This window comes from Elephas maximus, chromosome 4, assembly GCF_024166365.1.
Source record: "Elephas maximus indicus isolate mEleMax1 chromosome 4, mEleMax1 primary haplotype, whole genome shotgun sequence".
NCBI lineage: Eukaryota > Metazoa > Chordata > Mammalia > Proboscidea > Elephantidae > Elephas > Elephas maximus.
In genome coordinates, this window is record NC_064822.1 from 11286469 (window position 1) to 11430647 (window position 144179).

A 144179-nucleotide genomic window follows, 5' to 3' on the forward strand; every position below is an offset into this window, starting at 1 on the left:
AGGCATCAAAATGACAGCACTAAAAACTTATTTATCTATAATTACCCTGAATGTAAATGGACTAAATGCACCAATAAAGAGACAGAGAGTCACAGACTGGATAAAGAAACACGATCCATCTATATGCTGCCTACAAGAGACACACCTTAGACTTAGAGACACAAACAAACTAAAACTCAAAGGATGGAAAAAAGTATATCAAGCAAACAATAAGCAAAAAAGAAGAGGAGTAGCAATATTAATTTCTGACAAAATAGACTTTAGACTTAAATCCACCACAAAGGATAAAGAAGGACACTATATAATGATAAAAGGGACAATTGATCAGGAAGACATAACCATATTAAATATTTACGCACCCAATGACAGGGCTGCAAGATATATAAATCAAATTTTAACAGAACTGAAAAGCGAGATAGATACCTCCACAATTATAGTAGGAGACTTCAACACACCCCTTTCGGAGAAGGACAGGACATCCAGTAAGAAGCTCAACAGAGACACGGAAGATCTAATTACAACAATCAACCAACTTGACCTCATTGACTTATACAGAACTCTCCACCCAACTGCTGCAAAATATACTTTTTTTTCTAGCGCACATGGAACATTCTCTAGAATAGACCACATATTAGGTCATAAAACAAACCTTTGCAGAGTCCAAAACATCGAAATATTACAAAGCATCTTCTCAGACCACAAGGCAATAAAACTAGAGATCAATAACAGAAGAACGAGGGAAAAGAAATCAAATACTTGGAAAATGAACAATACCCTCCTGAAAAAAGACTGGGTTATAGAAGACATCAAGGAGGGAATAAGGAAATTCATAGAAAGCAACGAGAATGAAAATACTTCCTATCAAAACCTCTGGGACACAGCAAAAGCAGTGCTCAGAGGTCAATTTATATCAATAAATGCACACATACAAAAAGAAGAAAGAGCCAAAATCAGAGAACTGTCCCTACAACTTGAACAAATAGAAAGTGAGCAACAAAAGAATCCATCAGGCACCAGAAGAAAACAAATAATAAAAATTAGAGCTGAACTAAATGAATTAGAGAACAGAAAAACAATTGAAAGAATTAACAAAGCCAAAAGCTGGTTCTTTGAAAAAATTAACAAAATTGATAAACCATTGGCTAGACTGACTAAAGAAATACAGGAAAGGAAACAAATAACCCGAATAAGAAATGAGAAGGACCACATCACAACAGAACCAAATGAAATTAAAAGAATCATTTTAGATTATTATGAAAAATTGTACTCTAACAAATTTGAAAACCTAGAAGAAATGGATGAATTCCTTGAAAAACACTACCTACCTAAACTAACACATTCAGAAGCAGAACAACTAAATAGACCCATAACAAAAAAAGAGATTGAAACGGTAATCAAAAAACTCCCAACAAAAAAAAGTCCTGGCCCGGACGGCTTCACTGCAGAGTTCTACCAAATTTTCAGAGAAGAGTTAACACCACTACTACTAAAGGTATTCCAAAGCATAGAAAATGACGGAATACTACCCAACTCATTCTATGAAGCCACCATCTCCCTGATACCAAAACCAGGTAAAGACATTACAAAAAAAGAAAATTATAGACCTATATCCCTCATGAACATTGATGCAAAAATCCTCAACAAAATTCTAGCCAATAGAATCCAACAACACATCAAAAAAATAATTCACCCTGATCAAGTGGGATTTATACCAGGTATGCAAGGCTGGTTTAATATCAGAAAAACCATTAATGTAATCCATCACATAAATAAAACAAAAGACAAAAACCACATGATCTTATCAATTGATGCAGAAAAGGCATTTGACAAAGTCCAACACCCATTTATGATAAAAACTCTTACCAAAATAGGAATTGAAGGAAAATTCCTCAACATAATAAAGGGCATCTATGCAAAGCCAACAGCCAATATCACTCTAAATGGAGAGAACCTGAAAGCATTTCCCTTGAGAACGGGAACCAGACAAGGATGCCCTTTATCACCGCTCTTATTCAACATCGTGTTGGAAGTCTTAGCCAGGGCAATCAGGCTAGACAAAGAAATAAAAGGTATCCGGATTGGCAAGGAAGAAGTAAAGTTATCACTATTTGCAGATGACATGATTATATACACAGAAAACCCTAAGGAATCCTCCAGAAAACTACTGAAACTAATAGAAGAGTTTGGCAGAGTCTCAGGTTATAAAATAAACATACAAAAATCACTTGGATTCCTCTACATCAACAAAAAGAACACCGAAGAGGAAATAACCAAATCAATACCATTCACGGTAGCCCCCAAGAAGATAAGATACTTAGGAATAAATCTTACCAAGGATGTAAAAGACCTATACAAAGAAAACTACAAAGCTCTACTACAAGAAATTCAAAAGGACATACTTAAGTGGAAAAACATACCTTGCTCATGGATAGGAAGACTTAACATAGTAAAAATGTCTATTCTACCAAAAGCCATCTATACATTTAACGCACTTCCGATCCAAATTCCAATGTCATATTTTAAGGGGATAGAGAAACAAATCACCAATTTCATATGGAAGGGAAAGAAGCCCCGGATAAGCAAAGCACTACTGAAAAAGAAGAAGAAAGTGGGAGGCCTCACCTTACCTGACTTCAGAACCTATTATACAGCCACAGTAGTCAAAACAGCCTGGTATTGGTACAACAACAGACACATAGACCAATGGAACAGAATTGAGAACCCAGACATAGATCCATCCACGTATGAGCAGCTGATATTTGACAAAGGACCAGTGTCAATTAACTGGGGAAAAGACAGCCTTTTTAACAAATGGTGCTGGCATAACTGGATATCCATTTGCAAAAAAATGAAACAGGACCCATACCTCACACCATGCACAAAAACTAACTCCAAGTGGATCAAAGACCTAAACATAAAGACTAAAACGATAAAGATCATGGAAGAAAAAATTGGGACAACCCTAGGAGCCCTAATACAAGGTATAAACAGAATACAAAACATTACCAAAAATGATGAAGAGAAACCCGATAACTGGGAGCTCCTAAAAATCAAACACCTATGCTCATCTAAAGACTTCACCAAAAGAGTAAAAAGACCACCTACAGATTGGGAAAGAATTTTCAGCTATGACATCTCCGACCAGCGCCTGATCTCTAAAATCTACATGATTCTGTCAAAACTCAACCACAAAAAGACAAACAACCCAATCAAGAAGTGGGCAAAGGATATGAACACACATTTCTCTAAAGAAGATATTCAGGCAGCCAACAGATACATGAGAAAATGCTCTCGATCATTAGCCATTAGAGAAATGCAAATTAAAACTACGATGAGATTCCATCTCACACCAGCAAGGCTGGCATTAATCCAAAAAACACAAAATAATAAATGTTGGAGAGGCTGCGGAGAGATTGGAACTCTCATACACTGCTGGTGGGAATGTAAAATGGTACAACCACTTTGGAAATCTATCTGGCGTTATCTTAAACAGTTAGAAATAGAACTACCATACAACCCAGAAATCCCACTCCTCGGAATATACCCTAGAGATACAAGAGCCTTCATACAAACAGATATATGCACACCCATGTTTATTGCAGCTCTGTTTACAATAGCAAAAAGTTGGAAGCAACCAAGGTGTCCATCAACGGATGAATGGGTAAATAAATTGTGGTATATTCACACAATGGAATACTACGCATCGATAAAGAACAGTGACGAATCTCTGAAACATTTCATAACATGGAGGAACCTGGAAGGCATTATGCTGAGCGAAATGAGTCAGAGGCAAAAGGACAAATACTGTATAAGACCACTATTATAAGATCTTGAGAAATAGTAAACCTGAGAAGAACACATACTTTTGTGGTTACGAGGGGGGGAGGGAGGGAGGGTGGGAGAGGGTTTTTCTATTGATTAATCAGTAGATAAGAACTGCTTTAGGTGAAGGGAAAGACAACACTCAATACATGGAAGGTCAGCTCAATTGGACTGGACCAAAAGCAAAGAAGTTTCCGGGATAAAATGAATGCTTCAAAGCTCAGCGGAGCAAGCGCGGGGGTCTGGGGAACATGGTTTGCGGGGACTTCTAAGTCAATTGGCAAAATAATTCTATTATGAAATCATTCTGCATCCCACTTTGAAATGTGGCGTCTGGGGTCTTAAATGCTAACAAGCAGCCATCTAAGATGCAGCAATTGGTCTCAACCCACCTGGAGCAAAGGAAAATGAAGAACACCAAGCCCACATGACAACTAAGAGCCCAAGAGACAGAAAGGGCCACATGAACAAGAGACCTACATCATCCTGAGACCAGAAGAACTAGTTGGTGCCCGGCCACAATCGATGACTGCCCTGACAGGGAGCTCAGCAGAGGACCCCTGAGGGAGCAGGAGAGCAGTGGGATGCAGACCCCAAATTCTCATAAGAAGACCAAACTTAATGGTCTGACTGAGACTGGAGGAATCCCGGCGGCCATGCTCTCCAGACCTTCTGTTGACACAGGACAGGAACCATCCCTGAAGACAACTCATCAGACATGAAAGGGACAGGTCAGCGGGTGGGAGAGAGACGCTGATGAAGAGTGAGCTAATTATATCAGGTGTACACTTGAGATTGTGTTGGCAACTCTTGTCTGGAGGGGGGATGGGAGGATAGAGAGAGAGGGAAGCCGGCAAAATTGTCAAGAAAGGAGAGACTGAAAGGGCTGACTCAAGACGGGGAGAGTAAGTGGGAGTAGGGAGTGAGATGTATGTAAACTTATATGTGACAGACTGATTGGATTTGTAAACGTTCACTTGAAGCTTAATAAAAGTTATTATAAAAAAAAAAAAAAAAAAAAAAAAAAGAGTATGAGCTAATAATAATCCTCAGAAGAGATAAAATGTTAGTGTACATTATACACAAAGAGTTGTAACATAAAAGAAGAGTAGATATAATAAGGAGCCCTGGTGGCGATGGTTTGAACTCCCCAGCCGCTCCACGGGAGAACGATAGGGCAGTCGGCTTCCCTAAAGATTACTACTACTACTGCTACTACCCATAGTGACCCGTAAAGATTACAGCCTTGGAAGCCCTATGAAGCAGTTCTACTCTCTCCTATAGGGTCGCTATCAGAATCGGCTGGACGGCAATGAGTTTGGATTATTGTGTTTTCTTTTTTTTAAGACATAATAAAAACATGAATTGGGGCATTCATTTATATGGGAATATTTCCTCCATAAATTAAATATATGTTTATAAGTTGATTACCAAAAAAAAAAAAAAAAAAAAAACCATTGCTGTCAAGTACTTCTGAATTTCAGTGGCTTTATAAAGTATTTTTTTTCATGCAATAGTCAAATTCTCAGTTCCACCCACGATCCATTGACTAGAACTCAGTCACGTGACCACAACAAATGGTAAGGAAATGAGAAATGTAATTTAACTCTGTACTCCAGAAGAAAATAGAAATTATCTGTGAATAACTAGCCTTCCTTACTCTAATGAAATAGTATTTTTCTACCTCTGTGAGCAAGGAAAAATAAACCAGGGACCTCTAAGACAATCCAGAAAGAGTAAATATTGTTTCAAAGCAGAGGTTGGCAAAATTTTCATGTGAAGACGTAGGTAGTAGATATTTTAAGCTTTGCAGGCATACGGTCTCTATCACAACTACTCAACTCTGCCATTGTGGTGCAAAAGCACCCATAAACAATACCTAAAGGAGTGTCTGTGCTCTAATAAAACTTTATTTCAAAAACAGGTGGTGAGCCTAGATTAGTTTGGCAACCCGTACCCTAAGCAAAGGACTCAATAATCGTTGAGTTACATATTAGGTAGGTAGGAAGAGGGCCTAAGTGTTAATTAACGTTGGTCTTGCCATACAATAAGTAAGTAGAGAGAGCATTAAACAAAGTTCTAAGATGACAAAGTAACCAAATGTCTTAAAACACAGCCAGAACTTCATCTCCTAGGAGAAAAACGCTCTAGCTAGATTTAATAATCACAGTGAAACAAAAACAATATATAACAGTTTATAGAGTCAATAGACGAGGTCAATATAAATACAAGAAAATCAATAATGATAAAAGTACATCACTCAGGGATGAACTATGGGTTGCACAAACTAAAGTTAATGTCGAAGTACAGATGTTAAATATTGTTGATTTACCACAATTTATGTTTAGTAACAAATTAGAAATTCTGCATGACCATCTGTGAGTTGGATTTAAATAACTTTGAAACGCTCACCAGGACTTGTGCCTTGAAGAGAAAGAATTGATTAATAGCACAGATCTTGACTTTTCTAAGATACCATTTTTTATTTTATCCAGTAAGATTATTAAGACCATAGGAAGATAAATATGGAAAAGAATAAAAGCAACGACGATGATGAAACAAATTTAAATAAACAGTATTCGCATATGTAGGCTATGTTAGAGTAAGCATTCCAATCAGCTTTGTGATGATTATAGTACTTTTTATGGTTGGTCTGCTTTTAAGATTTAAGATGCCAAAGCATTTGAGAGAACATAATATGTTAGAATTGTGATTTCAATTAAAATCTTTAAAGTGGTTATGTTTAATAAATGTGAAAATAAATGTGAAAATACTGGGGAAAATTTTATTCTTTTGAATTCATACAGGTTTATGATTTTTAGTAATATGTAAATATTTAGAAGGATTGACCGATTGTTTAATCTTTAAAACATGCTAACTGATTGACAAATCAATAAAGTTGGACACCAAACAAAGCTCAAATGGTATTTTGTATTGTTTTCACAGAAATCTCTTAGCAATTAAATTAGCTATTAACAAATTGCACAATAAAAGTAAAAATACAAAGTATACAAACCACAAAAACACTATCTTGAAGTAAATGTACAATGTCCATTAGAAGAAAAAGAAAAATTCCATCTTCAGCAATCAGTGTTTGCGTATTTCGAAAACAGCACCCTGTTCACTAATAAACCCTGTCTAGATCTTTTTTTAGAGTTTAATTTGTTCAATACTGAGTATAGTTCAGCTCTGCTTTGACATTTTCTGTTATTCACATTTAAGCATTCAGACTATTGAATAGTGTCTTAGCCTCATGGTTTCAACTAAGTCAACAAGTAATGCCTAGGTCTATGGGGAGGGAGGATGTCTAAGGGAGGATTTTATGTTTTTTATTTATAAAATTTATGATGTTGTTAGCAACTCTATGTATAACAGAATAAAACACTGCCTGGTCCTGCGTCACCCTCACAATCATCATGCTTGAGCTCATTGTTGCATCCACTGTGTCGATCCATCTCGTTGAGGGTCTTCCTCTCTTTTACTGACCCTCTACTTTACCAAGTATCATGTCCTTCTCCAGGGTCTGGTCCCTCCTGATTACATGTCAAAAGTATGTGAGATGAAGTCTCACCATCCTTGCTTCTAAGAAGCATTCTGGCTGTATTTCTTCCAAGTCAGATTTGATCATTCTTCTGTTTAAAGACAGTTTTGAGGAAACAATGAAAAAAAATTATTTCCCATGGGGCAAAATAGCAGCTGCTATGAGTATATCTTCTGTTATTACAATCATTACCTGAAGGATAGGAATGATTTCCTGATTGATTCTATTTAATACACCTCTTTTCATGAGCTAAATCCAAAGTAGGAAGAATGCTATAGGTTTCCTAAAAAATAATCATGCTTTAGCTTATAAAATATATTTATCCATGCGTGCATCAACGTTAACATCCAGAGATATGTACTCATTACTGCTAAATAACCTCCCACCAAAGAAGTGTTAAAATACAGAGTGAAACTGAGAAGGGCGGTTATAGAATTCCTCATCTTTAATCAACCAACTTTATACCAGTGTATAACAGATATTATCTTACCTTCAAACAAAATTATTAGATATTATGTGCTAAAATGATTGGGTTTTGAGCAATTGGACATATTCATGGGCAAGTAAGATAATGTAATAATTTTTCTGTGATAGAAAACTGCCTTGGCAGAGAAGTAAAATCTGTGGTAATTCTCTCTTCTTTCTTGACAATTAATGACACTTCACTTAAACAACTATTATCTCAGGATCCGTAGATAAGGTAATTTTTCCCTTCTCCATGCCCTGTATGATGAGATTTTTCATGAGAGGTATTAAAATAGTTAAGCGCTGATTTCTAAATTGTGACGATAAACAAACACAATGACCCTTTAGGCGGTTAAGAGGCCAAGTCTCACTCATGTCTATTTCAGTGTCCTAAGTCTAGGAATTACTTAACTACAGTGTTGAATTCATGTAATCTTAGGTCCTCTGTAAACATTCCTATTTTTGGAAGCTCATGAAGTCTTTGTTGTTACAACGCTTTCTTCAGTAGCACATAATTCCTGCAAATGGGTGGCGAAGACCTACATAGCAAAGCTTCAGTGCCCGTGATTAATGCATATATAGAGAGCAACCCTAATGAAGGAATATGAGGATTTTTCTATTAATACTTTTAAGAGACTTGAGGCATTTCAAAGAATTATGCAAATATATCATGCTGTGTGCCATTTAGCACATTTTATTATTTCCCAGGTTAGTAAGATTTAGTGCTTGAGCAGTGAAAATCTCTGTCACAGTTGTTAAAAACCTGAGGTGTCTGTGGACAGAATGCTGACATTAGCAGTACGCAGAATGTGGACAACTGTAACCGTAAATGAGAGAAGTTACTAAGGAGGTCCTCACAGAGAAAGGCAAAGATTTGATAAGACACAGGTGTCTCTGATGTTCCCACACACATGCATAATTCCACAGATGCACAATTAAACTATTTTGAGGATTTCATTCCCTTCCATTTGGGTAATAACAATTTTAATCTTTTCCTGGCCCCAGTCAATAGCTAAAAGAGAGTGGTTCCACATATGAATTATTACTAATATGGTATTAAAAATTTATCTTTGCTCATTTTTGTCAACATCTCCGTGCTTGCAAAGGAAAATTGAAAGGCAGGTGTACACAGGCATAGAAGAGAGGGAAACAAGTTATTACATCTTTGCAAATATATGACATATTCTACAACAATGAGTTAAAGTTAAAAAGAGTGAAAGGAAGTAAGGTTGGCCAGTTTAGTCTGCCTCTCAGTGCTTCCTGGGTCCACTGACCAGGTCAGCTTCCTAAGTGTGCAACCTGTGAAGCAGCCCAGGACTACCCACTTAGAAGCTCTCTGCTCTTGATTTAATACTCTGCTGTTGTCATCTTGAAATTCTTAGTAATTTTTTAACAAGGTGCCATACATTTTTATTTTGCAGTGGGCCCCACAAATTACGTAGCTGGTCCTACCAGTACAGTACTACAAACCCTATGGAAGACTATATTTACTACCTGAGGCATGTAGATCAACCAGTGGGCACTGTACCAATAAGGGAGAAAGCAATGTGAGACAATTAAAAATATATATATATATATGTATATATTCGTATGTGGGTCTCCCAGAAGATCATCATAGTGAGCAGGCCCACTATCCCAAACTTCCCACACCTTCAACAAGGAAAGTAACTAGAAATCTATAAACTTAACTCTGTAAGAACTCTGAAAACAACTAGAGGGTTGCAGCAACTAACTGTACACTGAAACAAGAAATAAAGATTGACTTTTAAATGGTAGGAAAATTCTTTTTCTCCTACTACCTCTCCTCCTCCCCTTGCTGGTTTGGCAGTGTCTGATTTTTTTTTTTTTTTTTTTTTATGGCAGAGGCTGTGGTAGAGGTAGACCACAGTCTGTGGTCTCAGAGACGGGCCAGGTCTCTGGCTCTGGAGTGATGTTTCTGGGGCAGACTGTGCAATGCATCTGTTCTGATCTGTCTGGGGCTGCCTGAACAACTGAAAACATCACTTTGCCCTGATTCACAGCTAACTAGGTCTAGCAGACATATATAGAACACTGCACCCAGCATCAGAATAATACGCATTCTTTTCCAGTGTACATGGATTATTCTCCAGGATACACCATGTGCTAGATAACAAAACAAGTGTCAATAGATTTTAAATGATTGAAATTATACAAAATATCTTCTCTAACTACAATGAAATTGAGCTAGAAAATAAATACAAGAGGAAAACCAGAAAATACACAGTTATGTATAAATTAAATGACACAGTATTAAACAACAATGTGTCAAGGAAGCAATCAAGAGAGAAATCAGAAAATACTTAGAGGAAAATGAAAACACAACATTCCAAAATTTATAGGCTGCTGTGAAGGCAGTGCTCAGAGGGAAATTTATATGGGTAAATACCTGTATTAAAAAATAAGAATGATCCAAAATCAATAACCTAGCTTTACAACTTGAGGAACTAGAAAAAGAAGAGCAAACTAAGCCCAAAGCTACCAGAAGGAAGGAAAAAAAAAAAAAAAAAGATCTGAGCGGAAATAAGTGGAATAGAGAATAGAAAAACAACAGAGAAAATCAACAAAACCAGAAGTTGGTTCTTTGAAAAGATCAGTAAAACAACAAACCTTTAGCTAGACTGAAAAAGAAAAAACAGAGAAGATGACACTATTTAAAATCAGAAATGCAAGTGGGGTCTTTACAACAAATCCTACAAAAATAAAAAGATAGAGAAATTACATGAAAAATTGTATGTCAATAAATTAGGTAACCTAGGTGAAATGGACAAATTCTGAGAAACACATAAACTATCTAAATTGGCTCAAGGAGAAATAGAAAATCTCCACAGCTCCATAGTAAGTGAAGGGACTGAATCAGTAATTAAAAATCTCCCAATATAATAACTGCCCTGGACCTGACGATGTCACTGGGTATTCTACCAAACATTAAAATAATACATGAGAAGCCAAGATGGCAGAATAGACAGACTCTTCCTTTGAGACCTCTTTACAACAAAGACCCCCAAAAAACAAGTGAAACGAGTATATTTGTGACAAGCTGGGAGCCCTGAGCATCAAAGGCAAGCTTAGACAACAAACTGAGGGGCAGGGGAAGGAAGAGATCATTCAGAAGCGGAGAAGAGTTGCCGGACCTGAATCGCAGGGAGCCCTCAGGCACCATTCCGGGAGCGGCGGCGGCCATGGGCTGGTCCTAGTGTTCAGCCGCAGTTTCCTCAGGGAGAAGCAGCCAGCCACACAGCCCACTCACACCTCAGAACCTGAGGAGAAGGGCGCCCTCGGCAAAAGCTAAGTACTTGCGTATATTTTACCATGCCCTCCCCACACCCAAGCCAGCTTCAGTGGCTGAATCCCCAGGCCTGAGATAGATCCTGGTGAGCACCTGGAGCCGTCCTCCCAGCCTTGGGGAAGGAAAAACTTTGCAACTGGAGGGAAAAGATAATTTGCTAGCTCCATTAACTGGGGGAGCTCAGGACAGAAGCAGCTCGTGTCCAGGCATAAACCGTTCATGGACCCTGAGCACCTTTCCCTTCTGCATGGACCTGTGCAGGGCTGTTTCAGGAGAATAGGCCCTTGTTGCCAAACTCCAACCCTTTCAGCGGTGCGGTGGAGAGGTGGGTGTTTGATGTTTGACATTGCTTTGCCTATTAAACAAAGTCCTCACCTACCCAAAAAAGGGGCCTAAGGACTGGTAGCTCCACTTGGGCCACCCAACCATCCACGACAGGGTTCCAGGGATAACTGGCACCTTCCAGCCCTTAAAACAAAAACTTTGAGTGTCCATGGTCCCTCTGCAGAGCCCACCCACCAGCATGCTCTAGGGAACACAGACGCGTTTTCCTCAGAGACACTTGGGGGTTGGTTCTCAGCCCCCTGCCTCGTTCTGAGCATGACCCCCCTGCTGCAATCAGGTACACGTACATATGCCAATCACCCCTGCCCCTCTAAGACTGTAGGACAGAGCCTGTACAACACACTCGATGATCAGCTACCTGGAAACCTGAGCTGAATTCATACAAGAAAACTGAATGGACTTCTAGACTGATATTACCTGATAACAGCTCTAGCCAGCTGGGGACTGGACACCAGAGCTCCAAAGGTGAAAATAGTCAAGCTAGCTCACTCAAGCAACCCATAGGGGTATACCAAAACAAAACAAAGCAAGCAGCTACGACACAGTAAGCAAGCATAAACTAATACAATAACTTATAGATGGCTCAGAGACAACAGTCAATGTCAAGTCACATAAAGAAACAGACCATGATCACCTCAACAGGCTCTCAAAACAAAGAATCCAGGGATCTTCTAGATGAAAGTGCATTCCTGGAATTACCAGATGCAGAATACAAAGTATAATATACAGAACCCTTTAAGACACCAGGAAAGAAATGAGGCAATACGCAGAACAAGCCAAGGAAAACACAGATAAAGCAACTGAAGAAATTAGAAAGATTATTCAGGAACATAATGAAAAGGTTAATAAGATGGAAAAATGCATAGACAGACAGCAATCAGAAATTCAGAAGATGAACAATAAAATTACAGAATTAGACAACTCAATAAAAAGAGGAGCAGAATTGAGCAAGTAGGAGCTAGAATTTCTGAACTTGAAGATAAATCACTTGGCACTAATATATTTGAAGAAAAATCAGATAAAAGAATTAAAAAAATTCAGAAACCTTAAGAATCATGTGGGACTGTATCAAAAGAGAAATAACCTTCGAGTGATTGGAGTACCAGGACAGGGAGGGATAACAGAAAATACAGAGAAAATTGTTGAGGATTTGTTGGCAGAAAACTTCCCTGATGTTGTGAAAGATGAGAAGATATCTATCCAAGATACTCATCGAACTCCACATAAGGTAGATTTTAAAAGAAAGTCACCAAGACATATTATAATCAAGCTTGCCAAAACCAAAGATAAAGAGACAATTATAAGAGCAGCAAGGGATAAAAGACAAGTCACCTACAAGGGAGACCCAATAAGAATAAGCTTGGAATACTCGGCAGAAACCATGCAGGCAAGAAGGCAATGGCATGACATATTTAAAAAATTGAAGGAAAAAAAATTGTCTGCCAAGAATCATATATCCATCAAAACTGTCTTTTAAATATAAAGGTAAAATTAAGACATTTCCACGTAAACACAAGTTGAGGGAATTCATAAAAACCAAGCCAAAACTACAAGAAATACTAAAGGGATTTCCTTGGTTAGAAAATCAATATCAGGTATTGACCCAAGACTAGAACACTAAGAAGAGCAACCAGAAGTCAACCCAGGCAGGGAAATCCAAAAAAAAAAAAAAAAAAAAAAAAAACAAAGCAAGATTAAAAAAAAAAGGCCAACACAGAGTAACGGCAATGTTATTCTATAAAAGAAGACAACATTAAAATAATAAAGAGCGACTAAGAAATGTAATCATACACCTTCCATATGGAAAGGAAGATACGGTGATACAAAGTAATAAAAGTTATAAATTTAGAAAAATAGGGATAGATAATAAAGTAACCACAAAGGAGACAAACTATCCTACTCATCAAAGTAAAATACAAGGGAAAAATACAGACTCAGCAGAAACAAAATCAACAACAACAAATATGAGAAAAGGACAATATATAAAGAAAATCTACTCAGCACATAAAATCAAGTGGGAAAGAGAAGCTGTCAACACACAAAAAATGACATCAAAATGAGAGCACTAAATTCATACCTATTCATAATTACCCTGAATGTAAATGGACTAAATGCACCAATAAAGAGACAGAAAGTGGCAGAATGGATTAAAAAACAAGATCCTTCTATATGCTGCCTACAAGAGACACACCTAGACTTAGAGACACAAACAAACTAAAACTCAAAGGATGGAAAAAAATATATCAAGCAAACAACAAGCAAAAAAGAGCAGCAGTGGCAATATTAATTTCTGAGAAAAAGACTTGAAAGTTAAATCCATCAGAAAGGATAAGGAAGGACACTATAAAATGATTAAAGGGACAGTACACAAAGAAGATATAACCATATTACATATTTATGCACCCAGTGACAGGGCTGCAAGATAAATAAACTCTACCGGCATTGAAAAGTGAGATAGACAGCTCCACAATAATAGTAGGACACTTCAACACATCACTTTCGGTGAAGGACAGGACATCCAGAAAGAAGCTCAATAAAGACACAGAAGATCTAAATGCCACAATCAACCAACTTGACCTCGTAGACATATACAGAACACTCCACCCAACAGCAACCAACTACACTGTCTTTTCTAGTGCACACGGAACATTCTCTAAAATAGACCACATATTAGGTCATAAAGCAAGCCTTAGCAGAATCCAAAACACTGAAATATTACAAAACATCTTCTCTGACAATACGGCCATAAAAGTGGAAACCAGTAACAGGAAAAGCAGGGAAAAGAAATCAAACACTTGGAAACTGAAGAATACCCTGGAAAGAAAAAGACTGGATTATAGAAGACATTAAGGATGGAATAAAGAAATTCAGAGAATCCAATGAGAATGAAAACACTTCCTATCAGAACCTTTGGGACACAGCAAAAGCAGTGCTCAGAGGCCAACTTATATCAATAAATGCACACATCCAAAAAGAAGAAAGGGCCAAAATCAAAGAACTACCCCTACAGCTTGAACAAATAGAAAGAGAGCAACAAAAGAAATCCACAGGCACCAGAAGAAAACAAATAATAAAAATTAGAGCTGAACTAAATGAAATAGAAAACAGAAAAACAATCGAAAGAATTAACAAGACCAAAAGCTGGTTTTTTGAAAAACTCAACAAAATTGATAAACCATTGGCCAAACTGAAAAAGAAAAACAGGAGAGGAAGCATATAAACTGAATAAGAAATGAGATGGGCAATATTACAACAGACCCAACTGAAATTAAAAGAATCATATCTGATTACTATGAAAAATTGCACTCTAACAAATTTGAAAACCTACAAGAAATGGATGAATTCCTAGAAACACACTACCTACCTAAACTAACACAAACAGAGGTAGAACAACTAAATAGTCCCATAACAAAAGAAGATATTCAAAGGTAATCTAAAAACTCGCCCCCAAAAAAAGCCCTGGCTTCGCTGCAGAGTTCTACCAAACTTTCAGAGAGGGGTTAACACCACTAATACTAAAGGTATTTCAGAGCATAGAAAAGGACGGAATACTACCAAGCTCATTCTATGAAGCCACCATATCCTTGATTCCAAAACCAGGTAAGGACACCACAAGAAAAGAAAATTATAAACCTATATCCCTCATGAACGTAGATGCAAAAATTTTAGCCAATAGAATTCAACAACATATCAAAAAATAATTCACCATGACCAAGTGGAATTCATACCAGGTATGCAGGGATGGTTCAACATTAGAAAAGCAATTATGTAATTCATCACATAAATAAAACAAAAGACAAGAATCACATGATTTTATCGATTGATGCAGAAAAGGCATTTGACAAAGTTCAACATGTATTCATGATAAAAACTCTCAGCAAAATAGGAATAGAAGGAAAATTCCTCAACATAATAAAGGGCATTTATACAAAGCCAACAGCCAACATCACCCTAAATGGACAGAGCCTGAAAGCATTCCTCTTGAGATCGGGAACCAGAGAAGGATACCCTTTATCACCACTCTTATTCAACATTGTGCTGGAAGTCCTAGCCAGAGAATTAGGCTAGATAAAGAAATAAAGCGCATCCAGATTGGCAAGGAAGAAGTCAAAGTATCTCTATTTGCAGATGACATAATCTTATACACGCAAAACCCTAAGGAATCCTCCAGAAAACTACTGAAACTAATAGAAGCGTTAAGCAGAGTATCGGGATACAAGATAAACATACAAAGATTAGTTGGATTCCTCTACACTGACAAAAAGAACATCGAAGAGGAAATCACCAAATCAATGCCATTTACAGTAGCCCCCAAGAAGATAAAATACTTAGGAATAAAACTCACCAGAGATGTAAAAAGACTTATACAAAGAAAACTACAGTACACTTTTGCAAGAAACCAAAACAGACTTACATAAGTGGAAGAATATACCTTGCTTTTTTTTATGGATAGGAAGACTTAACATTATAAATATGTCTATTCTACCAAAAGCGATCTATTCATTTCATGGAATTCCAATCCAAATCCCAACGACATTCTTTAATGAGATGGAGAAACAAATCACCAATTTCACATGGAAGGGAAAGAGGCCCCCGATAAATAAGGCATTACTGAAAAAGAAGAACAAAGTGGGAGGCCTTACTTTACCTGATTTTAGAACCTATTATACTGCCACAGTAGTCAAAACAGCCTGGTACTGGTACAACAACAGATACATGGACCAATGGAACAGAATTGAGAATCCAGACATAAATGCATCCACATATGAGCAGTTGATATTTGACAAAGGCCCCAAAACAGTTAAATGGGGAAAAGACAGTCTTTTTAAGAAATGGTGATGGCATAACTGGATATCCATCTGCAAAAAAATGAAACAAGACCCATACCTCACTCCATGCACAAAAACTAACTCAAAATGGATCAAAGACCTAAATATAAAATTTAAAATGATAAAGATCATGGAAGAAAAAATAGGGACAATGTTAGGAGCCCTAATACATGGCATAAACATTATAGAAAACATTATAAAGAACATAGAAGAAAAACTAGATAACAGGGAGCTCCTAAAAATCAAACACTTATGCTCATCCAAAGACTTCACCAAAAGAGTAAAAAGACTGCCTACAGACTGGGAAAAAGTTTGTAGCTATGACATTTCTGATCAACGCCTGATCTCTAAAATCTAATGATACTGCAAAAAGACAAATAACCCAATTAAAAAATGGTCAAAAGATATGAATAGACACTTCACTAAAGAGAACATTCAGGTAGCTAACAGATACATCAGGAAATGTTCATGATCAGATCATTAGCCATTAGAGAAATGGAGATCAAAACTACAATGAGATTTCATCTCACTCCAACAAGGCTGGCATTCATCCAAAAAACACAAAATAATAAAAGTTGCAGAGGCTATGGAGAGATTGGAACACTTATACACTGCTGGTGGGAATGTCAAATTGTACAACCACTTTGGAAATCGATTTGGTGCTTCCTTAAAAAGTTAGAAATAAAACTACCATACAATCCAGCAATCCCACTCCTCGGAACATATCCTAGAGAAATAAGAGCCTTTACATGAACAGATATATGCACGCCCATGTTTATTGCAGCACTGTTTACAATAGCAAAAAGACGGAAGCAATCAAGGTGCCCATCAATAGATGAATGGATAAATAAATTATGGTACATTCACACAATGGAATACTACGCATCAATAAAGAACGGTGAGAAATCTGTGAAACATTTCATAACATGGAGGAATCTGGAGGGCATTATGCTGAGTGAAATTAGTCAGCTGCAAAAAGATAAATATTGTATAAGACCACTATTATAAGAACTTGAGATATAGTTTAAACTGAGAAGAAAACATTCTTTTGTGGTTACGAGAGGGGAGAGGGAGGGAAGGTGGGAGAGGGGCATTCACTAATTAGATAGTAGATAAGAACTACTTTAGGTGAAGGGAAAGACAACACACAATACAGGGGAGGTCAGCACAAATGGACTAAACCAAAAGCAAAGAAGTTTCCTGAATAAACTGAATGCTTTGAAGGTCTGCATAGCAGGGGCAGGGGTTTGGTTACCATGGTTTCACGGGACATCTAAGTCAACTGGCATAATAAAATCTATTAACAAAACATTCTCCATCCCACTTTGAGGAGTGGCTTCTGGGGTCTTAAACACTAGCAAGCAGCCATCTAAGATGCATCAATTGGTCTCAACCCACCTGGATCAAAGGAGAATGAAGAACACCAAGGACACAAGGTGATTACGAGCCCAAGAGACAGAAAGGGCCACATGAACCAGAGACTACATCATCCTGACACCAGAAGAACTAGATGGGGCCCTGCTAAAACCGATGAGTGCCCTGAGAGGGAACACAGCAAAGAACCCCTGAGGGAGCAGGAGAGCACTGGGATGCAGACCTCAAATTACTATAAGACCAGACTTAATGGTCTGACTGAGACTGGAAGGACCCTGGTGGTCATGGCCCCCAGACCTTCTGTTGGCCCAGGAGAGGAACCATTCCCGAAGCTAACTCTTCAGACATGGATTAGACTGGACAATGGGTTGGAGAGGGATGCTGGTGAGGAGTGAGCTTCTTGGATCAGGTGGACACTTGAGACTATGTTGGCATCTCCTGCCTGGAAGGGAGAGGAGAGGGTGGAGGGGGTTAGAAGCTGGCGAAAAGGACGCTAAAAGGGAGAGTGGAGGGAGAGAGCAGGCTGTCTCATTAAAAAAAAAAAAAAAAAAATTTTTTTTTTTTTTTTTTTTTTTAGGGGGAGAATAATTGGGAGTGTGTAGCAAAGTGTATATGGGTTTTGGTGTGACAGACTGACTTGATTTGTAAGCTTTCATATAAAGCACAATAAAAATTATTTAAAAAAATGAATATGTGACACTTATTCTTCTTAAACTCTTCCAAAAAAATAGAAAAGGAAGGAAGACATCTTAACTTATTTGATGAGGCAAGCATTACCATGATACTAAAACCAGACAAAGACACCACAAGAAAACTTCAGATTACTATCCCCAGAGAATTTTGTTGTGAAAACATTTCTTAAAAATATTAATAGCAAACTGAGTATCAAAGGTATTATATACCATGACAAAGTGGAAATTATTCTAGGAATGAGAGTGATTCAACATTTAAAAAAAAATATCAATCAATGTAATACACCATATTAATAAAAGGAAGGAAAAGAACCAGATGATCATATCAATTAATGCAGAGAAAGCATGTGACAAAATTCACCACCCTTTCATGATAAAAACATTCCACAAGCTAAGAATAGAAAGGAAGTTTCTCTGTTTAAAGAAACCTACAGCTAACGTCATATTCGATAGGGAAAGACAGATTTCTTGTAAAATCAGGAAGAAGACAAAGATGCTGTTCTCACCACTGCTATTTAATATTGTACTGGAAAATCTAGCCAGCAAAATTAGGCAAGAAACAGAAATAAAAGGCATCCAAATTGGGAAAGAAGAAGTAAAACAATTTTTATTTGCATATATGTGTGTAACCAAACAAACTTATTGCCTTTGAGTCAATTCTGACTCATCTCATGGTGACCCATGTGTCAAAAAGTAGAATTGTTCCAAAGGATTTTCTTGAATGTAAAGTAATCTTTATGGAAGCAGACTCCCAGGTCTTTCCTCCTTGACACCACTATTTGGGTTGGAACTACCAATCTCTCGGTTCGTTGTCAAGTGCAAATCTTTAGTACCACCCAGATATATATCATGTGTATATATATATATATATATATCCAAACCAAAAAAACCAAACCCACTGCCGTCGAGTAGATTCCGACTCATAGAGTCCCTATAGGACAGAGTATAGAGTTTCCAAGGAGCGCCTGGTGGATTCAAACTGCCAACTCTTTGGTTAGCAGCCATAGCACTTAACCACTACGCCACCAGGGCTTCCATATACATATATATTGTGTGTATATATACATACATTTATATATAAAATGTGTATATTAAAAAAAAAAACACCAAACTCATTACCCAATTCTGAGTCATGGTGACCCTATAGGACAGAGTACAACTGCCACATAGGGTTTCCAAGGAGTGGCTGATGGATTCGAACTGCAGACCTTTTTGTTAGTAACTGAAGTTTTAACCACTGTACCACCAACCTATGGCTGTTTAACCAAAAGGTCGGCAATTCAAATCCATCAGCTTCTCCTTGGAAACTTTATGGGGAGTTCTTCTCCATCCTATAGGGTCACTGTGAGTCGGAGTCAACTCAACAGCAATGGGTGTGGTTTTGGGGGGTTATATCTATATACCTAGGGAGATAGATATAGGTACAGATACAGAGATAGATAGAAATCCTGGTGGCTTCGTGTTTAAGCACTATGGCTACTAAACAAAAGGATGGCAGTTTGAATCTATCAGACGCTCCTTGGAAACTCTATAGGGCAGTTCTACTCTGTCTTATAGGATTGGCATGAGTTGGAATCAACTCTATGGCAATGGGTTTTGTTTGATTTTTTATAGCTATAGACATATAGAGATATATCATGTATATACAGATATATCATGTGTATATATATTGTGTGAGTGTGTATATATGTTTATACATATCCTGTTTACATATATCATGTCTATATATATAGAATGTCTGTATGTATATACATACATAAATCTATAATATATGTAATTCTTACAAACCACTGAGTCACTCAAAGAATGTAAACCCTGCTACCAATCATATTTCTAAATATAGTTTTGCTTAAAATCCTTCATTGGGAGTTTTTTGCTGAGGACTATAATGGAGTAGCTTTTGGGATGCCAACTTTATTACCAAGGACAACTAGAGAAGCAGGATATCTTTATATTTAATATGATATTAATATATATTATATACATATGTAAAATATACTTTTAAAAGGCATCAGAAAGCAACTGAGGAAGCCAGGATTTCCAGAACAGAGAAATGAACTAATATTCAATCTTTCTGAGAAATTTATATTGGGACATTTGCAAATTCTTTGTATCAGGCAAGAAGTTGAGAACCGTTATATAAGGCTGCCTCTAAAAAAATTTTTTTTTTCTAGGAGACAGAAAATTTATCAGAGATTTATGTCTCTCACCATTCTCAAGTGTCAACAATTGGATAACAGAACTATTAAGGTAGCCAGGAGCTGTGAATCCTAAAGAGAAGGGAAGTAGAGAAAAGTGAGTCTAATATCTGAGCATTTGCTGAAAGTTTAAGCTGTATAGGGCAAGACAAAGCAGAAAGTCAATGTGAAATAGAGTTTTCAGGTATTACATAGTACTGAGGCAAACAAAATAAAAAGAGTTTAGAATCAACTAAGAAGTTAAGGGTCACATGAAATACTCTAAACTCTAAGTTAGGATTCCTGCAAGGGTGTTATTAGCAGTGGTGGAAGAGAGGCAATTCAAACTTTGCAAACACATAAAGCTAGTCTTGAGTCAGTTCATTCTGTGACTGGATTATGGTGATCTCCTCCTGCTGAGTTGCCCCCTGACTCATAGCGGCTGTCAGTCATCTCGTGCTGCCATAACAGAGATACCACCAGTGGGTAGCTTCAACAAAGAGAAATTTATCCTCTCACAGTCTAGTAGGCTAGAAGTCCAATTTAGGGCACTCGGCTCCAGGGGAAGGCTGTCTCTGGCAGGAACTCCAGGTCCAAGGATGCACTTTGCTTCCAGCGCTGCTTTCTTGGTGGTACGAGGTCTTCAACTCTCTGCTCTCTTCCTTTTCCTTTTATCTCTTGTAAGATAAAAGGTGGAGCAGACCAGACCCCAGGGAAACTTCCTTTTTATTTGAACAGGGATGTGACCTGAGCAAGAGTGATATTCCTATTCTAGTCCTCTTCAACATAAACCAATCTCGACTCATTTACCATAGGCAGAGATTAGGATTTAAAACATACAGGAAAATTATATCAATCACAAAATGGAGGACACCCATGCAATACTGGGCATCATGGCCTAACAAAGTTGACATATTTTTGGTGGACACAATTCAATCCACGACAGCAACCCTATAGGACAGAATAGAACTGCCCTACAGGGTTTCCATGAAGTGGTTAATAAATTTCAACTTAAAAAAAAAAAAAAACCTTTTGCTTAGCAGCCAGGCTCTTAGCCACTGCACCACCGGGGCCACCCAGAGGAGATGGTGAAAATTTTGTGGAAGAAAACACTATTCAAAGGTTCTACAAATTTTCATGCCAACTTCCACAATTTAATAATAATAAATCACCACCAAAGAAAGGGAAACAAGTGAAAAAAAAAAAAGATAATAGAAGCAGACACACAGATGATTCAGCTATTGAAGTTATTAGACACAGGCTTAAAAGAGCCAATAAATATGTTCCATAAAATATATAACGAAGGTACAATTACATCAAGAAACTTTAATCTTTCAAAACTTAGTAAGTGGAACTTAAAAACTGAGAGTATATATTTAATAATAGAAACAATGCATGGATTATAAAGAAAATTAGAAAAACTGGAAGAGAGAATTAATGCTCTAATAGACTAATAGAAAATATATATAAAATATAAGACTTTGTAGATATGAAAATCCTAAAAATACATATGTACACACACAGAAAAGACCATAGATGCACAAGATGATAAAATACTTGTCATTGAAGCCCTATAAAGAGGGAAGAAAGACACACACACATATGGGGAGAGAGAGGGAGAAAGAAAGAGAGTCTATCCTTTAGAAGTACTATTTGAAGCAATATTGGCCAACATTTTTATAAAAACTGAGATAGGTCTTAAGCTAGAGATTCAAAAATTTCAATAAACCAAAACAGGGTAAATATGAAGAAACTTACTAAAAGAATTTTCACCAGAAGACTCACATAAAATAAAGATTGAAAGATTTCTGAGGCAGGAAGAAAATAATCAGAGGGGGAAAAAAAAAAAAAAAAACAGGAAATTTAAGACTGAATAAGGAGCACCAGGGTCCATAAATACATGATCAAAACTAAATGAATATTGCAACAATAATTGGAATGTGTTGTGAGACTTAAAAGTCTGTTCAGAAGAAGAAAACATGAAAAGATTAACTCAAAGTCAAGGCAAGAGTGCACTGCATTACAGTGTTTTAGAATTCCAGCATACTCTGGGAAATGGCAAACATACGAATTTATATTCAATTGTACTGTCACCTGTTTGTATTTTAGTCTCTAGGGTAATCACTCAAAGACCAGAAAAGTCATGTACAACTATTAATCTATTGGAAAGAAATTTTACAACCAGGGGAAGGTTGGAATGGTTTATATTAGGCCAAAATCCCACTAATTACAAAGAAAGACAACATATATTAGAGAACTGCAGAATCAACAAGGACTAGAAAAACCAAAGTCCAGATGGTGAAGAACCGCTTAGAGGTTAGTGGAAGTCTGTAGTTTCTTTTCTCTGGGTCTACTTGCCAATTCTGCGTTGAGACTCAGAGGCTGCTGCTGAAGAACCAGCAAAGCTGGTGGTGGTTGTGGTGGTTGTGTAATAAAATTTGAGAATCGATGTTGGCGATATGTGACTGATCCCTCCCCTCACAACATTTACTAAAATCTGAAGGATAAAGAACCAAGCCAAATCACTATCAATCAGATTGACCCAAAAGCTAAAGATGAAAGAGACAAGATTCATCATGTGTAGGGAAAGTAAGGTAATACCACACAGTAACTGAAAGTCCTTTTTCCCTGGGAGCATATTCTAATTTGACATAACTGAAAGCGAGAATCTGTGATTAGCATTCAGAAGATGGAGAAAAAGAATTCGGCAGAAATTTTGGCAGTCACATGATGACCAAATGTCAAAACTGAGACATAAGAGTTTCTCCTTTATGTTATTTGAATTCTGAGGCTCTATGGGATGGAAACCCTGGTGGCGTAGTGGTTAAGTGCTACGGCTGCAAACCAAAGGGTTGGCAGTTTGAATCCACCAGGCGCTCCTTGGAAACTCTATGAGGCAGTTCTACTCTGTCCTATAGGGTCGCTATGAGCCGGAATCGACTCGATGGCACTGGGTTTGGTTTGGTTTTGGATGGTACGAGGGAAGCCCTGGGTGGTGGAAACAGTCATGGTACTCAGCTGCTAACTGAAAGATTGGAGGCTTGAGTCCACTCAGAGGTGCCTTGGTAGAAAAACGTGGCCACCTACTTGTGATAAATTAGCCACTGAAAAAAATCAGGCATTGAAAACCCTTTGGAGGACAGTTCTACTTTGAGACAATGGAGTCACCATGACTTAGAATCTACTAGATGACAACTGGCTTGGCTTTTGTTTATGATGCAAGAGTATAAAATCAAAAACTCTGAGAAACAAAGTAGAGTTTCCCACAGCTTCTTGTTGTTTAAACAACCAACAGGCCCTCAGGAGCAACTCAGAGGAATACATCCCTAGGAACAGGGAGAGAATCAGAGATAGGCTGAGTCTTAACCAATATTACAACACAGACTCTACTCTGCTTGGTCCTTGATCAGGTAACCAACCCTGCACTGTATCTGCCTAATAGAGGAAAAGGCAACACCTGCCTCTGTTGGAAGATAACCTCATGCAAAATTCAAGATGATAAAATAAAGATAAGCACAGAGGTTGATGAAAGAGTAAACAGACTAGAGAAAATAAACAAAATCAAAAGTTGATTCTTGAAAAACTGATAAAATCAGTAAAACTTTACTGAGAGACTTCTCAAACCTGGGGCGTTAATAGAGATTGCAGAAGGGCCACACTTAGGCTACAGAGCTGATTTATTACCAGGTGTCGTCAAGTGAATTCCACTCATGGTGACCCCATGTGTGCCAGAGTAGAACTGTGCTCCACAGCATTTTCAATGCCAGATTTTTTTTGGAAGTAGAGTACCAGGCTCCTCTGGGTGGACTCAAACTGCCAACCTTTAGGTTCTCAGTCTTGTGCATTAAACATTTGCACCACCCAGGCCAGTGTGGTTCAGTGGTAGAATTCTCTGCTTTCACGTGGGAGATCCAGGTTCACTTCCCAGCCAATGTACCTTAAGTTCAGCCACCACCCATCTGTCAATGGAGGCTTGCATGCTGCAATGATGCTGAATGGGTTTTAGTGGAGCTTCCAGTCTAAGATAGGCTAGGAAAAAGTCTGGCAATCTACTTGTGAAAAATCAGCCAATGAAAACACTATGATCACGATAGTCCAATCCTAATCCCTGGGTTGCCGTGAGTGGGGGCTGACTGGACAGCAGGCAACAATGACAATAAATGAAGGATGACAGAATATGTGTAAGCTTACTCTCTATCTTAAAATTGCACAAATTTATTTAAATAAATTAAAGAAAGCCTGTTAATGTATTTGAAGACTCAATACTATAGATATCAAATAGTTCTAAAGTGCTCTGTGAATTCGATGTAATTTCAAACACAGGCACGGGATATTTAAAAATGGAAATAGAGAAGCTAATTTTAAAATTTAAAAGACACACAACAGGTTACGGATAGCTAAGGTAATCTTGACCAAAAAAAGAACAAAAATGGAGGACTTACACTACTTGAAGAGGACATGGAACCAGGGATATCATTGATAATGTCAGAAGGATCCTGGCTGAAAGCAGAGAATACCAGAAAGATGTTTACCTGTGTTTTATTGACTGCACAAAGACATTTGACTGTGTGGATTATAACAAATTATGAATAACATTTCGAAAAATGAGAATTCTCGAACACTTAATTGTGCTCATGAGGAATCTGTACATAGATCAAGAGGCAGTTGTTCATACAGAACAAGGGGATATAGCCTGGTTTAAAGTCAGGAAAGGTGTGTGCCAGGGTTGTATCCTTTCACCATACTTATTCAATCTGTATGTTGAGCAAATAATTCAAGAAGCTGTACTATATGAAGAAGAACGTGGCATCAGGTTTGATGGAAGACTCATTAACAACTGGCATTATGCAGATGACACAACCCTACTTGCTGAAAGTAAAGAGGACTTGAAGCTTTTGCTGATGAAGATCAAAGACCACGGTCTTCAGTATCGATTACAACTCAACATTAAGAAAACAAAAATTCTCACCATTGGACCAGTAAGCAACATCATGATAAACGGAGAAAAGGCTGAAGTTGTCAAGGATTTTACTGATTGGATCAATAATCAATACCCATGGAAGCAGCAGTCAAGAAACCAAAGACACATTGCATTGGGCAAATCTGCTGCAAAAGACCTCTTTAAAAGTGCTGAAAAGTAAAAGATGCCACCTTGAAGACTAAGATGCCCCTCACCCAAGCCATGGTGTTTTAAATTGCCTCATGTGCATGTGAAACCTGGACAATAAACAAGGAAAACTGAAGAAGAATTAACACCTTTGAACCATGGTGTTGACTAAGAATATTGAATAAACCATGGACTACCAAAAGAAAGAACAAGTCTGTCTTGGAAGATGTACAACCAGAATGCCCCTTAGAAGCAAGGATGACGAGACTATGTTTCCCATACTTTGGACATATTACCAGGAGGTATCAGTCCCTGGAGCAGGACATCATGCTTGGTAAAGTAGAGGGCCAGGGAAGAAGAGGAAGACCCTCAAAGAGATAGACTGACACAGTGGCTGCAACAATGGGATCACGTATAATTACTATGAGGATGGCACAAGACCAGGCAGTGTTTTGTTCACAGAGTCACTAAGAGTGAGAACTGACTGGAGGGCACCTAACAACAACAACACTACCTGATATCGAAATGCATGATAAGCCGAAATAGAGTGTTGCCAGCAAAAGGAAAGACAAATACACCAAAGGAAAATAGTAGCCTCAAAACAGACTCATCTATGATTTACAGCAAAGGTGATCCTATACTGCCATAGGAAAGTATGGTCTTTTCAATAAATAATTCTGAGTCAATTGAATATTCAAATGGTAAAAAAAAAAAATCTTAATCTCTACCTTAAAGCAACCCTCCCCCCCCCAAAATTAATACTGAATGTTTTTCAGATCTCAGTGTGGAAGATAAAGCAATAAAACTTTAAAAGAAAACTTGGGAGAATATCTTTCCAGTTTTAGAGTAGGAAATGAGTCCTTCAACCCAATATAAAAAGTGCTAACCGCAAAGGAAAAAAAAATTATATCCAACTATATTGAAATTAAGAATTTCCATTTATCAAAAGATTCCATTGAAAGAGTGAAAAGACAGGCCACAGTGTCTTGTCTCAAGACTAAAAATTCATAGAATAAAGAATGCCTACAGATTAAAAAGATAATGTAAAACAATCTAACTTAAAAAATAGCTAAAAGATCTGAACAGGCACTTCACAGAATAAATCAAATGTGTAATAAACATATGTAAAAGGTCCAAGTTTGTTATAAAAAACCCACTGCCACCGAGTCTACAAAAATATAAATTTAGTGCCACACACATTCCCCATAATGGATAAAAAGAAAAAGCAAACTATACCAAGTTTTGATGAAGATATAGAGCAACAAGGATTCTCCACATTAGTGGTTAGAGTGTTAATTAATATAGTGACTTTGAAAACTCTTTGAAAATATTTACTGAAACTGAACATAGAAATACCCTATGAGCCAGCAACTGCACTTAGGTGTGTATATAAATATATACACATGTATATTCCAAAAGACATGTACGAGACTGTTTGTAGCAGCAATACTCCTAAACTGAAAACTATTCAGTGTTCATCAACAATAGAATGTTGGAGTATATTCATACAATAGAATTTTATATAAAGACAGTTAAAAAAGAAAAAGCCTGTCGCTACACACAACAGGTATTTATCTTACAGTCAATTTTGATTGGAGTTTTATTAGAAAGGGTGAGATCTTTTTTTTTTTTTTTAGTTATAATATGACACAGGTCCTAAGCATGTGTTCCTGGGGCTGTTTACATGTGTTGGGTATCTGCCCTTACCCTTGGAGTAGAATGCAAGAGGTCCAAGGACAGTATTCGACTTGATGCTAAACTGACAATCTAATACAAGTGACATTGCTATTTGTCCTGGTTCATTTTAAGTGTTAACTTGGCTAGACTATGGTGCCCAGTTTTTTAGCCAAACACTTGTCTAGATATTGCTACAAAGGTAGTTAGATATGATTAACACAATCGATCGGTTTTAAAGTAAATTGAATTACCCTCCACATGTGGGTGGCCCTCATCCAATCAGTTGAAAGCTGTATAACAGCAAAAATTGAGGGAAGGATTCTGCCTCAAAACTGTAACATAAATATTTTGCTGGAGTTTCCAGCCTACCTAGCCTACAGTTGCCTGACTCAAGATTGCCAGAGTTTCCAGCCTGCCTGGCCTACAGTTTTCAGACTCAACATTGCCAGAGTTTCCAGCCTGCACCTTGCCTCTGGATTTGTCAGCCCCCACAATCATGTGAGCTAAGCCAATTCTTTAAAACCAATCTTCCTTCCCTCCCTCCCCTCTTCTCTCTCCCTCGGTCCCTCCCTCTCTCTCCTCCTCTGACTTCTGTTGGTTCTGTTTCTCTGGAGACTCCTAAGTAACACATCATCTAAAGTGTGCAGTTTTCTATATTTCCAGGAGAATCAAGGCCACCTAATTTGACAAAGAGACAAACAATTACATATGTCATCTAAAATAGACTCTTGTAGCCTCCAGTCCCACCACAATTGCTATCCTCAGCTCTTGAAGGGGAATGCTGTCTCCTTTTCATTCCATTTCCCCTTGTTTGCAAACCAGTCCACCAGTTGCAAAACTTAGTCTGGTTCACCATTATTTCCAATAATCCAGTTATAACAAGAATTCTTCAATTTTTTAAAAACATAAGATGATTTGGGGGTTAATGGAAATGGGTCACATATAATTCCACTCACCAGCACTCTCTTTTTTCTCCTTTTTCTTTTGCTTATGCCCACATTCAGCATTCTCTGCACACATCACAACAATGTTCCTTCTTCTGTCATTTAGAGGAACTTCTCACTCTTTCTGTAGCCTACCTTTCTACCCCCAGCTGCTGGAGGCTCAGCTGCTAAACCAAGCTGTCTCATCAAAGCTTGTTCCAAGCAAAATTAGGTCTCATATAAAAGAGAATATTTTGCTAACAGCTCAAATAATAATATTTTCTCCTTTTTGTGAAATATGTGTCAGTCTTGAATTAATTTCCAGGTTAAAATGACATTACTTTGGAAATCTCTTTTACCCAAATGCAATATTCCATTAAAATACATAAGACACTTTGAAAGGAATAAGAACTAAAACAACACTGAAAACTAAGGATAAATATTGAAGTATTATTAGTGCCTATATGACCTTTTTATATGACCTGAGGAAAACCTGAAGGCATAGCGATTAAGTGCTACAGCTGCTAACCAAGAGGTCGGCAGTTCAAATCCATCAGGCTCTCCTTGGAAACTCCATGGGGCAGTTCTACTCTGTCCTGTAGGGTCGCTATGAGTCAGAATCGACTCGACGGCAGTGGATTTGGTTTTTTTTTTTTTGGTATGATCTGAGTTGATGTTCACCATTGTTATAGACCATGCATGATTTGCTGACTGTAAAAGAGCAGCCCTGCTATCCTTAAGGAGCTCCTGGGTGGCAAAAATGGCTAAGCTCTCATTGCTTATCAGGGGTGCCTTGGAAAAAAGGCCTGGTGATTTACTTCTGAAAAATCAGACATTGAAAATCCTATGGTACACAACTCTACTCTGACCCACATGGGGTTGCCATGGCTGGTTTGATTTTTTTGTTCTTTGTATTATCCCTGAAGTGGGAGGAAGATGCCTTGAAGCTCAATTCTAAGGTCCTGCTGTGAGATGCAGTCTAACAATCCAGGAATGTAGTGAAATATAACAATTAAGAGAATTATCTCTGGAGTCAAACAGGTCTGCATTTGTTTCCTTGCTCTGTCACTTAGAAGCAGTGTGTCCTTAAGGTAGTAAACTTATCTGCTCTTGGCTCATTTTCCTTGCTTGCAATGCAGATATGGTAATAATATCCACTTTCCTGGGTAATTGTAAACTTTGAAATATATAATGCTGGTGCCAGGTACGTAATAAGTCAATAAATGTTATTGATAATTATTATCTATATGTCATAAGTACTGTAAAATATTTTTGAAGTAGCAAGCATCTTTTCCATTGAATTTGGACCTACATTAGTGCTTCTCAACCTATTTCCATGCTGGCTTGTATCAAAATCATAGGATGTAGAAAAGAACTTTGCACCCTGGAAGATGTAAGCTCATGTATAAAGGTCTAAATAATGGGCTGTAGAAAGGAAGAGTATAGAGAGCAGTTTCCTATGTATAAATATACTTTTTAATAGACTTTATTTTTTAGAGCAGTTTTACGTTTGCAGAAAAATTGTGCAGAAAGTACAGAGTTCCCATATACTCCCTCTCCAAACTGTTTCTCCTATTACTAACATATTGGCATTCATGTGGTACATTTGTTATAATTGCATTCATGTGGTATATTTGTTACAATTGATGGACAAATGTTGGTACATTATTATTAACTAGTCTATAGTATACATTAGGGTTCACTCATTGAGTTGTACAGTTTTTGATAGGTGCATAATGTCATGTATTTACCATCACAGTATTGGACAGAATAGTTTCATTGCCCTGAAAAAGCCCTGTGATCCATCTATTTATCACTCTTTCCCTACCCTGAGCCCTGGTAAACAAGTGTTCTTTTCATCGTCAGTATAGTTTTGCCTTTTTTGGGAAGTCATATAGTTGGAATCACAAAGTACAGGCAGTTCTGGATTACTAATGGATTCCATTCCTAGGCCTGTCTTTAAGTCAAATTTGTATGTAAGGCATGGTTCATATCTAATATCGTTGGTCAAAAGTTTATCTAGTGTATAGTATATAGCGTACCTTCCTATGCAGTGGTTAAGTGATATGGCTGCTAGGCTGCTAACCAAAACACTGGCAGCTTGAATCCACCAGCCAACTACTCCTTGGAAACCCCATGTGGCAGTTCTACTCTTTCCTATAGGGTCGCTACGGGTTGGAATCTACTAGATGGTAACGGGTTTGCTTTTGTTTTCAATACATTAAAAAACATTAAAGAAAAACTTCCAAATGCACTAAAACACTTTTAACGTAATAATATAGTAATAATATACAGCACCCCCACCACCATATTTTTTTGGTTGTTGTTTTAATTTTTTTTATTCTTTTACTTGTTTGATTATTGGTTTCTTCTCTCTCTTTCCCCTCTTTCCTTTCCTTTCTCCCACCCACATAGCCCCATGCACCATCCAAGCCACTTCTTGACAGGCCTAGCCACACTGCTTGGCTAGAAACTCACCAGAACACAGCCTCCCTGGGTCTGCCCTGCCCCCACCACTGAACCCTACTGTATCACCATTTTATTTACTTTTCTACTTTTTATATATTTTTTCTACTTCATCTTTTACTTTTTTTTTTGCTTTTGTTCCTATCTCTTCTTTCTCTTCTCTCACCAACCCACTTAGCTTTCCACGTCATATCTTCTCCTTTCTCTCCCATCTATCTGCACTTGCACTAAATGCCATGCTCCCAAGCAGTACCAACACAGCCCTCCAGACCCCACCCTGCACTGCCCCCCAGCCCTGACCTGTCACCCACAGCTTGTGCTGCAAACTACCCATCCTAATGCCTCCACCCCTGCTGGACCACACTGCTGCACCATAGCTGAGAGGCCAGGCCTGCTCACTTGGACAAGGTGGTGAGAAGTATTGTGCCCACAGGCAAGCAAGCAACAAACAATGCCCATCCCAGAAATAACCAAATAAAACAAAAAAGCAGGACAAAACAATCAAATCTACAATCTGTAAATGAAGAAAATAATTCCTGAATATGCCAGAGACAGCAGATAATATCAAGACATATTTTTAAAAAAGAGGGGAGGATGGCTTTCTGCTAGAAGAAAAGACACTAGAACCACCTGATAGGGAATTCAGAACTCTAATATTGAAGGTTCCCCCACAAAAAGAACAGATGAAAGAAAATGTAGATAAAAATAAGGAAAAAATAGACAAAATCATGGAAAATGCAAACAAAACAATGGTAGAAAGCAGAAAAATAATACAGGAACAAAATGTCAAAAAAAAAAAAAACTAGAAATCATACAAAAAAAAAAAAAACAATTAGAAATCCAAAAGATAAGCAGCAAGATTTCAGAAATGGACCATGCAATAGAAGATTTTAAGAGAAAACTTAAAACAATGGAAGAAAGGATCAGCAAAATTGAAGAAAAATCCATGGATGCCAGATTGTTTGAGGAAAAATCAGAGAAAAGAACAAAGAAAAATGAAGAAAGTCTGAAAAAATCTGGATTACAATCAAAAACAAAATTTCATGTGTGATCAGAGTTCCAGAATAGGGGGAGAAAATAGAAAACATAGTGAAATCACTGAAGATTTGCTGACAGAAATCTCCTCTAATATCATGAAAGACAAAAATCTGACTAGCCAAGAAGCTCAACAAATCCCATATAGGATAGACCCCAAAAGAAAAGCACCAAGACATATTATAAATACTCTCACTAAAAACAAAGACAAAGAAAGAATAGAACTCGAGAAAAAAGAAAAGTCACATACAAAGCAGAAACAATAAAATAAGCTCTGATTACTCAACAGAAACCCTGCAGGCAAGAAGGCAATGGGATGACATATGCAATATCTTGAAAAAAAAAAAAAACTGCCAACCAAGAATAATATATCCCACAAAACTCCCACTCAAATATGATGGTGAAATTAACATATTTCCAGATAAACAGATATAAAGAGAATACATAAAAACCAAACCAAACTGACAAGAATTATTAAAGGGAATCCTTTGGTTAGAGAACCAACATCAGACAACAACCTGAATCTAGCACATAAGACAGCATCAGCCACATACCAACCCAGATAATGAACTCTCAAGGATAAAACAAAACTAAAAACTTACAACACGGAACCAGTGAAGTCAATCTGTAAATGACAACAATGTCAGAACAATAAAGAGGGAGTAAACAGTTTACATACAGAACTTTCACATGGAGAGAAAGTCAAGGCATTATCAAGTAATAAATGACTAGTTTCATCTTAGGAGTATAGGGGTAAATTTCAACATAACCACAAAGAAAGTTAACAAACCTGCTCATCACAATAAAGAAGAAAAACTTGGTCTCAGTAAACACAAAATGTACAAAAACAAAAGAATTTCAGCACAGAACAGTAAGAGAAACAAAGAAAACATCAGCACTACAAAACAAAACACTACAAAATGACAGCTGTAAACTCACACCTATCAATAATCACACTGAATGTAAATGGCCAAAATATACCCATAAAAAGACAGAGAGTGACAGAACAACAACAACAAAAGGATCCATCAATATGCTGTCTACAAGAGACACACCTCAGAAGCAAAGACATAAATGTATTAAAAATCAAAGGATAGAAAAAGTATATCAAGCAAACAACTACCAAGAAAGAGCAGGAGTGGCAATACTAATCTCAGATAAAACAGGCTATTAAAAAAAAAAAAAAAACTCACCATAAAAGACAAATAAGGAATTATATAATGATTAAAGAGAAAATTCAACGTGAAGACATAGCCATAATAAATATCTATGCACCCAATGACAGGGCCCAAAATACATAAAACAAACTCTAACAGCACTGAAAAGAGAAACTGACAGCTCCATAAAAAATAGTAGTAGACCAACACACCACTCGCAGTAAAGGGTGGCACATTTAGAAAGAAAACAAAGGTACAGAAGATCACAACCAGCCAACTTGACTTCATAGACCTATATAGAACATTCCACCCCACAGCTGCAAAGTACACATTCTTTTCTAATGCATATGGAATGTTGTCCAGAATAGACTACATCTTACGTCACAAAGAGACCCTCAAAATAATCCAAAACACTGGGCTAATACAAAGTATCTTCTCTGAACACAACACCATCAAAGTAAAGATTAACAATAGGAAGAGCAAAGAAAAAAAAAAATCAATTACATGGAAACTGAATGACACCACACTCAAAAACCACTGGGTAAGAGAAAAAATAAAAAATGCAATTAAAAAATTCCTAGAATCAAATGAGAATGAAAACATATCATATCAAAACCTTTGGGACATAGCAAAGGCAGTCCTCAGAAGTCAATTTATAGCAATAGATGAACACATCAAAAAAGAAGAAAGTGACAAAATCAAAGCAGTAAGCTGAACAACTTGAACAAATAGAAAAAGAACAGCAAAAGAAGCCCACACCACAAAATTAAAAATATTAAAAAAAAAAAATTTGTTGTTTTTTTGGAAATAATAGAGATTAGAGATGAAATAGAGAACAGAAAAACAATAGAAAGAATCAACAAAACAAAAAGTTGGTTCTTTGAAAGGATCAAGAAAATCTACAAACCATTGGCCAAACTGACAAGAAAAACAGGAGAGGACACAAACAAACCAAATAAGAAATGAAATGGGGGACATTACAACTTACCCAACTGAAATAAAAAGGATCATAACAGAGTACTATGAAAAACTATATTCCAACAAATTTGAAAACCTAGAGGAAATGGATAAATTTCTAGAAACACACTACTTACCCAAGCCAACAAACACTGATGTTGAAAACCTGAACAGGCCCATAACAAGAGAAGAGGTTAAAAAGGGGGAAAAAAAATAAGTAAATAAATAGCTCTGAAGAACAAAAAATAAAGCCCTGGTCCAGATGGGTTCACTGGAGAATTCTACCTAACATTCAGAGAAGAGCTTACGCTATTACTACTTAAACTATTTCAGAACATAGAAAAGGAAGGAATACTTCTAAATTCATTCTATGAAGCCAGCCAAACCCCGATACCAAAACCAGGCAAAGACACCACAAAAAAAAGAAAATTATAGACCAATATCTGTCATGAATACAGATGCAAAAATTCTCAACAAAATTCTAGCCAGTAGAATTCAGCATCATATCAAAAAAAAAATAATACACCAGGACCAAGTGGGATCCATACCAGGTATGCAAGGATGCTTCAACATTAGAAAATTAATCGACATAATCTACCACATAAATAAAAGAAAATAATCACATGATCATCTCATCTAACACAGAAAAGGCATTCAAGAAAGTCCAACACCCATTCCCACTAAAAACTCTCAATAAAATAGGTATGTAAGGGAAATTCCTCAACATAATAAAGGGCATCTATACAAAACCAAAAGCCAACATCATTCTTAATGGAGAGAGGTTGAAAACATTTCCCTTGAGAACAGGAACAAGGCAAGGATACCCTTTATTTAACATTGTGCTGTAAGTCCTAGTTATAGCAATAAGGCAGGAAAAAGAAATAAAGGGCATCCAAATTGGTAATGAAGAAGTAAAACTGTCCCTTTTTGTTGATTATATTATACTATACATAGAAAACCCAAAAGACTCTATAAGAAAACTACTAGAACCAACAGAAAGATTCACAGAGCAGGAGAATATAAGATAAACATACAAAAATCAGTTGGATTCCTCTATACCAATATAGAAAGCCACAAAAAGGAAATCAGGAAAACAATAACATTTATAATAGCCCCTAAAAAATGAAATAATTAGGAATAAATCTAACCAGGGATGTAAGAGACCTATACAAAGAAAACTACAAAACACTACTGCAAGAAATGAAAAGAGATCTACATAAAGGAATAAAACATACCATGTTCATGGATAGGTAGACTCAACATTGTGAAAACGCCAATTCTAGCCAAAGCAATCTAGAAATACAATACAATCTCTATCTAAATACCAAAAACATTCTTCATAGAGATGGAAAAAATAATCATGAAGTTTATATGGAAAGGGAAGAGGCCCTACATAACTAAAGCTCTATTGAAGAAGAATAAAGTAGGAGAACATGAACTACATGACCTCAGAACCTATTATACAACTATGGTAGTCAAAACAGCATGGTACTGGTACAATGACAGATCCTTTGACCAATGGAAGAGAATTGAGAACCCAGAGGTAAATCCATCCACCTATGGTTACCTGATATTTGAAGAAGTCCCAAAATCCATCAAATGGGGAAAAGACAGTTTTTTTTTAGCAAACGGTGCTGGCAAAACTGGAGGTCCAACTGCAAAAAAATGAAACAGGACCCACACCTGACACCATACACAAAAACTAATTCAAAATGGAGCAAAGACCTAAATACAAAGCTAAAAACCATAAAGATTTGAGAGGAAAAAAAAGGATCAAAGCTAGAGGCCCTAAATCCAGCATTAATAGCAGATAAACCATAACTAACAGCACACAAACTACAGAAGATAAGCTAGATAGCTGAGATCTTTTAAGAATTAAACACTGATTCTCATCAAAAGACTTCACCAATAGAGTAAAAAGAGAACCTACAGACTGGAAAAAAACATTTGGCTGTGACAAACCTGACAAAGGTCTAATCTCCAAAATCTACAAGAAAATCCAATACTTCTATGACAAAAAGACAAATAATCCAATTAAAAAATGAGCAAAGGAAATAAACAGACACTTCACCAAAGAAGACATTCAAGTGATGAACAGACACATGATGAAATGCTTGCGATCACTAGCCATTGAAGAAATGTTAATCAAACCGAAATGAGATGCTATCTCACCCAGGCATTACTGGCAGGAATCAATAAAACAGAAAATAACAAATCTCAGAGAGGCTACAGGGAGATTGGAACACTTAGGTACTGCTAGTGGGAATGCAAAATGGTACAACCATTTTGGAAAATGATACGCCAATTCCTTAAAAAGCTAGGAATAGAAGATGACTGACTAGGTAGAAGCTACCTTGGATCCCTCTTGCAATAAAGACTCGGAAAAACAAGTGAATTCATCACATACATGACAACCTATGAACCCTGACCTTCAAACACAGATCTAAAGAGTTGACCTGAGTGACAGAGACTCAGCCAGCGCAAGCAGGCTGCACACTGAGGCAGCTAACGAGAGAATGAGCAACTACAAGGAAGCAGAGACTATTTTTGGAGCCTGGACCCAGTGTCCCAGTCAGAAAACCTTGGCACCGGGCTTTGGACTGAGCGCAGGGCAGCTGAGCACAAGCCACCTAGCCTCCTGCCTTAGGGGTCTGAGGATGGTGACTCCAACCAATCTGTAGAGATACATGCATTGGGTGCTTAAGGTACAGCTGCAGAGCCCACTCACCAATATGCTTTAGGAATAGAGACACACCTACCTCACTAGCACTTGGGGGAAGCCTGTCAGCATCCTGCCCCCACCCCCGTAGTTTGACCCCCTGCTGCTACTAGAATCTGCTGCACACAACTATCACCACTACTTCTCTAGGTGGATAGGTGACAGTCTGCACCACACACTTGGTGACCCCAAATCAGATTCTACTCAAGAATAGTGAATGGAATCTTATGCTTATATATCTGGTAACAGCCCAAACCAGCTGGTAATAGGACAGAAGTGAGTCAAGGGCTACAACAATCAAGACAGCACAATCCAGTAGCCCATCTACATATATTGAAAGAAAACAAAACAAGATAAGACTCAGTGAGCAGATATAAAATAAATCAGTACAATATCTTAGAGATGGCTCGAAGACAGCAGTCGATATCAAACCACATAAAGAAGCAGACCATGATTGCTTCTACAACTCCCCAAATTAAAGAATAAAAATCTTTCCCAAATGAAGATACAATCCTGGAATTGCCAGATGTAGAATATAAAAAACTAATTTACAGAATACTTCAAGACATCAGGGATGACCTCAGAAATAAAATAAGGCAATCTACAGAAAAAGCCAAGGAACACACTGATAAAGTAGTTGAAGAACTCAAAAAGATTATTCAAGAACATAGTCAAAAAATTAATAAGCTGCAAGAATCCATAGAGAGACAGCATTCAGAAATCCAAAAGATGAACAAAAAATTACAGAATTAGAAAACTCAATAGGAAGTCAGAGGAGCAGAATCGAGCAATTGGAATGCAGAGTGGGGGAGCTGGAGGATAAGGCAATTGACACCAATATAGTTGAAGAGAAATCAGATAAAAGAATTTAAAAAAATGAAGAAACCCTAAGAATCATGTGGGACTCTATCAAGAAAATAACTTGCGTGCAATGGGAGTTCCAGAATAGGGAGGGATAACACAAAATACAGAGAGAATAGTTGAAGATCTGTTGGCAGAAAACTTCCCTAACATCATGAAAGACGAAAAGATATCTGTCCAAGGTGCTCATTGAACCCCATATAAGATTGATCCAAAAAGAAAATCACCAAGACATATTATCATCAAACTTGCCAAAACCAAGGATAAAGAGAAAATTTTAAAAGCAGCCAGGGATAAAAGAAAGGTCTCCTACAAAGGAGAATCAATAAGAATAAGTTCAGACTACTCAGAAGAAACCGTGCAGTCAAGAAGGCAATGGGATGACATATATAGAGCACTGAAGGAGAAAAACTGCCAGCCAAGGATCATATATCCAGCAAAACTCTCTCTCAAATGTGAAGGTGAAATTAAAATATTTATAGATAAACACAAGCTTAGAGTATTTGCAAAAACCAAACCAAAGTTACAAGAAATACTAAAGGAAATTGTTTGGTCAGAAAACTAATAATATCAGATACCAACACAACAGAAGGTCACAGAACAGAACATCCTGATATCAACTCAAATAGGGAAATCACAAAAACAAATACAGATTAATTTGAAAAAGAAAAAAATGCTCAAAACAGGGAATCATTGAAGTCAACATGTAAAAGATCACAATAATCAAAAAGAGCAACTAAATACAAGAGGCATAGAACTGCCATATGGAGAGGAAAACAAAGCAATATAGGAGGATACAAGTTAGGTTTTTACTTAGAAAAATAGGGGTAAATATTAAGGTAACCACAAAGAGGTCTAACAATTCCATAACTCAAAATAAAAAAGAAGAAAAACATAATGACTCAGCAAACATGAATTCGACTACTATGAAAATGAGGAACACACAATTTACAAAGAAAAACATCTCAGCACAAAAAAGTAAGTGGAAAAATGAAATAGTCAACAACACACACAAAAAGGCATCAAAACGACAGCACTAAACATACTTATCTATAATTACACTGAATGTAAATGGACTAAATGAACCAATAAAGAGACAGAGAGTCTCGGACTGGATAAAGAAACATGATCGGTCTATATGCTGCCTACAAGAGACACACCTTAGACTTAGAGACACAAACTAAAACTCAAAGGATGGAAAAAAATATATCAAGCAAACAACAAGCAAAAAAGAGCAGGAGTAGCAATATTAATTTCTGACAAAATAGACTTTAAAGTTAAATCCACCACAAAGGACATTACATAATGATTAAAGGGACAATTGACCAGGAAGATATAACCATATTAAATATTTATACACCCAATGACAGGGCTGCAAGATACATAAAACAAACTTTAACAGAACTGAAAAGTGAGATAGACACCTCCACAATTATAGCAGGAGACTTCAACACACCACTTTCGGAGAAGGATAGGACTTCCAGTAAGAAGCTCATAGAGATATGGAAGACCTAATTGTTACAATCAACCAACTTGACCTCATAGACTTATACAGAACACTCCACCCAACAGCTACAAAGTATACTTTTTTTTTCTAGTGCACATGGAACATTCTCTAGAATAGACCACATATTAGGTCATAAAACAAACCTTTGCAGAATCCAAAACATTGAAATATTACAAAGCATCTTCTGAGATCACAAGGCCATAAAAGTGGAAATTAATAACAGAAAAATCAGGGAAAAGAAATCAAATACTTGGAAACTGAACAATAAAAAAAAATACCCTCCTGAAAAAAGACTGGGTTATAGAAGACATTAAGGATGGAATAAAGAAATTCATAGAATGCAATGAGAATGAAAACATTTCCTATCAAAACCTCTGGGACACAGCAAAAGCAGAGCTCAGAGGTTAATTTATATCGATAAATGCACACATACATAAAGAAGAAAGAGCCAAAATCAGAGAACTATCCCGACAACTTGAACAAATAGAAAGTGAGCAACAAAAGAATCCATCAGGCACCAGAAGAAAACAAATAATAAAAATTAGAGCTGAACTAAATGAATTAGAGAACAAAAAACAATTGAAAGAATTAACAAAACCAAAAGTTGGTTCTTTGAAAAAATTAACAAAATTGATAAACCATTGGCCAGACTGACTAAAGAAATACAGGAAAGGAAACAAATAACCCGACTAAGAAATGAGATGGGTCATATCACAACAGACCCAACTGAAATTAAAAGAATCATATCAGATTATTACAAAAAATTGTACTCTAACAAATTTGCAAACCTAGAAGAAACGGACTAATTCCTAGAAAAACAGTACCTACCTAAACTAACACAATTAGAAGTAGAACAACTAAATAGACCCATAATAAAAAAAGAGATTGAAAAGGTAATCAAAAAACACCCCCCCCCCAAAAAAAAAGCCCTGGCCCGGACGGCTTCACTGCAGAGTTCTACCAAACTCTCAGAGAATAGTTAACACCACTACTACTAAAGGTATTCCAAAGCATAGAAAATGATGGAATGCTACCTAACTCATTCTATGAAGCCACCATATCCCTGATACCAAAATCAGGTAAAGACATCACAAAAAAAGAAAATTACAGACCTATATCCCTCATGAACATAGATGCAAAAATCCTCAACAAAATTCTGGCCAATAGAATTCAATAACATATCAAAAAAATAATCCACCACGAGCAAGTGGGATTTATACCAGGTATGCAAGGCTGGTTCATTATTAGAAAAACCATTAATGTAATCCACCATATAAATAAAACAAAAGACTAAAACCACATGATCTTATCAGTTGATGCAGAAAAGGCATTTGACAAAGTCCAACACCCATTTATGATAAAAAAAAAAAAACTCTCAGCAAAATAGGAATTGAAGGAAATTCCTCAACATAATAAAGGGCATCTATACAAAGCCAACAGCCAACATCACTCTAAATGGAGAGAGCCTGAAAGCATTTCCCTTGAGAACAGGAACCAGGCAAGGATGCCCTTTATCACCACTCTTATTCAACATTGTGCTAGAGGTCCTAGCCAGAGCAATTAGTCTAGACAAAGAAATAAAGGGCATCCAGATTGGCAAGGAAGAAGTAAAATTATCTCTATTTGCAGATGACATGATCTTATACACAGAAACCCTAAGGAATCCTCCAGAAAACTACTGAAACTAATAGAAGAATTCGGCAGAGTCTCAGGTTATAAGATAAACATACAAAAATCCATTGGATTCCTCTACATCAACAAAAAGAACATTGAAGAAGAAATCACCAAGTCAATACCATTCACAGTAGCCCCCAAGAACACAAAATACTTAGGAATAAATCTTACCAATGATGTAAAAGACCTATATAAAGAAAACTACAAAGTACTAGTGCAAGAAACTAAAAAGGACTTACATAAGTGGAAAAACATACCTTGCTCACGAATAGGAAGACTTAACATAGTAAAAATGTCTATTCTACCAAAAGCCATCTATACATACAATGCACTTCCGATCCAAATTCCAATGACGTTTTTTAATGTAATGGAGAAACAAATCACCAACTTCATATGGAAGGGAAAGAAGCCCCGGATAAGTAAAGCATTACTAACAAAGAAGAAGAAAGTGGGAGGCCTCACTCTACCTGATTTTAGAACCTATTATACACCCACAGTAGCCATACAGCCTTTGATGGTTACAAGGGAGGGGCTGGATGGAAATGGAAAAACACTAAATAGACAATAGATAAGTTGTAACTTTGGTGAAGGGTAAGGCAGTACACAATACTGGGGAAGTCAGCACAACTTGTACAAGGCAAGGTCATGGAAGCTTCATAGACACATTTAAGCTCCCTGAGGGGTCAAGTTACTGGGCTGAGGGCTGGGAACGATGGTCTCAGGGGACATCTAGTCAATTGGCATAACACAGTTTATAATGAAAATGTTCTACTCTCCACTTTGGTGAGTAGCCTCTGGGGTCTTAAAAGCTTTTGAGTGGTCATCTAAGACATTTCACTGGTCTCACCTCATGTGGAGCAAGAGAGAATGAAGAAAACCAAAGACACAAGGGAAAGATTAGTCCAAAGGATTAATGGACCACAACTACCATGGCCTCCACCAAACTAAGTCCAGCACAGCTAGATGGTGCCAGGCTACCACCCCTGACAGCTTAGACAAGGATCACAGTGGAAGGTCCCGGAAAGAGCTAGAGAAAAATGCAGAACAAAATTCTAACTCACAAAAAAAAGACCAGACTTACTGGCCTGACATAGATTGGAGAAACCCCAACAGTATGTCCCCAGACATCCTTTTAGCTCAGTAATGAATTCACTCCTGAGGGTCACCCTTCAGCCAAAGATTAGACAGGCCCATAAAACAAAACGATACTAAAGGAGCACACTAGCCCAGGGACAAGGACGAGAAGGCAGGAGGGAACAGGAAAGGTGGTAATAGGGAACCCAAGTTCAAGAAGGGGAGAGTGCTGACATGTCATGGGGTTGGTAACCAATGTCACAAAACAGTACATATACTAATTGTTCAATGAGAAGGTAGTTTGTTCTGTAAACCTTCATCTAAATTAAAATAAAAGGAAAATAATATTTCTAATTGAAAGATTCTTCTTTCTCTGCTCCTCAGAAATGATGTTGCTACATTTAATAAAGGATCCCTGGTGGGGCAATGTTAAGCACTCAGCTGCTAACCAGAAGTTTCAGGGGAGAAAAGACTTGGTGATCTGCTCCCACAAAGATTCTAAACCAAAAACCTGTTGCCTTCAAGTGGATTCCAACTCATAGTAACCCATTAGGGCAGAGTAGAACTGCCCCATAGGGTTTCCAAGTAGCAGCTGATGGATTTGAACTGCCAACCTTTTGGTTAGCAACCAAACTCTTAACAACCATACCACCAGGACTAGGACACCCTGTGGAGGCAATTCTACTCTGTCATGTAGGATTACGATGAGTCGGAATCCTCTTGATGGCGCACAACAACAACAACATTTAAATAACAACACTTAATTAACAAATGTCTTAAACTCAAATGCTTTCTCTGGCATCACATGAAAATCAGCTGTACTTTATGCCAGTTTCAATGCACCTTTAAACATTACCGGCTAGGAAGATAACTATGAGCTAACACATCGTGTTACCAGAAGGATGTTTACCTGTGTTTTATTGACTATGCAAAGGCATTTGACTGTGTGAATCATAACAAACCATGGATAACCCTGCCAAGAATGGGAATTCCAGAACACTTAATTGTGCTCATGAGGAACCTTTACACAGGTCAAGAGGCAGTTGTTCAGACAGAACAAGGGGACACTCATTGGTTTAAAGTCAGGAGAGGTGTGCGTCAGGGTTGTATTCTTTCACCATACCTATTTAATCTGTATGCTGAGCAAATAATACGAGAAGCTGGACTATATGAAGAAGAACGGGGGATCAGGATTAGAGGAAGACTCACTAACAACCTGCATTATGCAGAAGACACAACCTTGCTTGCTGAAAGTGAAGAGGACTTGAAGCACTTACTAATGAAGATCAAAGACCACAGCCTTCAGTATGGATTGCACCTCAACATAAAGAAAACAAAAATCCTCACAACTGGACCAATGAACATCATGATAAATGGAGAAAAGATTGAAGTTGTCAAGGATTTCATTTTATTTGGATCCACAACCAACAGCCATGGAAGCAGCAGTCAAGAAATCAAAAGACGCATTGCATTGGGCAAATCTGCTGCAAAGGACCTCTTCAAAGTGTTGAAGAGCAAAGATGTTACCCTGAAGACTAAGGTGTGCCTGACCCAAGCCATGGTATTTTCAATCACATCATATGCATGTGAAAGCTGGACAATGAATAAGGAAGACTGAAGAAGAGTTGACGCTTTTGAATTGTGGTGTTGGCAAAGAATATTGAATATACCATGGACTACCAAAAGAATGAACAAATCTGTCTTAGAAGACGTGTGACCGGAATGCTCCTTAGAGGCAAGAATGGCAAAACTGTGTCTTACTTACTTTGGACATGTTATCAGAAGGCACCAGTCCCTGGAGAAGGACATCATGCTTGGCAGAATACAGGGTCAGCGGAAAAGAGAAAGACCCTCAACGAGGTGGGTTGACACAGTGGCTGCAGCAATGAGCTCAAGCATAACAACGACTGTAAGGATGGCACAGGATCGGGCAGTGTTTTGTTCTCTTGTGCATAGTGTTGCTATGAGTTGGAACCGACTCAACGGCACCTAACAACAACAACAACAACACATTGTGTGTGAGAGGAAATAACCTATTGACAAACATTTGGGGTTCATAATATCCATCCAAATCAATATATTATTGGAAATCCAGGGGTGAAGGACAGTGATAAATTTGGGAAAATATGCAGTAAAAAGCCCAATCTTGTCTCTGAGTTCAGCAATAGGTGCTTTCTCCATTCTCTCTCCCTGCCCCCAGTGGCACAGCTGCAGTGGCCCATAGGACTGCCTTGTAGTGACACCAGCTAGGACAGACCTGGCTTTCAGATTTCCTCCTGCTCCACTGCCTGCCCCTGTCAGATCCCTGGGTCAGCAGCCCAGGTTCTGTCACACTGATACCTGGACAGCTCAGGTTGCAGATGTTCCCTGTCCCTTGGGGCAACTGCCTCCCTGCCTCCTCCTCCTAGTAACCTACATGCCAGCACAACAAAGATCCAGAAATTTATAGATGCTTCACTGTAAACCTAAATTCTTAACGGGGACTCCAACTGCCAATGTCAAATGGAGGAGGGATTGTGGAGCAAAATGGGAAGTCATTAAAATAATGAGTTACCCATATGGAGTCTGACATTCCCTCCCACTAATTTAATAGAAAGATTTACAATCTCCACAATTTACGCTTTTGACAAATCATTTGTGTCTTCACAGGCATGACTATCTTTTTTTTTTAAATCACTTAGCAAATTATAGGTCACAAACCATTTTGCAAACTTGTATATCATAACTAAGAAAATTTAAGGACATATTTTAAAAATTGGCAGCATTAAGCAAGCAAAGACATTTTTCATTTTTCCCCTTTCAGTGACTGCAATCCTTAATGTGTCCATAGTTCTTATTCTCACTACCTTTGTAATTTAACCTTCTGTGGCTTTTTTTTTTTTTTTTTTTTACCCTATAAGCGTTTCAATGTAACTTTAAAATTCACCATTTTCTTTGAAAAGCATGATTTGACTAATTAAGACCTGACCTAAAATTCATAGTTTCCAAATTTGGAATTCTTTGGAGTTTTATTTACCTTTATGGAAAGAGGGTGAGGTTGTTGGTTGTTTCTGTTGCTGCTTACATTGTTTCTGTTTATGATGCTAAATAAGACTTAACAGAGGCCATACTCTACTCACTCAGGCTTTTTCTGATTTTCAGATTTCACTTGATATTTTTGACACAAAATTCTTGTTATAAAAGATTTTAGAAAACTACAAAGTTAAGAGAAGTAGAGAAAAGCTTAGCAATAATTCCATCATCCAAAATCACCATCAATGACATTTTGACAGTTTCTTTTAAAGTGCGTTTTAGCAGGGTTTTAGATTATACTTCTGTACAAGTTAATCTCTGTGTCAATAAGATATTTCCCTACTTTCTTATTTTTTAGAAATATATTTAATGCATGAATATTATTAAATCTTATATACTTAGTGTAGCTGACTCAAACTTTACCTCGGTGAGAGGCATTTAGATTATTTACAACTAATATTTCAAGTATTACTGCAATAAACACCGTATTACTGATTTATCTTGATTTCATTTGTAAATGAGTGATGATGCCAGGAATGTAGAATATAACTGTTTCTGCTTCAACACTTATGTTCCCCTTACAGATGGCTCTCAGTTTACGGCAGAAGGAGGAGGCCTCGTCATGGTTGTCCATGTAAGAATGGACCCTATGTGGTGTAGATAGACCAAGCTGAGAAGAACATAATTTTACATTGTGTGAAATTCACTAATATTATCCAGTTACAAGAGATTCCAGTTCAATGTGCTACTTAAGCATCTATGAGTGGTTTGAATTATTTGAATTTTGGGCTAACTGAAATTTGAAAACATTAGTGGCTTATTCTAAATGAAATCTAGGTGTTCTAATTTTCTTGGTATAATGTAGAGATAGGCATTCAACATCTTGGAAAGATAGAAATGTTGCAATAAATTTATCATGTATGAACTTCTCATCCATATTTTATCCCTGTTGACAAAGTGGCTCCAGAACATAATTATTTTCCTAAGGCCTTAAGATATAGAGTGGTAAGGGAACCTCCAGTACCTTTCAAAAGTGCATTAGTGCAGGTTTCTGAGGGCACTGATAGCTAACCTGCCCACCTGATTGCAGTGATTATAGAGTGAGTAGGTGGCAGAGGCCAATGAATTGCACCAAACCAATGTAAGCATGCTGATCGTGGTTACCACAGCAGGCTTAAGAACCAGCATCACAATAAAAATGGTCTCATCCACAAGAAGATTTCATAAAGTTTAATTGATAATTTGGTCCCATATCACTCATGGTCTAAGCAGGAGCACAGAAACCATTGAAAATATTTATAAGAGAGGAAATTCAGTGCAGCAAATTGGTTATTCAGGTGATAGAATTTCTGAAAATTCAAAACTAGTGTTTCCACTCAGAGATGTCCAACAATAGTTATTAGGAGTTGAACAAAGTGTTAACCAACAGTGGCCTCACAATAAGCCTGAAGGAAGGCCTATCCTAATCAGTGGTAATTTCCCCAGCTCTAACTATGTAGGTGGGGCATTTGTGGTTCAGTGGTAGAATCCTCCCCTTGCAAGCAGGAGACCCAGTTCAGTTCCTGGCCAGTGCACTTCATGTGCAGTCACCACCTGTCCGTCAGTGGAGGCTTGCATTTTGCTTTGTTACTGAACAGGTTTTAGCAAAGTTACTAGACTGAGACATACTAGGAAGAAAGACCGGGTGATTGTACTTCTGAAAAATCAGCCAGTGAAAACTCTATAGCTCCCAATGGTCTGATCTTCAACCAATCATGTGGATGGCACAGGACCAGACAGTGTTTTTTAGGCTGTGTATAGGGTCACCATGAGTCGAAAGCTGACTCAATGGTAGCTAATAACAGAAACGCTCCCACCCCACGTAAGAAATTATATTATCATAGAAGAACTCAGTAATATTCTCATGAGATTCTTCTATCTTTCACTGTAATAAATCAAAAGCAATGCCACTGGAGTTGGCACATATGAAGCGCTTAGATTAGTGGTCGTCACGTGATCAGTGCTTAGTCAATGCTATTTTTTGTTACTTTTACTACCACTACTCCTGCAACTATCATCTCTGAGGAGTTACAAAGAAGAGTGTCATCATCAACTATTTGAAAAACACAGAGCTGGGGATCTGTCCCATATTTCCATTTAAGACTGTAGTTTGGATTCTGTGGAAGAGTTTAAAGTGATAGTGTAGTAAGCGATAGTGTAGTATACCAAAAAAAAAAAAAAAAATCCCACTGCCATTGAGTCAATTCCGACTCATAGCAACCCTACAGGACAAAGTAGAACTGCTCCATAGAGTTTCCAAGTAGTATCTGGTAGATTTGAACTGCCGACATTCTGGTTAGCAGCTGTAGCACTTAACCACTACACCATCAGAGTTTCTGGGGTAGTATAGGGTCAGCAAAAAAAAAGGAAGCCCATTAACGAGTTGAACGGGCACAGTGGCTCCAACAATGGCTTCAAGCATAGCAACGATTGTGAGGATGGCACTTGACCTGGCAGTTTTTCTCTGTTGTAAATAGGGTCACTGTGAGTTGGATGCAACTTGAGGACACCTAACAACAGCAGTAAGCTTAATAAAATGGAGATGTTAAGTCCAGATAGTTACCTTTTTGCAGCAAACATATTTAGCCCCCATTGTTTGGTATACAGCTAGGCAAATTAATTTTCTCTATATACAGAATACCTTAAACTATGTGCTTTAGAAAACCCTGGTGGTGTACTGGTTAAGAGCTACGGCTGTTAACAAAAAGGTCTGCTGTCCAAATCCACCAGGTGCTCTTTGCAAACTCTATGGGGCAGTTCTACTCTGTCCTTATAGGGTTGCTATGAGTCACAATTGACTCTATGGCAGTGGGTTTGGTTTTGGGTTTTACAAACTTTAATCTGGAAGAACCTCTTCACTAGCATGGCATCTTCACTACCGAGCTTTAAAAATATAATTCTTCTGCTCTGTTCATTATTGTGTTCTTAGGAACCCTGACTATCTCATCAACCCACTGGGGATAATCTTGGTATATTATAAGGATGGCTTCATGAGAGCAGTAGCAGTTACTGTAGCTATTTTGGGAAGGTATATGGCAAAAATGAGGGCTTTCTACCCTAGTGAAGTCTGAGACTTCAATAGTATTGGGCATTAGGGTGTACATCCCCCAAAATGAAGGGAAGCACACTAGATGATCACTGTTAGTGGGCTTTATTGAAAGCTAGAAGCAACACAAAACATATGTGAATGTGTGTTCTAATTCACTTACAAGTGCCAAGAAAAATGTTAGCTATAAGTGGGACTCAGAGAAAGAGAAAGGTTTTAAGGTACTGAAGATTTTAATATAGGTAGTTATGCCATTTGGTTTGAAGCCCTGATAGCATAGTGGTTAAGAGTTCTGCTGCTAACCAAAATGTTGGCAGTTCAAATCCACCAGCCACTCCTTGGAGACCTTATAAGGCAGTTCTACTCTGTTCTATAGGGTTGCTATGAGTCGGTACTGACTTGACAGCACCTAACAACAACGACAGCAACATGCCAAGCATTTACAGTAGATAGAATTGTTATAGAGAGACTGAGGTAATCGTGCAGAGGAGAAATACAATGAAAGTCTCTCAGATTTGGGGCAAAAATAAAAAAAAAAACTCTTGGATGGAGGAGAGGCGGAGCCAAGATGGCGGAACACACAGACACTACCGTCAAGCCCTCTTTACAACAAAGACCCAAAAAAATAAGTGAAACCAGTATATTTGTGACAAGCTGGGAGCCCTGAGCTTCAAAGGCAAGCTTAGAAAATGAACTGAGGGGCAGGGGGAGGAAGAGACTGTTCAGAAGCGGAGAGGACTTACCGGACCTGAATTGCGGGGAGCCCTCAGGCACCATTCCCAGAGCAGTGGCAGTGGCGGTGAGCTGGTACTAGCATCTAAGCACAGTTTCCTCAGGGAGAAGCAGCCAGCCACACAGACCACTCACACCTCTGGAACTTGAGAAGAACGGTACTCTTGGCAAAAGCTAAGTACTTGTGTATATTTTAACATGCCCCCCATCCCCAAACCGGGTACAGTGGCTGAATTTCCTCGGCCTGAGATAGGCACTGTTGAGCACCTAGAGCCATCCTCCCGGCCTTGGGGAAGGAAAAAATTTGCATTAGGGGGAAAAAATAATTTATTAGCTCCACTAACTGGGGGAGCTCAGGACAGAAGCAGCTCCTGTCCAGGCATAAACTGTCTGTGGACTTTGAGCACCTTCACCTTCTGCATGGACCTGTGTGGGCCTATTTTGGGAGAATAGGCCCTTGTTGGCAAACTCCAAACATTTCAGCTGTGCGGTGGAAAGGGGGGTGTTTGCTGTTTCACATTGCTTTGCCTATTAAACAAGGTCCTCACCTACCCACATCAGGGGCCTAAGGACTGGTAGCCCCACTCAGGTCACCCAGCCACCCACAACAGGGGTCCAAAGATAACTGGTACCTCCCAGTCCTTACAACCAAAAACTTTGGGTGCCTGTGGTCCCTCTGCAGAACCCACCCACCTGCATGCTCTAGGGAACAGGAACGTGTTTTCCTCAGAGACACTCAGGGGTCAGTTCTCAGCCCCCTGCCTTGTTCAGAGCGTGAACCCCTGCTGCAATCAGATACCGGTATATAAGCCAATCACCCCTGCCCCTCTAAAACTGTAGGACAGAGCCTGTACCACACACTTGATGATCAGCTACCTGGGCACCTGAGCAGAATTCATACAAGAAAACTGAACAGACTCCTAGACTGATATACCTGATAACAGCTCTAGCCATCAGGGGACAGGACATCAGAGCTCCAAAGGTGAAAATAATCAAGCTAGTTCACTCAAGCAACCCATAGGGGTATACCAAAACAAAATAAAGCAAGAAGCTATGACACAGTAAGCAAGCATAAAGTAATACAATAACTTACAGATGGCTCAGAGACAACAGTCAATATCAAGTCACATAAAGAAACAGACCATGATCACCTCAATAGGCTCTCAAAACAAAGAATCTGGGGATCTACTAGATGAAGTTGCATTCCTGAAATTACCAGAGGCAGAATACAAAAGTTAATATACAGAACCCTTCAAGACATCAGGAAGGAAATGAGACAATATGTAGAACAAGCCAAGGAACACACAGATAAAGCAACTGAAGAAATTAGAAAGATTATTCAGGAACATAATGAAAAGTTTAATAAGCTGGAAAAATCCATAGACAGGAAGCAATCAGAAATTCAGAAGATTAACAATAAAATTACAGAAGTAGACAACTCAATAGAAAGTGAGAGGAGCAGAATTGAGCAAGTAGAAGCTAGAATCTTGGAACTCAAAGATAAATCACTTGGCACTAATATATTTGAAGAAAAATCAAATAAAAGAGTTTTTTAAAAATGAAGACGCCTTAAGAATCATGTGGGACTCTATCAAGAGAAATATCCTACGAGTGATTGGACTACCAGGACAGGGAGGGATAACAGAAAACACAGAGAGAATCGTTGAAGATTTGTTAGCAGAAAACTTCCCTGATATTGTGAAAATTGAGAAGATATCTATCCAAGATGCTCATCGAACGCCATATAAGGTAGATGTTAAAAAAGTCACTAAGACATATTATAATCAAGGTTGCCAAAATAAAGAGAGAATTATAAGAGGAGAGAGGGATAAATGAAAAGTCACCTACAAAGGAGAGCCAATAAGAATAAACTCGGACTACTCGGCAGAAACCATGCAGGCAAGAAGACAATGGGATGACATATTTAAAAAATTGAAGGAAAAAAATTGCCTGCCAAGAATCATATATCTAGCAAAACTGTCTCTTAAATATGAAGGTGAAATTAAGATATTTCCAGATACACACAAGGGAATTCATAAAAACCAAATCAAAAAAAAAAAAAAATTTTTTTTTTTTTTAAACTAAAGCTACAAGAAATTCTAAAGGGAGTTTTTTGGTTAGAAAACCAATAATATCAGGTATAAACCCAAGACAAGACTACTGGGCGGAGCAACCAGAAGTCAACAAAGACAGAGAAATACAAAAAAAAAAAAAAAAAAGGCAAGATTATTAAAAAAAAAAAGCTCAAAGCAGGGTAACAGTGATGTTATTATATATAAAAAAGGCAACATTAGAATAATAAAGAGGGACTAAGAAATGTATTCATACACCTTCCATATGGAGAGGAAGATATGGGTGATACAAAGAAATGAAAGTTAGTTTTAAATTTAGAAATATAGGGGTAAATAGTTTTTTTTTTTTTTTTTTAGTAAGGTAACCACAAAGGAGACAAACTATCCTACTCATTAAATAATATACAGGAAAAAAATAGAGTCAGCAGACACAAAATCAACAACAAATATGAGGAAATGACAATATATAAAGGTAATCTACTCAGCACATAAAATTAAGTGGGAAAAAGAAACTGGCAACACAACACAAAAAAAGACATCAAACTGATAGCACTAAATTCATACCTACCCATAATTACCCTGAATATAAATGGACTAATTGCACCAATAAAGAGACAGAGATTGGTAGAATGGATTAAAAAACAAGATCCGTCTATATGCTACCTACAAGAGACACACCTTAGACTTAGAGACAGAAAGTAAAACTCAAAGGATGGAAAAAATATATCAAGTAAACAACAATCAAAAAAGAGCAGGAGTGGCAATATTAATTTCTGGCAAAACAGACTTTAAAGTTAAATCAATCAGAAAGCACAAGGAAGGACACTATATAATGATTAAAGAGACAATACACAAAGAAGATATAACCATATTATATATTTTAGCACCCAATGACAGGGCTGCAAGATACACAAAACAAATTCTATCAGCATAGAAAAGTGAGATAAACAGGCCCACAATAATAGTAGGACACTACAACACACAACTTTCGGTGAAGGACAGGACATCCAGAAAGAAACTCAATAAAGACACGGACGATCTAAATGCCACAATCAACCAACTTGACCTCATAGACATGTACAGAACACTCCACCCAACAGCAACCAAGTATACTTTCTTTTCTAGTGCACCCAGAACATTCTCTAGAATACACCACATATTAGGTCATAAAGCAAGCCTTAGCAGAATCCAAAACACTGAAATATTACAAAGCACCTTCTCTGACCATAAGGTAACAAAAGTGGAAATCAATAACAGGAAAAGCAGGGAAAAGAAATCAAACACTTAGAAACTGAACAATACCCTGCTCAGAAAAGATTGGATTATAGAATACATTAAGGATGGAATAAAGAAATTCAGAGAATCCAATGAGAATGAAAACACTTCCTATCAGAACCTTGGACGCAGCAAAAAGAGCACTCAGAGGCCAATTTATATCAATGAGTGCACACATACAAAAAAAAGGGCCAAAATCAAAGAATTATTCCTCCAACTTAAACAAATAGAAAGAGAGCAACAAAAGGAACCTTCAGGCACCAGAAGAAAACAAATAATAAAAATTAGACCTGAACTAAATGAAATAGAAAACAGAAAACAATTGAAAGAATTAACAAGACCAAAAGCTGGCTTTTTGAAAAAATCAACAAAATTGATAAACCACTGGCCAAACTGACGAAAGAAACACAGGAGACGAAGCAAATAAACCAAATAAGAAATGAGATGGGTGATATTACAACAGACCCAACTGAAATTAAAAGAATCATATCTGATTACTATGAAAAATTGCACTCTAACAAATTTGAAAACCTAGAAGAAATGGATAAATTCCTAGAAACACACTACCTACCTAAACTAGCACAAACAGAGGTAGAACAACTAAATAGACCCATCACAAAAGAAGAGGTTGAAAGGTAATCTAAAAACTCTACCCCCAAAAAAGCCCTGGTCCGGACGGCCTCACTGCAGAGTTCTACCAAACTTTCAGAGAAGAGTTAACACCACCACTACTAAAGGTATTTCAGAGCATAGAAAAGGACAGAATACTACCAAGCTCATTCTATGAAACCACCTTATCCTTGATAACAAAACCAGGTAAGGACACCACAAGAAAAGAAAATTACAGACCTGTATCCCTCGTGAATGTAGATGCAAAAATCCTCAATAAAATTCTAGCCAATAGAATTCAATAACATATCAAAAAATAATTCACCACGGCCAAGTGGGATTCATACCAAGGTATGCAGGCATGGTTCAACATTAGAAAAACAATTAATGCAATCCACCACATAAATAAAACAAAAGACAAGAATCACATGATTTTGTCAATTGATGCAGAAAAGGCATTTGACAAAGTTCAACACTCATTCATGATAAAAACTCTCAGCAAAATAGGAAAAGAAGGAAAATTCCTCAACATAATAAAGGGCATTTATACAAAGCCAACAGCCAACATCACCCTAAATGGACAGAGCCTGAAAGCATTCCTCTTGAGATCAGGAACCAGACAAGGATGCCCTTTATCATCACTCTTATTCAACATTGTGCTGGAAGTCCTAGCCAGAGCAATTAGGCTAGATGAAGAAATAAAGGGCATCCAGATTGGCAAGGAAGAAGTCAAAGTATCTCTGTTTGCAGATGACATGATCTTACACACACAAAACCCTAAGGAATCCTCCAGAAAACTACTGAAACTAATAGAAGAGTTCAGCAGAGTATCGGGATACAAGATAAATATACAAAAATCAGTTGGATTCCTCTACACCAACAAAAAGAACATCAAAGAGGAAATCACCAAATCAATGCCATTTACAGTAGCCCCCAGGAAGATAAAATACTTAGGAATAAATCTTATCAGAGATGTAAAAGACTTATACAAAGAAAACTACAGTACACTTCTGCAAGAAACCAAAAGAGACTTACATAAGTGGAAGAACATACGTTGCTCGTAGATAGGAAGACTAAACCTTATAAATATGTGTATTCTACCAAAAGCGATCTATTCATTTAATGGAATTCCAATCCAAATCCCAACGACATTCTTTAATGAGATGGAGAAACAAATCACCAATTTCATATGGAAGGGAAAGAGGCCCCCGATAAATAAAGCATTACTGAAAAAGAAGAACAAAGTGGGAGGCCTTACTTTACCTCATTTTAGAACTTATTATACCACCACAGTAGTCAAAACAGCCTGGTACTGGTACAACAACAGATACATGGGCCAATGGAACAGAATTGAGAATCCAGACATAAATGCATCCACATATGAGCAGTTGATATTTGACAAAGGCCCCAAAACAGTTAAATGGGGGAAAAGACAGTCTTAAGAAATGGTGATGGCATAACTTAATATCTATCTGCAAAAAAATGAAACAAGACCCATACCTCACTCCATGCACAAAAACTAACTCAAAATGGATCAAAGACCTAAATATAAAAGCTAAAATGATAAAGATCATGGAAGAAAAAATAGGGAAAACGTTAGGAGCCCTAACACATGGCATAAACATTATAGAAAACATTATAAAGAACGTAGAAGAAAAACTAGATAACTGGGAGCTCCTAAAAACCAAACACTTATGCTCATCCAAAGACTTCACCAAAAACAGTAAAAAGACTACCTACAGGCTGGGAGAAAGTTTTTAGCTATGACATTTCTGATCAGCGCCTGATCTCTAAAATCTAAATGATACTGCGAAAACTCATCCACAAAAAGACAAATAACGCAATTAAAAAATGGGCAAAAGTTACGAATAGACACTTCACTAAAAAAAACATTCAGTTAGCAAACAGATATATGAGGAAATGTTCACAATCATTAACCATTAGAGAAATGCCGATCAAAACTACAATGAGATTTCATCTCACTCCAACAAGGCTGGCATTAATCCAAAAAACACAAAATAATAAAAGTTGCAGAGGCTGTGGAGAGATTGGAACACTACTACACTGCTGGTGGGAATGTCAAATGGTACAACCACTTTGGAAATCGATTTGGTGCTTCCTTAAAAAGCTAGAAATAGAACTACCATATGATCCAGCAATCCCACTCCTCGGAATATATCCTAGAGAAATATAGAGAACCTTTACACAAACACATATATGCACACCCATGTTTATTGCAGCACTGTTTACAATAGCAAAAAGACGGAAGCAACCAAGGTGCCCATCAATGGATGAATGGATAAATAAATTATGGTACATTCACACCATGGAATACTAAGCATCGATAAAGAACAATGAGGAATCTGTGAAACATTTCATAACATGGAGGAATCTGGAAGGCATTATGCTGAGTGAAATTAGTTGCAAAAGGACAAATATTGTATAAGACCACTGTTATAAGAACTTGGGAAATAGTTTAAACTGAGAAGAAAACATTCTTTTGGGGTTTCGAGAGGAGGGAGGGTGGGAGGGTGGGAGAGGGGTATTTACTAATTAGCTGGTAGGTAATTTTTTTTTTTAAGAACTACTTTAGGTGAATGGAAAGACAACACACAATACAGGCGAGGTCAGCACAACTGGACTAAACCAAAAGCAAAGAAGTTTCCTGAATAAACTGAATGCTTCGAAAGCCAGTGTAGCAGGCCAGGGTTTTGAGGACCAGGATTTCAGGGGACATCTAAGTCAATAATAATAATAAAAAAAAAAGTCAATAGGCATAATAAAATCTGTTAAGAAAACGTTCTGCATCCCACTATGAAGAGTGGCATCTGGGGTCTGAAACGCTAGCAAGCAGCCATCTAAGATGCATCAATTGGTCTCAACCCACCTGGATCAAAGAAGAATGAAGAACATGAAGGACACAAGGTAATTATGAGCCCAAGAGACAGAAAGGGCCACATGAACCGGAGACTACATCATCCTGAGACCGGAAGACCTAGACGGCGCCCGGCTACAACTGATGAGTGTCCTGAGAGGGAACACAACAGAGAACCCCTGAGGGAGCAGGAGAGCAGTGGGATCCAGACCCCAAATTCTCATAAAAAGACCAGACTTAATGGTCTGACTGAGACTGGAAGGACCCCTGTGTTCATGGCCCCCAGACCGTCTGTGGGCCCAGGAGAGGAACTATTCCCGAAGCCAACTCTTCAGACATGGATTGGACTGGACAATGTTTTGGAGAGTGACGCCGGTAAGTAGTGAGCTTCTTGGATCAGGTGGACACTTGAGACTATGTTGCATCTCCTGCCTGGAGGGGAGATGAGAGGGTAGAGAGGGTTAGAAGCTGGTGAAATGGACATGAAAAGAGAGAGTGGAGGGAGAGAGCAGAGGGAGAGAGCGGGCTGTCTCATTAGGGGGAGAATAATTGGGAGTATGTAGCAAGGTGTATATAATTTTTTATGTGAGAGACTGACTTGATTTGTAAACTTTCACTTAAAGCACGATAAAAATTATTTAAAAAAACTCCTTTGTAAACCTGAGAAGAACACATACTTTTGTGGTTACGAGGGGGGGAGGGAGGGAGGGTGGGAGAGGGTTTTTTATTGATTAATCAGTAGATAAGAACTGCTTTAGGTGAAGGGAAAGACAACACTCAATACATGGAAGGTCAGCTCAATTGGACTGGACCAAAAGCAAAGAAGTTTCCGGGATAAAATGAATGCTTCAAAGGTCAGCGGAGCAAGCGCGGGGGTCTGGGGAACATGGTTTGCGGGGACTTCTAAGTCAATTGGCAAAATAATTCTATTATGAAATCATTCTGCATCCCACTTCGAAATGTGGCATCTGGGGTCTTAAATGCTAACAAGCAGCCATCTAAGATGCAGCAATTGGTCTCAACCCACCTGGAGCAAAGGAAAATGAAGAACACCAAGCCCACATGACAACTAAGAGCCCAAGAGACAGAAAGGGCCACATGAACCAGAGACCTACATCATCCTGAGACCAGAAGAACTAGTTGGTGCCCGGCCACAATCGATGACTGCCCTGACAGGGAGCTCAGCAGAGGACCCCTGAGGGAGCAGGAGATCAGTGGGATGCAGACCCCAAATTCTCATAACAAGACCAAACTTAATGGTCTGACTGAGACTGGAGGAATCCCGGCGGCCATGCTCCCCAGACCTTCAGCTGACACAGGACAGGAACCATCCCCGAAGACAACTCTTCAGAAATGAAAGGGACTGGTCAGCGGGTGGGAGAGAGATGCTGACGAAGAGTGAGCTAATTATATCAGGTGGACACTTGAGATTGTGTTGGCAACTCTTGCCTGGAGGGGGGATGGGAGGATAGAGAGAGAGGGAAGCCGGCAAAATTGTCAAGAAAGGAGAGACTGAAAGGGCTGACTCAAGACGGGGAGAGTAAGTGGGAGTAGGGAGTGAGATGTATGTAAACTTATATGTGACAGACTGATTGGATTTGTAAACGTTCACTTGAAGCTTAATAAAAGTTATTATAAAAAAAAAAAAAACTCACACAGGAGAAACAGATAAATTGAATAGGTCTGTACCTATTAAAGAAATTACATCAATAATTAATAACCGTTCAAAAAAGAAGCACCAGGCCCAAATGGTTTCACTGGTGAATTCCACCAAAAATTTAGAAAGAAATGATACCAATTCTCTAAATGCTGGGAAGGATATCTTTGTAGCTGAGTATTTGTTCACAGATAATGATTTCTGTAGAATCTATTCCCAAAGTGAAATTGCTAGACTAAAAACCATACATTGTTAATATTTTAGCAGGTTTTTCAAGCTTTCTGTACTAATTTTGATACCAATTTATAGAGTGTTTATTTCTCTGCAAACCTGTTAACTTTGGAAATCAATATCTTAGGTCTTTGCCAATCTTATTGGTAAAAACTATTAAGTAATTCATGTTTAAATTTAAATTTCTTTAACAAAAATAAATGCAAAATAATTTTAGAGTAAAAAAAAAAAAACTCCTTTGGAAGAAATTGTTCTCTTTTTGAGAAACAAATATTGATTTTAAATTTGGGCACTAATGAGAAAGCATATGTGGTCATGAGACAAGAGTGGCCCATCATGATCTGAGCATTATGTGATTAAATTAAGCACAAAGTGGTCTTTCATCATCAAATGGAAATTGTACACACAGTGCTGTGCCTGAGCAGTTCCCAAGGCACAATTTCACCAGGAAGTTACTCATGTTTCCAGCATGTCTACTCCTGGCACATGGCCACCCTTCCTTCTATATACATCAGAGACTCATACAGAGTTTCCTATGACTGGATGACTGAAGAGGTAAAAGGTCTGGATTACAGATGGCCCTTCATATTATGTGGCCTATTTCTGGAAGTGGATTTCTATAAAGTCATATTTCCACTCAGGGGTGACCCCTTTGAACAGAGAAGAGAAATCCTTTACTTGGGAAGGATGTCATTTACCATTTTCTTGAAAAATAACCTCTACCAAAACAGAAAAGCCTTACGGTTTGATCTGAAAGTCAGAAATTTGGACAAGTCTGATGAGAGGATTTTCACAGATCAGTGAAGCACTATGGGAATAAGATGGATAAGGCTATAGTGTCTATGTTCTATGTGAATGCTCACCCAAAGGGTACAACCACTGAAAGGAATATGTTTTATCATGGTAGTTCAATTTCAGGTAAATGTCAACCATGAGGTAACAAATGTTAATGACCTACTTAATGTTGATAACAAATGTGGATCTCATTGAATTGTTATAGTAGTATGTTATACAGTTAAGGGAATTATTTATTATCTTATTTTAATACCCTTCTTTCCTAACCCTTATTTTGGACAATATAGTTAATTCCTTAATCATTCCTTAAATCTTTTTCTTTAATGACGTTACAAACTGCTCTCTATCAGGTTTCCTCACACTGTGGTTCCAAGATCATCCACATGAGAATTACCTAGGGTGCTTATTAAGAATTCAGATCTCTGGCCCCCATTTGTCTCATGCCTACTGAATCAGAATCTAAGGGAATAAATTTTTTTTTTTAAGGGAATAGGGCTCTAAAATCTGCATTTAAAAGCTATTACAGACTATGTGTCAAGAACGCCTCTAAAATGTTCTACACATATTCACTTAATCCCCACTATTTCACAGATGGGGAAACTGGGGCACTGAGAGGTTAAGTAACATGCCCAAGATCACACAGACGTAAGGTGGCAGAGCTGAGATTCAGTCCCAGGTCTAGAGACCACACTCATTCATAGCTGTTATGCTACACTACATGTCTTCCATCATGGTCTCCAGGTGATTCTTAAATACTCCAAAGTTGAAATCCAGTGATACGTTACCTTTTCCCTTCTAAATAAATAACGATAACAATAATAAATCTCTTTTTCTTCAACTTTGATCCATGTTGTCTTCCTTTTTTGAAAAAACACTCTACTTTCTTCTCTTCTTTTTAAATTGTAAACTGATTGCAGTCTCATTTCTACAACTACTACTCTTTGGAGTAGTATTATTGAAGTTATGAATGAATTCCATATAATATACAATGGGAATTTTTATAAAATCCTCCTAATTGACCTTTCTAAATGTTTGTGCTTCTTTCTACTACATTATTGAAATTTTCTCCTGCCCTAATTTTCTTCAGGCCACTCAAAAATACTGGTCCAATGCTGTCTCTCTCATAACTTTTGTCTCTCCTTGCTGGCTTCTCTTTTTATGTCTACTGTGCAAATACTGGTCTTGATATGTATTTCTTTTCTTATTATTTTGCACCAGTGTTTTCCAAAATCAGGAGCAATTTCCCTGAAATGTGTTTACGAAATGCAATTCCATGGTAAGTTTAGGAAATGCTGCAAACCCTACACCTGTGGATGTGTATGTAAATGTTCCAAGAAAAGTTGCCGTAAAGACTATAACTTTAGTTTGACCAAATGTTTCCTAAGCTTCTTTGACCATGAAATTTTTGTTCAAAATTTCCACAACACTTTGGGAAATCATGTTGTAAATACTTTCGCTGGGCTTTCTCACCCATTTCCAACATTTCCTCTTAACTGTGACTCTCAAACCTTTATTACGGATTCCTCTTAAAGATTCAAGACTCATACATACTATCCATTGCCAATTTATTCTCTCCATGGTATATGTCCTATCTGCACATCAAATTTAACATATTTGTAATCAAGCTTTGTATCTCTGCTAATAAATCTATTCTTTTTAAGGTATTGTCTCTCTCAGCTAAAGGCGACAATATCAAGCCAGTCACCAAAAAACTGAAAATATTTCTTGACTGCTTCTTCTAATGAATCCCTCCCATTCAGTCATTAAATTCTGCTATTCCTATCTTGAATTATCTTTCTAATCTGTCATTTCTATACTCACTGCTAATATTTTAATTCAGGTACTCATCATATCTTGTCTCAACTATGGGAATAGCCTAGACTAGAGTATCTGACAGGAAACCCTGGTGGTGTAGTGGTTAAGTACCATGGCTGCTAACCAAACGGTCAGTAGTTTGAATCCACCAGGCGCTCCTTGGAAACTCTATAGAGCAATTCTACTCTGTCCTATAGGGTCACTACGAGTCAGAATCGACTCAACAGCAATGGTTTTAGTGTATCTGCCTACTCCTGTCAAATGGTTCTAAAGACATTTATCAAGAATGTAAGTGTATCCATGTACTTTTCATCTGAAGATGAATCCATAGTAAAGACTTGAGAGTCATAGGTAAGAGGAAATGTTGGAAATGAGGAAATGGTTGAAAAAGACCTGTAAAAGTGTTCACAAAAGTGTTATGGAAATGTTGAACAAGCACACACAAACTCACACATTTCATGGTCAAAGAGGTTTAGGAAACAGGCATTGGAATACAAACTTACGGAATACAAACTTACTGAATACAAACTTCCCCTCGATTCTTTACCATTTTTCCTTATAAATCCCACACTGTAGCCACACACAGAACTGGTCTTTCAAATGTATACACACTTTCCTATAGCTATACTTTTGCTCTTTCTATTATATCTAAAAAAAAAAAAAATTTTTTTTATTATATCTGATTAGACCATTCTTTAGTTATTCTTCATCAATTTTCACTCATTCTTCAAGGACCAATTAAATATTTTTATCTGTACAAATCATTATCTTATAAAAAGGTTGAGATGATTTTTTCTTCTCATATTAAACTCCTAGAATACCGTGTAACTGCCTAGATAGCAGCACTAACTGTATGCTATTGTAGCTGCCCCTGGAAAACAGTAAATACATAACCAGTGAGAGAGTAAAAGGATTGATATCGGTAAGCAAAAACAAATATCCAGTGTTTGCAGTACATAATTAAATCTTTCTCAAAGTATGCTGAACATCTTGTATGTAGAACATTCAATATCTATTTGATGACAGTAAAATTTGGCTTTAATCTGCATCATTAGTAATGTAATTCATTTTTTTATTGTGAGAAATGATTGAAATAATTTGAATAAAACTAGATTTTCTTGATTTCCATTACTATATTTAATCTAAATCATGATTTCCAAATCATTATATGTACCTGATAAAGTAGAAAATCCACCGAATTATGGTTTCTTTATCAAAGAAACACTAATATGAAAGCGATCATTTAGCATTCAGAATTAATAAATATTCAGAGAAATTAAATAGTATAGTCAGATTTTTTTGTTAAACCCTCTTCTGCTTGTCTCCTATTGATGTGGCTGTGGCTCTCTGCTTCCGTTAAACACAGTAGCAAGTTACTTCCATCCCTCTCCTGGCTTTCTTTATAAAAGTTGTAAATCTCAGAAATGAATGATAATACTAGATTCATCTTGCCTCCCTGGTCTTTTATTAAAAGCTACAAATCCCTTTATTGATTAGTTGATTGATTTTTCCACTTCCAGAGAAATATAGAAAGAAATATTTTGTGTTTTTGCTTGCTATGTCTTTTATAAAGGAGAAAATAACTATTTGGAAGTTAAAGCCAATTTTCTGAAGGATTAAACCACTTTTGTTGAACCGTATATGTGTGTCTGGTGTGGTAAACAGTTTAGCAGACATGGTACCTACTCCTTGGTCTCAAATAGTTGTTTTTTTTACCACCTGTCTCTTCAGCTTCTGTTTTACCAGGTGTGGGTGTTTTGTGGTTGATTAAAAACAGAATGAGCCGCAAAAGCCTTTCCTATTTGACATTGAATCTGTCACTTGAATCGTGCTTACATTATGAATTTGACTATTGAACAAAGAGTTTAGTAAGAGAAAATCTACATTTTCTTTGTGTTTAAGGGCCTCCCAGTAATTATAAACAAAGAAGCTTGATTTAACAAGATTTTAATTTCTCCATATGCCATAAGAATTTCAGATACAATTCAGGTTCTTCTCAGGGGTATTAATAGTACACAGGTTTCTCACAAGCCTTCATGCAAGTGCCTTCAAATAGTAGAGCCCCACTGCTATCCCATTAGCATTTATATATATAAAATATATATAATACATATACAGTATATGAGTGTGTGTGCATGCATGTACATGCAGGAATATGAATTTGTATTTTTTTAATCTTTGTCTTACCCAACTTAATAATGATTTTACTTTTTTTAACTTCAACTGAAAGTTACTTGATTTTTTCAAAACATTAAGCTTAAAATATTGAAGTGTCATTTGAAAAAAATTAACAGGATAAAAATAAGGCATTTGTATGGATGCAAAAATATGACTTCTAAATAAACACCCTAAGCCAAATTCAATACATTTATAGAACATTAAGTAAAGCATACACTTTTAAAGGAGGTCCATTAAAAATCTGCTAGGTATAAAAAATCTGCACTATAGAAGGAATGGAGGTCTTACCTATTTAAAAGAAATACTTTTTCTTTGGCATTTGATTTTTGATGTTTTGAAATAATCAAATTCATTCAAAGGGTTTAATACAGCACCTGGAAGATAATAAATAAGAAAAAAAGCTTGGCTTTTATTCCCTCATCAGTGCTCAGGCACAACCTTTTCTGATTTAGAAGCAATTCCCTATCCTTAGCTAATTCTAGTTATAAAATATTGGAGTATTTTCCTAAGGAAATTTATTTATTAATGAAAATACACCACTGAACTCTCGCATAAATGAGGAAAATCATTCACACAGAGCAATAATTCTGCTTGGTAACCTGTTAATTCCTTTCAATCTGCAAATTTGGGAAATATCAAAAATAAATTAGGGGAGGGGGGGCCAAGATGGCTGACTAGGTAGATGCTACCTCGGATCCCTCTTGCAACAAAGACTCAGAAAAACAAGTGAATCGATCACATACATGAAATCTAGGAACCCTGACCAACAAACACAGATTTAAAGAGTTGACCTGAGTGACAGAGACGGAGAACGAACAAATACAGGGAAGCAGCGACTGTTTTCGGAGCCTGGAGCCAGCGTCCCAGTCAGGTAACCTTGGTGCCAGGCTTAGGACTGGGAGCAGGGAAGCTGAACACAGTATCTTGTGACAGCGCAAACACAGGGCGCAGACCTACTTCCCTGAACTGACCCCGGGAGGGGGCCCAGCCGGTCCATGGGAGAGGCGTGGCGACGTGGCTGGTGGGAGGAGAAGTCCCCAGGAGGCTGCAACTGGTTTTGGAGCCGGGAGTGCAGCATCCCAGCAGGGGAACCTTGATGCTGGGCTTTGGACTGGGAGCGGAGAATCTGACCACAGCTTCAGCCGGCCAGACCCTCGGGGACAATCTCCACACAGCCAGCACACATAGGCGACACGCCCCTCGGGAACCTCAGATAAAATAGTCATCCCAAGCAAGATAAGCAACTTTGGCTTTATTCCGGGGTGTACTCTCTCCTGTTTTTCTGAACCCTCCCCTCCACTTCCCAGGTGACTTCATTAACATTGGAATTTCCTGAACCACAGGGAGAACTGTTCCGGCTCCGCGGCTTTGCTTTTCCCTTTTTTTTTTTTGGTCTTTTCCTAACCCATTCTTCCGGCCTGAGAGAAGCAACCACAAAAAACCCAGGGACCAAAAATCCTACCCTAATTGAACTCAAAACACAGAACCAGCTCCAGCCAAGCATATATGATCCAAATCTCAGCCTTTCATCCTTACAGGGAACAAGGTGGCTGTAATAATGCAAAGGCATTTCTGATAGGGATCTGACTGCATTTTTTTTTTAGCGGATTTACTGGAAAATCAAGTTTCCCAGGTCTGATATCTCTGCTTATTCAACAGAGCCCTAACTGACCCACAACAGGGAACTGAGGGCTGAAGCTCCCCCCAGACCACCTAGCCTCTTGCTTGAGGGGTCTAAGGAGGGTGACACCTACCAATCAGTAGAGATACTTGCATTGGGGGCCTAAGGTACAGCTGCAGAGCCCTCCCACCAAGGTGCTATACAAATAGAGACACACCTACCTCACTGACACTTGGGGGAAGCCTGTCAGCATCCTGCCCTCCTGGAGTGTGAACCCCAGCTGCTAATAGAATCTGGTGCACACAACTATCACCACTACTTCTCAAGGTGGATAGGTGTTAGGGTGCAGCACACACTTGATGACCCAACATCAGATTCTACTCAAGAATAGTGAATAGACTCAGGCATATATATCTGGCAACAGCCCGAACCAGCTGGTAATAGGTCACAAGTAAGTCAAGGGCTACAACAATCAAGACAGCACAATCTAGTAGCCCATCCACATGTATTGAAAGAAAACAAAACAAGATATGACTCAGTGACCAAATACAGAAAAAATCACTACTATATCTTAGTGATGGCTAGGAGACAGCAGTTGATATCAAACCACATGAAGAAGCAGACCATGACAGCTTCTACAACCCCCCAAACTAAAGAATCAAAATCTTTCCCAAATGAAGATACAATCCTGGAATTATCAGATACAGAATATAAAAAACTAATTTAGAGAATGCTTCAAGACATCAGGGATGACCTCAGAAATGAAATAAGGCAAACTGCAGAAAAAGCCACTGATAAAACAGTTGAAGAACTCAAAAAGATTATTCAAGAACATCGTGGAAAAATTAATAAGTTGCAAGAATCCATAGAAAGACAGCATTCAGAAATCCAAAAGATTAACAATAAAATTACAGAATTAGACAACTCAATAGGAAGTCAGAGGAGCAGACTCGAGCAATTAGAATGCAGAGTGGGAAATCTGGAGGACCAGGGAATTAACACCAACATAGCTGAAAAAAAATCAGATAAAAGAATTTAAAAAAAATGAAGAAACTCTAAGAATCATGTGGGACTCTATCAAGAAGGATAACTTGCGTGTGATTGGAGTCCCAGAACAGGGAGGGAGGACAGAAAACACAAAGAGAATAGTTGAAGATCTGCTGACAGAAAACTTCCCTGACATCATGAAAGACGAAAGCATATCTATCCAAGATGCTCACTGAACCCCATTTAAGATTGATCCAAAAAGAAAAACACCAAGACATATTATCATCAAACTTGCCAAAACCAAAGATAAAGAGAAAATTTTAAAAGCAGTCAGGGATAAAAGAAAGGTCTCCTTCAAGGGAGAATTAATAAGAATAAGTTCAGACTACTCAGCAGAAACCATGCAGGCAAGAAGGCAATGGGATGACATATATAGAGCACTGAAGGAGAAAAACTGCCAACCAAGGATCATACATCCAGGAAAACTCTCTCTGAAATATGAAGGTGAAATTAAGATATTTACAGATAAACACAAGCTTAGAGAATTTACAAAAACCAAACTAAAGCGACAAGAAATACTAAATTGTTTGGTCAGAAAACCAATAATATCAGATACCAGCACAACACAAGGTCACAGAACAGAACATCCTGATATCAACTCAAATAGGGAAATCACAAAAACAAATTAAGAGTAATTAAAAAATAAAAAAAAAAGCTCAAAAGAGGGAATCATTGAAGTCAATATGTAAAAGATCAAAATAATCAAAAAGAGGGACTAAGTACAGGTGGCATAGAACTGCCATATGGATTGGGATACAAGGTGATATAGGCCAATACAAGTTAGGTTTTTACTTAGAAAAATAGGGGCAAATAATAAGGTAACCACAAAGAGATATGACAACTCCATAACTCAAAATAAAAACCAAGAAAAACATAACGACTCAACAAACATAAAGTCAAACACTATGAAAATGAGGATCTCACAATTTCCAAAGAAAACCGTCTCAGCACAAAAAAGTAAGTGGAAAAATGAAATTGTCAACAACACACATAAAAAGGCATCAAAATGACAACACTAAACACTTACTTATCTATAATTACGCTGAAGGTAAATGGACTAAATGCACCAATAAAGAGACAGAGAGTCTCGGACTGGATAAAGAAACACGATCCGTCTATATGCTGCCTGCAAGAGACACACCTTAGACTTAGAGACACAAACAAACTAAAACTCAAAGGGTAGAAAAAAATATATCAAGCAAACAATAAGCAAAAAAGAAGAGGAGTAGCAATATTAATTTTGACAAAATAGACTTTAAACTTAAATCCACCGCAAAGGATAAAGAAGGACACTACATAATGGTAAAAGGGACAATTGATCAGGAAGATATAACCATATTAAATATTTATGCACCCAATGACAGGGCTGCAAGATACATAAATCAAATTTTAACAGAACTGAAAAGTGAGATAGACACCTCCACAATTATAGTAGGAGACTTCAACACACCACTTTCGGAGAAGGATAGGACATCCAGTAAGAAGCTCAATAGAGACACGGAAGACCTACTTACAACAATCAACCAACTTGACCTCATTGACTTATGCAGAACTCTCCACCCAACTGCTGCAAAGTATACTTTCTTTTCTAGCGCACATGGAACATTCTCTAGAATAGACCACATATTAGGTCATAAAACAAACCTTTGCAGAATCCAAAACATCGAAATATTACAAAGCATCTTCTCAGAGCACAAGGCCATAAAAGTGGAAATCAATAACAGAAAAATTAGGGAAAAGAAAGCAAATACTTGGAAACTGAACAATACCCTCCTGAAAAAAGACTGGGTTATAGAAGACATCAAGGAGGGAATAAGGAAATTCATAGAATGCAACAAGAATGAAAATACTTCCTATCAAAACCTCTGGGACACGGCAAAAGCAATGCTCAGAGGCCAATTTATATCGATAAATGCACACATACAAAAAGAAGAAAGAGCCAAAATCAGAGAACTGTCCCTACAACTTGAACAAAGAGAAAGTGAGCAACAAAAGAATCCAGCAGGCACCAGAAGAAAACAAATAATAAAAATTAGAGCTGAACTAAATGAATTAGAGAACAGAAAAACAATTGAAAGAATTAACAAAGCCAAAAGCTGGTTCTTTGAGAAAATTAACAAAATTCATAAACCATTGGCTAGACTGACTAAAGAAATACAGGAAAGGAAACAAATAGCCCGAATAAGAAACGAGAAGGGCCACATCACAACAGACGCATCTGAAATTAAAAGAATCATATCAGATTATTACAAAAAATTGTACTCTAACAAATTTGCAAAGCTAGAAGAAATGGATGAATTCCTGGAAAAACACTACCTACCTAAACTAACACAATCAGAAGTAGAACACCTGAATAGACCCATAACAAAAAAAGAGATTGAAACGGTAATCAAAAAACTCCCAACAAAAAAAAGCCCTGGCCCGGATGGCTGTACTGCAGAGTTCTACCAAACTTTCAGAGAAGAGATAACACCACTACTACTAAAGGTATTTCAAAGCATAGAAAATGACAGAATACTACCCAACTCATTCTATGAAGCCACCATCTCCCTGATACCAAAACCAGGTAAAAAAGACATCACAAAAAAGAAAATTACAGACCTATATCCCTCATGAACATAGATGCAAAAATCCTCAACAAAATTCTAGCCAATAGAATTCAACAACATATCAAAAAAATAATTCACCATGCTCAAGTGGGATTTATACGAGGTATTTTTTTTTTTTAAATGCTTTTTATGCAAGGCTGGTTTAATATTAGAAAAACCATTAATGTAATCCACCATATAAATAAAACAAAAGACAAAGACCACATGATCTTATCAATTGATGCAGAAAAGGCATTTGACAAAGTCCAACACACATTTATGATAAAAACTCTCACCAAAATAGGACTTGAAGGAAAATTCCTCAACATAATAAAGGGCATTTATGCAAAGCCAACAGGCAACATGACTCTAAATGGAGAGAGCCTGAAAGCATTTCCCTTGAGAACGGGAACCAGACAAGGATGCCCTTTATCACCACTCTTATTCAACATTGTGCTAGAAGTCCTAGCCAGAGCAATTAGGCTAGAAAAAGAAATAAAGGGCATCCAGATTGGCAAGGAAGAAGTAAAATTATCTCTATTTGCAGATGACATGATCTTATACACAGAAAACCCTAAGGAATCCTCCAGAAAACTACTGAAACTAATTAAAGAAGAGTTTGGCAGAGTTTCAGGGTATAAGATAAACATACAAAAATCACTAGGATTCCTCTACATCAACAAAAAGAAGATCAAAGAGGAAATAACCAAATCTATACCATTCACAGTAGCCCCCAAGAAGATAAAATACTTTGGAATAAATCTTACCAAGGATGTAAAAGACCCATACAAAGAAAACTACAAAGCTCTACTACAAGAAATTAAAAAGGACATACTTAAGTGGAAAAACATACCTTGCTCATGGATAGTAAGACTTAACATAGTAAAAACGTCTATTGTACCAAAAGCCGTCTATACATACAATGCACTTCCGATTGAAATTCCAATGCCTTTTTTTAAGGTGATAGAGAAACAAATCACCAACTTCATATGGAAGGGAAAGAAACCTCGGATAAGCAAAGCATTACTGAAAAAGAAGAAGAAAGTGGAAGGCCTCACTCTACCTGTTTTCAGAACCTATTATACAGCCACAGTAGTCAAAACAGCCTGGTACTGGTACAACAGGCACATAGACCAGTAGAACAGAATTGAGAACCCAGATATAAATCCATCCACATATGAGCAGCTGATATTTGACAAAGGCCCGGTGTCAGTTAATTAGGGAAAATATAGTCTTTTTAACAAATGGTGCTGGCATAACTGGATATCCATTTGCAAAAAAATGAAACAGGACCCATACCTCACACCATGCACAAAAACTAACTCCAAGTGGATCAAAGACCTAAACATAAAGACTAAAATGATAAAGATCATGGAACAAAAAATAGGGACAACCTTAGGAGCCCTAATACAAGGCATAAACAGAATACAAAACATTACCAAAAATGACAAAGACAAACCAGATCACTGGGAGCTCCTAAAAATCAAACACCTATGCTCATCTAAAGACTTCACCAAAAGACTAAAAAGACCACCTACAGACTGGGAAAGAGTTTTCAGCTATGACATCTCCGACCAGCGCCCGATCTCTAAAATCTATATGATTCTGTCAAAACTCAACCACAAAAAGGCAAACAACCCAATCAAGAAGTGGGCAAAGGATATGAACACACACTTCACTAAAGAAGATATTCAGGCAGCTAACAGATACATGAGAAAATGCTCTCGATCATTAGCCATTAGAGAAATGCAAATTAAAACTACGATGAGATTCCATCTCACTCCAACAAGGCTGGCATTAATCCAAAAAACACAAAATAATAAATGTTGGAGAGGCCGCGGAGAGTTTGGAACTCTTATACACTGCTGGTGGGAATGTAAAATGGTACAACCACTTTGGAAATCTATCTGGCGTTATCTTAAACAGTTAGAAATAGAACTACCATACAACCCAGAAATCCCACTCCTCAGAATATACCCTAGAGAAATAAGAGCCTTCACACAAACAGATATATGCACACCCATGTTTATTGCAGCTCTGTTTACAATAGCGAAAAGCAACCAAGGTGTCCAGCAACGGATGAATGGTTAAATAAATTGTGGTATATTCACACAATGGAATACTACGCATCGATAAAGAACAGTGACGAATCTGTGAAACATTTCATAACATGGAGGAACCTGGAAGGCATTATGCTGAGTGAAATTAGTTAGAGGCAAAAGGACAAATATTGTATAAGACCACTATTATAAGATCTTGAGAAATAGTAGAAACTGAGAAGAACACATACTTTTGTGGTTACGAGGGGGGGAGGGAAGGAGGGTGGGAGAGGGTTTTTTACTGATTCGTTAGTAGATAAGAACTGCTTTAGGTGAAAGGATGGACAATACTCAATACATGGAAGGTCAGCTCAACTGGACTGGACCAAAAGCAAAGAAGTTTCCTGGATAAACTGAATGCTTCAAAGGTCAGCAGAGCAAGGGCGGGGGTTTGGGGACCATGGTTTAAGGGGACTTCTAAGTCAATTGGCAAAATAATTCTATTATGAAAACATTCTGCATCCCACTTTGAAATGTGGCATCTGGAGTCTTAAATGCTAACAAGCGGCCATCTAAGATGCATCAATTGGTCTCAACCCACCTGGAGCAAAGGAGAATGAAGAACACCAAGGTCACACAATAACTAAGAGCCCAAGAGATAGAAAGGGCCACATGAACCAGAGTCCTACATCATCCTGAGACCAGAAGAACTAGTTGGTGCCCGGCCACAATCGATGACTGCCCTGACCGGGAGCACAACAGAGAACCCCTGAGGGAGCAGGAGATCAGTGGGATGCAGACCCCAAATTCTCACAAAAAGACCAGACTTAATGGTCTGACTGAGACTAGAGGAATCCCAGCGGTCATGGTCCCCAAACCTTCTGTTGGCCCAGGACAGGAACCATTCCCGAAGACAACTCATCAGACATGAAAGGGACTGGACAGTGGGTAGGAGAGAGATGCTGATGAAGAGTGAGCTAATTATATCAGGTGGACACTTGAGACTGTGTTGGCTTCTCCTGTCTGGAGGGGGGATGGGAGGATAGAGTGAGTTGGAAGCTGGCAAAATTGTCACGAAAGGAGAGACAGGAAGGGCTGACTCATTAGCAAGTGGGAGTATGGAGTAAGGTGTATATAAACTTATATGTGACAGTCTGACTTGATTTGTAATCGTTCACTTGAAGCTCAATAAAAGTTAATAAAAAAATAAAAATAAATTAGGAGGAGTTCTACGTATAATAAAAATATAAATTAAGAATGATAATTGGCTTTGAATTCCAAGAGTATACAGGGAAGTCAGCTGTAAGAGATGAAAGTTGAGGTACTGAGTTGAATAGACAAAAAAAAAAAAAAGAAAAACCCAGTGCCATCCGGTCAACTCCTACTCATAGTGACCCCATAGGACAGAATAGAACTGCCCCATAGAGTTTCAAAGAAGCGCCTGGCAGGTTCAAACTGCTGACCCTTTGGTTAGCAGCCATAGCACTTAACCACTACGCCACCAGTGTTTCCGAGTTGAATTGAGTCCTCCCAAAATTAATATGTACCTGGAATCTCAGCATGTGACCTTATTTGGAAATAGGGTTGTCTTAGTCATCTAGTGCTGCTATAACAGAAATACCTACAAGTGGATGGCTTTAACAAAGAGAAGTTTATTTTCTCAAAGTAAAGTAGGCTAAAAGCCCAAATTCAGGGTGCCAGCTCCAGCGGAAGGCTTTCTCTCTCTGTTGGCCTTTTCATCAATCTTCCCCAAACTAGGATCTTCTCAGCCCAGGGACCTCTGGTCTAAATGATTCATTCTGCTCCTGGCACTGCTTTCTTGGTGGTATGGGGTCGCCCTGTCTCTCTTCTTGCTTCTCTCTTTTCAAAAGAGATTGCCTCAAGACACAATCCAATCCAGTAGGTTGAGTCCTGCCTCACTAACACAACTGCCGACTGTGCTCCCTCATTAACATCATAGAGGCAGGATTTATAACATATAGGAAAATTACACAGTACTGAGAATCATGACCCAGCCCAATTGATACACACACTTTGAGGGGGACATAATTCAATCCATGACAAGGATCTTTGCAGATGTAATTATTTAAATCAAGGAAAAGCCATAACCGATTACTAAAACCAAAAGCCCAATGCCATCGAGTTGATTCCGATTCATAGCAATTCTATAGGACAGTTTAGAAATCCCCCCTAGGGTTTCCAAGGAGCCGCTGGTGGATTTGAACAACTGACATTTTAGTTAGCAGCCAAGCCCTTAAGCCACGATGCCACTGGGGCTCTAATATGTGATTAGGGTGGGCCCTAATCCAATGACTGGTATCCGTATAAGAAGAGAAAGCAGACAGCAGACACTCGGAGACACAGGAAGAATACCATATGATGACTGAGGCAGAGCTAAGAAACTCTACGGCTTTTGAAAAACCGGCAGAAGCTAGGACGAGACAAGCAAGAAATTTTCCCTAGATCTTTGGAGGGAGAATGACCCTACTGACACCTTGATCTTAGATTTCTAGCCTCCAGAACTGTGTGAGAATAAATTTCTAAACCACCTAGTTTGTGACAATCACAAACAGTTAAACGTGTGGCTATTAATTGAAAGGTTGACAATTCGAATCCACCCAGAAACATCTGCGAAGAAAGACCTGGCAATTTACTCAGGAAAAATTACAGCCATTGAAAACCCTTTGGAGCATAGCTCTACTCTGCAACACATGGGGTCACCATAAGTCAAAATTGCCTTGATAGGAAGTGGTTTGTATTTTTGGTTTTTAGGAAGCTAATAAAGGTTTTGGTACCAGAAAGTGGTATAAATACTAAACTGTAACAGACACTAAAAACATGAAAGTGACTTTGTAATTGGTTAATGCGTAGAGACTGGAAGTATTTTAAGGCACATGAAAGAAAAAGCCTAGACTGCCTTTGTTAGGTGGTAATTTGTGTCTCCCCAAAATATGTTCAAGCCCTAAATCTCAGGTACCTGTGAATGTGAATTTATTTAGAAATAGAGCCTTTGCAGTCATAATTATTTAAGTTAACATGAGGTTATACAGGAGTAGGTGGGCCCTGGTGCAATATGGCTAGTGTCCTCATAGAAAGAGGAGAAAAGACACAGAGAGACAGATACAGAGGAAACACGGTCCATGTGAAGATGGAGGCAGAGATTGGAGTGATGCATATACAAGCCAAGGAATGCCAATGATTCCCAGAAACTACCAAAAACTACCAAGAGGCAAGGAAAGATTTTCCCCTAGAGCCTTCATTCTGTCTGTTTTCTTTCTTTAGGAATTCTAGCAGACATGGTTAGGAGCTTTAACTGGTCTTTCATATTTTTAAAAATCATTATCATCCAATTCACTAATTCTCTCTTTGATTGTGCTCTTTTCCAGCATTCTGTGAGTTCAGCCGCTTCTTGTTGTGGTGTATATTATGACCAGTGAGCTCCATGACCATGGGCCCACTTCTACAGGTCCTTCCTCGTGAATTGGATATCCTGGTTTGATACTATACTATGTGTGATTTCATGCCTGTAGATCAGGCATTATGTAAGCTTCTCAATTGTGGTCCTGGCTCAGGGTAAGTGGGCAGGGTAGCCAAATCCAGCCCTACAATATCCTCCTGTGTTCATTCCGGGACAGGTTTGCCATATAAGGGTCTCAATACACATTTATGTTGCTAAAAACTTGAACATTCAGAGTCAGCAGTTGCCAGATCAGTCTTGATAAGTAGGAGCCCATGTTACTAGGCCCATATGTACCTTCTATTGCTGCCTACATGGCCTTTCTATATATGTAACTATTATGCCTATTCCAGAGAGGCCAAAGACAAAGGCTGGCTAATGATAAATTGCTGAGTTATTTTCATTTTGTCTGTTTGCTTGTTCAGGGTCTCTTCCATAGTGGATGATTTCTAGTGGTATTAATGAGTGATACAAGTACAAAATGTTTACTTTTTATGCACATGACCACATGCCCATCCACTTGCTTCTGCTCTTGACCTCCTTGTCTTAAATCTTCCCATTCCCCATCTAGGCCCTTGGCCAGATGACTGGGCCACTGACCATTGCAAATAAACCTGTATATATTCTCACCTCAGACCACTACTCTTTTTACATAAAGAGAGGATACCCAGGTATACTGCTTACATCTCTGCTGATTGAGAAGATTTTCTTTCAGATCCCCGTGCATGTGGCTGTAATATAGCCATATCCTTAAATCAAGGGCAGACATTTCCTTCCACCTTCAGCTGGTCATACAGTTATAGGTGTGAGCTGGAGGATGACTGTTGACACATATATGGTGGGTGACATAAGGACATCAAATACCTATTAATTCAATTTATTCATATCTTCTCTTGACCTTGATCTCGTATTCATTATTTCCACCTTAGGATAGACTGGCTCATGGTCCTTCTGATTTAATGACTTGGTATTTCCAGTACATCCCAGCCTGTAATGTGTAGTCCCACGTCCATGACCACTTGTCAAGCATTCTATCTCTTCCAGGATATGGATGGCATGTTTTAACTCCTGAATCCCAGGCTCCTGTGTTACGATTATCTCACTGAGGCTTACCATATATACTAGACTGTATCTTTTACTGTCACTAACATTTCCAATGACATAGGTCCTGCCAGATTATATGGCTCAATTGCAGGACTGCTGCCACTACTGCCTGAATCTTCTGTAGGGCACTTTCCTGCTCCTGCATTCATTCAAACCTGGCAGTCTTCCTGTCACCATGACTTGTCTTGTTGTGGTTTTGTGTTCTGTTGCTTGGAATTTCTTGAGTTTCTTAGATCTGTGTGTTTATAGTTTTATCAGATTGGAAACTATTTAGGTATCATATCTTCAAATATCTTCCCCCACTCAATTCTACCTTCATTCTCTTTCTGAAACTCCAATTATACATGTTTTAGACTCACAGAGGGACTTAGTATTATCCCATAGTTACTGGGTCTATTGTTTTTTTTAATTCTTTCATCTCTCAATTTTTCAATTTATATATTTTATATTGTTGTGTCCGAAATTTTACAGACTTTTTTTCTAACGTGTTTAACCTGTTTATTATCCTTCTAGTGATAATAGTTCAGTTTTATGTCTTATTTTTTCCTCTGTAGAAGTTCTCTTCTGCTTTTTTAATATCTTCAGTTTCCATCACTGTGTTTTGATTTATATCCTTGAACATAGTTATAACAAACGTAATATCTTTCTGTGCTAATTTTGCTACCCCTATCATTTTATCATTTCTGGACTGTTTTTATTGACTGATTTTTCTCTTGTTTGTGGGTCACATTTTCTCATTTCTTTGATTGAACGTGGGAACCCTGGTGATGTAGTGGTTAAGAGCTACAGCTGCTAACCAAAAATTCGGCAGAAGCTGCTCCTTGGAAACCATATGGGGCAGTTCTATTCTGTCCTATAGGGTTGCTATGAGTCAGAATTGACACAATGGCAATGAGTTTGGGTTTTGATTGAATACTGGACATTGTAAATTTCATATTGATCAATGAGTTTATTTGTCTTCTTTTAAAGGAGTTGGGATTAATTTTTTTAATTGTATTTTAGATGAAGGTTTACAGAACAAACTAGCTTCTCTTTAAACAGTTAGTACACAATTGTTTTATGACATTGGTTAACAACCCAACGACATGTCAACACTCTTCTCAAACTTGGGTTCCCTATTACCAGCTTTTGTGCTCCCTCCTGCCTTCTAGTCCTTGTCCCTAGGCTGGAGTGTCCCTTTCATTTCATTTTGTTTTATGGTCCTGTCTAGTCTTTAGATTAAGGGTGTGCCTCAGGAGTGACTTCATTACTGAGCTGAAAGGGTGTCCAGGGGCCATACCCTCAGGGTTTCTCCAATCTCTGTCAGGCCAGTAAGTCTGGTCTTTTTTTGTGCATTAGAATTTTGTCCTACACATTTCTCCAACTCTGTCCACGACCCTCTATTGTGATCCCTGTCAGAGCAGTCAGGGCACTCTCTAGTTGTACTGGACTCAGCCTCGTGGAGGCTGTGGTAGCTGTGGTCCATTAGTCCTTTGGACTAATCTTTCCCTTATAGCTTTAGTTTTCTTCATTCTCTCTTGCTTCGGAAGGTATGGGACAACTGGAATATCTTATATGGCTGTTCACAGTCTTTTAAGACCCCAGATGCTACTCACCAAAGTAGAATATAGGTCATGTTCTTTATAAACTAAGTTATGCCAGTTAAGCTAGATGTTCCCCGAGACCATGGTCCCCACAGCCCTCAGCTTAGTAACTTGGTCCCTAAGGGAGTTTAGATGTGTCTGTGGAGCTTCCATAACTTTGCCTTGTACAAGTTGTGTTGGCTTCCCCAGTGCTGTGTACTGTCTTACCCTACACCAAAGTTAGCATGGAATTGATTTTTGCCGTCAGAAATATACTTATGGATCATCTTGATCCTTTGAGGCTTATTTATTAAACTTTGCTTAGGTAGGATTAGAATAGCCTTTTGTTGATGTTGTTAGCTGCCATTGAGTTGCCCCTATTACTCTAGCATAAATGTAGTCTCATGAATAAGACATTTGCGCTCTGGTATCACCATAGTCTCATTATTGTGGTGGGTTAGAATTTGAATATTTCCCCAGGTTGTATGAGCTCTAGGAACTGTTCAGCTTATAGTTTTCTCGTCATTCTGTGACTCTTAGCCTGCACAAATGCTACTTAATATTAAGTAAGACATTGAAGGAATCCCTATGCAGATTTGGAGCTCTTTGCCCACACAAATTTTAGCTGTCTCAGATCTCCTGCACTTTAAAATCTCACTTGCTCTGTCTCTTCCAAATCAGTGAGACAATTGTACTTCATTTCGTATACCCTTTCTTCACCAATCTTTTAAAATATATGCATGCATGTAAGGTCATTTGATTTTGACAAAGATGTCAAAGTAAGGCAATGAGGAAGACTAGTCTTTTCATCAAATAGTGCTGGAATAGTTGAATACCCATGTTAAAAAAAGAAATCTTGACACTTCTTACAATACACAATAACGAACCTAAAATTTATTATAAACTTAAATGTAAAAAGAAAAAACCTTTACGATATTGAGTGAGGCAAAGTTTTCTTTTATAGGACATGAAAAGCAAAATGGTTAAAAAATTAACAAATTAGATAACATCAGAATTTAAAAAAAAATTTGTTTTTAGAAAGATGCCATTAAGAAAAAAATAACCACAAATTGTAATATATTTATTTATTTTCTATACTATATGTATACATTTCATACTTATATTTTCCTATATATGTATATATTGCATACATATATTTCATATGACATATGCGTATATATATGACAAAGGATTTTTATGCAGAATATATAAAGACTAATTTAAAACTTCTAAAACTCAACACTAAGAAGAAAATTACCCCAATAACAAAGTGGGCAAAAGATTTGAACTGACACTAAGAAGAGAAGATATAGGAAAGGCCAATAAACTTTGAAAAGATGGTAATAGTCATCAGGGAATGTAAATTAAAACCGTGATGAGATACTACTACACCTAAAGAGAATGAATACAAAAAAAAAGCATAAATAAAAAGAATGATGGTACCTCGAGTTGGAGAGGATCTGGCACAACATGAACTTTCATACACTACCAGTGGTGGTATACAGTGGTGCAGTTTGGCAGTTTTTTGTTCTTTTATAAGGTTACATATGTATACTTATCATTCAGTCCTGATCTTTTATTCTTAGTTGTTTGCTCAAGAGAAATGAAGACATGTGTACCCAAATAAACATAGTTGCTTTATTTGTAATAGCCAAGGACTGAAAAAATGTCCAAATGTCCATCAACAGGTTAATGGATAAACAAATTGTGGTATTTCCATACAATGGAACACTAGTCATCAATAAAAGGAAAGATCTACTGATTTCTGCAACAATATGGATGAATCTCTAGAACACACTAAAAGAAATAAAAGTGTTCATATTTTTAAAATGTTAGTAAAAAATTCTGGAGAAGTTCAATCAAATTTATAGTGGCAGATTGTTGATCAGTAGTTGTGGGGGCCTAGAAGTTGGGGTAAGGACTGACTGTGAAGGAATATGAAAACTTCTTGGTGGCATAAACATTCAACATTTTGATTGTGGTGGTAGTTACACAACTGTATGCATTTGTTAAAACTCATCAAACTCTCCACTTAAGTTGACTGTATGTTATATTTCAGTTAAACTTCAATTAAGATCATTTAAAAAATTTGCTAGATTTCAAAACACTACTGGTATGTTGTACAAACACAAAAATAGTGTGCTTTAGAAAACTTGTATTAGACTCAAGAACTGTCAAATACAGAAAGAAACTTTCTTTAAGTGAGGTGGTTTCAAGAAGAAGTTCCTGAAAAAAAGGAAATCTGCGCCTGGCTATCCTAGTTCACCACAAAAAAAGATCTAAATGTACAGAGAGCAATCAACTACTAGTGTTGTTTGCCTTTCATATCAGTGTCAATCATTATTTATTTGATTGGCTATCTCTCCATCTTAAACTCATTTTGTTTCTATTGCCATGAAATACAAGTCCAACGTAGGCTTTAATTTATGACCAAATTATACAATTTATATACTTTTCCACTTCAGAAGGGGAATTTATACATGGGACGTAAACTTGAACTAGAAGAAGCATCTTCCAATTTACCTTCGTCATCTGGTTACCATAATTCTATTGTGGCGAATGGTTCAATAGTCCTATTTTCCTCCACTCTTCATACAAACAAGATGTGTTGAAATGAAACTCTTGGCCATGTTTGATGTTTTAAGAGTAGCCTTTTGACTAGAGATTTCTAACTTTCAGAAAATATGTGCTCAAAATATGATTAACCAGTGAGTGTATAGAACAGAGCCAAGGCAAATGAAGACTGACCTTTGTGACAAGGAAACTTGAAGCCAGCTACTTCTTGATGCCGCAGGTAGTATATGTATTGGCTGTGTCGGAGAGATCTGTATGGAAAGCATTCTACCCTCAACAAATTGGTGTTCTTTTAAATCTGATTCTATAATTTTATTCTTTAGTTGCCTGAGTTTCTATGATTTTCAAAGCATTTTGAGGCACATTTTCTCATACGAATCTTGCAACAACTTTGTGAGATAATCATAGGCAGGCTCATTATTCCTGTTTTACATTTGCATAAGTAAAGCCCAAGAATGATTCCTTTTTTTGAGCTACAGTTTGGCCCACTATTTTAAGTCACCTCCCTTCTTTTTTCTGGGCTCTTCCCAATCAATTTACAAAAGAATTTACTGAAAGGTTATATCATGTTAAACAGTTAATTTTTCTCTCTGATTGAAAACAGAGACAGTGAAAATTATGTGTAATACGTTCAGAATACAAACAAACGTTTGGCTAGACAAGCATTTGACTGAATTTATAAACTGGATGAACTGCTAAGTCCAGGTACTTTGCAAACTTCATTCCCCTCACAATAACAAATTATACAATGAAAAGGAGGAGCTTCTGGTTTCTAAGGATTTTAAAATAGAAATCTAAAGGCTCAACACAATTTATTTTAGGCACAGTCATAAAATTCCAAGCTGATACATCACCAAGAATTTCTATCTGCAGCATGTATAGAAATGAAGCTTTCTGAGTAGGCAGACCAACAGGGAATATGTTATACCACTGTATTTACACAGAATAGTCTCTACTTCATTTCAAGAATTGAAGCTAAAGGATGAAATATTTTCAAAAGCCACATTGGAGTGCTTTGGAAGGCAAAAGAGAAAACGTTGAAATACGCTATTTTCATATTTTACCTACTGAAGCTACATTCTAGGGGATGTTGAAAATAGTGAGTGAAGATTCTGTCTCATTGTTCAAAGATAGTGAACCAAAATCGCACTTATCCAAAGAAACCTGAAAGGAATATTACTAAATCTAGCCTCATGGCTTTGGTTTTTCTTGCCTATTATGCTGAATGTGTCTCCTTATGGTTTTCTTGCTTACCCACATTTACCACCTTTTAATTAAATAAGCTGATAAAATTTCATGGAAGTGCAGAGTTTCCTTTGCTTGGCATGAAAGCTTTGTTCTGCTGCATATCACCTGCCCTGCCTTTCTGTTGTAGGGATGTCTACAAAGCGGTGTGTTGTAACTCAAGTACAAGCAGAAGGTTCTTGTATTGTTAAAAATCGAATTAGTTTAACCTGTGATTGGGTTAAAGGCGGCCCCTGTTTTCTGATGATTGTGCCCTTGGCTGAAAATTGCTAGGTTGCTCTTTTTTCTTTTTTTCCTGTCACTTTCACTGGCTTTGGAAGCCCTTACAAATCCAGAGCAATGACTACTTAGGTGACCATATTTTTCTAGTGCGAATTAATGGTCCAGATGTATTTAGCAGAAATGACCTTTTCTTTTATATATAAAGTCATTTTAATTGATGTGAACTTCTTCCTCTAGCTTGCAGGTATTGGATTACTTTTAGCTCTTTATTGCAATCAGCAGGGTGTTAATTTGATTTTTTTTTTTTTAATTATTGGATTCTGTCATTCCCACTACTACCTCCCTAATAAAAATCTATGGAGAAAATAAGTGAAACCTAAAAATCATAATCCTGAAAACCCTACTATTCTGGAATTCTATAGCCATTCGCTTTTGGCATTTATTGAACCATGGCAGGATTATAGCAGGATAAAGAAGGCATTTTTCTGAAACAGGTATAGAATACAAAACAGAAAGCCGACTGTGAACATGCCTATAGCAAGCAAGCATCTAAGGAGCTACTATTCCCCAGAATAAATTAGGCAAATAGAAAATACTTGTGGCACAGGAAATACACTAAAGCATAAAAGTATATTAAATTAGCTGCACAGTAATTAATACAACTGATGAAAATGTGAGTCTATTATGAAAGTAGTCATTTTATCTTTAAATACTTTGGTAATTTAATTTGTCTTGTAATTTCCAGGGACATATATAGGGCCACTATGAGTCGGAATTGACTCGACCGCAACGGGTTTGGTTTTGGTTTGATATAAACATCTTCAACAGCTTCACTGAACAAACTGAAGAACTGGAAGAGAAAAAATGCTACTAATAATTCTGCTTCCTGAGAAGGATGTTTACAATGTGCCCTGTTCTTCTCTCTTTAAAATAAATATCTCGGCTATTTTAATTTTTGTAATCAATTATCTACAAGTCTTCATTGGCAATATTGGCTTTGAGAGAAATTTAAGATATTCCAACACAAAGATATTCTTACAAAAAAGTGTGGGACTATAATTTTCAGCGTTGTAAATTTGAAGGTAATAAAAATCATCCCGGGTACACGAACAGAAAAAAGGGATACGATTTTCACGTATCTTATAAAAGAAAAAAAGAAAATTCTTTTTTTTCTTTTATATAGGACTCCCTGGTTGGCGCAGATGGTTAACGTGCCTGGCTGCTAACTGCAAGACTGGAAACTGGAGCCCACCCAGAGTCACCTCAGAACAAAGGCCTGGCAATCTGCTTCCGGAAACCAGCCAGCCCTTAAAACCCCTGTGGACACAGTTCTACACTGACACATATGGAGTCGCCATGAGTCGGGATTGACTCCATGGCAACTGTTGTTGCTGTTTTCTTTTAAAATATCATAAAATTCTGAGTACTTATTTTATGTATGTACATATTTGTGTAAAAGATAGTTATTGATTCAGACTTTTCTGGAAATTGATAAAATTTGACAAAACAATGCCCTCCAGTGAATTGACTGTAATACCAGGTTTCGCTCATACCTGGTCACGAAAATAAAAAAATGTTAAGTAGCTGCATACTCAGGACGTGTGTATGCATATGAGCTGTGTTTAACTCTATTTCTCTGGAGTCATGTCACATTCACACACAAATATACAACTATTTTGAATTCAGATGGGGAGTTGGACTAATGCCTTTCAAATTTAGAACACGGAGAATAGTAATGTTAAATTGATTACATAAATAAAATTATAATTAGCACTGAAATTAATCAGACTTTCATTATTTACCACACACAGTTCCTTGACCAAAACGGAGAGTTTTAGGTGCATACTTATTACCAGGCCTAGTCATTCATGCCAGAAATTAGATTCATGCCAGAGAATGGTAACTGTAAGTACATTCAAAACTGCACTGTCTCAGTGTCCAAACAGGACTGCTCATCGATGTCATTAGAGTTCTACATTCTGCGATCATACCACTAAGATATACCCTAAATTAAAAAAAAAAAAAATTCATTAACCAGTCTGGTTGCCTGTAACTTATTTTCCTCATTAAATATTACTTAGGCTATTTTAGAACTTAACAGACATGTTTTGAGATCAAAAAATGTGAAAGAGTAAGATTTAGTTGATAATAATGACCTTATTATCATTTTTAAAGGATATTTTATATAGTTGTCCTATCTAGTATGTGTGTTTATTAGTTTATACCATTGAGTGAAAAGCAGTTTCTATGACTGAGATGGTGTCCCCATCAGCTGCTTTCTACACATTAGGGAGGCTGGACAGATCCATGATGACAGCCTCATGACCATGATATAATCTCTTGTCCTTGTCCCAGGATGACAGATTTCCTTAAAATCATGACTGTATTTTATAAGCATCATTTTTATTACAACTCTCAATTATAATAATTTTATACACATGGTTTTAGTTCTGTTTTTCTCACAGCTACAAGACTTTCACATCTTGGCAAATCTTACATTTTTCTCTTGATTCTAATTAGAAAAACAGAGCTGGAGGAAAAACAAAAGACGGGTAAGGGATTTCTGCAATGCACTTTGTAGATAGCGGAAGTAAGCTGGGGTAGAGTGATGCTGGGCCTTGGGGCTGCTTTCCCCTGCCTGGTGGTGAGAATAGTTGAGAGTTGGCTAAGTGGAGTTGATGTGGGCAGAGCGCACTCCAGATTTGTCCTGTGTTCTTGGGATGAGCTTATCATTTTCAGGGCTAAGGCCATATAAACCAAAAAACCAAACCCAGCACCATCGAGTCAATTCCAACTCATAGTGACCCTATAGGACAGAGTAGAACTGCCCCATACAGTTTCCAAGGAGCGCCTGGCAGATTCGAACTGCCGACCCTTTGGTTAGCAGCTGTAGCACTTAACCACTACCCCACCAGGGTTTCCAAACAAAGTGTTCTATAAGACATTCTACTTGCTGGGACTTGAGTCAAATCCCTGAATTTGGTAAAATCACTCTGAGTCAAAATATATGAAAGGATGGCAGATACCTTCGCTAAAATATGGGATGATCTATTTCATCCTTTAAGGTTCTTGGATGTTACAAATGGTTTGTGCTCGACTACTAACTTACAAGTTGGCAGTTCAAATCCACCCAGCAGAACTGCATAAAAAAGACCTGGTGACCTGCTTCCATAAAGATTACAACCAAAAAAAAACCCTTATAGAGCAGTTTTACTGTGCAAACATGGAGTCACTATGAGTTGGAATCTACTCAATGGCAACAATATTTTTTACATTTTTACATATGTGTGTATATATATATATATGTCTTAGGCTGGGTTCTCTAGAGAAGCAAAACCAGTAAAGCAAATAAATATATAGAGAGATTTATATAAGGGAATGGCTCACGTGCTTGTACAGGCTGGAATGTCTCAAGTCCATGGATCAAGATACAGGCCTCTCTTCATTAACGCAGCCACAGAGGCTGGCGAACCCAAGACTGGCAGGTCAGAAAGCAGGGCTCTTGTTCACAGGCTGTGAAGATGGACAAATCCCAAGATGGGCAGGTAAGCTGCTAGCTTAACTCCCAAGAACCGGAGGTCAGGTGAACAGAAGGCAGCTGCAGGGTCCAGAGCAGGCAAAAGACAGAACGTCCACTTATATTCAGATGCAGGCCATGCCCCTAAGGAAACTCCCTTTCAACTGATTGGCTGCTCACAACAGATCCCATCATGGGGGTAGTCACATATAAACACTGAGAATCATGGCCCAACCACGCTGACATACAATTCTAACCATCACTATATATATGCATATATATTGTAGTTGGAGTTGACTCAACAGCCATGGGGCAATGTTTTCTTTTGTTTATATGCATATATATTCTCTATGTAAGTAATAATATATATGTATATTCTATACATATGTAACTAGGACCAATTTCAGATCTCCAGATCTGGGGACAACTCTTAACCACCTTTAAATTAGAGTCAAATTTTTAATTCAATTTGAATTCATAACATCATTTTGCTTGAACTGTTGTTTTCTTGGTGATAGTAAATACTGTTGACTCAGTGAAGGTTATTATTTAAGTATTATAAGAATATGAGAATTTTCAGTCCCATGCTAAAGTCAGGAGCATTTCAGTTCAATTCAACGCAACAAACATTTATTGAGACTCCCCTGGGAGCACCTCACTAATGTATCTCTTGAGCATATAATATTGTCCCTGCTCACAAACCCAAACCTACAGACGAATAAGTTGCCATGTATTAAGGTTAAGAATGCAGTTTTGCTGAAGATAAAATAGCAATGATGAGGAAGTGGTTAACGCTATCAAGAGTCACAGAGATTAGAAAGGGCTGTTGGAAAGTTCAATATTGAGCTCAATTTTGGATAACGAGTAAGAATTCACCTGATTCACAAGATAAGAAGATTTGCTATGGGAAGCAAAGCACACACAAGGAAATAGGCACATAAAATAGTGTGTGGATGGTAAGGTAGCCAAGTTGTGGTAGGTAATTGGCAGGGAATAAGGAACAAAAGGTAGGTTAAGAAGAGTTCGTGAAAACCTAGTATGTTTTCAATATAATCATTTTTTCTAAATAATTATTTTCACAGAAGGAATAAGGATTCGAATGGAGTTATAAAATCTTCAATTAATGCTAGAATTTCTCAACAAAATTGCAAAACCTATTTTAATTAAATAAATTTGCTAGAAGTAATTCTCTGTGTGACAGCAGTAGGTACGTTTTAAAGAGGGCACAATAACCGGACAATGCCTAAGGAAAAGTGGACTTATGATCAGAACGTGTAGTAGTGAGGATCCCAGCCTTCCCAGCCATATTTTGTATTAGCTATGGCACCTGCACAGATCTCTGGGCTTCCCAGAGACCATTTCATACGTGTATAACGGGGTAAAGATATCTGTGCTGGTGGACTCACATGCTTCCTGAGGCTGTTCTGAGGACCAAATCAAATATGCATGTAAAATCATTTTACGGCTTCTAAATAACCAGCTGCCTTCGAGTCAATTCCGACACTTGGGCACCTACTCTGTAGGGTTTCAATGGCTGATCTTTTGGAAGCAGATCTCCAGGCCTTTCTCTGAAGTAGCCTCTGGATGACCTTTGACGTCTAATCCTTTGGTTAGCAGCCTAGCGCATTAGCTCCTTGCACCACCCAGGGACTCCATGAATTCTAAATAGGTGCGAGGTGTTCTTGTACTTAGTAATAATTGCAAGGAGATTTTGTAGCTCTAACAGGATAAGTCTTGTAAAAAAGGTAGTTTGTATTAACGGCACAGCTGACAATTAAAACCATAATCTGCTGACTCCTGCTCCTGTGCTTTCCCATTTTTCCAGCAACACCTTTATCTCCTGCACACCTGACTGTCCGTGAAGCGAGAGACAACAAGTGCACAAAGACACTTTGGGCTGAGTCCCATTTCCTGTTTATAGGGGGCACGCTCCTTACAGAAATCAATAGTGTCATAAACTCTCTATGCCTGATATATTTGCTTTCAGAATATTGATATGTACATAAGGGATGGGGTAAGAGGAAGAATGTTCTTCCTAAAACAATTATGTGTGCAGGTTTAGTAAAAGCCCCAACAAAAAAACAATTAGCTGCAGCCAGGTTGCTCCACTTTCTTCAGGCTTCCAGGATCACTCGTTCTTTTAACATTATAGCATTTTAATCCCCCATTCCATGTACCTTGTGGCACTCAGAGCCTTCACCAATATTCCCTGAGTTTCTCGGTGTTGGTGTTGGGTCAGTCAGTCTTGGTTTCTCACTCTTATGACACTTGGCATCTTCTCTCTGTTCCAGAGAAACTCAGTTTTCCCTATGTCATCCTCTCCAGCAGGGAGCACCACCTCTTTGATTCCCATCACACCATTGATACCATTAATACAACCACGTACCATTAATTCAAGTTTGTTAAGTGAATTGATCACCACCTGTCTGTCAGTTTGTTGTACTGTGGTGGCTTCTGTGTTGCTGTGAAGCTGGAAGCTACACCACCAGTATTTCAAATACCATTAGGGTTACCCATGGTGGTCAGGTTTCACGGGAGCTTCAGAATAAGACAAACTAGGAAGAAAGGCCTGGCAACCTACTTCCGAAAATTAGCCAATAAAAACCTTTTGGTTCACAACAGAACATGACTTGATTGTTTTGGACTGGTCATCAGGAGGGATCAATCTCTAGAGGAGGATGCCATGTTTCGTGAAGTAGAGGGCCATTAAGGGTAAGAGAGGTGAATATGCACAATAGCCACAGCGATGGACTTGAAAGTGCCAGCAATCCTTGAGATCACCCATAACCAAACTATGTTTTGTCTGTTATACATAAGATTACCATGATTTGGAGTCAAATCAATGGCATCTATCCACCTATGCGACTGGACATGGGAGAATTGCATCATACCAGAGCAGCCAAATACATACATACACATATACATATAACACCCATACACATTTGACACTACTATCCTGGAATTTCTCATCTATCCCTATAAGAAGAAATTTCTCCAGCCCCATCCTAACAACACATTCTTGGAACTTCTAGCCTAGGCCCTTGTCACATTTTATTTCTGCACCTGGGGCCTCCATCCCCTCTGTCCTAAGCCACTAATGTCAGCCTGATACTACTACTAGTTTGTTATGCAAAGATACAGCTCGTTCTTTATTTCACCCTTGCAATTCTGGGTATGCCAAGGAAATAACTCCATAAAAAAGACCTTCAAACTTGTTTTTTGAAACAACAGAAACTATGATATTACCTGAGAAGAATATCATGCTGATTTTATACATAACTTTGGGGTTTTTTTTCCCATTACAATAAAAAAGTTCGCATGTATAATTTGATTTTAAAAAGAAGCAAATGATTATTTTATTAGATTGTTTTGTAAATATTTCAACACACGTTTTATTATGCCTTCTATGCCATTCACAGCAGGGGAGAATTCTGTGATTAAATGTAGTTACATCACACATGAGTAGAACTTGTCACAATAATGGGCACTTGCCGCCCCTCTCCCCACCCCCGGGGCAAATGCTGAACAACTACCTGAGCACTAGTGATCATTTTTAACAATTTAAGTTGTTATATTTTAATCCTCAGGTCTTTCAATTTAAGATATTATTAGGCTTAGGCTCAGGTTTTCAAAGATAATAATTCAACATGTGTTTATCCTTATTTTCAGTGTCTTTTTATCTCAAATTATTTCATCCAGGGTCTCTGATTACTCATTACAGAGCTGATATTCCATTTACTCAGTCATGTTTATCTGTGGGTCAGGCAGAACAATTCTATGTAATTGTCCCTTCACAAATTGTCTTGGTAACATACTCTGTTGTTAAATCTGCCTTCCTGAAATTCGAACTAACAATTCACCAGGCCATTTATCTCAATTATATTCTCACAAGAGATGAGGAATAACTAGATAGTCTCAATGTAATTGTCTTGATGACAGTAGCAGATTCCATACTTAACACGCTATGCACTCTCAAACTAGCCCTCATTTTTCAAACCGTGTCTCTTAGAAGTGTATATGCTTCATTTTTCTGACTCCTTTGATTACCCATTTCAAATTTCTCATACAACCCTAGAAATCAGCCGAAAACAATCATAAGGACCCCATCCACTCGTATTTGTTTTCTATTTATCTGAGCAAAAAATAACCATTCACCTTGCGTAGGCACAGAGTATACATAGTGTAGGCACTAATCTTTTTATTTTTTTTTGAAGAGTTATTCATAGATAAGACCTTTGATTATATTTTAAGCTATAATTGGAAGGACCAAAATTAAAAGAAATTTTCATTTGAACTTGCCTTGGGGGGAGTGTGTGTGTATATATGTGTGTGTCTGTCTGTCTTTAGTGTTAGAAGTTCAGGGGAATCCCTGTTATTGTTTCCTTGTTTCCATTTACCTCTCATCTTCTCTGCTGAATAAAGTTTACCACACTTTAAACATATTTTTAAATAAAACTCTTTCACTTCGTTGTATGTGGATTTTATTTTAATTCATTTGATTTTGAAATAAAATCATAGAATCTCAAAGCTAAAAAGAACTTCAGAAATTCCAATATGACACTTAATAATCTCAATCCTTTTGCTTTCTATGGGCAAATTACATCAATTTTCTGTGTTCAGTTTTCTCATTTGTAAAGCAGGGATGATAATGGTGCTTATCTACTTACAGACGTTGAAAACTCACAGAGCACAGTCCTACTCTGACTCACACAGGTCAACAGGAGTTGGAGTTGACTTGATGGCAATTGTTTTTTTTTTTCTTTTTTTATATCAGTAAGTTTATAGTTCCTCATGGACGTACCATGTATCCTAATAGTAACTGATAGCCTTGATATTTTGACTGACGTCAATAGGATTTCAATCTTTTACATAGAAAAATTATAAACATGAAATTTTATATAAAGCACTGAAAGTTTCTGCATTTTGTTACATTGTTTCCACTGTAAAAAGTAAAATGAAAATGGCATGTATTTTATAACATGCAGAAGAGTTTTGGATGCAAAGAAATCTGAAGGAAACAAATGCTGGGGAGAAACAAGCCCTTCTGAGAGAATCTGCAACCTGGGGCAGCTGAGAGAGTAGACAAACCTGGGTGTGTGTGGGAGGAGAAATAGCCTTTTTCTTGAGTTGACAGAGACTACTCATGGGCTTGGAATTTGTAGAAGCCCCCAGAGTTGGTTCTCCTTGTCCATTTCTGGATCTCCACAAAAGGTAGAAATGTAGGTTAAAAAAAAAAAAAAAAAGAGCCTTGACTATTCAATAATGATAATAGCAATGAATGACAGGATTTATAACATATGTAGACATAAAATATATGGCAATATTAATAAGAAGAAAGGAGGAGGTATATGGAGTGATTATAAGGTTCTTACATTGTTTGTGCCTATTCCCAAGAAAGGTGATCCAACCGAATGTGGAAATTATAGAACAATATCATTAATATCACACACAAGCAAAATTTTGCTGAAGATCATTCAAAAACGGCTGCAGCAGTATATCAACAGGGAACTGCCAGAAATTCAGGCTGGTTTCAGAAGAGGATGTGGAACCAGGGATATCATTGCTGATGTCAGATCGATCCTGGCTGAAAGCAGAGAATACCAGAAGGATGTTGACCTGCGTTTTATTGACTATGCAAAGATATTCATCTGTGTGGATCATAACAAATTACGGATAACATTGCAAAGAATGGGAATTCCAGAGCACTTAATTGTGTTCATGAGGAACATTTACATAGATCAAGAGGCAGTTGTTCGGACAGAACAAGGGGATACTGATTGGCTTAAAGTCAGGAAAGGTGTGTGTCAGTGTTGTATTCTTTCACCATACTTATTCAATCTGTATGCTCAACAAATAATACGAGAAGCTGCACTATATGTAGAAGAACGGGGCATCAGGATTGGAGGAAGATTCATTAACAACCTGCGTTATGCAGATGACACAACCTTACTTACTGAAAGTGAAGAGGACTTGAAGCACTTACTAATGAAGATCAAAGACCACAGCCTTCAGTATGGATTGCACCTCAACATAAAGAAAACAAAAATCCTCACAATTGGACCAATGAGCAACATCACGATAAACAGAGAAAAGATTGAAGTTGTAAAGGATTTCATTTTTCTGGGATCCACAATCAACAGCCATGGAAGCAGCAATCAGGAGATCAAAAGACACCTTGCATTGGGCAAATCTGCTGCAAAAGACCTCTTTAAAGTGTTGACGACCAAAGATGTTACCTTGAAGACTAAGGTGTGCCTGACCGAAGCCATGGTATTTTCAATTGCATCATATGTATGTGAAAGCTGGACAATGAATAAGGAAGATGGAAGAAGAATTGACACCTTTGAATTGTGGTATTGGCAAAGAATATTGAACACACCACCGGCTGCCAAAAGAATGAACAAATCTGTCTTAGAAGTACAACCAGAACGCTCCTTAGGAGCAAGGATGGCAAGACTGCATCTTACATACTTTGGACATGCTGTCTGAAGAGATCAGTCCCTGGAGAAAGATATCATGCTTGGCAGAGTACAGGGTCAGTGGAAAAGAGGAAGGCCCTCAATGAACTAGATTGACACAGTAGCTGCAACAATGAGCTCAAGCATAACAACAATTGTAAGGATGGCTTAGGACTGGGCAGCGCTTTCGTTCTATTGTGCACAGGGCCGCTTTGAATTGGAACCGACTTGACAGCACCTAACAACAACCTAACAACACTGTTCATGAAGCTCTAAGTAGCTAATTCAAGGTATTAACTTGAATTCATTAATAATAAATTAACAATGCGTATTGCTATATACACCGTATTATAAGCCCTGGTAGCACAGTGGTTAAGAGCTCTGTTGCTAACCAACAACGTCAGAAGTTCAAATCCACCAGCCTCTCCTTGGAAACCGTATAGGGCAGTTCTACTCTGTCCTATATGGTTGCTATGAGTTGGAATTGATTTAATAGCAATGGGTTGTGTTTGCTTTTGTATTGTGATAACATTGCATTATAATCACTAAACACCTACCACAAAAAGTCATAGCTAAAAAGCCACAGCTAAAAATAGAGATGATGAAATGGAATAATAAAAACTTGACTAATGTGAACGAAAGCGGAAGAACAAAAGACATATGGGTTGATGAAAACAAGTAGCAAGTTCGTAGACTTAATCCCAATCAAATCAGTAATTACATTAAATGTAAATAGATCTAATGTTCCAATTAAAACAGAGATTATTTGATTGAATTAAAAAGGAAATGATTTACATTCATGCTGTGTATAAGGGACTCACTTAATAAAATATGGACATAAATAGATTGAAGTTCAAAAGATGGAGAATACCATGCAAATCATAACAAAATGTGTGTGGCACCAAGGAAATACAAATTAAAACCACAAGGGCTAGAATGACTGAAATTACAAAGATGGCCAAAACCAATTTTTGTCAAGGATTTAGAGCAACTGAAACTTTCATGCATTGTTGGTGGCAGTTCAAAATTGTGTAATCTCATTTTAAAAACTACTTGGCAGATAGTAACATAATTAAACATATTTTTGCTCTATGAATAGCAGTTGCATTCTTAGGTATATACCAAAGGAAAATTAGCACATATGTCCACAAAAATATGTGTGTTAGGTTGTTTGTAGAAGTTTTACTCAGAAGAGCCTAATTCTGGGAAGAAACTGATGTCTACCATGGGGAGATGATCAGTTGGGTTATACTCACAAGATGAAACATAACGTACCAATGGAAAAAGAAGAAAGTATTGTGGATTAATCTGATATAATTTTTTTAATATGATGAGTTCATAATCTGTCTTGGAAGAAGTGTGGCCAGAATGCTCCTTAGAGGCAAGGATGGCGAAATTGCGTCTTACATACTTTGGACACGTTTTCAGGAGGGATCAGTTCCTGGAGAAGGACATCATGCTTGGCAGAATACAGGGTCAGCAGAAAAGAGGAAGACCCTCAACGAGGTGGATTGACACGGTGGCTACAACAATGGGCTCAAGCATAACAACGATTGTAAGGATGGCGCAGGACCGGGCAGTATTTCGTTCTGTTGTGCATAGGGTCGCTGTGAGTCGGAACTGACTTTATGGCACCTAACAACGACGACAACAACAACAATATGATGAGTGACAGAAGCTAGGCATAAAATAGTGCATATTGTATGATTCTAGGTGTATGAATTGCAAAAATTGGAAAACTAGCATCCAATAACAGCAGGCAGAGTAATGGTTACCTGGGGGTATTATGAACAGGGAAGTGACAGGAGGAACTTGTGTGAAGGAGAGTTAGAAATATGGTTACAGGGACACTCACACACACACATTTCATCAAGCCATATACTTAAGATTTGTGCATGTTACCATATTTGAGTTACACCTTCAATTAAAAAAAAGACACTAAATAAATAATAACTAAACTAACTTAACTACTTGTTTAAAGTAGAATATAACTCCTCAAAAAAAACCAAACCTGTTACTGTCGAGTAGATTCTGACTCATAGCGACCCTGTAGGACAGAGTAGAGCTGCCCCATAGGGTTTCCAAGGAGCGGCTGGTGGATTAGAACTGCTGACCTTTTGGTTAGTAGGCGAAGTTATCAAATAATATAATAAATTTTTTCCAAAAATAGAACCAACTAAAAATCTGCAGAACCTTCGTAAAGAGCAGCGGACTCCCTGAGATTATCGCCCTGAGACATTCTTTAAGCCCAGAAACAAGCCTATCCCTTGAGATCTCCTTTTAGCTGGCAGAGTAGCCTAAAAGTTAAAGGATATCATCCATAAGATCAGTGCTGGACTTCAAAACCTCTGTATGAGACCAAAAGATCAACAATTGCTCAAAAGCAAAGTTGAGAAAACAAGGGGCCAGGGAAACTAGAGTACTGGAAGTGGAACAAACAGAACGAAATTAAAGAGAATGTTGACACATTGTAATAAATGTAACTAACTTCGCTGAACAATTTGTGCAGAAATTGTCAAATGGAAACCTAACTTGCTGTGTAAACTTTCACCAAAGATTCAATTTTTTTTTTAAATTTGCTGTAACTTCAAGTTCCCTCTCTTTGCAGAAGGCACCACCATGCTCCCGGCAACTCAGCTCAAAACTTCAGGATTCTATTAAGTTATTTATTTCCTTACATCCATATATTAAATTCTTTTATTCTTTATGTTCCACTTTGAATTGGTCACCAACTCCCATTAATTTTTTCTTTATAATAGTTACTATCTGTGTCGGGTCCTTTTTCTTACAAAAAGGATTTCCTACTTTTGGCCCGTCGTGGACTTAGCTTACAGTATTTTAAAAACAGAGGCAGTCCTCATTATCCGTGATTTCGGTATTTGTGATTCTTCCTACTGACTAAAATTTGTTCCTAATCCCCAAATAAATATTTGCAGCACTTTTGTGGTCATTTTCAACATGCGTGTGTGCAAAGTAGTGACAAATTTGAGTCACTGACAAGCAAGACTCCAACTGAGGTCGAACAAGGGGATTCTTTGCCTTCTTGTTTCAGCTCTCACACCATAAATGCATGTCCTTTCCGTGGTTTATTTAGTGGCATGTTTTTCACAATTTTTATTGGTAGTTTCACTGTTTAAAATGACCCCTAAGCATAGTGTTGAAGTGCTGTCTAGTGTTCAAAAGTACAAGAAGATGTGAAAGTGTCTTACAGAAAGAAAATACTTGTGTTAGATCATTTCTTTTCAGGCATGCGTTGTGCTATTGGACCTGAGTTTAATGTTAATGAATCGGCAATATATATTAAGTAAGGCGTCTTTAAACAGAAACATACATAAGACAAGTATGATGAAACCTAACCCTATATTTCCCTAGAAGAAATTTTTCACTATACACTAATCCAGTGTTTACAGCAACTTTGTAGAACATAACCACCACGAATAATGAGAATCAACTCTATCTCTTTATTCACTTCATAATCTTTATTTCTTCTTTCTTCAAATAATTCCTATATTTTGCTATAATTAACCTTTCGAAGCATAAATGCCTGACTATGTCACTCATCTGTTTAAGAATTTTTAAGGTCTCTACATGGCCTGGGTAATACAAGTAAAACACTTGACACAGTGTAGATACAAATTGCCATTCCACAGTTCTCTGTCACTTCTATTTTCGAAGTCAGTTGCGACCTCATATGTGTCAGAGGAGAACTGTGCTCCATAGCATTTTCAATAGTGGAGTTTTTGGAAGCAGATTGCCACATTTTTCTTCCGAGGCACTTTTGAGTGGACTTGAACCTCCAAACTTTTGGTTAGCAGCCAAATACGTTAACCATTTTTACCACCTAGTCACATGGAGTTCATTGTTTCCTTAATGTAGCCAACACTTTTTTATCTGCAATGAGTTTACTTAAACCATTTGTTCACCTGCTATTTTCTATTTGTCTCCTGAAATTTCCTTTAGAAAATTCAGAATTATATCCTCCACCAAGATGTCCGTGACCCCTTATTGAAACTAATTATCTCTTTGCCCCTTTCTTCTTTTTGAAAACAGTACTTTGTGTTTTTCATGTTTATGTTCCCTGTTGTTTCAGTTTTGTGCACACAACATCTTTTAATTTTCAATTGAAAATTAACCTCATTGGTGAATTCACATATCAATTGTCCTTTTCAAATATTTTCCATTAGCTATGTCCTTGTCTTGATAGATTCTATTATTTCTAAAGGAAATTAATTTCACTCTTGAGAGTCAGAGTTTTCAAAACAAAAGCAATGGAAACTCCCATGAAATTCTGATACTAGTTAAGGAGAACATTTGACTGGCACCTGAATTGTAGAAAGAAAACAATTCCCATGACATCCAGAGTCACGGGGAAACCCGGATAATGTTGTTACTCAGAGCAGAGGAAATCATATACAATGCACAATTTTAATGGCCAGATCACTATGCCTCCCCTGGTTGGAGACAAAATGACCACATTTACAAACTCCACTTTTTGTCTCTCCTCATGTTGACCTTACACATAGCAAGAGAATAAAACAAAATATATAGATTAAAAACTCAGAATTTTCCTGCAGAAATTTTTATAGTGAATTTTAAGTAAAAAAATGGCAGCATTATGTAAATACTAGGAAAGACCTTGAGTGTGCCAATGTCTCTTTCAGTTCAGATAAACACTGATAAGATCAAAGCTAGCTCTAAATCATCTGACTTACAGTGCCTTGACTGAATTTCTGAGTGAAATCTTGCAGTTTCTCTTATTTTGGTTAAGCCTTTGATCTTTTTTTTTTTTTTTTTAATATAGGAACATCTGGGTAAGAAAATGTCTAGAAAAGGGAAAACGACATGTAGATGAAAATGTTAACCACTGTTTGTGTTATGGAAACCTTGGTGACTAGTGGTTGAGAGCTATGACTGCTAACCAAAAGTTCAGCAGTTCGAATCCACCAGATGCTCCTTGGAAAATCTATGAGACAGTTCTACTCTGTGCTGTAGGGTCACTATGAGTCGGAATCTACTCGACGGCAGTAGTTTTTTTTTTTTTGGTTTGTGTTGTAAAATGGGTTTAGGCTAAAGATTTTGGCAAGTCTTTGAGACTGATGCAAATTCAGCTTATTCCTTGTGGAGATGCATGAGTCTGTGGGCATTTGGTTCTGGTTGGGGTAAACACCTAAGTCTATTTAAACTTTTTAAGACCTTGGAAAGGAAAGCATATGGTGGGTTTGTAGTTTGTACTTCTCCTTGTAATTCTGTGTGGAATCTTAGGGAAAAAAGGATGGAAGGGTAAAATTAAAAGTAATTTATAATGGTTCAGCCTGTATTTTAGGCATGAGCATATTCTGCTTTGGAGCCCTAGTGACATGGTAGTTAAGAGCTCAGGCTGCTAACCAAAAGGTCAGCAGTTCAAATCCACCAGCAACTCCTTGGAAACCCTCTGGGTCAGTTCTATTCTGTCCTGTAAGATCACTATGAGTTAGAATCAACTCCATAGTAACAGGTTTGGATTTTTTTTTTGGGGGGGGGGGGATTATATTCTACTTTACACAAGTGGTTATGTTTGTTATTTTTTTTCTTGAATTGCTAATAATTACTTCTATTTTAATTTACTCTAAGTCTCATATGTCCCTTTGCAGTATTTGTGGACAGAGTTTGGGTTGAAGGATGGCATAGCACATCAATTCACAATCCAGCTTTTTTTTTTTCCCATTACAGAGAGGCTCTATATTTACTCAAAGAGGTGACCCGTAATTCATATACATATGTATATAAACAGGATGATTGCCAATATTTTATATTAACAAGTGACTTACAATGTGTTAAACATATAGAGAACACTAGTAACATTTTCAAAATTATTGGCAATCAGATTATCAATTCCCTTTTCTAAAGGGATAGAACAAGTTACTCCCAGTACCACGGATGTGATCTTTTCTATCAGACGAAATAGCAAAGCATAACTCCACCACCTGCAAATCTGATGCTTTCATCTAGTCTCTTCATTTGCCTTTGCGTTATGGTTACTGTCCCCCTTAAAGACATCATGTTTGGTAAAGCAGAGGGGCAGTGAAAAAGAGGGAAAGCCTCAATGAGATGGGCTGACACAATAGCTGCAAACATGGGCTCAAACAGACCAGTGGTTGTGAGGATGGCGCAGGACCAGCAACCTTTCACTCTGTTATACACGAGGTAGCTATGAGTCGGAGCCCACTGGGTGGTAGCTAACCACGTTCTTTGGACATCTCTCATCTTCAAAGAAGTATGCTTTCAGTTAAATGGATGGATGTTTTTAAGGGAGAAGTTGACTCATTCCCAGGCCTGTTTTATTAGTTTATTTTTGTTCCTGTTGTTTTTCACTTCTTGATCTCCCCTGAGGAAATTTATTTTGCTCTCCTGGCTGTAATGCTGTCCTTTCTAGGGAGTGCCTGCAAGTGATTACCTCTGAAGGTTTTATAGGTGTCCACTTTAAGCCTCTTCCTTGAGAACAGAGAATAACTTGCAGCTGCCTTGCTGGCACAAACGTGTCTTAGAAATCAACACAATATCTCAAAATCCCTTTGGTTAACACTCATTTGTAGCCACTGTTCACACCCAAAAAAAAAACACCCAGCGCCGTCGAGTCGATTCAGACTCATAGCGACCCTATAAGTTGGCAGCTGTAGCACTTAACCACTACGCCACCAGGGTTTCCTTAAAAAAAAAAAAAAACTGTTCACACAGAGTGCTTTTAAGCTCTTCCCATGATCTGAAAGCTTTAAATCATTTCATGAGCTCTCATGTAAACACCACCACAAAACACCAAGAGAGACGTAACAGGGTATTTCTCATTGCACTATTTTAGTTTCTAAACACCCTTGGGATCTATCGAGTTATCTCTCATCCTGAAGATGGAAAGTGCTCATTACGTGGGAAGAGCTCTTTGGAGTAGTCTCAAAGTGAAAAATTGGCATAGGTATGTACCTTGAGAGAGAAGTGTAGGAAGAGTGGGCACACACTGTCAGTGAGAAATTGGTTTTCTGTTTTATCTTCTTGCACTGCCCCAACCCATCAACAGACAATGGTCACCTGGTCCTAACAGTCTTGCATGATATTTCAAATTCCATGAAATATTTTTACAACAAGAAAAGAGGCATTTTACAACTAATAAAAGGTAGATATTTACACAGCCAGAGTATAATTTTGAAAAAAACTTAATAATACAATAGTACAACTCTCATACAAATATAAGATGAACACGTATCAAAATTTATTTCTACCACTCATGAGAGAATCGATGAGACAGGAAAGATGGTTCCAGGAGAATGTGAAGAAGAAAATTTGTACAGTTTTTTTTAAATAAAAATATTAAATAAGAGAACTAGTTGCCTTCTGTTTGACACCAACTCATGGTGAGCCCATGGGTTTGTCAGAGTAGAAATGTGCTCCACAGGGTTTTCAGTGATTGCTTTTTCAGAATTAGGTTGCCAGGGCTTTCTTTGGGGGCACCTCTGAGTTATGTTGAACCTCCAAGCTTTTGGTTAGCAGCCACGCACATTAGCCATACACACCACCCAGGGAAAAAAGGTAGATAATGGCCTTTAATTACCCTTACAGTAGATTGAATTTTACGGGATCAAGAGAAATCTACACTTTAATCTTGCTTTAATATAACATCTGGCATTACAAAATTCACATTTTTTTTTAGTAATGCCATCAAAACTGAACCAATTTTGGCCACGATTTAATACACGCATTTTGTCATTTAAGTCACCATTTTAAGATATTAGGATCAAAGGAAAATAAATATCACACCCTCAAACCTTCTACATTTTGCTATAAACATACAAATTTTTGCTTCACTTTCCTCTTTCACATTCTGGAACAATGTGAATCTTAATAAACTACTCCTTTCTCTGAAGAACAAAAGCACATTCTGTTATTTTGAGTACATATAATTTACCAGAATATTCCTAGTACAATTGCAATTATGTATATCATTTATAACTTTTAATCAAAATAATTAATCTCTCCTTCAATTTCAGAATCAGGAGGTAGACAATTGAGAACTCTGTGGGATGCATGGAGCCCTAGTGGCTGCTAATCAGAAGATCAGCAGTTCGAATTTATCAGCCATTTCTTGGAAACCCTATGGGGCAGTTCTACTCTGAATCAGAATCGGCTTGAGGACAATGGTTTTTTTTTTTTTTTATTAACTTTATTGAGCTTCAAGTGAACGTTTACAAATCAAGTCAGACTGTCACATATAAGTTTATATACACCTTACTCTGTACTCCCTCTTGCTCTCCCCCAATGAGTCGGCCCTTCCAGTCTCTCCTTTCATGACAATTTTTGCCAGCTTCCAACTCTCTCTATCCTTCCATCCCCCCTCCAGAGAGGAGATGCCAACACAGTCTCAAGTGTCCACCTGATATAATTAGCTCACTCTTCATCAGCATCTCTCTCCTACCCACTGTCCAGTCCCTTTCATGTCTGATGAGTTGTCTTCGGGAATGGTTCCTGTCCTGTGCCAACAGAAGTTTTGGGGACCATGACCGCCGGGATTCCTCCAGTCTCTGTCAGACCATTAAGTATGATCTTTTTGTGAGAATTTGGGGTCTGCATCCCACTGATCTCCTGCTCCCTCAGGGGTTCTCTGTTGTGCTCCCTGTCAGGGCAGTCATCGATTGTGGCCAGGCACCAACTAGTTCTTCTGGTCTCAGGATGATGTAGGTCTCTGGTTCATGTGGCCCTTTCTATCTCTTGGGCTCTTAGTTATTGTGTGACCTTGGTGTTCTTCATTCTCCTTTGCTCCAGGTGGGTTGAGACCAATTGATGCCTCTTAGATGGCCGCTTGTTAGCATTTAAGACCCCAGACGCCACATTTCAAAGTGGGATGCAGAATGTTTTCATAATAGAATTATTTTGCCAATTGACTTAGAAGTCCCCTTAAACCATGGTCCCCAAACCCCCGCCCTTGCTCCAATGACCTTTGAAGCATTCAGTTTATCCCGGAAACTTCTTTGCTTTTGGTCCAGTCCCGTTGAGCTGACCTTCCCTGTATTGAGTATTGTCCTTCCCTTCACCTAAAGCAGTTCTTATCTACTAATTAATCAGTAAAAAACCCTCTCCCACCCTCCCTCCCTCCCCCCTCTCGTAACCACAAAAGTATGTGTTCTTCTCAGTTTATACTATTTCTCAAGATCTTATAATAGTGGTCTTATTTTTTTTTTTATATATACAATATTTGTCCTTTTGCCTCTAAGTAATTTCACTCAGCATAACGCCTTCCAGGTTCCTCCATGTTATGTAATGTCTCACAGATTCGTCACTGTTCTTTATCGATGTGTAGTATTCCATTGTGTGAATATACCACAATTTATTTAACCATTCATCCTTTGATGGACACCTTGGTTGCTTCCAGCTTTTTGCTATTGTAAACAGAGCTGCAATAAACATGGGTGTGTATATATCTGTTTGTGTGAAGGCTCTTATTTCTCTAGGGTATATTCCGAGGAGTGGGATTTCTGGGTTGTATGGTAGTTCTATTTCTAACTGTTTAAGATAACGCCAGATAGATTTCCAAAGTGGTTGTACCATTTTACATTCCCACCAGCAGTGTATAAGAGTTCCAATCTCTCCGCAGCCTCTCCAACATTTATTATTTTGTGTTTTGAGGATTAATGCCAGCCTTGTTGGAGTGAGATGGAATCTCATCGTGGTTTTAATTTGCGTTTCTCTAATGGCTAATGATCGAGAGCATTTTCTCATGTATCTGTTAGCTGCCTGAATATCTTCTTTAGTGAAGTGTGCGTTCATATCCTTTGCCCACTTCCTGATTGGGTTGTTTGCCTTTTTGTGGTTGAGTTTTGACAGAATCATATAGATTTTAGAGATCGGGCGCTGGTCAGAGATGTCATAGCTGAAAATTCTTTCCCAGTCTGTAGGTGGTCTTTTTACTCTTTTGGTGAAGTCTTTAGATGAGCATAGGTGTTTGATTTTTAGGAGCTCCCAGTTATCTGGTTTGTCTTCATCATTTTTGGTAATGTTTGTATTCTGTTTATGCCTTGTATTAGGGCTCCTAAGGTTGTCCCTATTTTTTCTTCCATGGTCTTTATCGTTTTAGTCTTTATGTTTAGGTCTTTGATCCACTTGGAGTTAGTTTTTGTGCATGGTGTGAGGTATGGGTCCTGTTTCATTTTTTTGCAAATGGATATCCAGTTATGTCAGCACCATTTGTTACAAAGACTATTTTTTCCCCAGTTAACTGACACTGGGCCTTTGTCAAATATCAGCTGCTCATATGTGGATGGATTTATATCTGGGTTCTCAATTCTGTTCCACCGGTCTATGTGTCTGTTGTTGTACCAGTACCAGGCTGTTTTGACTGCTGTGGCTGTATAATAGGTTCTAAAATCAGGTAGAGTGAGGCCTCCCACTTTCTTCTTCTTTTTCAGTAATGCTTTGCTTATCTGAGGCTTCCTTCCCTTCCATATGAAGTTGGTGATTTGTTTCCCTATCACATTAAAAAATGACATTGGAATTTGGATTGGAATTGCATTGTATGTATAGACGGCTTTTGGTAGAATAGACATTTTTACTATGTTAAGTCTTCCTATCCATGAGCAAGGTATGTTTTTCCACTTAAGTGTGTCCTTTTTAATTTCTTGTAGTAGTGCTTTGTAGTTTTCTTTGTATAGGTCTTTTACATCTTTGGTAAGATTTATTCCTAAGTATTTTATCTTCTTGGGGGCTACTGTGAATGGTATTGATTTGGTTATTTCCTCTTCAATGTTCTTTTTGTTGATGTAGAGGAATCCAAGTGATTTTTTAAGTTTATCTTATAACCTGAGACTCTGCCAAACTCTTCTATTAGTTTCAGTAGTTTTCTGGCGGATTCTTTAGGGTTTTCTGTGTATAAGATCATATCATCTGCAAATAGAGATAATTTTACTTCCTCCTTGCCAATCCGGATGCCCTTTATTCCTTTGTCTAGACTAATTGCTCTGGCTAGGACTTCTAGCACAATGTTGAATAAGAGCGGTGATAAAGGGCATCCTTGTCTGGTTCTCGTTTTCAAGGGAAATTCTTTCAGGCTGTCTCCATTTAGAGTGATGTCGGCTGTTGGCTTTGCATAGATGCTCTTTATTATGTTGGGGAATTTTCCTTCAATTTCTATTTTGGTGAGAGTTTTTATCATAAATGTGTGTTGGACTTTGTCAAATGCCTTTTCTGCATCAATTGATAAGATCATGTGGTTTTTGTCTTTTGTTTTATTTATGTGGTGGATTACATTAATGGTTTTTCTAATATTAAACCAGCCTTGCATACCTGGTATAAATCCCACTTGGTCGTGGTGAATTATTTTTTTTGATATGTTGTTGAATTCTATTGGCTAGGATTTTGTTGAGGATTTTTACATCTATGTTCATGAGGGATATAGGTCTGTAATTTTCTTTTTTTGTGATGTCTTTACCTGGTTTTGGTATTAGGGAGATGGTGGCGTCATAGAATGAGATAGTATTCCGTCATTTTCTATGCTTTGAAATACCTTTAGCAGTAGTGGTGTTAACTCTTCTCTGAAAGTTTGGTAGAACTCTGCAGTATAGCCATTCAGGCCAAGGCTTTTTTTTTGTTGGGAATTTTTTGATTACCGTTTCAATCTCTTTTTTTGTTATGGGTCTATTTATTTGTTCTACTTCTGATTGTGTTAGTTTAGGTAGGTAGTGTTTTTCCAGGAATTCCTCCATTTCTTCTAGGTTTGCAAATTTGTTAGAGAACAATTTTTCGTAATAATCTTATATGAGTCTTTAATTTCAGTTGGGTCTGTTGTGATGTGGCCCTTCTCGTTTCTTATCCAGGTTATTGGTTTCCTTTCCTGTATTTCTTTAGTCAGTCTAGCCAATGGTTTATGAATTTTATTAATTTTTTCAAAGAAACAGCTTTTGGCTTTTTAATTCTTTCAATTGTTTTTCTGTTCTCTAATTCATTTAGTTCAGCTCTAATTTTTATTATTTGTTTTCTTCTGATGCCTGATGGATTCTTTTGTTGCTCACTTTCTATTTGTTCAAGTTGTAGGGATAGTTCTCTGATTTTGGCTCTTTCTTCTTTTTGTATGTGTGCATTTATCGATATAAATTGGCCTCTGAGCACTGCTCTTGCTGTGTCCCAGAGGTTTTGATAGGAAGTATTTTCATTGTCGTTGCATTCTATGAAATTCCTTATTCCCTCCTTGATGTCTTCTATAACCCAGTCTTTTTTCAGGAGGGTATTGTTCATTTTCCAAGTATTTGATTTCTTTTCCCTAATTTTTCTGTTATTGATTTCCACTTTTATGGCCTTGTGGTCTGAGAAGATGTTTTTTAATATTTCGATGTTTTGGATTCTGCAAAGGTTTGTTTTATGACCTAATATGTGGTCTATTCTAGAGAATGTTCCATTTTAGCTAGAAAAAAAAGTATACTTTGCAGCAGTTGGGTGGAGTGTTCTGTATAAGTCAATGAGGTCAAGTTGGTTGATTGTTGTAATTAGGTCTTCCATGTCTCTGTTGAGCTTCTTACTGGATGTCCTGTCCTTCTCCGGAAGTGGTGTGTTGAAGTCTCCTACTATAATTGTGGAGGTGTCTATCTCACTTTTCAGTTCTGTTAAAATTTGATTTATGTATCTTGCAGCCTTGCCATTGGGTGCATAAATATTTAATATGGTTATGTCTTCCTGATCAATTGTCCCTTTTATCATTATGTAGTGTCCTTCTTTATCCTTTGTGGTGGATTTAAGTCTAAAGTCTATTTTGTCAGAAATTAATATTGCTACTCCTCTTCTTTTTTGCTTATTGTTTGCTTGATATATTTTTTTTCCATCCTTTGAGTTTTACTTTGTTTGCATCTCTAAGTCAAAGGTGTGTCTCTTGTAGGCAGCATATGGACGGATCGTGTTTCTTTATCCAGTCTGAGACTAACTGTCTCTTTATTGGTGCATTTAGTCCATTTACGTTCAGCGTAATTATAGATAAGTGTTTTTTTTAAGTGTTTAGTGTTGTCATTTTGACTCCTTTTTATGTGTGTTGTTGACAATTTCATTTCTCCACTTACTTTTTTGTGCTGAGACGGTTTTCTTTGGAAATTGTGTGATCCTCATTTTCATAGTATTTGACTTCATGTTTGTTGAGTCGTTACGTTTTTCTTGGTTTTTATTTTGAGTTATGGAGTTGTTATACCTCTTTGTGGTTACCTTATTATTTACTCCTATTTTTCTAAGTAAAAACCTAACTTGTATTGTCCTATATCGCCTTGTATCCCTCTCCATATGGCAGTTCTATGCCACCTGTACTTAGTCCCTCTTTTTGATTATTGTGATCTTTTACATATTGACTTCAATGATTCCCTCTTTTGAGCATTTTTTTTTTAATTAATCTTAATTTGTTTTTGTGATTTCCCTATTTGAGTTGGTATCAGGATGTTCTGTTCTGTGACCTTGGGTTGTGCGGGTATCTGATATTATTGGTTTTCTGACCAAAGAATTTCCTTTAGTATTTCTTGTAGCTTTTGTTTGGTTTTTGCAAATTCTCTAAGCTTGAGTTTATCTGTAAATATCTTAATTTCACCTTCATATTTCAGACAGAGTTTTGCTGGATATATGATCCTTGGCTGGCAGTTCTTCTCCTTCAGTGTTGTGTATATGTGATCCCATTGCCTTCTTGCCTGCATGGTTTCTGCTGAGTAGTCTGAACTTATTCTTATTGATTCTCCTTTGAAGGAGACCTTTCTTTTATCCCTGGCTGCTTTTACAATTTTCTCTTTATCTTTGGTTTTGGCAAGTTTGATGATAATATGTCTTGGTGTTTTTCTTTTTGCATCAATCTTAAATGGGGTTCGATGAGCATCTTGGATAGATATCCTTTCGTCTTTCATGATGCCAGGGAAGTTTTCTGTCAGCGGATCATCAACTATTCTCTCTGTGTTTTCTGTCCTCCCTCCCTGTTCTGGGAGTCCAATCACACACAAGTTTTCCTTCTTGATAGAGTCCCACATGATTCTTAGGGTTTCTTCATTTTTTTTTTAATTCTTTTATCTGATTTTTTTTTCAGCTATGTTGGTGTTAATTCCCTCGTCCTCCAGATTTCCCACTCTGCATTCTAATTGCTCGAGTCTGCTCCTCTGACTTCCTATTGCGTTGTCTAATTCTGTAATTTTATTGTTAATCTTTTGGATTTCTGCATGCTGTCTCTCTATGGATTCTTGCAACTTATTAATTTTTCCACTATGTTCTTGAATAATCTTTTTGAGTTCTTCAACTGTTTTATCAGTGTATTCCTTGGCTTTTTCTGCAGTTTGCCTTATTTCATTTCTGAGGTCATCCCTGATGTCTTGAAGCATTCTGTAAATTAGTTTTTTATATTCTGTATCTGATAATTCCAGAATTGTATCTTCATTTGGGAAAGATTTTGATTGTTTTTGGGGGGGGTTGTAGAAGCTGTCATGGTCTGCTTCTTCATGTGGTTTGATATCGACTGCTGTCTCTGAGCCATCACTAAGATATTGTAGTGATTTTTTCTATATTTGCTCACTGAGTCATGTCTTGTTTTGGGTTCTTTCAATATACGTGGATGGGCTACTAGATTGTGCTGTCTTGATTGTTGTAGCCCTTGACTTACTTATGACCTATTACCAGCTGGTTTGGGCTGTTGCCAGATATATATGCCTGAGTCTATTCACTATTCTTGAGTAGAATCTGATGTTGGGTTGTCAAGTGTGTGCTGCACCCTAACACCTATCCACCTTGAGAAGTAGTGGTGATAGTTGTGTGCACCAGATTCTATTAGCAGCTGGGGTTCACACTCCAGGGGGGCAGGATGCTGACAGGCTTCCCTCAAGTGTCAGTGAGGTAGGTGTGTCTCTATTCCTAAAGCACCTTGGTGGGAGGGCTCTGCAGCTGTACCTTAGGCCCCCAATGCAAGTATCTCTACTGATTGGTAGGTGTCACCCTCCTTAGACCCCTCAGGCAAGAGGCTAGGTGGTCTGGGGGGAGCTTCAGCCCTCAGTTCCCTGTTGTGGGTCAGTTAGGGCTCTGTTGAATAAGCAGAGATATCAGACCTGGGAAACTTGTTTTTCCAGTAAATCTGCTTAAAAAAAATGCAGTCAGATCCCTTTCAGAAATGCCTTTGTATTATAATAGCCACCTGGTTCCCTGTAGGGATGAAAACCCAAGATATGGACCATATATGCTTGGCTGGAGCTCTTTCTGTGTTTTTAGTCCAATTAGGGAAGGATTTTTGGTCCCTGGGTTTTTTGTGGTTGCTTCTCTCTGGCTGGAAGAATGGGTTAGGAAAAGACCAAAAAAAAAAAAAAAAAAGGGAAAGAAAAACCGCGGAGCCGTTCTCCCTCTGGCTCAGGAAATTCCAATGTTAATGACGCCGCCTGGGAAGGGGAGGGGAGGGTTCAGAAAAACAGGAGAGAGTAGCACCCCGGAATATAGCCAAAGTTGCTTATATTGCTTGGGATGACTGTTTTATCTGAAATTCCCGAGGGGCGTGTCACCTATGTGTGCTGGCTGTGTAGAGATTGCCCCCAAGGGTCTGGCCCGCAGAAGCTGCAGTCAGTTCCTCCGCTCCCAGTCCAAAGCCCAGCATCAAGGTTCCCCGGCTGGGATGCTGCACTCCCGGCTCCAAAATCAGTCGCTGCCTCTCGGGGACTTCTCCTCCCCCCAGCCGCGTCGCTGTGCCACCTGTGCAGATGGGTTGGGTCCCCTCCTGGGGTCAGTTCAGGGGGGTAGGTCTGTGCCCCATGTTTGCACCATGACAGGATGCCATGCTCAGCTCCCCTGTGCCCAGTCCAAAGGCCGGCTCCAAGGTTCCCCAGCTGGGATGCTGTACTCCTGGTTCCAAAACCAGTCACTGTCTCCCGGGGACTTCTCCTCCTACCAGCTGTGTGGCCGCGCCACCTGCGCTGACTGGCTGGGCCCCCTCCCGAGGTCAGTTCAGGGGGGTAGGGCTGGGCCCCGTGTTTGCGCCGTCACAGGATGTTGTGTTCAGCTCCCCTGTGCCCAGTCCTAAGCCTGGCGCCAAGGTTACCTGACTGGGACGCTGGCTCCAGGCTCTGAAAACAGTCGCTGCTTCCCCGTAGTTGTTCGTTCTCCATCTCTGTCACTCAGGTCAACTCTTTAAATCTGTGTTTGTTGTTCAGGATTTGTAGATTGTCATGTATGTGATCGATTCACTTGTTTTTCCGAGTCTTTGTTGCAAGAGGGATCCGAGGTAGCGTCTACCTAGTCAGCCATCTTGGCCCCTTCTCCTTTGTTTGTTTTTTGATGGCATACATAACCATTTTTATCAACCGCAGATAACGCAATGCCCTAAAGCCACATACATCCTATTCATACCTTCGTAAATGGTATAGTTGTGTCACTCTGCAAATTATAGCACGTTTTGGTATTGTATCTTACTTCAAAATTATTTATGTTAATTAACTCTGTATTAGTCCAAATTTCGAAGTTAACTCAAAGTGGAGTTAATTTAGGATCTTGGAAATCATGTTTAAGCTGAAACACTTCAAAACATTATTATTATTGGTATGAAAATTGTCAAATAATAATTCAATTTAGTTGAACAAAATTTTATATTTTTACATATTTCATAGTCCTAGAAATTATGAGAGAGAAAAATTAGCTTAATTCATCAGTAAACCAGGAAAAAACCTATTTGCCATCCAGTTGATTCCCACTCACAGTGACCCTATAGGACAGAGTAGAACTGCCCCATAGGGTTTCCAAGGAGCAGTTGGTGAATTTGAACTGCCAGCCTTTTGGCTAGCAGCCAAGTGCTTAATCATTGTGCCACCAAAACGCCAAATCAGGAAAAGAGGTTCAAAATTTCAAATTAACTATTATTTTAAATAAATAAATAAAAATTAACTCAAATCTCTATTTGAAAGGAAAAACTTGTATACACTAATAAAACCTGAGAAAAGCCTTTTGTTAAAAAAAGAAAAATTGTCACTTTATTTATTTAATACAGGAGAATATTAGATTTATGCTTTTTCTCTATAAACTAATCAGAACATATTCTCATCTGAAACATTATAATCTAATTTATTAATATCCTCCAGAAGTAGAAAAATACTACACATGTGTGCACACGTGTGCAAACAGAGGCAAAGGTTTTTTCCCAATGATAGACAAATCAGCAGAGAGTTTGAAGTTTCAGTTTAACGATCTCAGACACAAGGATAAAAGCTAAAACACAGAACACAAAAGTTCCCAACTGAGACCGTAAACCCATTAAAAAATCCATTGCCTTGGAGTCAATTCCAACTCAGAGTAACCCTACAGGATAGAGCAGAACTGCCCCACAAGGTTTCCAAGGCTGTAATCATTACGGAAGCTGACTGCCACAGCTTTCTCCTGTGGAGCAGTTAGTGGGTTTGAACCACCAACCTTTTGGTTAATAACCCTGTGCTTAACCACTGTGCCACCAGGGCTCCTTTGAAACACCCCAGTGGGCATAAAATATTTCCTTTATTGATTTAAGCTCAGAAATAAACAAGCAGGCAAAGAAACACCCAGATCTTAAACCAAATTCTTTGTCCTCTCTCAACTGATAATATATCCTCATTTCTTCAATCAGTTTCAGCTAACAGTACACCATAGAAGCGGGTTTCCAATCATTGCTGCCCCCAGGGGGAAGAACTTATTGGTCACAAACAAACTAAAACCAGAATCAAACTTGGCCAAGAAACAGAAACAAAAATGAAACTATTTTGTAGAAAAAGAGAGAGAAATAAAGGGGAAGGAAGCAGGAAAGGGAGGAAGTGAAGGAAGGGGAGAGAAAGAAAAAGAAAAGAAAATCATGGAAAACTATATTGAAACAAAAGCTTAGAAGATAAGGCTGAGCTACCTTGGAGAAAATGTAAAACCCAATTCAATCATCTCACTGTATTTCAATTCCTGATATTACCTCCTTATCCGGTCCATTCCCCCAACACTCACTTCAAAGAAACCCTGGGATTACAGGGAACTGAGTTTAAAATCTCCTCATGTATACAACCAACACTGAGTATGGGGATTCTGTCCTGACACAAATTATATCCATGGTGATGAACAGCTCTCCATTCAGATCAGGAATTTTAGTTCAATAATTATTTTACTGGCACATAGTATTATTATTATCGTCAATTCAAAAGGGAAAGTCTTGAAAGGTTTAAGGAGTCACATTATTAAAGGAAAAGTTAAGTATCTAAGGCACAGGAAGGACAAGTGTCAGGACCTCTCTATTTCAAATTCAAAATCCCATTTGATTGGTCCAGGTTATTAAATGTCTCCACCTGGATCAAGCAGTCATACCTGGGGAGAGGAATCATTTGGGGGAGCAGTGGTCACTGAAAGCTCACTTCTGTGATTACCAGAGAAGAGCAACCATGATGTGCCAGCAGCCAGCTCAAAATCATGACTAATTTCAAAACTATTATTAAGGAAAATTAGATGTTGTTAGTTGAAATGTGCTCCTGGAAAACAACAACAACAAACATTTTTTAAGTGACACTCTGTAGGGCCTATCCTATCAGAAGAATAAATTAGTAACCTACACAATATGACATTTGAAGTTGTCAAAAAGTCTGTCATTACAGATTATACTCTCATGTAAAAATGGCATTAGAGCGCTGATACACAAAGCTTGGATATCGTCACTGTTGTCTTACCACAAGGAAAAGCTGAGGAAACCAAAGATAAATCACTTTTCAAAGACTCATCAGAGAACTGAGGTCTCTGGGCAAATTACCTCTCCAAAATCTAGAGAGACAGGTGAATTCAAACAGTCCCAGCCACAATCTGTGTGCACGGAGGAGAAGCCTCTGGCACTATAAACTTTTAGAAGCCCGAACATAATACTTTTGAAAAACTGATGGATGCTGACAGTGCACAAGCTTAAGAATGAGAAACTCCTCCGGGATATGGTTTTAGGTGGGATTCTAAACTTTCATAGATTTTTACCCTCAAGAACTTCGCCAGGTTCTCACAGGGAAGAGGCAAGAAGGGCCCCCTCCTGGCTCAGAAAGGGGGCAGGGGAAAAGTAATCATTTTGAAACATGAAAGCCACCGCCATAAGACAAACTGACAGACAAGTGGTGGATTTTGAAATAGGCCCAGAATATTCTCCATAGCAAACCCTATTTTGGGAATGGGGAGAGGTTGACGGGGGGTGGGGGGGGGGGATACTTTATCAGAACCTCATCCCACCTAAGGGAAGGGCATTTTCCTAGCTCCAGTCCCATCTAGCCTTCCATCTCACCTACAGGAGTGGAGGAGGAGCCAAGAAACACTTACCAAGATCACAGCTAATGGACACAGTCTACTTAATCATGAGACTACAGACTGCTTCCTTTTCCCCATGACTGACCACGACGCCCACAGGGCTTCAGTATAATAATGGTGGATTACGGCTGAAAGAGCTACAAAGTACAAACTCTATTTGAGGAGCAATTCTTAGGAAAATCCAAAGATAACAGAGGAGACAAAAACAAGGGTATTAGAGGAATTTGAAGTTTCTGGCACCTACAGCTACAGCAAACATTAAACACTGATGACAAATCCTAGCTAGATTAACATAAAACCTCTCAATACATGCTTGTTTATGTCTGTTTCTATTACCAAATACATTATCTTCAGCTTTCAACAAAGGTTAGGAGACACAGAAAAACACAGTCTGAAAAGACAAAACAAGCATCAGAATCAGACTCAGATATGACAATGGAATTGCCGGTGGTTCTGTGTCATATAGTGTCGTTACGAGTTTGAATTGACTTGAAGGCACACAACCACAACAACAATATTGCAAATCCAAGGGAAACCATAAAAAAAAAGTTTTTAAAGTATAATTGATATCCTAAGAGAGGAATTCAAATGGAATTTAAAAAATGTACAATTAAAACCAGAAAGGGCAGAAAAACAAGAAAAAAAAAAGAACAGCAACAGATTTTTAAAAAAGTTACAAACATGGTAGATAGCAATCCAAATACATGAATAATTACTTTAAGTGTCCATGGTCTAAATGTTCCAATTAAAAGGCAGAGATTGTCAGAGCAGACAAAGATCTAACTATATATTATGTATAAAACCAATTTAAAGAAAAGCATTTTATATGTGATGACACAGATTGCTGAAAAGTAAAGAGATAGAAAATTATATAATTTGCTAATACTAATCAAAGGAAAGCTGGAATAGCTATATTAATTTCAGACAAAGCAGTAAGTTGTCAGTGAAAAAGAGGAGAATAATGAAAAAGAGCACAACTCTCAAAGAAGTGATAACAATCTTACGTGTGTGCACCTAACAATAGATTATCAAAGTACTGATAGAACTGTGAAGAGAAATAGACAAATCCATTGTTATAGTTGGACAATTGAACCCCTGCAGTACACCAGGTTTCTCTTTATATATGGCCTGTCTGCCCCTGGGTTTGTAGTACTGCCAAAAATAGTTAGGCCATGACCTGCCCTGTGATTGGTCTATTTTATGTACCTTACAGGGACTGGTGTATGCAAATAAGGTTCATAAAATCTTTGTGGGGATTGTCCAGTTACTATGCAAATTAAGTGACTGTGACAGGAGCAAAGGCGTGGAGACCTGCAGAGGCGACTGCAGTGGGCTTGCCAGCCTGTGGAGTGAGAGAGAGCTGCGTGCCTTTGGCCAGGAGGCTTGATAACAGAGGAGGGTGCCCACAGGCACTTGTTGGAGGAGCCAAAAGAGCTGTAACACTTGCCCGAGCAGGGCAGAGGTCAGGCAGAGTGAGCCCAGCAGAGGCCCGAGCAGGTCCCAGCATGCAAGATCAGCCAAGATAAGGGTCAAGAGAAGTGCTGCTAGCCAGCACGTCCCAGAAGGATCTGAGAGCTATCCTGGTTGAACACTGTCCTAACTGACAAACTTGATTCTGATCGCAAGTTGTAACCCGTTATTTCCCCAATAAACCACTTTACAGTTAGTACAGTTCCTGAGTTCTGTGAGACGTTGCAGTGAATTACCGAACCCCAAGACAGCAGGAAGAGTACTGAGGAGAGGGGTAGTAGTTGGTGTTAGAGATGATGAAGTGGTACCGCAGCTTGGAGAAGCTGGGCGTTTGGGTCAGCTGCCTCGTAGGAAACAGCTTTGTGTTGATTTTTTAAAATAAATTATTCATTTAACCCCCCTCTGTTACTAATTGAAGGTCAAGCAGGCAGACTATCAGTAAGATATATTTGACCTAAACAGTGCTACAACTAAATTGATCTAATAAATATTTAAGGAGCCCTCGTGGTGCAATGGTTAAAGCACTCAGCTGCTAACCAAAAGGTCGACAGTTTGAATCCACCAGCTGCTCTGTGGGAAAGAGATGTGGTAGTCTGCTTCCATAAAGATTTACAGTCTTGGAAACCCTATGAGGCAGTTCTACTCTGTCCTATAAGATCACTATGAGTTGGAATGGACTCGATGGCAGTGGGTGAGTATAATAAATATTTATAAAATGCTCCATTCAACCACAACAGAATATACATTCTTCTCAAGCTCTGATGGGACACTCATTAAGATAGAAAACATTATGGGCTGTAAACACTTTAACACATTTAAAAGAATAGAAATCACATAAAATATGTTCTCAGATCACAATAAAGTTAAAATAGAAATTAATAACAGAAAAATAGCTGTAATGTCAAATATCTAGAGAGCTTCGAAGAGAATGTGTAGCATTAAATGCATATATTATAAAAGAAGAAAAATATAAAATTAATAAACTAAGCTTCCCCCTTAGGAAACTAGAGAAAGAAGAGTAATTTAGGCCTAAAGCAGGCAGAAGAAAGAAAATAATAAAAATTAGAGCAGAAGTCAATGAAACTGAAAATAGAAAAGCAGGAGATAAAATGAAGGACACCCAAAGTTAATTCTTTGGAAAGGTCAGTATAAATTATAAACATCGAGCCATTTTTACCAAAAAAGAGAGAGAAAACAGAAATTACCTATATCAGGTAATATCAGATATAACTGTATCAGGACTGAGGTTTCTCACTGCTGGAGTGAGAAGTTACAAATAAGCAGTGGAGGAGGCCAGAATGGGTCATGTGGTAATGGAACTGAATTGGAGACTTCAGTATGACCTCATGGTTAGCTTAATATAGATACAGAGCAGTACACACAGAAAGATATATAAAGATAATATATATAAAACCCATTGCTCTTGAGTCGATGCCAACTCATAGTGATCCTATAGGCCAGAGTAGAGATGCTTCATAGGGTTTCCGAGGTTGTAACTTTTTACATCTTTCTCCCGCGGAGCAGCTGGTGGGTTCAGATTGCCAACTTTTTGGTTAGAAGCCAATCAACCATTGAACCACTGTACCACCAGGGCTCCTTCAGAGAGTAACCTAGCCAAGGTTAAACAATTACTGAGTGGTAGGTAGAACAAGGATTCAGAACCACAATGCTTGTAACACCCTGGCAGAATGTTAACATCTAGACGTAAATGTTAATGAACATTTATTAAGATTATGTTGATGAAGAGCCCTGCTCCCTCTGCAGAATCAAGAGAGAAGAGGGGGCCAGACTCTCCAACTGTGGCTTCCCACCTCCTGGAGAAAATTCCCGGCAAGGAGGAAGAAGCAGACACAACCTTGCCCAGGTCACCTACAGCAGCTCCCTCAAATGCTCCAGCCCCAGGGCCATCTCCTTTTGGATGAGCCATAGGGAGAACAACTCAGAAATGACCTTAACCGTCAGTGCCAGCATGCGGCTCCTGGCTATTCAAGTTAGGAGAGAAGCTGGAGAGATATCACACAACAATACAGAGATTAGAATCAGTCAAGTCTCCAGGCTCCTCCTGCACAGAGTTCTTTGTGGCTCCTGTGGGTATAGCCAGCAAACATACCTGTTTGAGAAGGAGCTGGCCAGCCAGAGTAGAACCTGTCTTTAGATAGAAGGAGAACTTGAGGCTGTCAGGGATTGTGACATCAAGGCTCAACCTGTGCATCGGCAGGACCCAGAAGTCTGGCAAGCAGGACCCACAGTTGGTGAGGAAAGAGATGGCAACCACCAAGAGGACCCAGTGGAGAAAGAAATCAAACACTTCCTGGATGCTGAGATGTGATGAGTCCTGCCAAGACAGACCTTCAGGTCTATGTCTTGAGGCTCACTCTTGAGCATCCCTGCCTCCTGCAGCAGCATCATTGACTGTCATCACCCTACTCCCTTCCTTTCTGCCTCTACACCAGCCTGGACAGGGCCCCTGGGGCCAGGAATGCTGGGGAGACTCGGCCAGCTCCCTCCCACCAGCCTCTGGGGTCAGGTCTGCCCTGGCACCTTCTTGTCCCACTGCAGACACAGCTGATCCTGGGGCTGCTAGGCCAGGACCGAGTGTCAGCCCAGGGCACAGCACCAATACACATCAGCACTATGGGCCTCAAGTCCTGTCCAGAGGTACCCCCTCCTTCCTGCTCACCTCAAGGATCAGGGTAGGACCATTTTTCAAGAACTCTGGGGTTTCTGCTTCATCTGCCTCCAGCAGGCGCCTGTGATATCTCTCCCTTACTGAGGCCCTGGCTACTCACCCCCATCCTGGCCCTGATCCCAGCCTGCTGAGGCCAGACTGTGAAGGAGGTGCAGTACATAGTCCATGTGTCCCATCTCCCTGCTTCGTCTTCCCCTCACTTCCCTGACCTGCTGCCTTGGTCAGGAGCCCAGCGCCTTTTTGAGCTCCCCTGCCTTGGCCAAGAGCCAGTTCCTTTGTATGCTCCCCATGGCCCTCTCTGAAAAACATGTTCTCAGAAAGGAGCTGATAAACTCATTCAGTCTCCAAAAATAAATAAATAAATAAAATAGACACATGCATTCTAACCCATATACATATATTGGTTAGAATGCACTCATCTATTCTCTGTAAGCTGAGAGGGGCTGGAGGTAATGACATCCAGCAGTAAGAAGCACATTCAGTGCCCAGATTGTGGTTTCTAAGGTCATTCTCTAATAAAAAGAACCAGGGCTCCTTGAAGAAATGACAGATTATAGAAATGGTGCAGAAAACATGCAAGATTGGCCTTTAGCAGCTTGTTATACCAGAAAGTAAAAACATTCTATCAAAACAAAAAAACAAACCTACAATGATGGAAATTGAAAGCTCCTAAAGGTCAAAAAAAAAAAAATTTTTGTTTTTTGAAGGTCGGAGATGGAACAATTTGAGCAACAAAATTAATAAAGTAGTATAACCCATAGTATAAAATAAGTACCCCTGAGTCCATACTAATATAAATAAATGAGCAAATAAATAATTGGGAGAGAAGAGACAAATATCCTGTAGAGGAGAATCACAATTTATGTAGATACTTGGCTTTCAAGGAAGCAGAGCATAACTTCCCACTTGTTAAATGTGGGCTGCACATAGTGACTGTCTTCCTAACAGTAGAGTACAGGAAGGAAAGGAGAGGGTAAACTTACAGTGGGAAATCCTGGGAAACACTGTCTCAGCCAAGTGATCAAGGTCAACATCAAGAATGGTATGTCAGGTTACTTCTATGCACCTTTTACATGATGTGATGAAAATGGCACTTTACCGCTGTGGTCTTCCACCCAAAAACCCAACACCCACTGTAATCACAAGGAAAAAAAAAAAAATACAATAAAGGGCAATTTGACAACATTTTTGTGGCCAGTACTCCTCAAAACGGTCAAGATTATCAAACAAAGACAACAAGAAGTCTGAGAACCTGTCACAGCCAAGAGAAGTCTAAAGAGACGCGAGGATTCCATGTAACGTGGCCTTCTGAAAGGGATCACGAAACAGAAAAAGGACATTAGACAAAATAAAGAAATCTGAATAAAGTATGGACTTTAGAAAAATAACATCTTAATATTTATTGTTTTGTTTTCATTATGACAAATGTACTATACTAAGGTAAGAGTGAAAACATGGTATGAGTATTATTTGCACAGTTTTTCTGTAAATCTAAAACTGTTATAAAAAATAAAGCCCATCAAAAAATACATTTAGAGAAAATTCATTCTAACACATCCCTAAATATAACTCATGGCCCACTTGCTGCTGAGGATATTATTAAGAATGACATGGAACAGAGTTAAGCACAGCTGTTTGATTAAATGACTTCTAGTGCCTTTTTTTAGTGCCAAGGAAAATTTTTATTTTTTTTTTTAGGAAACTTAGGATCTGACACACAATTGATGCTACATACATTGTTGTTGTTGTTAACGGCAGGTATGTCATCATAGTGAGTAAGGAAGTCATTTTCATTTTAGGAAAGAAAAGTTTTCAACGACTTTACTCTCAAAACCTACACTCTAAAATGAATATAAGTATGTTCTTGGATGCCTTTGCAGATAGACTTGTAGGGTTTTGTGTCTCTCTTAAAGATGTGGTTTACAATAAGTTAAATAAAACTAACAGTAGAACTGCATAGGACTGGCAAGTTTGAAAGTCTTTATTAGGTTTGTGGTTTCCTTTTGTAAAAAATACCAAGTTTTGCTTGACTTCATTTCAAAACCGTATATATTTTTCACAATTTCACAGGAATTTGTTTCTCAAATACTGCCCTCCTAATATGTTTTCTTTATTCTTTATACGTTATAAATAACTGATTTCCTTAAAAAATATGGGAATGTTCAAATCAAGAATATTGTCCCATTTTCTAAGATTGTTTTAGAGTTCCTTCATAAAGACTCTCATCTACTAAACCAGATTAAAGGTTTTGGCAGAAATTAATAATCAATTCAAAAAATTTTCAAAATTTGAAGGAAACAAAAATTACCTCCTTCCCTGAAAATCTTTCTTCAAATTTTAAGTCTAATTGATTCATTTTACAATTAATAGAAGTGAATAGTCAAAACAGAGAAAAATAACTGAAGAAGAAAACAGAAGTCTGTGCACTGGTCAAAAAAATGTAGGAGAAAAGTTAAGGACCACATAATTCATTTCTGCTTACGTCTTTCTTGGTTTGGAAAATTTTAAGAATGATTTCTGGAGGCTTGCCTAGGATTTAGGGGTATCAATAAATATTCTATAAAATAGTAGCTACTACATTTCATTCTGGTAGAAAACTGTTTTTTGAGAAAAAAATCTATACCAGAGCAAGCTCAAGGTCACTGTTAGACTGAGGCCTCCTATAGAATTATATTTTTCCATAAGGCTTAAGACAGAGAATGGATTTTAAGCACAACATGCAGAAAGAATCTTCATTTTTACAATCTCAAACATTTCTAGAGAGCTTATCTACAAAGCACGATGTTTCATTTCAATGGAATATTTGACACATAGGTTCAGTAGGTCTCCCACTCGTATTTTACTTTAATTATGATGCTTTCAACGTACAATCATTTCTTTTATTTATAAATAGCCTTTTTAAAGAAATCAAAGTCTGACAGAGTTTGGATTGCAATGTGTTTTTGGTATCAACGGTGACATCAAACATTTAGTCTTTATGCTCTGTTAACCCTTCAGTCACAAAATCTAGTCCTAATCGCCAGGCATAACTGTCCTTTTCTGATGTGCTAAGTTAAACTAAGGTTGACGGATCTAAAGAGAGCTCCTTTCGGTTTAAGCTCTTGGGCCTACATTGTGTTTCTGTCACAGGAGTGATGGTAAGAGGGACTAATTAAAAGTCCAATGAATGTGCCAGGGTTAAAATCACAGGCTCTGCTCATTAACAGTCGTTTACCTAAGGATATTTCCAGAGAATTCTTTCCGAGGTCTGAAAAGAACAAAAACTGAAGGGGGGAGGGAGGAATAAGTTGAGAAAACTATTCATAAATATTTCATGTTAGAGTATGATTTTTTAAAAATATTCACTGACAGCCTCAATGGAAGAATCTAACGATCAGAGTTCAAATATTAGGCTTTTTCATGTGTCTGCATGTGTGTGTACAAGTGTATGTATGAGTATGTGTGCCTTACAAGGGAGAAATTCTCCCTAAAGCTGAAGAGTAGAAAAGAAATAGAAAAAAAAAAAAATCAAAACCATTTTGTTAATTGTCTTTTTCCTGCTGTTTCCATGGTAATCCTGGCTGCCAGACTTCTCTGCAGAGTGACAGTCCAACAATTCACACACTACACCCTTTCAGGCACAATGAATGGCCGTGAAAGAGGCTGAACAGGCACCATTCAGGAAACATGTGATGTCTACTCAATGCACTACCTTTCATCCACATTTTCCAAATTGCAGTTAATTTAATTCTAAACAAATGGCTAAGGGGTACAAATGAGGATTAGAAGGAAAAGAACATCTTAAGCTCTAATGGGGATGGTTTGTGTGAAGAACAATACAGCACTTTCTTCTGTTGCCAAGACGGCTGATGTAAAGACGCACTTTCCCTCTTCATCTGGGGCCTGGATTTAGATTCCCTATCAACAGTGAGAACCACGGCAGAAAATTCCTTGGCAAAACAGAGCTTATGTAGGTTTTGGCTTTCCCTTTGGAAACATATTTGATACAGTACGAAGTAATTTCATTTACTATGAAATAAAATAGAACATTAAATTTTTATTGACATATTGGAGCTACCAGTTTTCATAAGGTTCTATTTTCCTTATTTTTTTTTTTTTTTACCTTCATTCAAAGTTCAAGAGAAGAAAAGCGGTGAACTATAAAATTGCCTGTAACTAAATACAAGGGATTATCTTTATGCAGTTTAGAGTCACAATGTGATTTCTGTGCTTAAATGGCAATAAAATAGGCCATGGTCATTTGAAAAACAAAAACAGAACACAAAAGAGTAAAATGGTGACCCTAAAAACTATTTCATTATTTCATAATATTTGATTGAGAGAACCACAATGACCATATTCCATATTCATGTAATTATTTTAGATAAATACCCCAGAAAACTCAGGAAAATCTATCTTAGATATAAAAAAATACATAAATTGATACTTTCTACTTTTTAGAATTTTTAAAGCAGCTTTTTTTTTTTTTTTCATTCCATTGATAGATTTTACCTGTAACAACCTCATGAACAGTTTTGTTAGAGGTACACTGGTCAGACATCAAGCTTAAAATTTCATAATTAATATCACAAGTTCACCTCTAAACACAATAGTATGTCCTCTGGTATACTTAACTTTCTAAGAGACAATTCTTATGCACTTTTGCTAATTCAGAAAAAAGAATCCAAATGAATCTGCTAATAATTGTGTGTCTCGATTACAATCTAGTTCTACTTGAAATATGAGCACCTACATTAACTTATCTTCAGCAGTGAATTCTGCTATGTTGATTACATACTATGCTTTTAATTCAAGGGGATTATTTAAGAGGTAGCAGATAGGGCTGTGGAATTGACTCAAGGGCACACGACATGCCACCACTTTGGTCTCCAGAGAGTTTCTATGATTTTTACTCTATAGTAGCTTCAGAAGAATACTCTCTGATGTGTCAACTATTGAATAATCTATAAAGAAATGAGATTTGTAATCATTTTGGTTTTAGAGTAGATCAGAAATGGACAATATGAATTGTCTCAAATCTTTTCAGAAATTTAAATGACACCAAAATCACAATATTTCAGGTGTTTGACAAAGGTCTTAAAATTCTTTTTTTTTTTTTTTTTAATTCCTTTTATTTCTTCTACTCTTTTTCTCTAGTGTTTGGGACCCTTAAGATGGACAACCAAACAACCAACAGTTGATGAAAGGTACAGGACAAAAGGTCATTTTCCTCAAGTAAAAGAGCTGGTATCAGATGTTATCTTGTGAAAATGCTGGTTTGATGTAGAGATTCAGGTGAGGAGCCAGGGCCCCTATTATTTTTGCAAATTTCAATCTGTGAGATGAAATCTCGATGCTTTTCTTGTAAAAGGGGGTAGACGTTGATACTTTTAGTCCCTTCCATGGAATCTGATACTATCATTTCAAGGCTAGGACTCAAACACACCCAGACTGGGCAGAGGCAAAAGGAAGTCCCACAGTTTGAGGACTGTAGACTGACTGAGCCTTCAATGTGGCGGCCATCAAGTCGATCAGCTTTGTTTATTTGTAGTCTAACTGCATTTCCATGGGACTAAAACACAGCGTGGGTGTTTTGACTGGTGAAATAAAACAGCAAAAACCTGTGCTCAATCTCGCCAAGCCCACCCCTGTATGTTCTTGTGTCATTTGGGAGAAGGTGGTAATTGTACTACTAATAATAAAAAAAAAATTACTATTTTTAAAATCCAGGAATTTCAAGCAATCCTAGCTTTTTGTAACGCTCTAAATAAATAAAAATAAAAATAGGTCAATGTTAGGTACTTAAACCAAAATATAAACAATCAACCCTGTTGCCGTCGACTCAATTCTGACTCAAAACAACCCTATAGCGACCCTATAAGACAGAGTAGAACTTCCCCGTAGGGTTTCTAAGAAGCATCTGGTGGATTCAAACTGCGGACCTTTCTTTTGGCAGCTGTAGCTCTTAACCACTATGCCATCAGGGTTTCTGTTAGGTACTTGGAAGTAGTTTATACTGGAAGAAATACAGGTAAGAGAGTTTCCTAAAAAGAAAATGTTACGATGTCTGAAGAAGCTCATTACCAACAGTAGGTTTGATGGGGTAGGGTAATATTATAGACTAAATCGTATCTCCAAAAAGATATGTTGAATCCTAATCCCCAGTAAGAAAACCCTGGTGGCGTAGAGGTTAAGAGCTGTGGATGTTAACCAAAAAGTCAGCAGTTCGAACCCACCAGGTGTTCCTTGGAAACTGTACAGGGCAGTTCTACTCTGTCCTATAGGGTTGCTATGAGTTGGAATCGACTGGACAGCAAATTTTTGTCTGTTTGTTTTAATTCCCAGTACCTGTGAACGTGGTCTTATTTGGAAATAGGATCTTTGAAGGTATTACCAGTTACACTAACATGCGGTCTGACTGGCATAGAGTGAGTCCTAAGCCCATCTGAGTGGTGTCCTTATAACACAGGAGAAGAAACACGGAAAGACAGAGAGGGAAGATGACCACTTGCAAATGGAGGTAGAGATTTGAGGTGGTGTAACTACAAGTCAAGGAACGTCAAGGATCACTGGCTGTCACCAGAAGCTAGGAGAGGGGCATGGAAAAAAAGTTCTCCCTCAGAAACCTCAGAAGGAATCAAAATAGCTGATACCCTGATTTCTGACTCCTAGTCTCCAGAACTGAGAGACAATACATTTCTGCACATATAAGCCACCCACTTTGTCGTATTTTGTTATGACAGCTCTAGGAAGCTAATAGAGGTAGTTAGTAACTTGACAATGGAGTTTATGTGGCTAGGACACATCTATCTATACGTCTTAGTACCTATCAGAGCTCTTTCTCTTTAGGAAAAGAAAATTTCCCGGGCTGGATTTCAAATTAAAAAAAAATAATAATAATAATATCTTGAGTAAAACAAGCAGGGGATGACAAAAAAATCACTAAGAATAACTCCATGGCAAATTAGTCACCAAAACCAAACCAGTACCAGTATTAGTACCAGCTGAAGCCAAGTTGATTCCGACTCATAGTGACCCGTGTGTTTCAGAGTAAAATTGCTCTCTATAGGGCTTTTAATGACTGTGATCTTTCAGAAGTAGATAACTAGACCTTTCTTTTAAGGTACCTCTGAGTGGATTTGAACTGCTGATTTTTCATTTAGTAGCTGAGCACTTAACCTTCTGTGCTACCCAAGGACTCCTAGATTAGTCATTCACCCCTCTATATTATACAGTGGTTTATTTTCTCCCAAAAGAACAAGTCATCGTATTCTTCTCCAGAAGATACTAGTGCCTAGAAGTCCACCAATTGATATGAGAGAGTGAGGAAACTCTTGAAAAGGTATTCCTCAGTTGCTAAATATTTGTCTAAGTGCATTTTTCTGAGGAGAGGGCCCATGATTTTATTCAACTCCCAAAAGGAGACATCACCTAAGAGTTTGAACTTCACTGGTTTGCAGAGCATTAATGACATTGGTGCTAAAACCCCCATGTGGTGCATATTTCTTTAGCTCCCATTTCACAGAGGAACTGAAAATGGAATCACTATAAAAACCAACAAAACTTTCACTCAGTCCAGTAAGTTCTTTAAAGGCAAAAATACACAGTGATTGTTGTGCTTCTGTTTTGAAGAAGCGTCCTTGACCTCTCTCTCATGGTATAAATAAAAAGTTACTAAATGCAGAAGCTGTCTATAAGTTGATGATAGTTCACAAGTGATTTTGAATATGTTTTTTATTAACACTACTGAGATCATACAAAAACGACATTGAGAATGAAGAGCTGATGATTTTTTTTTTTTTAACTTTTGGGCACAAATATGGGATTTTACAATGTCACTATTCTCAGAAATGGATTTTCTGGCCTGTTTAAACCTTATATTGAGACTAATGAAGAACAGCTGAAAATTTTCATCTTCAGAAAACGATGGGAAAAAAAAGAGGAGTAAATCAGACGACATTGTCATTGCAGGCGTATTAACTCCCTATAATGTGAAAACACTGATCCTTTGGAACTCCTCAAAAGTCGGCAAAATCTGACCTAAATTCTTTTTGACCTAAGAGCAGATGTTTAACTGTAAATTTAACTTGTCATCTTTAAAGGCAGAATTTAATTGTTTCCCTTCATTCAGGCAACGAATAACTTTGATGAAGGAAGGTCAATGTTATTCACATTCTTTCTAACAACAGAGGTCTATTACTCTTATTTTGTTTTAGGGTAGGATAACAATTAATGTTGTTCTTGCTAGTGATGTTTTTATTTAAAAAAAAAATCGGGAACAAGAACTGTTACAGATTTTCTCTTACCTGCACATCCAGTTAGTCCAATGATCATTAACGAAGACATAAGGTGGAGTACCATCAACTCCAAATTTGTACTCTTGGTGGCAATACAGTTTTGAATATCTCAGTAGCCTTGGTGATACAACGGTTAAGCATTTGGCTGCTAACTGGAAGGCTGGCCGTTTGAACCCACCAGCCACTCCGCAGAATAGACCTGACAATCTGCTCCTATGAAGATAACAGCCTATGAAATACCATGCGGCAGTCCTACTCTGTCAAATAGGGTCACTATGAGTCGGAATTGACTAGATGGCACTCAACAACAACTGAGCTTTTAATATCAATTACCGGTAGTCCCTGACTTGTTGTTGTTGTTGTTGCTGGGTGCCATCAAGTCGGGTCCGACTCATAGTGACCCTATGCACGACAGAACCAAACACTGCCTGGTCCTGAGCCATCCTTACAATCGTTGTTATGCTTGAGTTCACTGTTGCAGCCACTGTGTCAATCCACCTCGTTGAGGGTCTTCCTTGTTTCCGCTGACCCTGTACTCTGCAAGCATGATGTTCTTTTCCAAGGACTGATCCCTCCTGACAACATGTCCAAAGTATGTAAGATGCAGTCTCACCATCCTTGCTTATAAGGAGCATTCTGGTTGTACTTCTTCTAAGACAGATTTGGTTTTTCTTTTGGCAGTCCATGGTATATTCGGTATTCCTCACCAACACCACAATTCAAGGTGTCAATTCTTCGGACTTCCTTATTCACTGTCCAGCTGTCACATGTATATGATGTGATTGAAAACACCATGGCTTGTGTCAGGTGCACCATAGTCTTCAAGGTGACGTCTTTGCTCTTCAACACTTTGAAGAGGTCCTTTGCAGCAGATTTATCCAGTGCAATGCATCTTTTGATTTCTTGACTGCTGCTTCCACAGCTGTTGATTGTGGATCCAAGTAAAATGAAATCCTTGACAACTTCAATCTTTTCTCTGTTTATCATGATGTTGTTCATTGGTCCAGTTGTGAGGATTTTTGTTTTCTTTATGTTAAGGTGCAATCCATACCGAAGGCTGTGGCCTTTGATCTTTATTAGTAAGTGCTTCAAGTCCTCTTCACTTTCAGCAAGCAAGGTTGTGTCATCTGCATAATGCAGGTTATTACTGAGTCTTCCTCCAATCGTGATACCCCGTTCTTCTTCATATAGTCCAGCTTCTCAGACTATTTGCTCAGCATACAGATTGAATAGGTATGGTGAAAGAATACAACCCTGACACACACCTTTCCTGACTTTAAACCAATCAGTATCCCCTTGTTCTGTCCGAACAACTGCCTCTTGATCTATGTAAAGTTTCCTCATGAGCACAATTAAGTGTTCTGGAATTCCCATTCTTCACAATGTTATCCATAGTTTGTTATGGTCCACACAGTCGAATGTCTTTGCATAGTCAATAAAACACTGGTAAACATCCTTCTGGTATTCTCTACTTTCAGCCAGGATCCATCTGACATCAGCAATGATATCCCTGGTTCCACATCCTCATCTGAAACTGGCCTGAATTTCTGGCAGTTCCCTGTCGATATAATGCTGCAGCCATTTTTGAATGATCTTCAGCAAAATTTTGCTTGTGTGTGAAATAAATGATATTGTCCTATAATTTCCACATTCAGTTGGATCACCTTTCTTGGGAATAGGCATAAATATGGATCTCTTCCAGTCAGTTGGTCAGGAAGCTGTCTTCCATATTTCTTGGCATAGACGAGTGAGCACCTCCAGCGCTGCATCTGTTTGTTGAAACATCTCATTTGATAGTCCATCAATTCCTGGAGCCTTGTTTTTTGCCAATGCCTTCAGAGCAGCTTGGACTTCTTCCTTCAGTACCATCGGTTCCTGATCATATGCCACCTCTTGAAATGGTTGAACATCGACTAATTCTTTTTGGTATAATGACTGTGTATTCCTTCCAAATTCTTTGGATGCTTCCTGCATCATTTAATATTTTCTCCATAGAATCCTTCACTATTTCAACTCGAGGCTTGAATTTTTTCTTCAGTTCTTTCGGCTTGAGAAACACCGAGCGTGTTCTTCCCTTTGGGTTTTCCAACTCCAGCTCTTTGTGCATGTCATTATAATACTTTACTTTCTCTTCTCGAGAGGCCCTTTGAAATCTTCTGTTCAGTTCTTTTACTTCACCAATTCTTGAGCAAGTCTCAGAGTCTCCTCTGATATCCATCTTGGTCTTTTCTTTCTTTTTTGTCTTTTTAATGACCTCTTGCTTTCTTCATGGATGATGTCCTGATCCCTCTTCTTTGTTTTCAACTTTTGCATTCCAATCACCAGTAATTATCAATGCATCTTGATTGCATGTTAGATCAATTTCAGACTGCAGCAGTTGATAAAAATCTTCTATTTCTTCATCTTTGGCTCTAGTGGTTGGTACGTAAATTTGAATAATAGACGTATTAACTGGTCTTCCTTGTAGGCATATGAATATTATCCTATCACTGACACCATTGTACTTGAGGATAAATCTTGAAATGTTCTTTTTGAGATGAATGCAACATCATTCGTCTTCAAGCTGTCATTCCCAGCATAGCAGACTATACGGTTGTCTGATTCGAAATGGCCATTACCAGCGCGTTTCAGCTCACTAATGCCTAGGATATCGATGTTTATGCATTGCATTTCATTTTTGACAATTTCCAATTTTCCTAGATTCATACTCTGTACATTCTGGGTTTCAATTATTAATGGATGTTTGCTGTTGTTTCTTGGTATTTTGAGTTGCGCCACATCAGCTAATGAAGGTCCCGAAAGCTTTACTCCATCCACGTCATTAAGGTCGACTCTACTTTGAGGAGGCATCTCTTTCCCAGTCATGTTTTGAGTTTCTTCCAACCTGGAGGGCTCATCTTCCAGCACTATACCAGACAATGTTCCGCTGCTATTCATAAGGTTTTCACTGGTTAATGCTTATCAGAAGTAGACTGCTGGGTCCTTCTTCCTACTCTGTTTTAGTCTGGAAGCTCAGCTGAAATCTGTCCTCCATGGGTGACCCTGCTTTTATCTGAACACTGGTGGCATAGCTTCCAGCATCACAGCAACACACAAGCCCCCACAGTACGACAAACTGACAGACACATGGAGGGTACATGACTTAAAATGTATTTTAGTTCTGACAAACTGCACTTGCAACCATTGGTTTATTTTTTTTTTCTTCTTGTACATCTTATCATTAGTAATATGTATTAACGATATATAGATATCATTAGTAATATGCACGCTACATCTTGTAATTTGCTGATGTTATCTTTTTCAGATGTTTACTTGCAGGTGTTCAATTTTTGACTTACTGTTCAAAACACTGTTGTGTAGATTTATTTTTGTAAACTAAACCAGGGGCCTTGAAAACATGGGCCTGAATGCTGATTGCTTTGCTAAAGTTGATAGGGAGATTCGGGAAGCAGTGAGATGTTTCCACAAAATATATGAAGAAAAAAAAGAAAAAAGGGTGGCACAGGTACCTCTCACTAATTTTCTGACTAGAAATGCCATCCCCATTCCCAGAGATAAATCAGATGATCCAGAACCTTCCATAAGTGGAGTTATTACCAAAACTGACAAAATACCAAAGTAGCCCAACTCTTCATCCTTGGGGTAAATTTTTATAATTACACAAATAAAAAATACATAGTTTTTTATGTACATATGTATTAAAATATATCTGTAAGTTTATATATAATGTTCACAACCCCCAAACGCAAATAAATATCGCATTTATAAAGATACTGATAATAAAAGATAATAGTGACAAAAACTTTAAAAAAAAAAAATTAGGTATTCCACTTATGTCATACTGAGTCATCAGAATGAAACGCCACCGTAAGTCAGGGAATCCTGTATTGTATTTTCAAGCTTCAGAAAACCCACTTGCTTGTCTTTTTTTTAATACTTTTTAATTTTCTGCTGCATCTCCTGACTTTCTCAACTAATATCTTCAACATATTAATCACAGATATTTACAAGTCTGTGTGTGATAAAAACTAATATCTGGATTTCTTGTGGTTCTGTTTTAGGTCTGTTTCTATTATCTATCCTTTCTGTTGGATTTCAAGTGTATGAACTTATCTCCTAGTATGACTGAAATTTTTTACTTAATTCTGGGCATTGTATATGATGGATCATAGAGATAATTCACAGATATGAATAAAGTTATCTTCTATTTATTGTGACTTCTGACAAAAAATAGGGTAGGAACAGAATAATGGTAATCAGGGATGATTCATTACAGAACTTCTGAATTATTAAGAACTGTTCTATTTCTGTTTCAATCCGATTAATTGTATGTCAGTCAGAATACCAGGAGATGACTGCAAAACAGGCCATCAACTGCTCAGTTCAAGTAGAAGCTGAAGAAAATTAAAACAAGTCCGTGAGTACCAAAATATGAACTTCAGTGTATCCCACCTGAATTTAGAGATCATCTCAAGAATAGATTTGAAGCATTGAATACTAAAGACCTAGGAACAGACCAGCTTTGGAATGACATCAAAGGCATCAAGCATGAAGAAAGCAAAAGGTCCTTAAAAAGACAGAACAGAAAGAAAATACCAAAATGTATGTCAGAAAAGACTGAGAAAAATGCTGTTCGACATAGAGTAGCTAAAGCAAAGGGAAGACATTATGAAGTAAAAGTTGAACCGAAGATTTAAAAGAGCAGCAGAAGAAGACAAAGCAAAGTGTTATAATGAATTGTGCAAAGAACTGGAGTTAGAAAAAGAGAAGGGAAGAACACTCGGCATTTCTCAAGCTGAAAGAAATGAAGAAAAATTCAGATCTCGAGTTGCAATATTGAAGGATTCTGGGGGGAAAATACTGAGCAATGCAGGAAGCATCAAAAGAAGATGGAAGGAATAGACAGAGTCTCTGTAACAAAAAGAATTGGTTGATGTTCAATCATTTTAGAAGGTACCATATGATCAAGAACCGATGGTACTGAGGAAGAAGTCCAAGCTACACTAAAAGGATTGGAGAAAAACAAGGCTCCAGGAATTGATAGAATTCCAAATGAGATGCTTCAACAAATGATGCAATGCTCAAGTGCTCACTCATCTATGCCATGACATTTGGAAGACAGCTACCTAGCCACAGATCCACTGGAAGAGATCTATATTCATTCCCATTCCAAAGAAAAGTGATCCAACAGAATGCAGGAATTATCAAACAATATCATTAATATCACATGCAAGTAAAATTTTGCTGAAGATGATCCAAGAATGATTGCAGCAATACATTAAGAGGAAACTGCAGGAAATTCAAGCCAAATTCAGATGAGGACATGGGATGAGGGATATCATTGCTGATGTCAAATGGATCTCGGCTAAAAGCAAAGAATACCAGAAAGATGTTTATTTTTGTTTTATTAACTATGCAAAGTGATTTGATGGTGTGAATCATAATAAATTATGGATAACATTGTTAAGCATGGAAGTTCCCGTACACTTAATTGTGTTCATGCTGAACCTGTACATAGACCAAAAGGCAGTTGTTGGAATAGAGCAAGGGCTGCATGGTTTAATATCAGGAAAGGTGTGTGTCAGGGTTGTATTCTTTCACTTTACTTATTGAATCTGTATGCTAAGCAAATCACCCAAGAAGCTGAACTACATGAAGAAGAACATGGTATCAGGATTGGAGAAAGACTCATTAACAACCTGCTTATGCAGATGATACAACCTTCCTTGCTGAAAGTCGAGAGGACTTGAAGAACTTATTGATGAAAATCAAAGACTATGGATTACACCTCAACATAAAGAAAACAAAAATCCTCCCAACAATAAGCAATATCAGAAAAAATATAGAAATTGTCAAGGATTTCATTTTACTTGGATCCACAATCAATACTCATGGAAGCAGCAGTCAAAAAATCAAATGACATATTGCATTGGGCAAATCTGTTGCAAAAGACCTCTTTAAAGTGTTAAAAAGCAAAAATGTCACCGTGAGGACTAAGACGCTCTTGACCCAAGCCATGGTATTTTCAATTGCCTCATATATATGTGAAAGCTGGGCAATGAAAAAGGAAGACTGTAGAAAAATTGAACCCTTTGATTATGGTGCTGGAAAAGAATATTGAATATATCATAGACGGCCAGAAGAAGGAACAAATCTGTCTTGGAAGAAGTACAGCCAGAATGCTCCTTAGAGGCAAAGATAGTTGGATTTCATCTCATGTACTTTGGACATGTTATCAGATGGGACCAGTCCCTGGAGAAGGACATCATGCTTGGTAAAGTAGAGGGTCAGTGAAAAAGAAGGCCCTCAATGAGATGGATTGACACAGTGGCTGCAACAATGGGATAAACCATAGCAAAGATTTTGATGAAGGCACAGGACCGGGCAGTGTCTAGTTCCGTTGTATATGGGGTTGCTTTGATGAGAACTGACTTGAAGGCATCTAACAAACAAAAAAACAAATCATTTATATAATACTTTGAGGAATTCAGCTGAAAGCCTGTGGTGTACAAAGAACCTTTTCTCCGTGAGCTCTGAATTCCAATTTTTATCCTCACAGCTTCATATGATTTTTTAATGTTCTGCCCAGCCTGTCTGTATTTCTGTATTGGTCACTTCTTTGAATTAAACTCCAGAATCTTATCCTGACAAGTTTTCACCAACTTGATAACTCTCTGATGCCATGAATATATATATATATTCCCCTTACATCTTGGCCTGTTTTTTTAATTACTATACTTAATATAATGTCTCAGCTGTGTAATTGTGCTTGGCCTAAACTAGAGAATACATCATGGAGATACAGTGAAAGAGAGAGAGAGAGAGGTTTTTATTTAAGTTAGTAAAATCCCTAAGAAATTACATTTTACAAATGAGTTAATTGATTATGGAGATATTAAGCAACTTGTCAATGGTTGCATATTTTCAAGGTTTTGGAGTTGAGATTAAAAGCCAGACCTGTATGAAACAACCTGTTTTGATTTTATTGTCTTTATACAAGTGCCATTTTTCTCTTTTTATTTTTCCCTTCCCCTTCTTCCTCTTTATGTGTTTCAAGCCCTCTTTCCTTTCCCCTTCCCTTGGTTTCTTTCTTTTAGAACTATAAGGAGGAAATGTGACCTAAAGACATTGTAAGTCCAGATTCTGACTAGCTGGGCTATGCTGTGGGTGAGGGTGGTCACCATGATTAATTAGGGTAAAAGGGATGCTGACTGTCCTATTCAACTCAATCAGTGTTCCACCATCTTTCCTGGTCCCAAGCAAGATTCCTGAGTGATATGTCTACTTTTCTTCTTCTCATTTATCGACTACTCTCCCAATTTGCCATAAATTTGTTTACTTCTCACCTTCCTCCCTTCCCCTACTTTATTTTATGTACCGTTATTTCTGCCCTGAAACTACATCACTTTCCTACATGTGTCTCTAACTGCCAGGCCTTAAACCATTCTCCAAACTTCAGCCAAGTTACTCTTTCTTAAAACTGAAACTCTTGATATTATGTACTTCCTGAAACCTTTCTCTGGCTTTCCATATTCCTAGGATAACCCTTAGCAGGGAACTAAAGGAATTCTGTAGCCTAGCCCCTTCTCATCCATTAACCTCTCTGCACATTTCTACAGCCACGTCCTCTTCATTTGCTTATTTACTTTTACATACTGTTAACTCCCACTGGAATTAGAATGTATTTACTTCTTTTTGTTTTGTCTTGGTTAACTCCTTCCATCTTTAGTTTCAGTTTAGTCATTATCTACTCCAAGAAAAATTTTCTAGTTACCAGAGGTAGAACTGAGCGATCTTCTTACATGCCGTCATGGATTCCTACGTAACCCATGTTACAGCTCACTTCTCATTTGTCCTATAATTTCCTATTTACTACACTTGCATCTTATTCACCATTGTACCTCACAATTAGCATGACATGAGCATTTAATGAAAAAGCCTCATTAAATATTTACTTAATGAATGAATAATTAATTGAGTGATAAGAAAATAAAGGTACAGAAAAAGAAACATAGTGTGATCTCATTTATATGCAAGTAAAACTCATAAGCACGTGACAGACACATGTATACATGCTACAAAAATAATTTGAAGGCTACACAGCACACTATTCATAATAGTTATAACACAAACATGTTACTAACTTCCCCCACTCCTCCAGATCCACCTTGCCATTCAGGTCTACTGCTCTGCATGTTTCATACTTCAGCAACAGATGCAAAGATAACAATCCACAGCCTCTAAAGCTAAATCCCTAGACAGAACCCTAACCCTAGATCTAAAGCAAAACCTAACCTTAAACTTAGACTTAACCTTAACCCAAACCCTAATTCTAACCCTACCCAGAATTGGCAAGTACCACAAAGAAAACAGATGCCCACTGTCAACTCACCTGTTGTTGTTAGGCTCCATCCAGTCGGTTCCAATTCTAGCGACCCTATCAACAACCGAACTAAACACAGCCCAGTCCTCCACCATCCTCGCGATCCTTGTTATGCTCGAGCCTGTTGTTGCAGCCACTGTGTCAATCCATTTCGTTGAGAGCTTTCCTCTTTTTCACTGACCCTCTACCAAGCATGATATCCTTTTCCAGGGACTTTTCCCTCCTGATAATATGTCCAAAGTATGTGAGACCTAGTCTCACCATCCTTGCTTCTAAGGAGTACTCTAGCTGTACTTCTTCTAAGACAGATCTGTTCCTTCTTCTGGCAGTCCATGGTATGTTCAACTCAAAGGCATCAATTCTTCTTCTGCCTTCCTTATTCATTGTCCAGCTTTCACATGTATATGACACAACTGAAAACACCATGGCTTGGGTCAGGCACACTTTAGTCCTTAAAATGACATCTTTGCTTTTTAACACTTTAAAGAGGTCTTTTACAGCAGATTTGCCCAATACAAATTGTTGTTTGATTTCTTGACTGCTGTTTCCATGGGCATTGAATGTGGATCCAAGTAAAATTAAATCTTGACAACTTCAATCTTTTCTCTGTTTATCATGACGTTGCTTATTGGCCCAGTTGTGAGGATTTTTGTTTGGATTTTGAAGTTTATCTGGACCTCATTGCTTCCAGAGAGCTCTGATACCTTAAAACAAATTTTTTGAAATTTGTCTATTGTTGTTGTTTTTTTTCTTTCTGGTTATTGCAGTTGGAGTGTTAGCCTTCTATAACCTGCTATATTCCACCTTACATTTAATAGTGCTGTTGCTGGTGATCGGAGGCACATAACTTAAATTCCGCCACCGTTTGTACCAGAAAAGGAAATATACTTGTTTAGAATCTACATATTTAGTATTAATAAATGTGAGAAACTTGAAAACATTTGAAAAGAAAATATAGATTATCTTTATGGTTTTGCTATAGGAAAGGATTTCAAGGAAACTCCGTATAAATAAATCAATCACATTAAAAAAGACTATAAATGCTGCTACCAATATCAACACATCTGGAGAGAAATTTATAGCACCTGGAATTTCAGGTGCATTTGTGTATTATTTTCTGGAACGATTGTGCTTCTCAAATTTGACCCTTAATTTGATTTCATATATTATACCCAACAACTAAGTTCCTATCGTGTTTTCAGTGCTTAACTAGGAGCTATTGTTACCTAAAGCAGGTTCTGCTCATTGTGGCTTCTCATCAATAAAGACGCAAGGAAGAGTGCTTATTGCAACTGCGCAGGCAAGGAGCAAGGAGGTATATACCTCAAATCAAACTCCCTGAGCAAAGGGAGGCAGAAACTTTTATACTGTTTCTTACAAGGAAGTACACACAAATATTACAGACTACATAGGTTACCATGGCATGCAGGCACACTAAAACAAATTGCTTTTTTTTTCCTTGGCTTGTAAGCTGGTAAACTGGGTTTAACTGACTTGAGTCACACTCAGAGCTTTGAGGACAATGGACAGGAGGGGCAGGTTCCACTTGGCCTGAGCAGCTCCCAGTTGAGCCACATCCAGTGCTACCACTTAAGGTTGGCTTTGTTTGATAATAGCTAAGTGGCTCCCGGCTTAGTTGGCTATCGCTATGACAGAAAGATTGATTTTATAACTGTTTTTGAGGTGCTTGCAAACTTTTTGAGATGAAAACTACGAATATATAAATAAGATTTAGGATTTTTTTTCTACTAAGCAATAAGAAGCTGCATACAATTTTTTTGTGTGTGAATTAGAGTTTGAACGCTCTGTTTTTAATGCCTCTCCTGTTCCACTCCTCTACCTGCACAGGTTTCCTCTTCTCCACTACCCTTTTTTTCCTTGAGGCATAGAATCCTACACTCCAAAGGAGCTTGCAAGAAATTCAAGGAACAATCAACCATTGTATGCTTGAATGTCTCCCTCAAAATCATCCCTGCTTAAGCATCCCCAGTAACAGGTACGTCGGTGCTTCTGAAGGCTTTTCCACTGCGTCATCTCCTACAGTTTCCACTCATAATGTCAAGAACAAGTCTAGCCCTTTTCCCCAATGCCCAGTAAACACCTGAAGATAAATATTTCATGTTTTTTTTCTTTTTATACCTGTTTCGAATGCCATAATATTCAGAAGAATGAGCCAATTCGTGGGGCTGAATTTTTAGAGCCATACACAAGTGTATATACATCTTCATAAGAAAATTCTGTGAGTAGACTCTTGCCTGCTCTTCCCACTCATCAACAAAACAAAACAAAACAAAAATTATTGGTCCCTACCTTAAATATAAGAACCCACCCTGGTGGCATAGTGGTTAAGTGCTACGGCTGCTAACCAAGAGGTCAGCAGTTCAAATCCACCAGGCACTCCTTGGAAACCCCATGGGACAATTCTACTCTGTCCTATAGGGTCGCTATGAGTCGGAATAGACTCGAAGGCAGTGGAGTGGGGCCTTAAATATATATATATATATGCAATCTGTGTACTCACCTAACACTGACAATGACTACTAGAAATAGGTGCTGTTATGATCCTCATATTACACGTGAAGACACTTAGGTAAGAAACTTACCTAAGGCCACACAGTTTGTAAATTCTTGGCACTGTGAGTGGGAAGTGTAGGAGATGGCACAAAATAAGAAAGACTTAGAATCACTTAGTTACTTGTTACTAGAGATGCTCAATGTAGAGCATGTGACTTTTAAGAAAAATTCACAATGATATAGTCTATACCAACGTCACTCAAACATCACTAAGATTTGACTCCAGAGTCCTTCTATATGATACAGTGTTACTGTTATGTTATAAATAGTTGTGCAAAGTCAATGGCAAGTGTATGTCCTGTTATTTTTCTCTGTGTAATGGTCAAAGTACAGTAGGAGATTAGTGTCTCTATAGGTACAACAGGGGTCCTTGTGGCACAGTGGTTAAGAACTGGACTGCTAACCTAAAGGGCAGCAACTTAAATCCACCAGCTGCTATTTGGAAAACTTATGGGCCAGTTCTACTCTGTCTTATAGTGTTGCGATGAGTTGGAATCAACTCAATGGCAGCGAGTTTGGTTTTTCAGTGTGGTTTTATAGCTACAAGGAACCCTGGTGGTGCAGTGGTTAAGCACTCATCTACTAACAGAAAGTTGGTGGTTCAAACACACCAGCCAGAGGAAGGTGTGAAGTCTGCTTCCATACCTAGGAAACCCTATGGGGCAGTTCTACTCTGTCCTATAGGGTTGTTAAGTGTCGGAATAGAAGGAAATGGTTATGGGTACAGCTACGAAGTTAGAAGAAACATTACCAAGAGATTTTTCTTGTGAGATATGCTAGACCACACACTACAGTTACCTAATTAAAGTAAGTTTTACCTTATTTTTAAGGAGCCCCAGTGGTGAAGTGGTTAAGTCTGCTAAACAGAGGTTAGTGGTTCTAACCCACCAGATGCTCTGTGGGAGAAAGATGTGGCAGACTACTTCTACAAAGATTTACAGCCTTGGAAACCCTATGGGACAGTGCTGTTCCATCCTGTAGGGTCACTCTGAGTCGGAATTGACTTAATGGCAATGGATTCGGCTTTTTTCTTACATCGTTTTTGCATTTTTTTTTGAGATATTACTACATCATTGAGTAATATATTTTATATTTAAGTATAAGAATAAATACTCATAATTAAAATTGTAACTGGATTTTAAAATCTAAAAATTTGTATTTAAGTATAAAACTTATAAAATAAATACACTAAGAAACTGGCTAGGAATAGAATATTTGTAAGGCAGTTTTGGCCAATGCATGCTAGAGATATTACCTTTTAAATCCATTAATTTGGTGACGGCCTGGGGAGGCAAAGGAATAGACCATCCTACTTACATTACAGCTTACTATTTGTTTTACAGTTTGAAAGAAATGAGAGGCAGTTGGGAAAACTTACCATACTATCTCACTTTGGAAAGTAGTATATTTTCCATTATTATGACTCAAAATAAATATATTTCTTCTCCACCTTAATATCCAGTGGAAGAAGTTCAGAAACAAAAGATAATTGTGCAGCTTGGCAGGGACAGAGTGACACCATGTGGAATAAATCAGAGCTACTTCAAAAGGCTGACCTGTGCTCTTTTCAGAAGGGCACAACCTGAAAACAACAAGAAACAAAAGGCTAACTTTTCAAGTAAGTCACCAAAATTTTCCTAAATTTACTTCAGAATTCCTTATTGAAAAAGTGGTTATGTCTGAGTCCTCTAATAGCAAAGAGAAAAGCTCACCAGGAGGGCACAGGCAGAGTGGAATCTATATTTTATAACAAATATATTATTGTATAAACAGGTAACAAAGCCAACGGTAAGACAGTTTGATTCATGTATAACAGCAATATATTTAAAGAATCTTTCCATACACACGCACACACACACACACACTCACATACATATTTAATCCATACTTATATCTAGAAAGGACAACTTGGTGGCTTAGTGGTTAACTACTATGGCTGATAACCAAAAGATTGGCAGTTTGAATCCACCAAGTGCTCCTTGGAAACCCTATGGGGCAGTTATACTCTGTTCTATAAAAAAAAACTATAGGGTCACTATAAGTTGACTCGATGGCAACAGGTTTGGGTTTTTTGGGGGGGGATACCTAGGAATTCCAGTGATCTAAGAGCATTTAAAATAAGACTCACAGCTTAAGTAATTACTGAATCAACTTTTGTATTGAATACATTAAAGAAAATTTCACAGCAATGTATCCTATAGTAATTTTATTAATATACATCAGTTGCTTCAACAAGAAGCCAGGAAGTCACTGGCTTACAACATATGCACTTGCAATGGAATTACAGAAATTATTTTATTTAATTTTTTTAAGATAGATGGTTGCCTCAATAAAAATGATATGCTTTGTTAATATCTTTTTTATTTATTCACTTACCCAATATCTAAGCAATATTTGGTGAGTATCTACTATGTTTCAGGCACTGGGGAAAATGTTGGGGATACCTTATCCTTGAGTTACAGCACTATAAAGAGAGATCAGGAAAATAAATTTAAAAAATATTTAAAATATGCATCAAATGCCATTTTGGCGTTTATAGAAAAGATTGTAACATTTTTTTCTTTTGATCAAATTATAGGGTAAATTATACCATTCACAAAACAAATGAAAAACAATTGCCATAAGTTCATTCCAACTCATGGCAGTATCATGTGCCTGAGAGTAGATCTGTATTCTATAGGGTTTTCAGTGGCTGATATTTTAGAAGTAATTGTGGAGGAGGTGGGGCCAAGAAGGCAGAATAGCCAGATGCTTCCTGCAATCCTTCTTACAACAAAGACCCAAAAAAACAAGTGAAACAATTATATTTATGACAAGCTAGGAGCCCTGAACATCAAAGACAAAGAAAATGGACTGAGCAGGCAGGGGGAAGGAGAGACGATTCAGAAGCAGAGAGGAGTTGCTGGACCTGAATCTCCATGATCCCTCAGGCACCATTCCTGGGAGTGGCTGCAGCAGGCTGGTAGCAGGGTTTGGCAGCAGTTTTCTCAGGGAGAAGCAGCCAGCCGCACAGCCTACTCACATCTCCAGAACCAGAGAAGAATGGCGCTCTTTGCAAAAGCGAAGTACCTGCATATATTTTAACATGCTGCCTGCCTTCAAGCCAGCTTCAAACGATGTTAATTTCCCTGGGCCTGAGACAGGCCCTGTTGAACACCAGGAACCATTCTCCCAGCCTTGGAGACGGAATAATTCACAAATGGGGGAAAAGATAATTTGCCAGCTCTGCTAACCATGGCAGCTCTGGACAGAAGCAGCCCCTGTCCAGGCATAAATGGTCCATGAACTTTGAATACCTTTCCTCCCTTCATGTACCTGTGTGAGCCTATTTTGGGAGAATAGGCCCTTGTTGGCAGACTGCAACTGTTTCAGTTATGCAGTGGAGAGGTGAGTGTTTGATATTTGACACTGCTTTGCCTGTTAAATAGCATCCTCACCTACCCACATCAGGGACCTAAGGACTGGTGGCTCCACTCAGGTCACGCAGCCACTCATGACAGTGGTCCAGGTATAACTGGTACCTTCCAGTCCTTAAAACCAAAAGCATTGGCTGCCCATGGTCCAACTGTAGGACCCACCCACCTGTATGCTCTAGGGAAGGGGGGCACTTACCTCAGAGACGCTTGGGGGATGATTCTCAGCCCCCTGCCTTGTTCAGAGCATGACCCCCTGCTGAAACCACATACCGGTACCTAAGCTAGTCACCCCTACCCCTCTAAGACTGTAGGGCAGAGCCTGTACCACACACTTGATGACCAGCTTACCTAGATACCTGAGCTGAATCCATACAAGAAAATGAATGGACTTCTAGACTGATATACCCGATAATAGCTGTAGCCATCTGGTGATGGGATGTAAGAGCTTCAAAGGTGAAAATAATCAAGCTAGCTCACTTAAGCTACTTATTTAGGCATATCAAAACAAAACAAAGCAAGAAACTAGGATACAGTAGCAAATATAAGATAAACTAATATAATTTTATAGATAGCTCGGAGACAACAGTCAAAATCAAATCACATTAAACAGACCGTGATTGCTTCAACTAGCTCTCAAAACAAAGAATCAAGGGATCTTCTAGATGAAAGTGCCTTCCTGGGATTACCAGATGCAGAATACAAAAGATTAATATACAGAACTCTTCAAGATATAAGGAAAGAGATCAGACAGTATGCCGAACAAGCCAAGGAACACACAGATAAAACAGCTGAAGAAATTAAAAAGGTTATTCAAGACCATAATGAAAAATTTAAAGAGCTGCAAGAATCCATAAAGAGATAGCAATCAGAAATTCAGAAGATTAACAATAAAACTACAGAATTAGACAACTCAGTAGAAAGTGAGGAGCAGAATTGAGCAAGTGGAAGGCAGAATTAGTAAGCTTGAGATAAAGCACTTGGCACCAACATATTTGAAGAAAAATCAGGTAAAAGAATTTAAAAAAATGAAGAAATGTAAGAATCACGTGGGACTAGATCAAAAGAAATAACCTATGATGGGTGATTGAGTACCAGAACAGGGAGGGATAACAGAAAATACAGAGAGAGATGTTGAAGATTTGTTGGCAGGAAACTCCCCGATATTGTGAAAGATGAGAAGATATCGATCCAAGATGCTCATAGAACTCCGCATAAGGTAGATTTTAAAAGAAAGTCACCAGGACATATTATGATCAAACTTGCCAAAACCAAAGATAAAGAGAATTTTAAGAGCAGCTAGGGATAATTGAAAAGTCAGCTACAAAGGAGAGTCAATAAGAATAAGCTCGGACTACTCAGCAGAAAACATGCAGGCAAGAAGGCAATGAGATGACTTATATAAAGCACTGAAGGAAAAAAAGAAATTGCCAGCCAAGAATCATATATCCAACAAAACAGTCTCTCAAATATGAAGGTGAAATTAGGATACTTCCAGATAGGTAGAAGTTTAGGGGATTCATAAAAATCAAACCAAAACTACAAGAAATACGAAAGACAGTTCTTTGTTTAGAAAGTCAATAATATCAGGTATCAGCCCAGGATTAGAACACGGGACAGAGCAATCAAAAGTCAACCCAGGCAGGGAAATCATAAAAATAAACCAAGATAAAAAAAAAATGCTCAGAACAGGGAAGCAGCGATGTTATTATGTAAAAGGAGACAACATTAAAAAACTTAAGAGAAACTAGGAAGTGTAGTCATAGATCTTTCATACAGAGAGGAAGACAAGGCAATATAAAGAAATAAAAGTTAGGTTTAAATGTAAAAAAATTGGGGTAAATATTAAGGTAACCACAAAGGAGGCTACTTTCCTACTCATCAAAATAAAATACAAGAAAAAAATAGAGACTCAGTAGAAAAAAAATCAACAAAAGCAAATAAGAGCAAAAAACAACATATAAAGATAAACTACTTGGCACAAAAATTAAGTGGGAAAAGGGAACAGTGAACAACACACAATAAAAGACATCAAAATGACAGCACTAAATTCATACTTATCCATAATTATACTGAATGTAAATGGACTAAATGCACCAATGAAGAGACAAAGGGTGGCAGAATGGATTAAAAAAAATGATCTATCTATATTTTGCCTAAAGAAACACACCTTAAACTTAAAGACACAAACAAACTAAAACTCAAAGGATGGAAAAAAATATATCAAGCAAACAACAATCAAAAAAGAGCAGGAGTGGCAATATTAATTTCTGATAAAACAGAATTTTAAAGTTAAATCCACCACAAAGGATAAGGAAGGACACTATATAATGATTAAAGGGACAATATACCAGGAGGATATAACCATATTAAATATTTATGTGCCAATGACAGGACTGCAAGATACATGAAACAAACTCTAAGAGCATTGAAAACTGAGATACACAGCACCACAATTATAGTAGGAGGCTTGAACACATGACTTTCAGTGAAGGACAGGACATCCAGTAAAAAGCTCTGTAAAGACATGGAAGATTTAAATGCCACAATCAACCAACCTGACCTTATAGACATATACAGAACATTCCACCCAACAACTGCCAAGTACACTTTCTTTTCTAGTGCACATGGAACATTCTCTAGAATAAACTGCATATTTGGTCATAAAGCATGCTTTAGCAGAATCCAACACATTGAAATATTATAAAGCATTTTCTCTGACCATAAGGCCATAAAAGTAAAAATCAACTACAGAAGAAGTGGGGAAAAGAAACCAAACACTTGGAAACTGAACAATACCCTGCTCAAAAAAGACTGGGTTATAGAAGACATTAAGGGTAGAATAAAGAAATTCATAGAATCCAATGAGAATGAAAACACTTCCTGTCAGAACCTTTAGGACACAGCAAAAGCAGTGCTCAGAGGTCAATTTATATCAATAAATGCACACATCCAAAAAGAAGAAAGGGCTAAAATTAAAGAATTATCCCTACAACTTGAACAAATAGGAAGAGAGCAACATAAGAAACCCTCAGGCACCAGAAGAAAGCAAATAATAAAAATTAGAGCAGAATTAAATGAAATAGAAATCAGAAAACAATTGAAAGAATTAACAAGACCAAAAGCTGGTTCTTTAGAAAAATTAAAAAAATTGAAAAACCATTGCCCAATCTGACAAAAGAAAACCAGGAGAGGAAGCAAATAACCTGAATAAGAAACCAAACCAAAATAAGAAATGAGATGGAAAATATTACAACAGACCCAACTGAAATTAAAAGAATCATATCAGATTACTATGACAAATTATACTCCAACAAATTTGAAAACCTATAAGAAACGGATGAATTTCTAGAAACGCAATGTCTACCTAAGCTAACACAGAGGTACAACAACTAAATAGACCCATGACAAAAGAAGAGATTGAAAACATAATCAAAACACTCTCAACCAAAAAAAACCCTGGGCCGGACAGCTTTACTGCAGAGTTCTACCAAACTTTCAGAGAAGAATTAACACCACTACTACTAAAGGTATCTCAGAGCATAGAAAAAGATGGAATGCTCCCAAACTCATTCTATGAAGCCAGCATATCCCTGAACCCCAAAGCCACGTAAGACATCACAAAAAAAAAGAAAATACAGACCTATATCCCTCATGAGCGTAGATGGAAAAATCCTCAACAAAATTCTAGCCAATAGAATTCAATGACATATCAAAAAAATAATTCACCACCATCAAGTGGGATTCATACTCAGTATGCAGGTATGGTTCAACATTAGAAAAATAATTTTTGTAGTCCATCATATAAATAAAACAAAAGACAAGAGTCACATGATTTAATCAATTGATGTAGAGAGGGCATTTGACAAATTTCAACACTGATTCATGATAAAAAAAAAAAACTCTCAGCAAAATAGGAATAGAAGGAAAATTCATCAACAGTTGATATTTGACAGAGGCTCAATGTCAGTTAAATGGGAAAAAGTCTTTTTAACAAATGGTCCTGGCATAACTGGATATCCACCTGCAAAAAAATGAAACGAGACCCATACCTCACACTATGCATCAAAACTAACTCAAAATGGATCAAAGACTTAAATCTAAAATGACAAAGATCATGGAAGAAAAAGTAGGGATAACATTAGGAGCCCTAATACATGGCATAAACAGAATACAAAACATTACCAACAATGCAGAAGAGAAACTAGATAACTGGGAGCTCCTAAAAATCAAACATCTATGCTCATCCAAAGACTTCACCAAAAAAGTAAAAAGATTACCTACAGACTGGGAAAAAGTTTTTAGCTATGACATTTCCTATCAGCCCCTCATCTCTAAAATCTGCATGATACGGCAAAAACTCAATTACAAAAAGACAAACAACCCAATTAAAAAATGGTCAAAAAATATGGACAGGCGGTTCATTTAAGAAGACATTGGGCTAGCTAACAGATACATGAGGAAATGCTCACTATCATTAGCCATTAGAGAAATGCAAATCAAAACTACAGTGAGATTCCATCTCACTCCAACAAGGCTGCATTAACCAAAAAAACACAAAATAATAAATGGAGAAGTTGTGGAGAGTCTGGAACACTTATACACTGCTGGTAGCAACGTAAAATGGTACAACCACTTTGGAAATAGATTTGGTGCTTCCTTAAAAAACTAGAAATATGATCCAGCAATCTCATTTCTTGGAATATATCCTAGAGAAATAAGAGCTTTTATACGAACAGATATATGCATGCTCATATTCATTGCAGCACTGTTTACATAGCAAAAAGATGGAAGCGACCAAGGTGCCCATCAAAGGATGAATGGATAAATAAATTATGGTATATTCACAGAATGGAATACTACTCATCGATAAAGACCAATGATGAAACCGTGAATCATTTCATAACATGGAGGAATCTGGAAGGCATTACGCTGAGTGAAATTAGTCAGTAGCAAAAGGACAAATATTGTATAAGACCACTATTATAAGAACTCGAGAAATAGTTTAAACAGGGAAGAATATATTCTTTGATGGTTTCGAGAGGGGGGAGGGATGGAGGGTAGGAAAGGGGTTTTCACTAATTAATTAGATAGTAGATAAGAACTATTTTAGGTGATGGGAAAGACAACACACAATACAGGAGAGGTCAGCACAACTGGACTAAACCAAAAGCAAAGAAGTTTCCTGAATAAACTGAATGCTTCAAAGGCCAGCGTAGCAGGGGCAGGATTTTGGGGATCATGGTTTCAGAGGTCATCTAAGTCAATTGGCATAATAAAATCTATTAAGAAAACATTCTGCATCTCACTTTGGAGTGTAGCATCTGGGGTCTTAAATGCTAGCAAGCGGCCATCTAAGATGCATTACTTGGTCTCAACCCACCTGGGGCAAAGGAAAGTGAAGAACATCAAGGACACAAGGTAATTATGAGCCCAAGAGACAGAACCAGAGACTACATCAGCCTGAGACCGGAAGAACTAGACGGTGCCTTGCTACAACCGATGACTGCCCCGACAGGGAATACAGCAGAGAACCCCTGAGGAAACGGGAGAGCAGTGGAATGCAGACAGGAAATTCTCGTAAAAACGCCAGACTTAAGGTTCTGACTGAGATTAGAAGGACCCCAGTGGTCATGTCCCCAGACCTTCTGTTAGCCCAAGACGGGAACTATTCCCAAAGCCAACTCTCCAGACAGGGATTGGATTGGACAATGGGATAGAAAATGATTCTGGTAATGAATGAGCTTCTTGGATCAAGTAGACACATGAGACTTTGTAGGCATCTCCTATCTGGAACGGAGATGAGAAGGCAGAGGGGGCAGAATTTGGCCAAATGGACATGAAAACAGAGAGTGGAGGGAAGGAGTGGCTGTCTCATTAGGAGGAGAGCAATTAGGAGTACACAGTAACATGTATATAAATTTTTGTATGACAGTCCAACTTGATTTGTAAACCTTTCACTTAAAGCACAATAAAAATTAAAAAAAAAAAAGAAGTATTTGCCAGACCTTTCTTTCAAGATACCTCTGGGAGGACTCGAACCTCCAACATTTTGGTTAGCAGCTGAGGGTATTAACTGTCTACATCACCTAGGGACTCCCATACCATTCTTGCTCTACTTAATATCCAGAGAGGGCTGTTTAAAATACAAATCAAATCATGCCACTTATCTGCTTAAGATGTTCTAATGGTTTTCTATCACATTTATATAAATCTAAATCCTTACGCTGGTCTACAGTGGCCATGTTACCCTTCCTCTCCTGCCTTCATATTGCCCATCCAATTACACTGGCCTTTCTTCTGTTCTTGGACACACTGAGTTCATTTCTGCAGTAAGGCTTTGTACAAACTCCTTGATGGAAAGGCTCACACCTGACTTCCCTATATATGGCTTTTCTTATCTTTTAAGACTAAACATTCCTTTCATCTCCTCAAAGAAGACTCTTGTTAATTCTCCAGTCTAAAGTTTCTACCAAGACTCAATATACCGGGGGGGGGGGGAGCAGGGCCAAGATGGCTGACTAGGTAGAAGCTACCTCAGATCCCTTTTGCAACAAAGACTCGGAAAAACAAGTGAATCAATCACATACATGACAATCTACGAACCTTGACCATCAGACACACATCTGAAGAGTTGATCTGAGTGACAGAGACTGAAAACGAACAACCACGGGGAAGCAGAGACTGTTTTCAGACCCTGGAGCCAGTGTTCCAGTCAGGAAACCTTGGCTCCGTGCTTTGGACTGGGCGCAGGGGAGCTGAGCATGGCATCCTGAGATGGTGCAAACAGGGGGCGCAGCCCTAGCCCCCTGAAGTGACCTCGGGGAAAGCCCAGCCAGTGCACGCAGGCAGCGCAGCAACGCCGCTGACAGGAGGAGAAGTCACCGGGAGGCAGCCACTGGTTTTGGAGCCAGGAGTGCGGCATCCCAGCTGGGGAACCTTGGCGCTGGGCTTTGGACTGGGAGAGGAGGAACTAACCGCGGCTTCTGAGACAGCACAAGCCCGGGACTCGGACCTGACCCTCGGGGGGCAATCTCTACCCAGCCAGTGCACCCAGTTGACACGCCCCTTGGGAGTCTCAGATAAAACAGTCATCACAAGCAAGATAAGTAACTTTGTCTATATTCTGGGGTGCTACTCTCTCCTATTTATCTGAACCCTCCCCTCCCCTTCCCAGGCGGCTTCATTAACATTGCAATTCCCAGAGCCAGAGAGTGAACTGCGCTGCGGTTTTCTTTCTTTCTTTCTTTTTTTTTTTTTTTGGTCTTTTCCTAACCCATTCGTCTGGCCTCAGAGAAGCAGCTACGGGAAACCCAAGGACCAAAAATCCTTCCCTAATTGGACTAAAAACACAGAACCAGCTCCAGCCAAGCATATGTGATCCACAGCCTTGGGTTTTCATCCCTACAGGGAACAAGGTGGCTATTATAATGCAAAGTCATTTCTGATAGGGATCTGACTGTAATTGTTTTAGTGGATTACTGGAAAGACAAGTTTCCCAGGACTGATATCTCTACATATTCAACAGAGCCCTCACTGACCCACAACAGGGAACTGAGGGCTGAAGCTCCCCCCAGACCACCTAGCCTCCTGCCTGAGGGGTCTAAGGAGGGTGATACCTACCAATCTGTAGAGGTACTTGCATTGGGGGCCTAAGGGACAGCAGCAGAGCTCACCAAACAAGGTGTTTTAGGAATAGAGACATGCCTACCTCACTGGCACTTGGGGGAAGCCTGTCAGCATCCTGCCCCCCTGGAGTGTGACCCCCTGCTGCTACTAGAATCTGGTGCACACAACTATCACCACTACTTCTCTAAGTGGATAGGTGACAGTCTGCACCACACACTTGATGACCCAAAATCAGATTCTACTCAAGAATAGTGAATGGACTCAGGCTTATATATCTGGTAATAGCCCAAACCAGCTGGTAATAGAAAATAAGTGAGTCAAGGGCTACAACAATCAAGACAGTGCAATCTAGTACCCTATCTACGTATATAGAAAGAAAACAAAACAAGATAAGACTCAGTGAGCAAATATAGAATACATCACTACAATATCTTAGTGATGGCTCGGAGACAGCAGTTGATATCAAACCACATAAAGAAGCAGACCATGATTGCTTCTACAGTTCCCCAAACTAAAGAATCAAAATCTTTCCCAAGTGAAGATACAATCCTGGAATTGCCAGATACAGAATATAAAAAACTAATTTACAGAATGCTTCAAGACATCAGGGATGACCTCAGAAATGAAATAAGGCAATCTACAGAAAAAGCCAAGGAACACACTGATAAAGCAGTTGAAGAACTCACAAAGATTATTCAAGAACATAGTGGAAAAATTAGTAAGTTGCAAGAATCCACAGAGAGACAGCATTCAGAAATCCAAAAGAGTAACAATAAAATTACAGAATTAGACAACTCAATAGGAAGTCAAAGGAGCAGACTTGAGCAATTGGAATGCAGAGTGAGAGATGTGGAGAACCAGGGAATTGACACCAATATAGCTAAAACAAAATCAGATAAAAGAATTAAAAAAAATAAAGAAACCCTAAGAATCATGTGGGACTCTATCAAGAAGAACAACTTGCGTGTCATTGGAATAAGATCTTTGGTAG